The sequence below is a fragment of the Hetaerina americana genome, unplaced genomic scaffold, assembly GCF_022747635.1.
Source record: "Hetaerina americana unplaced genomic scaffold, ioHetAmer1.1.p SCAF_2, whole genome shotgun sequence".
Taxonomy (NCBI): Eukaryota; Metazoa; Arthropoda; class Insecta; order Odonata; family Calopterygidae; genus Hetaerina; species Hetaerina americana.
In genome coordinates this window covers 72,178,357-72,322,535 of record NW_027286763.1, presented here as the reverse complement: position 1 = coordinate 72,322,535, position 144,179 = coordinate 72,178,357, and the positions used below count along the sequence as shown (strand labels likewise).

The following is a 144,179-nucleotide window of genomic DNA, read 5'->3' as shown; positions in this document are numbered from 1 at the left end:
ACTGTCAATCCAGATTGAGTACTAAACATATTATAATAAATTATCATCTCCAGAGCGTGATATAAGATTGAGTGTAAAATAAAACTCAGATAGTGGATGATCTACGAAACTCTATCATGTGCCGTTACAATTTTGCCACACGCCGTTTCGACGTCACCGTTATCATCTCTCGTTAAAAAAATGTAAAGAATACATGAAAAACATTTTTTTCGCCGACACACACGATCGCAATTAAACTTCAGGTCCTTGCATAAAATAGGCCAAAAAATTGAAAAAAATGCCAAATAACCAGCTAATCAATTCGTTATTTTCTATTAGGACATCGCAAAAATGATCTTTCCTATATAATGTTCTATTTCCGTAATATGCGCTCGCAGAGTATAAAGTTTATTTCTCTTAGGAGGACGATAACCTGATACATCATTTGAGACGAGTAGAGCTGAAAAATGAGATGGCTCAAGGTGTCTCGATGATGCTATGCGAGCGAGAAGTAGGGCATGCTTTTTATTCGTAGAGAAAGTACTCATGTACTGACAGTGTAATTCCTTTTTTCCCGTGGTTGCAAGACGTTACGTAGTGCGTCCTTGGCGCACCGTCGCAGTTTATAATACTTAATTTTCTCCGTCCTTATTACTATGACACTTAATTTTGACGATGCTTTGCTTTCACGACCGAGTTATACGTAGATTGTATTAATGGATTTCTTTTTAAAATACTTTGAAGACTGAGGTAACAATGCTCCAAAAAACCCGACTTAGGTGAACCTATTTCACAAAAACAAAGATCCATGCCCGAAGCGGTATTCAAACACGCGACCTCCTATTTAAACGGCAGGTGGATTAACCATTGAACCCATTAGGTCACTCTTCTGTAACATTTTGGTTCGCACAGCGGGTCACGTTCGTTTTATCGGCTAATGATATTTAATTGGTCTCGCGAACTGAAATAGGTTATCATTTTCGATAAAAATGTTATCATTCATTCCGTTTGGAGCTGGCTCGTATAGGCAGTTTACTATCTCTAAGGTGGTAGTAATGTGGCTCGTGTTTAATTACTGTCTAACAATACGTAGGAAAGGGATGCCGATTAGCATAATGATTTACATGTAATTCCTTGAAGCAACTAATATCGTTAATTTGATTGGAGAATCAGCTTCCAAACCTAAACCGAAGAAGTATGCAGAAAATTCCTCTTCATCGTCATGTGCCCTCTCCGATTACTCCCTGCAATTGGGTTGTCTTTAATATGGAAAAGTGTGCAATTAGTGATGGCAAATTCTTTTAAATATGTCACTTAATGGATGCAGCCTGTGTGGATTCCGCGGGTTATTTAAATGGGGTACGTTTGGCACAGACTTTTTATCCTATACACCGCTGCCTAGAAACGCGGTCTCATAGTTACCCCTTCCTGTACGGAGGATATCATTATTCCACCAACTGTACGGAATATATTTCCTTGAAATCCGTTTAGAAGAATATATGATCTTTTAAAGTATAAATTATTATGGCTATAGCCTTATTGGAAAATATCAAAATCTACAATTTAACGAGTAATTCATGTAAGTTGCAATAGATAAAGACTCCCATAAATTTATATTTTCAACTACTTTAGGATTGATCGAAAAAGCGATATTATTTGATTGTAAAAACTCCCCGACAGGTGAAAATCTTGTGATTCTTTCGCATATGACCAGTATGGTCATTCGTTAAAATACACTTTCATAAAATTTCCCTTCCTTTCGTTGTAATTTTCTTTCTAATATTAAATAGTTTTAATAGGCCGTCATAGTCATTTAAAATACCTGTGTTCCGGAGAAGTTGTAAAATGAGAGCAATGCCTGCCAATACCCTATGCAGTAATTAGTCGTTCCAGGTGGAATTGTTCCACGATGAATAATGCGAAAATAAAAATTTGTAAATCAACATGAATAATAAACTTCAATAGCAGGGTTCTCTATCGCTGGGAAACCTAAGTCGCATTAAAGGATATTTTTCATGTGGATTTAAAAATTGTATTTTGACATTATTCTCCAAAGTAGTGTAAAAATAAAAATGATGCATGCGGCTGTATCACATCAGGAATGAGTTTAATGCAGCTATAGCTATTTTTTCTGATGATTGAGGATTTCCAAGCTAACAAGATCGACACCCTATTCTCCGCGTTTGTATTAAGTAAACATGCCTCGCAAAAATTGATAGCCATAATGATTATTTTTTGTTTGGGTCCGTGACATCAATTGAAATCGAGAAAAATGCGTCATTGGAGGAAAAAAAGGCCGATTTTTTTCTTTTTGCGCTCCTGGGAATCGTAATTATTTTCCAATTTACTGTTTCCCGTGCCCTTCATCTTTCTCCCAAATGAGATCCGCACCGCAGATCCAGAAACGGAGTTGTCGGCCAATGATTCTCCGGCGTCAAGGTCGCGTGCCCGGGCACTGTGAGGGGGAGGAGGCATGCAGGTATAATAATGGGCGTCTACTGATACGAGTTCGGTACCTCTGATTGTAATTTCTCCATCAAGCAGTGACCGCACCTAAGATTATCATGAAAACGCGCAGTCTCCTGAACTGATGAATATCATCAGCTTCCGACACACAATTTAAGCATTTATAGACTCGGAATCAAAATTGTTCCAACATAAGTATCCAAACCGCGACCACATCAATCCAAAGGTCGGTTTGGTAAGTGAGAGTAGAGTTCAACTTGTACCAATCCCAACGGCGTGCAAAATTCTAACCGCATATAAAAATCAATAACATTCCAGACACATGAGCATCATCCCATATACGCCTGAGGATTCGGCAGGAATCTGCAGCATTAATGAGGAAGAATATCTTTCATGAATGATAAAAAATATGGTATATGAAAGTACACTTGGAGACACTCTTAAGTGTGGGGTCTAAACTAGCCACGGAAAATATGCATATTACGAGCTCGTATTAATGACGTGATCGGGTGACCGCGAGTAACTCCCGTGAAAGAACGCCCCTAGTTGGAATGAAAAGAAATTTCATCCCTGCGGACGCAAACCCGTGCGTGCAAAAACAGGAAAACGTTTTATATTTGTATTTTTTTTAATTTCTCATTATTGCAGGATAAAATTGGCCGCACAACACACAACGTTTGTCGAGTATCCTTTCTAAAGAGTGAATGCGTCAAATCACCAGCGAAGATGCATGCATAGAATAATCTCAATGAATATAGAGGGTTGTTTGCACTTGGACGATGGTTTCTCTTGGCTTCAGCCACAGAGTGGTAGGTTTAGTGTCATAAAAGCGACGATCGTTACTCTCATTTTGCCGGTCACAATTCCTATTTCACGGTATCATCCTTAGCGCTCTTACGCAAGTTAACATTTACGTACTGTCCACTATACTTTTGCTTATGTGGAAATTGGTAATCCCTCCTCTTACGAAACCAAGGTGGTGGTGATGCGATAAGACAAAATTAAACACATCAAATATGCCAGAATTATGTATGCATATACATCTACATCTACTTAATACCCCGCAAGCCGCCGCAAGGACGTGTGGCGGGGGGTGATAGGACACCACCCGTAATTTAGAAAAGAAAAAGAAAAAAAAACTGCATGCAATAACCACAAAATCATATATCCAAAAAAAAAACATGGCATACATTCATGCATGAACACTTACACCCCACAAACATGCAAACACTCAATCTACATCTTACATACACATGCACCTGAAAGTATACCTACAGTTTTGCAGTGTTTAACTTTGCTCCGACTTGTAAATTCAATGTTTTCAATATTTCTAAAGTTACTTCGGTTTCTTACTATTATGATTTCTGATTGTTCGGGGAAAGAATGAGTATTTGTACCTATCTGTCCTGGAATTTATCTCCCTTAGTTTATCTTTGTGGTCTGATCTACCTAAGTAGTGTGGGGCCATTATAATTCCTTCAGTGTCATAGTTAAACTCGTTTGTTCTGAACCTTTCTAAAAGTCTAAGCCTCGCTTGTTCTCTCCGCACTTCAAGTGGTTCCCAGCCTAAATCCCCTAAGAGACCTGTCACACTTGTGTTCTTATCATAACAATTTTTAACGAATCTAGCGGATTTTCTCTGGACTTTATCTAATTCTTGTTGCCAAATTTTCTCCCACGGATCCCATGTATATGTATGTATGCATACATAATTATGTATGCATACATACATATATATGTATACATACATACATCTTCTTACACATATTATATATATAGAAATATAATATGTGTATATAATATATATATATTTGTAACATTTTTGTGAAAGTCTAAAGAAACACAAAAAAAGAAAAGAAACTAACTAGGTATCGAATTTTATTTTTTGTGTGTTTCTGTCTTTATCTACTAGTGCTAACTTCATATACATTATGTATTTATGTGTGTATATATATATATATGTGTGTATATATATATATATATATATATATATATATATATATATATATATATATATACCATAAACACAGTAATCAACCCGAAGGTCGGCTTGGTAGGTGATGGTAGAGTTCACCCAGTACTAAGCCCGACGGCGTGTGAAATTTACACATCAGGGTATTATTAGAGCTTATAGCTTGGATATAAATATATATATATATATATATATATATATATATATATATATATATATATATATGGCATTCGTACAGCATGACTTGCGCAGAGTTTCGACGTACCCCAGGGATTCCACCATAAGAAATACATACACTCGAAATCGAAGCCCACAATTTCTCTTCCACCATCAACGTGGTGATTTAAGAAGTATCAACCCTCAGCACGCTTACCAAGCTCACAATCACTCAAACGCGACCTATAATTGATTTAAGGAGAAGAAACTCCTTGCAAGGGTCAATTATAGGTTCTCAGGCCTGTGATCCAGAACTTACCCCTCGCCTCTCAGTGCTTCCCTCACAAGGTCGTTGGACACAAAGCTGATGGAAGAAATTACCTCCTATATATGGCCAACCATCCCTTTCCAAACGATTTACAGCATCTTTCAGGATGTTGTGCCTCTTAATTTGATTATTGAGCTGCTCCCATTAAGCATTTAAGTTACAAATTCCCGAATTTGGACAAGATTTAGAGCAACAAAAATTGGTGGTGATGTTTCATCCTGATATTCCAACTGTTTGCCGGTTGAGCAAAATATTTTGAAAATAATCGAGACATCTAAAATTAGGCATCTAAAATGTCTTGGTAGCGTAGTTGGTAGCATTCCTCTCCGAAAAGTTAGAAGAAGGAGTCGAATATTTTGCAACACGGCGACTTGGCACTAATGCGTGCCCTAGCAACATGGGAACTATTTCGCCTGAGGAAAGGTAAAAAGTTGTCGGTAAGAACTTCGTGTTCCTTGATGCTCTCTCACGCGTTCCAAAGCAGTCTTTGTAGAGTTTTCCGGGAATTATTACCTAAATTTAAGAACTTAAATTACTTTTTCCGACCTCCACGATTTCCTTGTCTTCTGCGAATATTCCTGGCCTTGAAGAAATATTGCGTTCATGTGTCTCTAGATACATCAGTTTAAAATGGCAGGAATAGGTCAATTACTCTTGTCGTGTGTTACGGTGAAATTATTTCATGGACACTAAGGTTTTCCTACTTGTTAGGAAATTACGTTTACTTTTCACTTTCGTGACTCTAATAATTTATTCGCCGAGAACTGGGAAAGTGTATCTATTAGAACTAATTTTTTACCGTTTGAAAGTTAAATTCGATAGGGAAAAAAATGTTATTAAGCCAATATTTATCCCTGATACGGCTGATGAGGTCCTTGATTAATTGAATTTAGAACATTTTTTAAAATTAAATATCACGTTAAAAGTGTTAATAGTGAGAATGGTGCATTGAAGAAGCTTTTCTTCTGAATGATATCATAGAATTGAACCCAGGTCTTCTATGTACCTAATTTAAGATGCCATTTCCTAAATTATTGCCCTTTCTTTGTTCAGATTCACATTCATTCATTAATTTTTCAAACAGTATGCACACTAATACAAGTATCTAAATAATTATCATTTCCTTGTTCTTGGAATCTTAGATTGGCGTTTACTCCTTTTTGCATATCAATAGTTTTCTTTTACTTCCTTTTGCATGCCGATAGATCTTTTTCAGATTTCATTTTTAAGAGGTTCCAATATTCATTCTTTTCAATTACTGCGATGAAGTACGGTGTGGGCGGGTACCCCAGGGTTATCATCGCGTTAAGCTAGAGGGGACCGGTTATCAAGTCTTCGTGATACTAATTTTAAAGTTCCCTCAGTACATCAACTCGATAACGATTTCCTTAGCTATATCGAGTCACGAATGGAAAATATTTTAGAAACATTTTAGAGTCAGTGCGGCGATGTTGCTCGGTCACGTGAGACAATGATTATAACCTAGTCTCCTCAGCAACCTTGGAAAGCCATAAAACTTAACTATGGGATCTGGGATTAGCATCCTGATTTCAAGTTTTATTCTTGAATATATATTTCATTCCATTAGTAAAAATACTGAATGTTAATCAACATCATTCTCATGGGGCTGTTTGTTTTTGTCGCGAGCTGCTACTTGATCTGAGTCCCAGTTTGGTATTCCATACCACACGTATTTCAGTAAACACTGGTGTGGTTGTACTTAAAGAACTAACTATATTTATTCAAAATATCTTGGGCATTAGGTTTCAAGGAAAAATAGAGTAGGAAACATATGGACAAGCCAAATGGGCAAGTCAATTTACACTGAAAATGAATGTTTTGGCGCCACCACCATCGTCTATCTTCTCGTGATTTCCATTTATTTGTGTCTGTTTGACTTCCGCCGAGAGATTGCGACCTTTTTCTTTGTCTATTTCTCCTTCACTTCCTCTCCAACAGCCCTCCAGAAAGAGAGTGCCCAAGCGGCTAGACGAGAGACAGCGGCGCTGGCTAATGCACTGTGCATTCACACGGGGCACCTGATACCATAGTTTTGCGACCGCCGAGGATGTAATTCACGTTTTTGTTACGCAATCGCGGCAGTTTAAATTGCTATGGCAATGAAGCTAAAATGACAGTATTTAAGGGACTTCATATGGCCTCGAGCTCGCTTCCTTTCCCGGAAAATATCCCTCCTCACGCGGCTCAATTAACATACGTATGGTGATTGGTACCCAGCGTTTGGCGATTGGCCGTACTAAAGTGACCCCATAGATCGTAAGAGATGATGATCGATCCGTGATTCGGTCGTCCGTGCCCGGCGATGCTTAACAGTTGCGACTGCTTGCGGTTCACGGTTCCCAATGCCGCAGACTAGTTCAGGTCAGTGCGGTCGATCAAAATGAAAAAGAAATCACTGCGCTCAAGGTGTAATGCTATACGCTGTGATTCAGAACTTGGAAATCTATCACTGGTTGCAAAATAACGGCTAAGAATGAGCCAAAAACGGCCGAATGAAGTTGAATTTTGCGATCACGTCATTTGGATTGTACTAGACAGGCAATTAACGCAAGGATTATCCTTTAGATCACTTATGGTGATGATGGCAAATATCGGGGATATGAAGAAGGTATTTGTTCTGAGGAAAATACATTTAAATTTGTTCTCCTTGATATAGATTTTAACTTGCCTGAGTAATATAAAGTTTAATCTGATGCTATAATGATATGAGAAAATGTAGGCTGAATATATTTAATTATTTTATGAATAGGTAGCTGTGGCATGAAGTGTCATAGAGTCACGACATTCATTCTAATATAATTATATACGGCCCCCAAACTTGTGATATTATTTGGATATGAAAATATTCCTAAATTATAACAAAGCACAATAAAATGTAATTATATTATTTGTTTTCAAAAGACGAGGTATCATGAATCAGGTCAAACTAGAACCAATATCAACAATTTCAATTGCTTCTCAATCCTCTTAGGTAGCTCGTTCTGCAGAGTCCATATTTAACGGTTAAAAACAAAACGGTAACGGGTTTTTTAACGAGTTCTCTGAGTCAGCATTAAGTAAGCGGAAGAGTCCTGAGAAAATTTCATGCAATTTTATAAGGGAACTATAATTATGAAATATTTGAGAAAAAAGTGTGATGTATTTATAATTTATAAGCTCTTCCATCTATTCCACGATTTCACATGAATGACGCGAGTACAAAATTGCTACTGGTAAATCAGAATAATTTGTTTCATGCCACTTTCATGTTTCTCATTTTTTTTATATCACCCAGAATCAAATGCATAATTTAATTCCAATTATGCTCTAGGTGATGCCTATAATTTGTAGTCAATGAAAAAAATATGAAAGCAGTGAGATATGCGTGCCTAGATGAATCATTTCGCATAGGCTTATTTGAATACATATCCAAAAGGGTCATGCAATATCTACCTGAAAAATCTTATTCAAGGCTATCAATCAAACTCATTGACAAGTTAATTATCTATGATGGAAAGCTTGTCAATGAGTTTGATTCTCTCCCTAGCAGTTACCCCAGGGTTGCGTATGGTGTTCGCTCCAATGGGAAGTTTGAACTCACATCCCCTATGATCCTAAACGTAAGGGCAACGACGCCGATACCAGCGATGAAGTACCATAAATTCGCACCATTGTGATTCAACGAAACACCTTCAGCAACAATGGCATCAAAACCCATAAGAGGGTCACGCACTAACCGCGGGGTGTAGGTCTTGTATCGCCTCCATTAACACGTTTTAAAGCCCCCTCTCTCCGGCTACGCGTACTTTCGCTCCACTCGCCGCAAGCGGTGTCGTTTCAGCGAATTTCTTTTCTTTTGCAATTCCAACAACGCCTCCGTTGATAACGGGTCGTGCTTCCATCCTCCTCCTCCTCCTTTCGTCTGGGTCGGCTCGATTCGCTTTCGTCGGCGGGAAAAATAAAATGAACCGTCAAGTTCGCCAGCGCCGAGTCCGAGGGGGTCAGCTACACTTTTACTCGACGCGCTCACGTGACGAAACAACCGAATGACGTGGGTGACGCGAAGGCGTTCTTTTAACGTTGAAACAAATGGGTCGCCCGTACAAATGGCAAACGGTGCGCACCTCAGGCCGTGTTACGGCGGGTCATGGAGAAGGCGTGGCGACGTCGCCCGCGACCATTACGATAGACAATGGGATTACGAGAGCCTGCATCAAACACACTCGATTACGACTATTTACCTGCTCCTAGGAGTTATCAGGGGAGGCGATCGACAGCTGAGGCCATTTGAGCCTTTAAGAATAGGTGTATAATGTGGTGAAGTTAGGATTTCAGTGAATGGCGGTAGATTGGAGAGAAACCCGGCGTCGGCAAGAGCTTACTCTGAACGAAATGCGCCAAGGGGTCCACAGATTCAAGTCACATCCGACGGACGGCGTACTCCAATTCCTCCACTTAGGAATCGGAATATCACCGAAAAATTCTGCCATCGGGGTTAGAACTTGGGCTTTTGGGATAGGAACTCAATGCACTAGTCATCACACCTCGGAGCTTCTCCCAAGTACATTTGGCGTACGCTGTATAGAGTGTATTAATGAAAGAAATGAATTACATCCTTCAAAACATTTTTAGGTTACTTTGAGACACTCGTATTAACTATATGGCATTTTTATAAGATTACCACTCTCTGTTTTAGACCTAAGTGTATTCTAACCATTTCCGATGATAAATTAGGGTCTTACCGTGCTAATTTACATAAAAATTGACATCTTAAATCCAAAATCTAAAATCCAAGGTTTAATGCATATTTATCTGGCCTTAGAGAACTATCACCAGAAATATTGCGTATGAATGGTGCAACAATGAACGTCGTTCACACGAAAAACTGGTATTATGTGCGCAATTATACAATAGTTGACATAAGACACAATAATGATGACATAAGAGTACTTGTTCGCCTTTGTTTAAATGATATTAATTTATTTGGGAGAAAATCAGCGAAAATCTCAATGTTTCAAAAATTGGCGCCATAGAACTAATCCAAAATATGTTTCAGAGCTCGTTTAAATATTGAAAATTACCTCAAAAAACTTTTAAAATGTGTATTCACATCATTACGAAATGCGCATAAATGGGTGTTACATTAATTTCATCACGCGTCATTTTTACATGAACTAACCTAACACAATGAGTCCTGCATGCACTATCGACTCTCCTTAAGTGTATGCTATATGGAGAAGTCAAAACTAACCTTCCAATCGGTAATACTTGATTCTGATGGCGTGGTAGCATAGTGGGTAAACTCTCGGCTGTTAACCGGAAGCTTACCACTCCAAATCCGGGGTGATGTCTGCGTACATCCTCGTCTAAAATGCAAGCGGTACAATCAACTGTCAATTATCATTTTATGAGAGCCTACCGCAGGCACAGGGAAATGAACTCCCTCGAACCTAAATATGTGAATATCACACCCCTTTGAGCTTAGTTCGGAGTGAGCTCTAGCTTTCACCTGTCAGAATTAAACTTCGGGTTGGTTATTTCCCTCGAGAAGATATGCCGCTAAGATTCTCGAGTTGGGTCTGAGTTGGCCAGTAAACAAGGGAGTCCTAAGCATATGGACAGGAGAAACCAGTATAATATCGGATATAGGTACCAATATCAAAAGAATCCTCAGGTAAACTGGCTATTAATTAGCTGTAGAGATAACTAATATATTTAAGTAGCCGAATTCTCCAAAAAGGAGAAAGCGAATTCACCCAGCGGGGAGTATTTTGGACGAAAATAGGCATTGTAGTAATAACAAGGAGAAGAATCATCAAAAGGGATTTTCACAAAAGGAGGTAATTTGTTACCGTAACTCTGAATAAGACGGCAAAGAAAAAATAAATGAAGTCTTCGCTGAGGAGAGTAGCTTTTGAGGGTTCGGTCTTTGTGGAAAAAGGATGAGGGTAGATTGAAGGACTCGGAGATATGGGTACAAAGAAGAATAGAAAAAATAAGTCTGTGAGAAAGGAATACAAATAATTATTATAGATGGTTAGAGAAGAGAGGAATTTGTTCGGGACACTTTGAGGAAGAAAGAAAAAGTGGGTAGTGAGAAATTTAGAGGTAGAGAGAGAAGGTTCGAAGGAGATGAAGGAAAACGGTATTTCGAGCAGGTTGAAATATTGCTGAGTTCTGAGAGGCTAAATAGGGTTGCAGTTTTGGGCCAGAGGTTTTTGTATTTCTTACAAGTATTAATAAATTCATTTAGCATCAAACCATGCTGTCTCAATTTGATTATACATGTATAATCCAATAATACAAATAAAATACAAATAAATACAAATAAAAACCAGTTAAATGTAGAGAAATTTTCTATTGATATACGAATAATGTACTTGTAATGTATGTATACCAATGATATGATGATTGGAGCTTTAACACAATCAATAACTATTTAATAGTACGACTGTTTAAAATAAATTAATTGATATTAAATCTTCAGATTTCACCAGAGCTTAGCATTTCGCAATCTATGTGCATGGTTATTGTTGTGGCTTAATATGCCAAAACTGGGGTGAAAAAGGATTACAAGTCATTGGGGTGCAAATTTGCGCGAGTGACCTCGTCCTATTAGGTACCACAATTCATTCCAAAATTTCAATGGTCCCTAATTATCTTAGTTTTTTCAAAATGTATTTTCTCGGTGAATTTAAGCATGAAACAATTAGGGCATCACGGCGCGTGAATACACCACACGTACTTCCAAGCGGTGGAGCGCGTGGCTTTGCTTATCAAAGGTAGTCTTCTGAAGGAATTCTAGTCTGTTTAGTCAGGTGAAAGCAGGCCTGAGGTCTTACCAGGCTTTGGTTTCACTTGTGTCATTTTGAAAAAAATGTCAATACTGCCCTATGGGCCGCCGATACCTTCTTCGCCAAGGCTGCAAGAAGGCTGCAATGTAACACGAGTAATAAAGAGCCTGGTATCCTTGGATACCGTACCTCTCATTACTTTTAAATGTTACAGGGATGACTCGGCTAACTGAAGCCATGGATAGTAATAAAAACATCTGATTATTGGAAATTACACATATTCCGAAATAATAAAATTTGCCATTTTCCATAGCGGTTTATTACGTAATACGAGTTTCGATGCCATTATCCATCATCAAGTACAAACCGTATAAATACCATCATGTACAAAATATTTTATGCACGATGATCATGTATTGAAATACAGTATACGTAATCAATCTCTGCGGAAAAGAATAATTTTATTATTTCGGAAAGGACCCAACCATGATGGGCGTTGCAAATTATATACGATCGACCCATGATCAAACGGAAATGACAATCAACACCTTGGCTCGGGATTTGAGACGTGTGCATGGAAAGAAGAAGAGGAGGTGAGGTGAATGGTTGCTTTTGACGTATGTGACCAGAGCACCAAAGGTGTGGTGTTGTTGAAGTTCATGGTAATGTTTTGACATTGTGATTAGATTTTGAGGATGGTGTAACCGGCGGTTAGGCAGCCTGAACGATAAGGATTTGATAGGAATGATGACCGAGGAGATGAATTCGGTTTGAGAAGAATGGTTGAGATGGTGTAGGAAATAACAATTTTTCTCCTAGATTATCCCTGGTGGTATCCATGGTCAATGAAAGTCAATATTCGAAGTGTTATAGCTTGTAAATTACGTAGCTTGCTGTGCACTGGTAAGTGACAAGACTGAAAGCGCGAATGAAGAGTTCTTAGTAAAATTGAGAGTAGTTTTGAATGTGCGTGACCCCAGTGAAGGCATACTAGTAGGTACATATAAGGAAACATGGTACAAAATATTCTCAGACCCAAACCTACAAATTACGATAGTTCATTATTTACTCTACTGACTATCTACCTCCCTTCACTTCATCCAAAATGCTTATTTTTTCCTTGCTCCACCCCGAAGTCCAGTGTTATCCCCTCTATTACTGTCTAAGGCAACCAACAAACCAACCACTACCTCTCAGTATCTCCTGCATCCTTTTCTCCTATCCTTTTCCAATTTCTCCCATAAAACCTTCTCTCTTACCCTACCATGCCTAAAACTTCATTCTTTGCTTTCCTTTCTATTTCATTTTCTCCATTCTTCTCCACATCCGCATCTGAAACACCTCAAATCTACCCTTGTCCTCCTGCTTTATCGACCAATGGTCTCTACCATATAAAAATGCGTTCTATATTTAAGCTAAATGCACCATTATTTTCTTTAAATCCTTAACTTAGGTGCCGGTCATTACCTCCCGTCTCTCTGGAAACCCTAATTTACCCAATGAAATTCTTCTTTTAATATCCTCACCACTCTCCCCACCGACATTAAAAAAACTTCCCAAAAAGTGAACTCTTTCATCTGTTCTAGTCTATGTCCTTTAATTTAAATGTTTATCCTAGCCTTCTAAAAAACCTAGAAACCTTCGTCAAAGTGTGGATGATCCTTCGGAGAGTTGGGATAGTAAGGAATGATTATGGAATGTGCTGAAGCGTGTGTGAAAAAGATTTTGCGGAATGGCGAATGAAAGGCAATGCCTTGTGAAATGAAGTGAACGATTCTGAGAGTTCAAACAAGAAGCATATGAGGTGATCTCTATAGAAAGTTACGCATGGTTGTAGATAAAGGTAGGGAAGCTTTGAGGATAATTTGGTTAACAAGAAAAAATGAACCAATAAAATCGTCTTGAAAAAACTAAATATATGTTAGGACACAAGCGGAAAAATGCAGAGCGATTTTAGAGAAAATAAGTTATTTCGGTGATGGAAATATGAATGAATACAATTATAAATAAAGGAGTGATATTTTTTTGGATGAATGTGGAGTTTGAGACTGTTATAATCTCAAACTCCACATTATTATATATATTTTTTTAATCTATGAAATTGTGGCGCAGAGTTTGAATCAGCCAACGTTATCGGACGGTGAAAATAATCGCAGAGAAGTGAGGTAACAGCGGAGAACATTTTAATGACTGCAAAAACAGTGGATGCAGATGATACGTGGGTTGTTCATTAAGTCAGTTCATATTTAGTTAGCATTTATGGATTCGAAGAAGGCGTGCGACAGGGCAACTAGATGGGACTCGTGAAAGGTTTTGAGAGTTAATGGAGTGAATGCGCTTATTTATATTCATTATTTCAATATAAAACGATCAATGAATATAGGCAGGAGCAAGATTGAAGCCTAGAAACTTTGAGTGGGCTGGTTAAAAGTATAGAGTGCTGTGAAATAGTACGTAGGGTCGAGTGTATGTCCAATTTTTCACGAATAAGTGTGTGGAAGAGAAAAACGGCTAAGTGGGTGGGGCGGGTAAAATGATAGCAGATGGAAAATATGCATGAAAGTGATGAAATATCGATGAGTCAGAGCGTGGAACATCTACAGGTATCCCTGAAGTAAACGCCATTGAGATCACAGAGAAATAAAATTGAGGGTAAATTCGGTCAAAGTGAAAGCAGTTAAGTTCGATAAGGATTTTTTTTTCTGTTTGCCATGGCAGATGATTGGCGTGAGAAATAGGAGAGGTGAAAAGGCGTGCAGATTCCGAAAGAAGGATTGTCGGTTGTGTGTGTGTGTGTATAGAGTACGGTTTCGGGCGTGAATTCCTTCCCGCCGGTCTCTGGTCTTTTTTTCGCTTTCACGGTCCCGAATACCGAGAAAAGTTGGTCGGGTAATCGGAAAAATCGACTTCTCAAGCCGAGCAACACCCACAATGAGAAATAAACGCACTACTCATCAGGTATCTATTGAACATTTTTCCTATTGATCGGAGTCTAAAGTTACAATGTAACACGCCGCCAGACATGCATGCGCGACACCAGAATCACTTATCACATGTCCAGCTAATTTTAGCCCTTGTAAAGCGAGCACATTTGATCACTGAGAACAGAAAACTGTTTGTATTTACACCGAGATATATTTATTTTCACAACCCAGGACTGCAAAGTCATCTTCAGGTGAATTACCTTAGATCTCCATAGTCATTTCACCTTAAGATGACTCTACATCTTATATTTTTATAATTTTATCTGCTCAAGTTTTACGTTGACCTATTACAAATAGAAGTGTCTAGAAACCTCTGAAAGACTGCGCTGGGGCCAGGAACCCGGTTGCCTCACCTTATCTATGTTTTTTCTGTTTAGTAGGATTTACTGTTACAGCCATTATTACAGATGATAAACGAAAATTAAATCAAAAAGATTACTTCGGGAATTCTCGAGGATTCTCGGGAAAAACGATTTCCCGTTCTCGATTCCCGAAGGTTACAAAATTTCGGGAATTTAGAAACCTTAGTGTGGAGTATATGATTAATGCTGTTATAAGTTATCGCAGGTACAAATGCACCAAAGTGTATTCCTCCGAACATTATTGGAAGAAACTTAGGCATTAATCCAGTGAGATAGTCGCTGGATGGTTGCTGAAATGGTTCGAACCACCTAAGGGCATATTCCGCCAAGTATATTGTCCATTTTCATTCCTCATTACGATATTGTAAGAAACCTAACAGTGTAGTACACTATTCATTACTGGTACTGAGCACCTTGGACTGTTTATCTTGGCGCATTTTGCGGTGAGTAAGCCTTTCCTACTTTTGCCCAATTCTATCCCGTCAAATCAACAGAAAACGCCTCTGCTAACGGCTTCGTATAGTTCTCGTATCTTTTTCACTTGAATCTTTTGTCTCGAGCGGTAAGAGCAGAAAATGCAGCGCGCTTAATTTTAGTACTTTTACCGTTCGACTATAATTATTACAGCCCTTGGAATTTCCTTACACAGTGCTTCATCTCCCCCTCTTGTTTTCACATTGTCTTAATTACGAGTCTCCTGATCTCCTCGAGCCTCCTCTTGTAGGCTTTCCTTTAATTCATCCTTCGCATAAGAGGTTTCATTCTGTCCTCTCTTCATCCGTACAATTCGTTATTTATCTCGTCATTCATGCAATTAATTTAAACCAATTACCATCTCAGTCTCCAACACCAATTCTCGAACGCTTCCAATCTTTTTGGAACCACTATCCCAACAGTTTACTTCTGATCATATCAATTTGCGATTGAAGTCTTAGCGCACTTCAAATAATGCGTTCATCTAATAAGTTGCTCAAGTACACGGCCTCTATTTCTTTGAGCCCTCCAGTGGAATCTCCATAGTAAACAAGTTCCCAGAAGCCAATCCACACCCATTTTAGTCTTCTTTTTATCACACGCCATTCTGTCACTAAGCTTCTAAATTAAGCTCGCTGACGTTTGTTTAGAAGAAGAATACCTCTCATAAAACACGTGAGAAAATTCCCAGGGGGAAGGCTAAATGCTCCGGCCTCAAATCTATTTCTACGGCTCTGTTACTCTCCCATGCACCCGCGACGCGAGCTACACAATGCGGAAAGTTTGACTGTGGAAAAGAGTTTGGGAAGGATTGGAGATCCTTGGGAGCGGCGACAGTCCCCGGCTCTCCCCTGACCTCGCCGCACGGAGTTCAGGGATTCAGAGTAGTAATGAAACTATTGCGCCCGGTCGCTCCCGGTCACGTCAGTCGCTTCCGATTCGGTTCTCAATTGTGTTCCTCCGAGAGCGCAATTCAATGATTAGTTATGTGTGTGTGGAAGATTAAACGGGCACAACAATTATTATAAAACAATTCTCTTTACGTCACTCTTTTAAAATTATATACCAGCCCGTTGCCGGCTGCAACCGTTCATGTCCACCGTATCCCATTTGGCTGTTATTTGTTTACCCTGTTTACCCGTGGTGATAAGTCAGAATAAGTTGGCAATTAAGTTAGCACAGTTGATTTTTATCTATTTAAACCTTATTATCATTGTTTTATATTCGCACCACATTACCGGCCGCTCCCGTTCGCGTCGGTACCTTCCGATTTGACCGCATTTGTGTTCCCACGGGGAGGTAATTCGAATTAAAATGAAAAGTTAAGACGCGAGATTGTGTAAAGATTAGTAAAAAAATGCGTTTTAAACTGCACATTAAAATAAATGTGTTGTGATTCCAATAATCCAATAAACAGCTTGCTTCAAACTTTATTCCGTTTGTGTCTAGAGAAGTTATCGCGAAGAAAAATTGTCAAGTGCTTAAGAGTTCTGAGTAACCCTTGGTAGCTTTTTCTGCATTGGTTAATTTTTTATAATATTTTAGTACATTATTTGTTATGAATAAATGGTAAATTACGTAAAATAGCATAAAATTTGACATTGTTCAAATCAAGAGGAAAGCCAAATCTGACCAGAAGCGAAATTTGCCCAAAAAAGTCGATGAATCTGGTTGGGAAGAGTTCCCCTTCCAACAGCTCTTGAACACAGTCTTTGGGTGTCAAAATGTAGCTGAGGGAAAGGAAAGGAGCAGGTTTCCTTAATGGAATTTGCGCGTAATCCAAGGAAATGGTGGTATTCGGTAACATTCTCTGTCCGATTGGAATTCCCCCCTCATGCGGGTATCTCCCATTCTATACCAACCTTCTCTTCGCACATCCTAGCAGCGGGAGCAAAATTAAAAAAAAATAATCATTGTATTTTTAAAAATTATAAAAATCGTGAAACAATAACTTACGATACTCATACAGTAAAAAATCAACAACAGTGGCGAAAATTCGAGTTCAGTCACACATAGAAAGGGAATACAAATAGTGATGGCCGTAATTTTGATGCGAAATAAAATTTGCATTAGAGATAGTGGACTAATACTTTATTCCTTGACCATAATTGACATCTATCTTTTACTTTTATTGCTAATAAAACTTTATTCTGATGTTTACTTAAAATATTTTTTGCCAATGACAATATTTTAACAGGCCAGTTTAATCATGGATTCCCTTATAGTTGGCTCTCCTTTCTCCATAGAGTCCTCAGCATGTTCATTATGTAAAGTCTATTTTCATAATGCATAGTTATAAAGAGGTCAACAAAAATATTGCATGGTAGCCACGTATTTTCCAAAATAACATTTATTCTATATTTAGTGTTGTATATGAGTGAAACACAAAAATTGGCAGAATTAAAATGTGCAATATTTTGTACGTAAATAAATAATTTTTCTTACTTTTTAGCATTGATTTTGTATAGAAGCGTCCATTCCAGGGAAGGTCTATGGAGATTTGGGAACCGTCGAGTCACCTTCCCTTTTCCAGCGTATAACAGCGTGGATTGAAATTTGTATATGCCTTTTTGTTGAGTTAGACCCTACCTACGCATTGTCACTGGGACAAAATCCAAGTAATTTGAATATATTAGGCAGACCTGAACAAAACCAAACCGTTATTAGCTGACTAAGCATTACGAGCAATTCGTAATTCTTTGGGGCGTCATAATTCAAGGTCACTCAAACGACCTTCAGCTATGAGCGCATTCTTTATCTGTTGATGCTTTTAATTTTCAATATCCATGCAAGAAAAAATCGATTTCATCTCCTTCATATTGGAAGAGAGGGAAATTGCAGTCCAGTGTGCTATTGTTATAACAGAGGGCCAGGGTTTGATGCAAGGTGACGCCTCAGCTTTACCCAAGCTGGTGATTTTTCGGCTTCCAGTTCTTCTGGGGAATCGCAAGGTGGTACAGGGAAAGAGCTGACCTCCTACCCTGAACGTAGGGATTTCATATCAGATGGGCTTTGTTATTAGCATTAGGTAATCTCTACGCCAAATTAACATACCAACCTTCGCGTTGATTATGGTGGTTTTATGGTTCTAACATCCACCACGGGCTTTCGCCATGTCACGCCAAGTTCAAAACTCCGCCCATCCTATAAAAAGAGACGTTTCAGGCGTGATATGGTGGAATATCATGATTGATTAAAAATTGCTATTTTTAATTAATCCACCCATCCTACTTGTTGACCTTTCCTTATATTTCAAGGTTTCAATCTCATTGTTTCTCCCAAGGATTTCATAGGGCTGATAATCTAAACGTGTAGTATTTTTATTACACTTGAACTTAAATGCACGCACGTCTTCCTAATCATCCGCCCATCTGCCTACGGTAGTAGATGAGGTTATTAAGACTAGTATTCAATTCTTGCGGCCCTCAACAGTGATGAGGGCCACGCAAAACTCTCTGTCTCGCATTGTTTGTGAATGCGAATGTGGAATATCTAGGCGATCCGGACTTGACACTTGAAGAGGGTGAAAGACGGATCGACGGAATTAAACGCCTCTGAAAATGCCGGAGGCTAAACTGTCCACCCTTAATTTAACGTGAGGCGACTTAGCCAAACAGTTACCCGTGGATGCTTCAAGATGAGAAAGCTCAGGGTTTTCACAAAGGATTTAAGTCTCATGCTGCATCGGTCAGTTCATCCGAAGGTCACCGCTAACTGAATGAGGGATTTTTGCGAGTGGAATTGTTGCTTGTTAGTTATTCACCGTAAAACTACTTTTTTAAAAGCAGGATATTTCTGGAATTAAAGAAATAATATTGAGTCATGCGAGCAAGTGGCGTAGAAGAGGTTTAGTGTGGGTGAAGTATTTTATGTTCGCAATGAGGATCGTTAATGTACAGAGATTACGAGTGAGTAAAGTTGATGTGATATATTTCGAATAACTATGGTAAGAAAAGATTACGCAAAATTACGTCAATTTACGAAAAATAATGGTATACTTTTGATAATTGTAATATTATTATGAACGTACAAGCCGGTAAAAAGGTTAAAAAAGGTTATGTTTTCAGCTTATGATTGTTGATTAACACCAACGGTCTCCAAGGAAGGTATAGCACACAGAATATTCACAATTTGGATGGCGCTGGTGGTGTCGAGAGGTGTCATCCAGACTTGAACCAGGTACCATTGCGTCGGAATCCGAACTCTCCACCCCTTCAGTCACTTCACTGCTCGTTAAGCTTTGAAATAGTAACAAGTAACTTCATCCAAACTTAATATAATCATCCCGAGTGACCGTTCCATTTAAATATCCTGTGTATTAAGAGTACGTACTCATTTTTCAGTTGACTATCACTACTCGATCATCAACCTTTTTGTTAATTTGATGTTTATCAGAATGAAAAATGAAACCGTCTCCCTCGACAGGGCAGTGGCAGTGAATGATATCGTCATCGTATCATAGAACATTCCCCGACTAATGACTTTTCGGCTTAATGCGATGCGGACTTGCTATGACAGTGCATAATCCAGATTTAAAGTAAATAAAAATATTAATTTCATTTGACGAATCGTACTTCTCGACGTTCCGAAGGTTTAACTACGCTTTCAGAAAAAATGATTTTTGCCCTGTGCATCGGCGAAATGGATTTTCGTGTGCTTAATTAAAAAACACATTCAACCAAATAATTTTTATCGGCTAATGAAGGAAGTGCCCTATCATTTTGGTGGTGATTAATTTAAAGAGAAAAAAAATTCAATTAAATTTTTTCTTTAAAACTAGATGAACCAGTATGAAAGAGCATTGCTGTCAACAATTTTAATGGATTAATCAGTTCAAGTTTGAGTGAATCCTAATAACCGTCGTATTATAATAATTAAGTGATTGAAGAAATACACTGAAAAAAGTGTCACTATTGATATTACAAATAAACGTATTTTAATAAGAGATATGCGAAATTTTGCTTCATACCTAGACAAAATATTTAGTGGCTGAAAAATGGGACTAAAAAAACGCATATCAATTGGTAAATTTGCATTTGATTTGAACCTCATTTGATGTGACGATCTCCGGGAATATCCTCCGAAAATATAGTTGAACCATAAGCAAAAGGCATACGTAGATGTTCTACTCCCGATCATGGCTAACCAAATTTCAGTTTCAGCTTTGAGAGTCCCTAACTGGTGATTGTGCAAGTTTCAGATAAGGAATTTTGCCGTCCTATATTTCATAGAAATTAAACATCATTCTCCCAGTTAATTATTGGTTGATGTTTTCCTGGAAAAATATCAATCAGTAGGTTGTGATGCTAATTAAAGCGTGATGCAAAATTATCTGAGATCGTTTCTAAGCGTGAAGATTAAAAGTTCTCCTGTAATTATGAATCCGACGCTTTTTTATGCGCTGATCAACTTAGTTGCTGAATATTTATTAAGTAACTAGATGTGAGGATGGTAGTAATTTAAAACTATATTATTCTAAAAATCAGTAAAAGGACAAAAAAAATAATGTTTATCCAAGTATGAACAAAAAATTAAGTGCATGAACATGAAAAATCATAGATCGAGTTCAGCGGATGGGGGCTAGATTTGTCAAACATTTTTATGACCAACGCAGTAGCGTAACTACTTTGCTAGAAAACTTAGGCTGGGATTGCCTTACAAAACGGCGTTTACAGTATATATTACACTTATTAAAAACATTTAAAGATGGGTCCTTTTCCGATAATATCAAGAACATGGGGATCAAGATGGTGCGGGGGCTAACGTACTGGCTTCCCACCCAGAGGGCCCGGGTTCAAATCCAGGCGGTGTTGAATATTTTTCAGAGGTATCTCGATCCCTACTTGAGGTGCTTTGTGGAGGGCACTTTGAGTGAGTACGCCGTCCGTCGGATGGGACGTTAAGCTGCGGACCCCTTGGCGGCTTTCGTAAAGAGTAGGCTAATGCCGACGCCGGGTTTCTCTCCACCCTTCATCCTTTCCTGTCCATCCCCTATGGCGCAAAGTACCTCAGCTGTCGGTCGCCTCCCCTAAATACTACTACTACTATCAAGAACATAATACAAACCCCAACGTATTACGGTCGGTGGGATCACAAATATAAGATTGGAGAGATAGACTGCAAGACTGACAAGCTTAAAATGCCATTATTCCAAGGACAATAAGAGACCAGAATACTTGTAGTCGAAATCCTCCGGGAGTTAGTTCTACAAAATAAATGTTAACCTACAAGGTAGGGACTGCGCGTGGTTATATATATAAATATATTTTTTTTGTAGATTCCCATCCCCTTACCCCACCCATTTGAAAAACCCTATCCCCCTCATCCCTTACCCTTTCCTCCTTGTGCTGCACGCCCTGCCACACTCCTTTTTGGTGACTTGTAGCTTATTGATGTAGATTTAGATGTACGGTCCGCGTTTCATTCAAAAGATACATTTGTTGGCCGTGATTTCTATTGGCTGGCGTGATAGTTTACTTAAGCGTTCAGATTCTGAAAGGAGGGAAAAGGTTTCTTTTCGAACGATTCTGGCCAGCCTCAACTTCGTCCACGCTGTGTTAATTTTTCATGCGCCAAATCTTTGCAGGGGAACCGTTGGCAGCAGACGGAAAGGAATCGACCTCCCTATCCTGATAACTTCCCACACCTTTCAGGGTTTAGTACGATGTGAACCTCACTTGCCGAATAAACGTTCGAATTGGATCCTGTGGTTAGATAAAAGGTGGCTAGGCTAATGGTAAAGTGGGAAAGTGTAGGCCTGGTTTGATTTTTCGGAAGTTTTGTCTCCTCTATGTGATCTGAAGCAGACATTTCTCTCAATTTCGATATTCTGCGCAACTGTCCATGGGGAAAATTAGTATATGGTTCAATTCACGTGCTGGAAAACGAACTAGGTGTGTGCGTGAGTGAGTGTGTCATCTACCTCGCGAGACAGCTGCCGTCGAAGGAAACTGCAGCAGGTTAAACTCAAGGGCATTGATGTTGCCCGGGTTACATAACTTTAAGGATACGTGCGCACAAGCATGGAGCTCGTTCAAGAGAGGCGGCGATGCGCCATCAATCGATTTCACGTCCGCGGGCGGGCAAGGAGCCGTCCCTGCACGGGCAACTCCCAGGCGGTGAGGGTGAGTCGTTATCCTGGGATTCAAACGTATCAATTGAAAGGCTCATGAGCGAACATGAAAGGGGAATATTGGAGGTTCGCATGTTGAAACATAGAAACGCCCGAAATAGAAAAAACGCATTTTCGTTGTTGCCTGAAATATCCGCTGGTCCCTGACTCCTTCATCAGCGCAGGGTGTGTGACTGATGGGGTGAGTTGGGTGTGAGTGGAGGAGAGCAGTGTCGCTTTTTGGGGACGAAGGGACGGGGAAAGATGGAGAAGCGTATTCAGGAGGGGAGGGAGGCATATGATAGGCAAAATGTGAGGGAAAAATTCGCGGTTCAAGATTAATTTTCCTGCCCAAAACCAGGATTATTATTATTTCTTCTCCAGAACTGATTGGCAGTTTAAAATGGATATTATTTTATTCTTTAATGAAGTTATCGAATATGTTAGTCCCAGATTAATATAATCAATGGGATTCAAAACTGGGGTTTCTGCATTAGTCCTACACCTTTTATGAACTCCTTCCCTTTTCTATGGACTCAAAGAGGAGTTAGAATTTCTCTCTCCTTTTCCCGTTTAGGTTGAATATACTAGGAAATGAATATGGAAGAAAAATAAATATTTATTCTATACACAAAGGTGCTTTGGAGAAGTGTGGCACGCCTCTTTACATTATCGTAGTGATATTCCAGCGATGTGAAGCTAAAAAAGTGATGGAACGAAGCGGATAATTGAAATGCTCATGAAAAAGGTTGAGTGTGAGTGGCGGTGTGATTTGATTCGGGAGCGTGGAAAAATTTCCAATAACCCATTACTGGAGCACGTGCGCCAATCAATATTTTTCCTTTGCTCCTTTCCAACTTTAGCTGCTAAAACTCTCCCGTGAGTTACAGCTCGACTTTGTGATAGTTTTAATGTTTGTTTCCTCGGCATACGGAGGAGAGACGATGATAAAAAAAGAGAGTCGTCAGCATTTCTTTCATCCTGAAGCATCGATGTCGTCCTTAAAAACTCAACTCTGCAAATCTTTTTTTTCTCTTCCGCCGTCAGAGTTTTTTGCTTTTTTATATTTTATTTCGAAGCATTAAAGGAGAAGTTTCAATCGGTTAGCTCCATAGGTAATGCACTCACTGAAGGTGTCTGAGCTATAGGCTGATATTTCAATGAACACCATTTTCAATTCCTGTATAAAAATTTTAAAAGAAGGGACTACTCCTTGGATTGGATTAGAGTTAACATTTCTTCGATTTTTTTGGAATTGACCTCGGAAATTTTCTTCGATGATTGCAATGATTGTCTAACCAAAAGGTCATTGGTTTTGATCCCGCCACTATCATAGGCGTTGTTTTGTCTTAAATGGATATTATCTGATTAAATATGCACAATATATAAATTATATCCTCAGAACGCCGCAAGAAATAACTAACCTGTTATTTTAAAATTTAAAATTCGACCATTTTAAAACAGAAATTCGAATTATCCTGGTTTACGACTATACATAGTTGTATCAAAATTATCGCGTAAAAATTTAACCTATATCTTTTATGGTTGGAAATAAAATACAAGTGTGAGGCTCTGAAACTAAAAGATAAAAAGAAAAAAAACGTTGTAAGGTCGAGTACCGAGGTCGAAATCTGTGCTTATGGGAAAAATTAATGCTCGCGGCTATGTTGCAATCGTTTGCTCTCTTCCGTATTATGAAAACTGACAACAGCAATTAAAATATTGTGGCCGATGATAAAAATACCAGGTGAATTCCATGGTAAATATGAATTCAAATAATGGAAAGTAGTGAGGGCCTTTGGCTATTATTTTTATATATTTAAAATGGCTAGGATTTTCATTATATGTGACTATGATGCATCGTGCAAAATTAAGAGGAGAATTTTCTTTGCGGAGTGATTTCCACCGTCTACAGAAATAGAGTGCGCTCACTGATAAAGGTCATTTATCCTTGAATAGCAATAGCAAAAAGTCAAATTACCCAATGAATTGCTGTTTAGACACCCAATAAAATTTTGTTTTATTCCCCGGAGGTACACTTGATTCCCGCTTCTGTCACTCAATGTAGGGAGCCTTTGAATGACTTCATCGACTTTGCTTCAAGCGGGCTCCCCGAGATCGCAGATATCCTCAGAATTAATGTTGAATGCAATCAGTTTCACCTGCCTCAATTCCCTTCCCAGCATCACTGGCTGGGTTCGCTCATCCCATGCATCCGGCGGTCTGTGCCGAGAGTCCGACGCCGCGTCGATATCTTTTTACTTCGAGCTGAGCTCGCCAAATTCATTATTTCTGAATGCTGGAGACTGCACGTGCGTGATTCTGACATTTACCAATTTGTATGCACGCCTCGCGAATCAACTCCATCGATGACTGTGCTTCGATTCTCATCCCGCTTTACATATTGTTACGCATTCAGGAATACGTGTTCAACCTTTCATTTAAAAAGACAATAAAATAAACGTTGAGAAACAATTGAGCAAGTGATATAATGTTGTAGTGGAATAGAGGAAATGGCTGTTATTGGGAGAAGTTAGAAGAAAGAAGGAAAAGTGAACGTGGAAAACATTTAGAGAAAATGGGATTTTGAAGACTGATAGCGGGAGAATGTTGGGTAAGCTAGGAGCCTAGCTAATTCATTTGTTGTTTTGTTCTGTCGTCTTTCTTTGTAAACATGCAATAACAATACGTCCCAAGCAATGAAGGGACAATACGTCCCAATTAAATGCTTCAGAATCCAACGCAGTGGTTGAGACAGTAGTATTTAGGATATTTCGACGGAAAACAAATATCGCGATTATTGGGCCGGGCTTCCACTCTGACATTTAAGCCTGGAATTTTCCATGGACGCGCGGATGAATTTTACTGCGTTGTAGTTGTTCTTGGGGTTTTCTCCATGGTCGACGTTTTGAGAACATAATAAAGACTAAAAAAATGACGAAAGCTCTGAGAGGTAAACTCAGTGTGAGCCTAAGCCAAGTTTCATGGCCCAAAGGAAAACATAAAGAGAGAATACAAACGGTAGGAATGCGTTATTTACGACAAAGCTATTGAATATCTATCCTGGATCATATAGAATTCAGAAAAAATACTAGGAAATAATGAAATCGAGCAGGGAATGTAATAGGTGACATTAAAAAAAAAGAAACCATTTGTAGCAATGACGCATGAGAAAAATGGAGGATACTAGAGGCCCCAAAAGAGGGCGTGGGAGTGAATACTAAGCGTATTGGAAAAAACAAGTTACCGCGAACGTTCACTTATAAGTGGAAACGCTGGAATTAGGTAGCAATGACCAAAAGAGAATTGAAAGATGAGATCAAGAAAGGAAGAAATAGCTGGCACATAGAATACGAGATACGACTGCAAAGTTAAAAAAGCTCACTTAGTAATAAAAATAGAATATCATGTCACAGATTCGGAACTGCGCTAGAGTTATCTTCTGACCGCGCTATCTAATAGCGGAATTACTACCACCGGGCCTCATTCCTGGTTCGGGCATATCGTTGATTTTAAGATTGAAACTATTATTTCATCCGTGAGGTGCGTTCTTGAAGCAAGGAATCCACCGTGCTAAAGGGATAACAACTTATGTCCTGGTGCGGACGTCCTGGGAAACGCCACGGAAAAATTAAGTTTTTATAGATGTTTGAATGGAGACTCTATATCTGTGATAGAAAAAAAATCGGTGTGCTTTTTTGACGAGTTGTGATTAAGTCATTGGATGCTGTTACGCGATTCCGATATTCAGCCACAGTCAATGCAAAGCCAAATGCGAGTGGGCGCTATCTTCTATCCTCGAGGTTCAGTCATCTATCGCGCCACTCTAATTGTTTTGATATTTCCACAATACGAAATATTAATGCTTTCCATAGTGATCACTATGGTTGTAGGAGATACTGTAGTTGTGTGCGTTTGATTCATTAGCAGTAACAATCGTGGCCTGACCCGTGTGCCCGAGAAACATAATAGGTACGGTAGCAATATGAATATGTAGATGTGAGAACTTTTGAAGCACCCGGTGCGATCCGCGGTATCTTTAATATAGTATTCACAATACTGCGTGTGTTCCTCGGAAATGAGAAAAATGCAGTCGGCAAGCAAGGGATGTCTAAAATTATCGCCGCGAAGTCTACCTCCGCCGGGTGCGGTGCCCTGGGCTAAAACAGGGTCTGCTGGTAACGCCGAGGAGGGAATCACGGCTGGTGAAACCGATTCCATTCAATATTAACTCCAGAGGGATTTGCGATCCTGGAGAGCTTGTTCTCTCTGGAAGAAAAGTCGATGAAGCCGCTCAAATGTTTCCCTTCCTCCGAGTGAAAGCGAGAGTAAAAATTTCCCGCCAGGTAATGAAATAAAACTTTTATTAGCTGTCTAAGCAGTGATTCGGTTGGGGATATGAGTTTGGGTGTAGCAATTCAAGGTCGATCTATTCACCCTCGGGTACGAAAGCGCGCCGTTGTTGGGTCTCGGATCGCTTTGCTGGGCAAACTCAACTCTGCTCTCTCCGGGAGCGCAATTCATTGAGTGAAGCTGAGATGGAATAGGGTGGATCCCTTTTGGATTAAGTCAAACAATTTAGTCTAATTGTCGCACGCAATAATTTATTGTTATTTTAGCATTTTGAAATTTGCAGGGACTTTCAATTTTTGCATCAGCTCAACACCATTCAAACAAGTTTAATATCGTGAGCCAGGTTACAAGCACCGAACAAACGGTTGAATCTAATGTTAGCTTCTTCATTTTTCTTAGATTTCACGTTCATAATTTGGACATCCCCTACCCCTTTGAACTGTAGCTCTGCAATTCTTCAATTTGCACTCCGCTGAGAATCCAGGATAACCTTATTTGCCAAAGGGCTCTCAACTCTAAACTATGTTTTCGACCCTCCTTTAAATCTTCCGTTTTTATTGAAATTCTTTATATGGGGACAGGGCTTTCTTGGGTATTTATTAAAAACTCGGTTGTTTTCTACGTCTTCCCTTCAAAAGTCTTCAGAAGGTTTCCAGGAGTAAAGTCAGCCGTATTAAACTGTGAATTAAGTCGATGGAATTGAAAAGTAAAGACGTGTATATGGGACTTCCTTGAATAGAAAATACAAAAAATGTTATCATTATTTCCATAGCATCCAACATCATATTATAGATACACACAACTTCAAGAAGTGATGGCTAAAACTATACTACGTTTATTAATTCTACTTCACGCATGATATTTTTCTACAGTCCACATTCCTCATATTTAATTTCTGAAGGACAGGTATAGTAACTGTGGGTTCAGGTGCACCATTGTATTTAATGCCTTTTCGCCATAGGAATTAGGCGAATCAGTCCCGCTATTCTTATTTCTTTATTTCCTCTAGTCCCGCATTGCAGTTCCACATAAAGAAACAGATGTCTACGATGCTTCCCTGCGCAAAATAACAATACGGAATAGGAATATGTTACCTTCAGTGCCTAGAAATGTATTTTTTAGCCTAGGGTAAATGTATGTATGATATATAAGCATCGGAATATAAGATACCAATTACTTTTGAAAAATAGAATGGTTTAAGGTGTCACTTTGTGGAAGCGATTCATATCGGAAAAGAAATACTTAATTGTTCCACATATATTTTATTAAATACCACCTAGGTTTCGACTGGCAAAGTCATAATCAGGTGCGTAACTGATGATGACTTTGTAAGTTGAAACCTAGGTCGTGTTTAATAAAATATACGTGAAATAATTAAGTATTTCTTTTCCGATACTTTTGAAAACTTTATTGAAGTGTTTCGCAAGATAAAAACTTTATCTTTCCACATTTTTATGATCCATGCCTAGCCTGTATAGCTATAAAACTAGATTTGGACCATTTTATAGTTCGTAGCTTGGATCACAATAGATCCCTATCGTTAAAGAGCTAAAATTGCGTATGTTTCATACATAAGTGTCAATGCCAGATCATATCATTCCTAGAAGTGATACTGTCAAATACTTAGGTGTATATTTAACTAAGGACTTAGGGTGGGGGCTAAATGTGGAGTGCATCTATAAGAAAGCTTTCAAAACTCTTCATTGGGTAATGAGAAACCTCAAAGGGAGCGTTAGAGCAACCAAGGAGAAGGCTTATCAGACCCTAGTAAGGCCAATTTTAGAGTACGCTTCTCTTGTATGGGACCCTCATGAAGAAGGTATTATTAAAAAACTGGAAAAGGTGCAAAGAAAGGCTGCCCGATATGTACTGGGGAAGCATGGGAGGATGGAGAGTGTGTCTGATATGCTAGAAACGCTGGGCTGGGAACGTCTAGAATCTAGAAGAAAAGTAAGCAGACTTTGTGGAATGTTCCGAATTTTGAAGGGGGAGAAAGCTTGGGCAGATCTTAGGAAAGAGGCGGGGAACCCAAATTTTATAGGCAGAAATGATCACAAATTTAAGATAAAATGCCGGGCACAGAGAACAAATAAAAAAAAATTTTCTTTTCTAAATAGAACAATTGTTGAGTGGAACACTTTACCTGCAAAAATATTCGAGCCCTTTCCTAACAGAGTGTATACTTTTAAGAATAGATGTAAGGCATATATGTAATAATTTGATTGATGTGTGGTGTATGGTATTAAATGTAATAGCTTAATTTTTTTTTTAATTTATCTTTTTTTTTCTTGTTGATTAATGGTTGTAAATGGGATGGGGATTCACTTGTTTTGTTAAAGAGATTTGTGTTTTGAAGTCTAGTTTTATGTATTATCTTTTGCAATTATTTGGGACTTGTGTGCCACCCGACAATGTCTATCAGCACATGTGTATTTTTAATAATAATAATATCATTTTAGCCCAATGTTTATTCTAAAAACCAATTATCATGTTCAGTATATTCCATTATCTGTTCAAATACATTGAATTTGTGTATCTTAACTCCCACATTATGAAGTTGAAATTTAAATTCCGCAGAAATGTACACATTTTAGTTGATGTGGGAGTGAATAGAGTTTTATTTAGTGCGTGGGAGTAATACAGAAGTGAACTATGAAAAATAATGCTGGCTGTCGTTTCATTCGCCTCAAATTCATCTCTGGTGCTTTTATCAGAGCAGAGTTGAGGGAGAAGCCTCTCCAATTTCATCAAAGAGGTGTGGTTAGTGTGTGGTAAGGGATGGAAACCTAAAGCAAACTCTTTCGATCGAGAGAAAAATGATATTGAGGAAGGAGTCAATAATCAAAGTCTACGATATCATATAAAATTCAATATGCACCTCCGAATAATTTCATTTATTCAATTTGAACTCGTGTTGTAGAAAGGAATCGAGTCTTTATAAATATTACGCATAGTATTGAGCAATAAGTTGTTCCACGTATTTGGGTAATAATAAAAAAGTTCGCTCTTCGCACCATTTACTCAAGTATTTGATATTAAATTGAAGGTAGCAGCATTTTACTTTCAACAACAGTATTATTTTGCATTATTTTCCTTTGTATCTTAAATGAAATACGAGTTAGTTGGCTAAACTATCCTGAAAATAGTTAATTACTACGCGTTCTCGAACATCTATGGTTGTTTTTCAGAACACTCGCACATGGCTTGAGAAAAATGGGAATGTTACCGAAAAAGTTGTTCTCTGATGGAGCAAATTACTTTTACATTTAAACTTTTGGCCGAATTCAATTCATTAAAAAATGTATGAGTAAATGATTTCAATTAATATTAATGTAGTTTCCATGCGTAGAAGGTGATTAAAAAAGACTAATTAAAAGTTGACCATGTGTGCCAGCGTGAAAATGAAGTTATTTAATAACGAGACTAAATCTTCTATGACACAAAATAATATCCATTAGATTTTTCATTTCCAAGCGGATGTTTAACATCGTTAATTTAACGTCAATTCTATTTATAGAAAAGCTGTCAACAAACATTATTGTACATTTAAAAGTTGAGCATATGAGTCTGTGTAGATATGTACTTTTTAAATAACGAGTCTAAATCTTCTATGCAACAAAATATAATATGATTTGTTATTTCATTTCTAAGCGAATGTTTTCCTTATAGTAATACAAATTAAGTTCTTAACTTAATACGTAAATTCATCCGCATAATGTAGTGAGACTAAATCTAAAGTTTTAAATGTAGATGTAGTAGGAATGGAAACGCAGTTTTTCTCCAATTTTCTTAAGAAACACGAAGCATTGCCGTTAATAAATGTTAACTCATAATTCTGAATTATAATAACTCAAAAAATGGAATGGATCATTTCTGCATTTGAATTGCGGAATGACATGCAAAGAGTTTCACTCTATACTAACTCAGTTTACAAATTCATTCCCTAGCACTCACATCAATGGTTCGCAATGAAACCTGCATGAGACTGCCATGAAATTACTTACATTCCAATAGTCTATTTTTAAACTACATAAAGATGCTGAAGTGCAAATATTAAAGTAAACGTAGATTACCCCACGACGCAAGGCCTAAGTTCGTTCCCTCTTCTAAATTTACTCGTTCTTCACTTTAATATGACCCCGATTACTTCACCTCTTTTTCCATCCTTTACTTTTGTCATTCCCCAGCAAGAGGAAACGAAAAATGTCATCGACTCCTGTTACGGAGAGGGCTTAGCATCCCTGAAACCACAAGGGGGGGAGAATGAGAAATGAGAGGCACAAGATGAAATAGGCGATCGAATCCATAAATCAATCACGCCGTCTCCACTTATTTGTTTTTTTTATTTATTCTCCACTCAACTCCTCGCCCCCTCACCAATCCTCCCCATCCTTTTCCTCCACGGAACCTTTCTCCGCCTTCTTTTACCTTCTCCCTTCCCCCTCCCTACGTCCTCCTCCGTCCGTCTTGCCTCAATTCGGTGCGGAATGCCCGATCCCCTCCCGTCCTCCCCTCTCCCCATCCCCAACCGCTCTTGAATGCCTTCCTCCCTCCGGGAAAAGCGAAGAGACCGCGGGGGAGGGGGGCGCGTCCTCTGTTGTGTCCCAGTATGTCCCACCGGGAGGGGAGAGTAGGAACCGCTCTGGGAGCGAGAGGTTGGCGGGAAAGGACATTGCACGAATGCCTCAATCGGCTCAATGGACACTCTCGGGCGTTCAAGTCACTCGGCGACTAGGCTATGGATCGTTTTAGGAAGTGGGAGTTCGCCGATGGGGATGAGGGAACTGGTCCCTTCGATCCATCTCGTCGGGGACCGAGTCGATAGTGCGAATGTTGGAGGAGTGGCAGGACTCCCCTTGCCATTAGGAGGGCGTCACGGTTTGATCCCGTGAGTAAAAATGAGATTAGCTCCGCTGACGCCCTTAGAAGTAAAACACGCCGGCAGAGAGGAATTATATCGCTAGGCGATGCTGGAGAGAGTGGTAAAGGGTAATTGACCGCCGGATCGGCTGAATTAAGAACCCCTATTCCCTCACAATTCGTGATTAAAATACCAGAAAATATCACTCGAAATAACCTGTAAATAATATCACAGAGATAGGGAAAAAGTTTTGTTAAATCCACTTATCTTAAATATCTGGGGAAATGTTTTGGCTCTAGAGCAGCTTGACTGTATTTTTTTAAGCAGTTGGGTCAAGTGTAGTACTGGAAGTGCATTATTTGAAGGACCCGTGAAAGCGTCCGTTACCAGGAAGACCATTTAGTCGCGCCATACGGTAAGAAGGGAAGGACTCAGCGAGCCATAGTTCCCCCATCTCCATTCGTAAAATATCTCTGCACTTGGTATGTGAAGGAAAATGAGACTGGCACTATTAGTACTACGATTTAAGGCAGAATCATTGTGGGTGCGCATCCTAAAAATAACAAAAAAATTTCTTGTGCCGTTAGTTGCACCCCACAAAATATCGGTCCACTTGGATATAATACTATATGAACTAAATTGAAGGTTTTGATGATTACAAGGTCACAAACAATGTTCCTACCTTTGGGAAAATGGGTTTAATAATATTTTTTTATAATCCTGCAGGGTACAAGGTCTGTTCAAAAAGTATCGCGAATTTTGAATTTTCCTGGGTTACGTATATTTGATTTTCGTTTTTTTGTGGCTTTATTTTGGTACTTATGTCTCTCACTTATCCAAAGAAACTGCGGGAGATGCCGCAACAGTAACTTTTAACGGAGTCATCCGCTAATGTGCATTTCAATGCAACAATTTCAGAGTGTAAAAATCATTCGCCTTGACTGGGATCCGAACCCAGATCCCTCAATATCCGGTCGAGTGCTTTAGCCACTTAAGCTACCGAGGCGTCATCTTAAACTCTGAAATTTTGGGGCTTTTTTGGGGATCCCAGTCAAGGCAAATGATTTTTACACTCTGAAATTGTTGCATTTTCTCTCACTTATGTTGAAAAGTTCGGCCATTTTGAATATTGTTATATATACTGTTATTATTATACTATATTATATACTGTTATTATATTATATATATTATATTATATTATATTATATATAATATATTATATTATATTATATACTGTTATTATATATACTATTATTATATACTGTTGCGGCATCTCCCGCAACAGTAACTTTTAACGGAGTCATCCGCTAATGTGCATTTCAATGCAACAATTTCAGAGTGTAAAAATCATTCGCCTTGACTGGGATCCGAACCCAGATCCCTCAATATCCGGTCGAGTGCTTTAGCCACTTAAGCTACCGAGGCGTCATCTTAAACTCTGAAATTTTGGGGCTTTTTTGGGGATCCCAGTCAAGGCAAATGATTTTTACACTCTGAAATTGTTGCATTTTCTCTCACTTATGTTGAAAAGTTCGGCCATTTTGAATATTCCGTTAATTTTTGACGCTGTTGTGCTTGGACGTATTTTGGCTTGTCTTCGATTTTTGCCTGTTCCAAAAAATGGATCAAACGATCTGTATCAAATTTTGTATGAAAAACGAAATTAAGTGCGCGAACGAAACCCGAATGTTGACTGTGGCATATGTAGAAGCCATCTTCAACCGAAGTAACGTTTATCGGTGGTACAAAATGTTCTCAGAGGGCCGAGAAGATGCGAACGACAAAGAGCGTGCCGGACGCCCGAGCACGTCAAAAAACAGACGAAAACATTGATGAAGTGAAGAAAATAGCATTGGCCAATCTTCGAATCAACTTTAGAGAAGTTGCTGAGGACCTAAACATGGCATCGATTGGCTCGTGCCATTCGATTTTTACCAATGATTTGGGCATGGCACGGGTCGCCGGGAAATACGTACTAAAATCGCTCAATTTTGACCAAAAACAGCAACGCATTAACATTGCTAATGAGGTATCCGTGGTGAACCAAATTAGCTCCAGAGGGTCATAACTGGTGAAGAATCATGGGTTTATGGTTATGACGTGGAAGCTAAAGCTCAATCATGCCAATGGAAGCTGCAGCAGGAGCCAAGACCGAAAAAAGCGCGCTAAGTTCGGTCGAATGTAAAAGTTTTGCTTACAGTTTCCTTCAATTACATGGGCGTGGTTCATCATGAGTTCTTGCCACAGGGTAGAACGGTAAATAAGGAATATAACCTGCAAGTTATGCGCAATTTTCACGAAATAATCCGCCACAAACGTCCGGATTTGTGGAAGAACAAAAATTGGCTTTTGCACCATGACAACGCCCCTGCTCACACATCGTTACTTGTGCGCTAAAAACAACACACAAATGATGCCACAGTCACCGTATTCTTCAGATCTGGCCCCCAGTGATTTTTTCTTGTTCCCGAAACTAGAGGCCCATGAAATGACGACGCTACGCAAAGATTGACGAGATAAATACTGCATCGAAGCTGAAAAAGATCGCAAAAAATGATTGGAAAAAACGTTGGCACAAGTGTATAATATCTAATGGGGATTACTTTGAAGGGCACAAAATAGATAACATGAATAAATTAATAATTTTTGAAAAACAAAGTCAACGAAAGATAATTTTTGAACAGACCTCGTATATTGGATGCTCATACTATTGAATTTCTGTTGCAGTAATGTTTTCGGCTTTTTCATACTTAATTTTCCCATGTTTCGTTTAATCCAATTGCTAGTTAACGTGGGCATTTATATGAAGTGGAGTTTACCGACAGGCCCCATTCTATAAGCAATTCATACTGCCCTTTAGTGAATGTGATCAGATGCTAACATTAGCACGGATATCTGTAAGCTACCGAGCACTATTTTGGCGGTTTTGGTTTATCTAGCAATAGTAAAACTGATCAGAGTTAAAGTTATAGTTAACCTTAAGTTTACAAGGACATTATAAAACCGGGCTTTAATCTCATAACCGTCCAATTCATGCCTCAACTAATTAATATTTTGTGCGATTTTTTCTACCCTTAACTTAGCGAACGAAATCTCATGCCATTAATGTTTCTATTAAAGCTGAAATTTGTATCAGATCGCGAGATGGAGAGTTATTAATACGGATGCTGATGGAGGCGTGAAACTCGCCATCAAAGACACCGCAGACTGTCCGAATGATTTCGTCGACCTTGCGAATGCGCTTTAAGAAGTGATGATGTAAAATGGATAATGTGCGCAGAAAAAAATGAGTCCTGGGCGTCTCCAGCTTCCATCACGGCATTTCGAGCGAGGAGGCATTCATTGTAGTCAAAATTTGCAACTCATGGCCATACACTCAAGGGGATAATCAGTCTTTACTGAGAAATTTGGCATTAATGGACGCCAATACACACGAAGGTCCATTGCGGGGAGAGATCCATCATGGAAGCAAGTGGGGAGGGTGTTGGCCGCATGTCTGAAACTGATCGAAATATTTCCTTAAGGATTACTGAGATTAGAGAACAGTTCAGTGGTAAAAACGTGACCATGAAGTTTGATTTACATATGATCATTTGGGTTAAATGTGCCGAATTCTTGAGCCGTTTGTTGTTGTGCCACGTGACTCCGTAGTTATCTAATACGAATTATTTCGATCTTATCTAAATACACATTTAACCGTCAAACCAATAAGTTGACCTCGGAGTATGTGACATTTGCGTAACAATAAATATTTTATAGGAACCATAAATGGTACCCTCTACCACTCTGTATGTGCAACAGGTCTTATTTCGTATTGAATTTGGTACACTGCGTCCTTTAAAATCTTTTATGTCTTCTTATTTTCAGACGAAAGAGTGAAAGAATGGCCTCTAATGGGCAGCCCTTTCCCTACCCTTTTCCTTTGTCTGTCCTATGTCTACATCGTGAAATACGCCGGCCCAAAGTTTATGGAGACCAGGAAGGCGTATGACCTGCGAAAGTTTCTCTTTTTATACAACATTTTCCAAGTCTCCTTCAACGGTTGGCTCTTCTACGAGGTACGTGTTCTTCCTCCGGGCTGAAGTTTTTCCATTGGCCTTCCACGCTTCGTCACACCCAGGATTATTTGGGACCAATGAAAGCAAATGTCTCTCTTTATAACCTCACTGTATTTTTGTTTGCATAGTACCCTCTTTCGAATTTCTTCTAAAAGGTCTTCTTCTTTCAGGGGATAAGTCGTTGGACATCAAAATCCTATAGTATCCGATGCCAGCCAATAGATCACAGTCGCAGTCCTGAAGCGATGAGAGTAAGCAATAGAGTTAATACCTTGATGATTCATTTGCATTGCTATACAAGTGTGAATATATATATATATATATATATATATATATATATATATATATATATATACACCTCGTACACTTGGCTGTGGTAGATTTAAAAAAATTAGTTCACCAAGGTTTTTTATTTAATCTGTTTCGATGAAATTTTAATAAGTAGCTCCTGGTAACAACCCAAATTCCAATTCTGAAGTATATAATTCTCAAACCAAATAGAGTAATTCGAATGATGTGCGCAGTTGGAAATTCGTTTTTTGTTAATATTAGAAAACGATTAACTGTTCAGATTGTTAAACTTTATCGGTATATTCTTTGCCGGAAAATCATATTATTATTTTCATTGTTAATTGAAATACTTATTTATTACTAATATGCAACTTTGGAGTGCCACAGCTTTAACTTGCAAACTTTGAAAAAAAAGAAGGAATACCAGGAAGCCGTTTATAAAATCTAAATGAAAACCAATGTATGGGTAAAGTAGGGAAAAGGTGGGGATAACATCACACAACAAGGATAACGATTACAGCAATAGAAATGGTGGGAACAGAAATTACGAAAATCATTAGACATGCGGGAATTATGTGTATAAGATACAGTTTGGAAGATGAAATAAGTTGGAGGAAGGAATGAACGTAGTTTGGGAACTGATCAAGCTTTAGCTAGCCTCAAGTCAAGGTAATGCAATAATTGTGGGGCGTATTACAGAAACAATGTGATATACATTAGATCAGAATCAATGACGGGGGAACGAAGTTAATAACAGTGGTAGATGGGAGAATGTTGGGTAAGCGAGGCAGAGGCAGTATAATAATTGGAATGCTAAAATGGAGGCAGTAAGTATGTGGAGATGAAGAATGGCTTACGGCAATGTATCGTGTCAAGGGCATCTCTGTCGTGTTATGCGGAGTATTGAAGTGTGACAGTACTGGCTCCATCCAAAATATACTTTGAATGTTGGGGTTTTGCTTCTATTAATAATACTCTAATAGGTAATGTAATAATAATTACTGGTTTTAAAAATAACACTTATTGATGGCGATAATCGTTATGGCCATAAAATTTGTGTGGTTTAATGAATATGTGAACTAAAGATATACTCTTTTTGTTCGTTTCTCATAGAGATTCCGCGTCCCTGGAGTCAATAATTGATGTGATTATATAATTATTTTTCTCTTACGTTCGCAGGTAGCCACACTTTGTTGGTGGTATTACATTTGCAAGTTAACAGAATTCTGTGATACGGTAAGTACAACAAGAAAAAAATAACTAAATTCACTCCTACCTTCTGTTGACTCTTCGTCCGATTTCATAAGGAATAATTTACAAAGATCCACAGCCAAAAGTTGAAGTATTTAAAATCGCTCCTCCCTCTGATTTCGGTAACCGATTGAAAATAACTAAATTACTAGTTTGAAGTTACGCTCTAGTGTACTCCTCAATCTTTCTTCATGCCCTCCCTGATTTCTCTTTCCTTTTTTCTCCATCACTCATCCCCTCCCTCCCCATTCTCCCCCTCCTCTTTCCCACTCAACATCTAATTAGTAAGAATCTTTAACCGAGTTTATTAATCTTGGTCCACTTTACTCCTCTCTCACATTAGTTCTCGTTCGTGCTGAGGAAGAAGAACAAGCACATAAGCACCCTGCACGTCATCCACCACGGAGTGATGCCCATGAGCGTTTGGTTCGGGGTCAAGTTCATCCCTGGTAAGCTTCCAGTGCGCCCATTCGGGAAATTTCCCATTGATTGGTACCTATCAGTTGAAATTGAGTCCACCGCCGTCACATTTCCCCGCATTAGTATTTCACTTCTCAAGTCCAAGGCCGTGATTCATAAAGTCTGGCGTCTGTACTACAGACATCAAGCGAAGAATAGCTCGAGCTAAGAGATCTTTCACAATGAAAAGACAACTGCTGCATTCAAAGAAGATATTACTACAGATGAGGAAATTATGCGTGAAAACAGTCATATGGAGCGTGTTACTGTATGGATCAGAAGCATGGACCATAGGAAAAGTAGACCAGAAAAGACTAGAAACCTTCGAAACTTGGTGCTGGAGGGCGATGCTTAAGATCGAATGGACGGATAAAATAAGAAATGAAGAAGTGCACAGCAGAATAGAAGAATGATGGATCTTATGGAACACCATAGAGAAAAGAAGAACCAGATGGATTGGCCACACCCTGAGGCCCAATGGGTTCGTGAAGAATGTAATAGAAAGAAAAATAGAGGGAAAAGTCCCAATAGGAAAGCCAACGGATAAATAAGTGGGAAAAATAAAGAAGAAAGTAAATTGCAAAAAGTACCATGAAGTAAGCCAATTAGCATCAGATAGGGTAGGATAGAGGGATGTAGTCAACCAATCTTAATATTAAACGACCAATGATGATGGCGTCAATGGACGGCTTTTCACCTGAAACGCATGAATCTTTAAATGTAATTACTGACACCTGTATGGAGAATTGCGTAATGGCGGATATGACGGCTTATCTTCTCCCACATATTTCGTCAAAATCTTGGCAGATTCGGCACAATCTTGGAATATTTTCTGTGGATGATTTAGTGCCCAGAAAAGTCCATTGCTGTACCGGATGAATAGCTAAAATAGTTGCTCCCATTTGCTTGAATGCAAGTGGGTTCAGCAATTGAGTACATCATTTGGAACATTTATATCTGTTTTTTAAATGATTCTTTTCTGGGACTCCACCTTAATGCCCTTGGATACTGGATACTGTACAGTTTTTTTTGTTCTTGATTGCGTTTTAATGAGCTCAACTTTAAGGCTAGTACATTTATTTGATAAGCAGTCTCCTTGTTCTGAAACTTGTAAGGTCATTGAAGGTCATCTCATCGTAAAAAATCGAGATCGGATAAAATATTTCAATGCCAGACCTAAAAGATTGATTTTAATTTTACCTATTGCATTAATTTATCTGTTTGAAATCCATCAGATATTATCAGACTATGCTGATATCATCGAAAGACGAATGGAAGAAGGAACTCTCTCTTGCCCACGTACATTTTTCATAGTTTTTGCCCAATTGCTTGCTAATATGATATGATTCCTCATAAGGTCACGGAGAGAATATGTGTTCAGAGATAACTAAGGAGATATTAAAACTTAAGTACTGCTTAAGATCGACGAAATTTAGTTTAAGTGAGGCATTTGGAGAAGCGCTGGCTTGCCCGCACTTAACATTTCTGTCCTATACACGCTGCCTCCCATTTCTGAGGACGAATTACTGAAATTGGGCTCCTGATGTTTTTTTTTCCTTTATTTAGGTGGCCATGGCACCTTCTTTGGCGTTCTAAACACGGGTGTACATGTTGTCATGTACTCTTACTACCTCCTCGCAACTTTCGGACCAAGGTTCCAGAGGTTCTTATGGTGGAAGAGACACGTGACCTCTTTGCAAATGGTAAGGTGAAAAACACTATGGGTATCAGGCTCTGTGGTTTGCCACTTACTACGTCTGTGGCCAATGTAACAACGTCTTGCCTGATTCTTATAGTGTGAGCATATTCTGTTACAAATGTTATTCGTGAACTTACCCTCTAAGGATGCAGGAAACGTTTAGGACGGGTACGAGAAAAAGGTTCAGTTAAGGGATTTGATACTCTCGTAATTATGCTGAAAGGTGTGTCGTGAAATTTTGAAACCTAATTGTTTCGTAATTAAAACATCTTTGCAGTTACAGTCTACTAAATTTTCTTTCATTCATTTACGAATCTGGTTTTTACATTGACAAAGTTACTGTGCGTATCGAAACCTTGGTATGTAAATAAAAAAAAAACTTTTTAATATCAATTTTCCAAAATACTTTCATTATGATACCGCTCGTTAACGTAAATTATGGATTAATCAAGGGAATCAATTGACATTTGGCCTAATAAAATACAGTTTTTTATTGCACGAGTCAAAACCACCTGGAAACTCATATCTTAGGATTTCTCAGTGATCTGATAATGCGAGCTTTCGAATGCGGTTGAGAACATAGCATTGCTGCTAAACGTTTCCTTCTGCGTTGCAGAGGGCTTCTTCGATGACGACGCGGGAGAAACTTTGAGCCGCAATGTGCTTTATACATAGTCATATTAGAAAGTAATCTTAGCTTTAGCAGCTTTTTTACGGGTTGAACCTAGTTTTATCATTTTTTGTCAGTAGTAATCAACTGGCTTAGGGTGGGTTTTTGTTGGAACCTCGGAATACACAGCACTGCACTCCGAACAATTAATAGTATGACTAAAAAATCCTTAGACACCATTATGCATGTACAATGAATCGTTCATTACATCTGCTTTATTTCTGCCTCCCGTTTGTTCTATCATCTTGTTTTATCTATTCCTCCCCTCCAGAATGCTTACCCGATTACTGCATTCGATTTCATCTCAGTATTCCCTGCATTCAATTGTTGTGCATTTTTTTAATATCTTCCGAAATCACTTTCTCTTCCTTTTAACATGCGTAGGATTTCATCTTATTGTTCCTTTTCGGTCCATTTCATTTTTCCCATTCCTCTTCAAACCCACATCTCAGAATCCTAAAATCTACGCCCATTATCCTTCCTCAACGACCAAGTGTCTGGACCATATTAAACTACGCTCCATATGAAAGTATTCACTATTATTTTCTTCACATTTTTACTTAACCAAGTAAGCGATTTTTTTCTTTTAATACTCCTACCACCCTGTTTCTCTTCACTCAAAACACTTCACCCGTAAGGTGAAATGCTTTGCCTGTTCTAGCTTTATGTCCTCCAACTTTAATGTTTACCGTCTAGCTTTATAATGAACGATAAGTAAACATATAGCATTTACGTGTGTCCTTTTGAATTGTTCTTGGCATGCATGTACATGTATGCGATATAATCAAGATAGATCCACTCTTCACACCTTTTTTTCTAATTGCTAAATGCATATTTCTTCCATTATTTGTAAAAGACGAATGAAAATTCATATCTTTTAACAAGGGGACCTTGAAAGCGAGAATTATCACAGAGCTTATTAGATTGAGCTTGGTTCTGGATTCCTGTTTATGTGCGGGGAGCAAGGGTATATAATATCCTATTTTAGCATCTATTATGGCCGCCCACATTACTGACCCCATAATCTACTGGGGCCAATCTATTAAGCATAAATGTGGTTTTCCGAAGTTTCAATGAAAGCATCAAGAAATAATAGTTTTCATGTATGCACAAATTTAGTTTCTTCAGGCGTGATGTGGTGGAAGTCGAACATAATGAATTAATGGTCGTAAAACTTTTCCATTTGATATCAAGTGAAAAAGTGCTACGATCAGTTATTCATTGAATTCATATATGCAATTCTATATGCTATGCATAGTAACATATCGTTCGTGATTTCCAAATTATTATTATTATTATATGCAAAGCTAATTAAAGGGTGTTTTGCTTTAATAAATATTCTGGGTTTCTTAAAACGAGGTAGTAATGTCGATGTCAAAAATAATTAGCTCATTAAGAAATACTTACAAAGAGGAGAAGAATATGAAATACAGCTTCAAAATGAGAAAATACCAAGTTAATCGGTGTATTTAGTCACCATTGTTTTAAAAACAATTCAGTACAATGCTCAAACTCTTTCATACTCTGTACATTAAAATCCACTGCCTGAATATTCATCGAGTTTTGTACTGGTGTTTTCGATTCCTTTGTCCTCTCGAATAGTTAAATCCTGAACCCGCGCTAATGGCGAAGGAAGCCACGAAGGGCGTAATTTAAACCGTATGAGAGGTGAATTAAACGTTTTCGTAGAATATTTTGATCTTGTTGATAGTTCACTCCGTAGTGAGTCAGTATGTGTTGTCCCTAAAGAGAAAAATACTAGACGAAATTATTTCACTCATCTACACCTACATAGTACCCAGCAAGCCGCCGCAAGGGCGTGTGGCGGAGGGTGCAAGGTCACCACCCGTAAAAGAGAACAAGACCACATGCAAAATCAACCCAATTCACACAAAAACCCTTTCGACTTTCACTCTTGCAAATACATATACTATCAATTAACAAACAAATACACCTTAAAATGTAGTCAAAATATTTATCCAATAACGTGTAAGCTAGAATTTAAAAAGTAAGAAGGCGAAATTTTACTCGGGGGTGTATAGGAATCCATTTCACTACTGCGATTGCCTCATTTCCGACAGTGCTGAAAAAATGGTGAGGCTCATCAGAAACAGACAGGCCATTGCCACGTTCTCTAGAATGATTTGACGGGAGTATTGGTCAAAAAAGGCTAATACAAGAAGGAATCCTCTGATTGAGGTGTCCTGTAACCGTTGAGTTTAGAACGCAACGTTTTTAATAATTAGCGGACAACCGTTGGAGATGTTTCCACGGTAACCTTGTTTTTGTTTCGTTTTTCAGTTCCACTTCGTCGTCATCATTTGCCACTCCTTCCAGCTGCTCTTCAATAATAGCTGCGACTACCCGCAGTTCTTTGTCTGGTGGATCGGAGTCCACGCCATCATGTTCTACCTGTTCTTCACCGAATTCTACAAGGAGCAGTACGGAAGAAGTCCGCCCCTCAATGCACTGTTCGAGAAAAAACCCAGTAAGCATTTGCAATAATTGTCTCTTGCGCAAAAATGATTTCACCTTACTCATGAGATCATTTAAGAAGAGTTAACGAGTGTTTTTTGGCATTGCATTTGACCGTTTGCAATTTTACGAGAACAGTAATCGATACAAAGACCGGTGTTACAACAGGGGAAGGAGAGATTAGCTTTTAGTAAACCTTAAAGCGTATCGTATTCATCCTTTTTCGTAGAGGAGCTCCTTTTTCATTGCCCTTTGCAGTTTCCTAGGATTTCCCAGGAAATCGTAAAGCTTGGCTTTGAATGGCGCTGTACAGACGCCTTCCGGACAAAATCCGGATGCTCTATCCGCTAGGTTACCCAACGACGTAATTTTAATAATGGACCCTTAAATTTTTTTAAATTTCATATTCATGGCGTGATTGCTGCAAAATTAGAGTTATATATTATATATGTACGAGGGTCATCCGGAAAGTAGTACCCGTTCGTGAAATAAAGACACAAAAGTAAATATTAACAAACATAAAAAATTTTATTTGAAAGAGGATACTTTAAACTACTTCTCAACATAATCTCCAAGCAAATTAAGGCATTTGTCATAACGTGTGACAAGTTTCTGTATTCCTGCTGCATAGTCCTTCGCCGCCAGCTCATTGAGATACGCGAGGGACCCATCTTGCACAAATTTTTGCATAATGCAGATGGTGTTTAACAATTTCATGAACAATTGTTCGAGAAACATTGGGAAAATGCTCACAGATGTCATCAATTGTGACGCGCCGATCGTTCCTCACGAATTCGTCAACTGAGCTCACCAGTTGGTCTGTAATGACAGACGGTCTCTCCGAACGCTCATCGTCGTGTGTGTTCCCCCTCCCCATGTTGAAGTTGCGACACCACCGCCGAACAGACGACTCGTCCATTACATTGTCTCCATACACCTCCTTTAATTGGCGATGAATATCACATGGGCGAACGTTTCTTGCATTGAGGAATTTAATCACTGCCCTCACTTCACAACTGGCGGCGTTCTCAATTTTTTTAAACATTGTAAACAATCACAGAAACAACACAGGCAATGCTAGCGTCACGCAACTTGGCTCAGAGAAGGCAGAAAAGCCACTGAAGCTATCTGACCTCGTCCAGCGGCTACTCGCGTCGTCAGCACTTCATGCGGCACGAACGGGTACTACTTTCCGGATGACCCTCGTATTTTGAGCAGAGTTTCCTATCGTGAAGAACAATTGTCCGAGAGAGTTGCGGAAGGGATGTAGATGAGTTCTAAAACGCGAAACAACTATAAATCATTTTTGTATATGATTTGGTTGAATATTTATCTGCAGATGTGAGAATTATTAAATTAAATTTTTTTAAGTATGCAAAAATTAAATAATGTGATTATTTGAAAATGCAAAACAAAAAATATATAATATACGAGCCGTGTAGGACACACGTAATCAATGCCAACGTCCCTTACTTAAAAACCATATCATGTATCTAATTGATTTGATTTATGACAGATCTATTTGAATGATACGAGCATATCACTGATAAAGTCTTCAAACTATTTATTAATTCTAGGAACCTGCGGGAGATGGCGCAACAATAAATTTTAACGACGTCATCCGCTAATGTGTATAGCAATGCCGTAATCCCGGTCAAGGCACTATATTTTTATACTTTGAAATTGTTTCATTGCTATGTTTCGTAATGATTTCTCAAAATTTTATTATACCTTGGCCCATGAGCCTTGGAGAACATAGTCATCCTCTTATTAGGAAATGCCAACTCTGAATTAGAATTTCAAAACCACCACCCAGGTGATTCAGAACAATCTAGCAAATGTATCAAAGGTCATATCATGAAAACACGGCTGGAACCATAAACCTCCCCGCATATTCTATTCAAAATCATTGAAGCTAAGAGAAAGTTCTCACGAAATTACAATACCAATAACATGAAAATTTTACTTGCACCCTCAGGAATTCGTATGGCCTGAGAGAGCGAGGAGTTAATTAACGCTTCAAATCTAAATTAATGTAGATGTGTCCCCATAAACCGGAGATCCGGGAAAATATAATAACCTTGTCAAATAGGAGATTCCCTTTAACTGTAGGAAGTTGAAGATAAATATGCGTTATCTCAGAAAACTTACATTATTTTACTTATTTGTTTCATACTTCCCTGTTTCCTCATACTTCTCTCATCACTGGGACAGATTCATTAATTATTTTTTACTTGCTTTTTCGTTTCTGATAGTCCAGTATTTTTCTCAAGAGCCTCTACGACCACATTAGCCAATGCTTTTTCGGTATAACGCTTCCTCTCAACCCTTTCGTTCTTCTTTCATCTATCTGTTTAGTGGTTCGAATCTCATCCGTTATCTCATCATGCCCTAACCTGTGAAGCACAAGTCTCGTCTATACCTGTCTATTGCCGGTTTTGACTAATCCATATTTGTTCATGATCCACCCATTTCTAACCCTATCCCTCTAATTTTAACCAAACACACTACTCAGATCAATGGCGGCTCAAAAAAGGGGGAATTCCTTGAGGACTATTTTTGGCTCTACTAAGAGGGTAAATATACATCGCTAAAATGCCAGACAATACTTTTAAACAGATATTTTTTCCTCTAACATAAAGTTATCTCCTGTAGGGTGCATTTCGGCCTCGCAATTAGTGCGATTATTTTCATTTTTAAATGATGTTTTTTGTATATATGAAAATTGGGTGTGGTAATTCAGGTGTAGCGTTGGAATGCTGACTGGAGCGCTCGGGTTCGATTACCGGGCCCGCCCACGGACACCCTGAGCTTCACTCAAGCTGTGTGATTTTTCGGGTACCAGGTCTTCCTGGGAAACCATAACCGGCGCAGGGAAAGGAACTGGCCCCCCTACCCTGATGTGTGAATTTCACGCGCCCTCGGGCTTAGTTTTGAGTGTGCTCTACCATCACCTACCTATCAAAACGACCTTAATGTTTATGGTTTTTGAACATGAAAATGACCCTTCCTTGAAATTGTTCTATATCCGTCACTGCCTCAAGTACCCCACATCCACAACGTTTATTCTTATCCTGGAAAAATCAAGTTTACATCTATAAAGTGCCCTGCAAGCCGCCGCAAGGATGTGTGGCGGGGGGTGTATGTCACCACCCGTAATTAAGAATGAAACCGTATGCAAAAATCCACAAATTCATGCCAATCTATGCACAAAAAATCGCATATATTCCTTTATCGTGTACATATATTTACACGCATTCAGATGCATATATGTAATATCAAATAATACACATGCACCTTATGTCTACGCAACGTTTAATCTTGTCCTGACTTAAATAAAACAGTTTCTGGCGTCACTTGGTGGAAAATCTTCATATTGAACTTGAAATGAAACCACTTGATCTACCTTAGTAGTTTGGGGCCATAATAATTCCTTTAGTGTCAATGTTCAACTCGTTTATTCTGAACCTTTCTAAAAGTCTCGGTCTGGCTTATTATCTTCGCATCTCAAGTGGCTCCAAGCCTAATTCCCCTAAAAATCCTATCACACTCGTTTTCTTATTGTAACAATTTTTAACGTATCTGGCAGATTTTCTCCGGACTTCATCTAACTCTTTTTGCCTAATTTTCTCCCAAGGATCCCAAATACTTGCATATTCCCAATGAGGTCTAACTTGAGCAAAATAACACCTCTATTTTGCTTTCTCATTACATTTCCCCAGCATCCGTGTAGGGTTTCTTTAAAGCGGATCGCTTCCATATAGTAATTTGGAGAGGAGCAAGCGTTCACACAATCCCAGTTTTACCAAATTAGAGATATTTAGAATTTGTTGATGCTCCCCAAATACTGCCAACAACCTCTCTGCCCGGGACGTGCATTTCTCCAATCCCACTATCTTTCGTAAACATTCTGCAAAGGTATACAAAATGCCGTTTTTCAATAAATAATGAGTTGATATCTGATATAATAAGTGAATGGCCAATACATTCTCAAAGCTTTCCATATCGCAGCTTTCCCCAGGCACGCTTTTAAGTTTTTCATCACATCCCGTCCATGCGTGAGAGAGAAAGAGAGAGAATGACAGAAAGAGACAGAAGGAGGAGAGAAGAGGGGTCGCACTACCCCATCCACTCCCAGAAATCATCCTGCCCCCGCGTGCCTCATGCACTTTCGCCCTCGAATCACGGGACCCGATCCGTTTGAAGCGGACCCGAAATTAATTTTCCCACGGAACATGAGAGATAAAAATATAAGCTCGGCGAAGTAAAATGAATGAGTAAGGCCCGAGTTCAATGACTTAGGTCGGGGAAGCCGCGGACTGGCACGTGTGGCGGGGAGGAGGAGGGAATTAGGGGTTCGTGTTTGGGGATAGTAGTATGGGGTAGATTGGGTGATGGAATATGAGAATAGGATAGGACGGATAGTTCTGGAGAGGAAATAAGAGGACGCGGGGAAGGGAAGGAAATAAAGAATTGCAGGAACGAGAGCGTGTGCTATAAGATGGTCGGAAACGGAGAGAAAGAGAGAGAGAGAGAGTATTCGAGTCGGTGAAAGGGGACTCGAAGAGGCATTTACATGTAAATCCCGAAGTCGTTCTCGAAATTCTCTTCCTCTCTTCCACTCCCGTGCTGGGCAGATCTTTTCTCCTCGAATTCTCTCCCGTACAATGCGATACGTTCGAGATCGAGAGAGGAGTACCCACGAAACTTCAGCGCTCACTTTTTTGAAGAAACTTTTTAGACATGCCTCTCCTTCTGTGTGGCTAAATGACAATTAATTCATTCGCGGAGACCGTGTAAACGTTTGGACCGGTGGCAGCGGCCATTGTGAGCGCAACAATATTCACTTGAGGCCGAGAGATATTGGGCATGGAGAATTTGGTGCGGTCAAAGCCGTCGCGGCGTTGTTCAATACATGCGCTCGAAGTGAATTGTATAGTACGAGGTGTGCGAGGCTGGATTAGAATCCGGTGAGGACTGATTTAATCTCCTTGCACTCATTTAAGGAACTCTAACTCCTTGAAGAAATAGAGTGGAGACATTCCTACCATTTACATGGTGATAGCAAGTTTGGAAATAATGTAAAAATCGTAAACTTTAAAAAAATTTATTTATAAAAAATTTGGATAATATTTGACAATTTTTACGCATAATTTATTTTATTCTAAGTATGATATTTTACATTCTCATTACTCCTTTTCAATTTGCTATCTCTACAGAATTAAAATGACGCTATTTTGTTCTTTAATGATTTTATTTAGGAATCAAAGAAGTGGTATCTAAATATATTCCTACCTACCTATGGGGATACATTTAGTTAAAATTTACAAGGCCTCATTTATTATTGATTTGACAAAAATCCTCTCACATAGTCCTCTGTCATTGTTGTCTTATGAAATTACTGAAATATGGTCATGATTTAATAATGCAATTAATGATTCAGTGAAGTTCGGCTATTTTTATCAATTTTGAGTAGTATCTAAAAGGGAATTCCACCGAAAGCTGAGGTGATTACAGTCTGCTATTAGGGATAAGTAGAATTATAATTAATTTGGTATAGTTAGGTTTTTCAGAGAAGTGGCAAAGAGTGGAGAGAAATCCGGTAGCCTACTCTTAGCGAAAGGCGGCAAGGGGTCAGCAGTTTAACGCCCCGTCGTCCTACATGTGGCGTACTTCTCTTCAAGTGCTCTCCATTTCGTTCCAAAAGTAGCGATCGGGTTGCCACTGAAAAGGTCCTACCACCGCCGATATGCCAACCCGAACCCTTTGTTTGGAAAGCGAGTACACCAGCCACCACACCAATCCAATTCCCACAAATTTCGATTCTACATCGAATGTTATTTTTGAAATGACCTTTCAATTTCTGGTAAGCACCAGTATTAATTGGATATTGAAATTCAAAGAAACTGAAAAATCTCACCAGAGTAATTTTTGCCCACTCGCTTGATGACGTTCGCGCAAATGCGAGAAATTTCACTGAGAAAATATCATTCCCGGTCAATGGCAATGATTTTTACGCCAATAAATTGTCCATTTTCAGATTTAAGACTGCAGGCTTCATTTTTGACGTTTAGTAAAGAGAAATTATTATGAAATATCTCTGAAAATAACGATGAAATTTAAATATACACAGAATATACGACATATTTTACCCATCAAAGGCAGATTTTGAACAAATCATAACAAGTATCACTCAACCCACACGTATTGTATTTAAAGAAACACAATTTATCAGTTTTTTTTCTTCATAAATTTTTAATAGGGAAAGTTTTAAAGTGTCACTTGTAACTAAATAAACTTGCTCTCGAATATAACCATCCAAAATTTGATTAATGTGATTATTTTGGGTTTTCCAGGGGAGAACAGTTTCCCGTTGATTTTAGCACCAGCAAATCACGAGCGCTTCTGAAAACATCTACGTCTTCAGTAAATTAAGCGACATTTAGTGATAGGTCACCCGGTTTATGAAAACATGCAGCGAAAAAACTCAATTTCTCATACATTTACTGAATTATCTATTTTAGGAGTATCTTAAGAGATATAGTTTTACTCTAATGATTCCAAACCAAGGTCGGAAAACTTTTTTAATTATTGAGAAATTCCTACCAGATCACCAAATGTCGAAAGATTTAGTTTCTCCTGAAAATGACTAATATTCAAGTTAAAAACCTAAAACCTACTTCTGTATCCTAATTTCTTAAGAAATATCGAGGTTCAACATTTAACCGTGTAAACTAAAATCCCAAAAATGATTTTCGAAAGAATTCTCTTGAGCAACTGATATTTTATACTTATACCCGTGCCGTGACTCAGACCGGCCCTATATACGGAGAATGATAATGACTCGCTCAGTAGGGGCCGTTCTAAAAACTGCACCTTAGACGTGATTGGCTTTTCACCAGTCAGCGGATTCGCTCCGTGGTCAAACAATGGTTTCATTTCAAACATTGTTTTCTTGTAATACACGGGACTACGTCATCTCCCTTCCCTTCCTCCGGCCCCTCCCCAGCCCCTGAGACAGAAAATCCTATGGGCAGAAACTATACCTAATTTCACCCGTTCCGGGAGATTAGTTTGAATGGAGGAGGGGCCACGAGAGTCGGGATCAGTATGGGAATGGGAATTCGTCGGAGCAAAGGGTACGCGACGAAATACCTGTTTCCAAGGTTGGGTGATGAAGTGGTGGTAAGACATCGGGAGGGATTCCCTCTCTCCCTCGTCTGGAAGGTCAAATTCGCTGCGAGGACTTCGTGCGAGAAGAAAGCGAATTGCATGCATTAAAAAGGTGAAGAGAGCCTTAAGTGGATGAAATAAACGGGGCGAACACAATCAAAAATGTCTCGCCTCTGGGACCACGGGATTCGAAATAGATTGAACATCGACCTGAATATTTTATAGGCAGATGAAGTGAAGTGACACTTCGTTTGCCGAGGAGACTGGGTGAAATTATGCCCCGGCATAACTTCCTCAGTTGATTCCGCTCTAACTAAAAATCTTTTCTGGGAAACTGCGCATATCTTTTTTTCTATTACCCCCGTTTCAATAGCGACCATCTGTCTCGGGTGGTGAAATGCTTGCTTGTTGCAGCAGTGAAATATCTGCGCGCGGAATGTGGCAATTCCGCTTACGTTCACTAAAGAGTCGACAGTCAGGCGTGACCACCACCCTTTAGGAATATGGGTCAAGTGGTGCGCCGCCCGGAGACTCCAAGGCACTTGTCGCCGTGGAACGCCTTGGATTAAACTTCAAGTGACGCAGATTTAATTTCTGTGTCCTGCAATTCCCTTTCCTCATTGTCTTACTTACCAATGGCGGTGGCAGTGGCAATTACGTGGGGAGGATCACACTTTTTCTCGTGTTTTTTGCGTTTCCGTTTCCTATTGTTTCCCGAGAAGGCATGATATCCAGCGAATGAGCTTGCCTCCACTCTCCGTAAATGTTGACCGGCGGCGCTGAAAATGTAATTAGGAGGTCCCTGCTAATGGAGACGGGAATTAATTGCATTTCTCCCATCTTCAATGTTTTTATTCGCGTTGTTTCCAGCCGTGTCCTAGAGAAGAGTAAATGTAAGCCCATGCATTTTATTCTTTCCACTAAGGGCAGGATTTTATTCTTTCCATTAAGGGAGTTACCTCTGAACGGCGTTGTTCTAGGACTGGGTCTTAGCTAAATTCACGAATATAACAAGATATTTGGTCCCAATTGTCTTCTTAGAGGGAAGAATAAAATGCTGAGTTTAGAGTAACTCCCACTATGTAGCATCCAGTAGGAAATTATTACTCCCGGTCTTTTGTAATTTTGTAATGTATTGATTTTTGAAGTATACACTTGAAATTCCAACTCAGTCCTGGTGCGAACTAATCCAAAAAACAACTGCTATAAATTTCAAATTTTGAAAACGAGATAGCTGAGACCGTAAACTTGATTGACATTAGGTTTGTAAAGGGAAGGAGATAAAATAAAGTTACAAGAAAGGGGACAGATAGGGAAAACACACTAGATCACTTGGGTGTGTTTGGGAAACAGTGATCTACGTATACCTCAATCACACACGAAAAGGCAAAATTCATAAAAATAAAACAAACTTACGATCACTCGATCGTTCGGGTGTATTAAGGAATAACAGTCACTCTCGTGAATCGCATTCACACTCATACTCAGGGTTTGCAAGGATATCTCCTATGCCATGGATCCATTGTATTCACACAGGAATAAAAACACAAAAATTAAAAATAAAAGGCCCACGTTTCCGTTCGCAACTACTTAATAACCCGGGTGTGTTAGACCTTTAGATCGAGTGTTTGTAAGTTTGTTTTATTTTTTATTAATTCTACATTTTTGTGTGTGATTGAGGTATACGTGGTTCACTGTTTTCCAAACATACCCAAGTGAGCTAGTGTGTGTTTCCCATCTTTCCTTTTACTTGTAACTTTGTTTTACCCCCCTCCCCTCTTTACAAACCTAGTGCCGATCAAGTTTACGGCCTCGGCTATCTCGTTTTCATTGCTTCACGACCGTAGGTACATTCATTTTATATTTACATTTCAAAATTTTCTTTAATACGCGGCCACATCGACAGCAGTGGCTAAAATAATTTCGCCAGCTTTATACCCAAGAGCCTGTAATCCATGGGAAATCCTTATATCTCCAGTCCTCTGCTAAAATCATTTGAAGCACTTGAGAACAAGAGGCGATACAAATTTACTGGGACGCCTCGTCATAAAACTTTTCTGTAGCCTCAGTGCATGGTTTCTAGAGGAATTCCAACCTGTATACAGCTTATGAGGAAGGTAAGTTTCAAGTGTGTCTATCTCCCTCTATGTCTGAAAGTTTTTTTTTCTTTTTCAGGAGTAAAAAGCCAGTGAAAAACATTTCCACGGATTAAGCAGAAGGGCCTATGAAACGACGGAAACCCCATTTGGATTTTCTTCATCGCCTGTACATCGTTTAAATTGTGTAAGTCTCTTGAATATGGCTTCAACAAAATCATTACCATTTTTGGAATCTCTTGAAAATTGCTTCAGTAAATTCACAAAACTGCTTCCTTATTACCGGTGATGTTTGAGAAAATGTTATCGATATTCGTCACCATGAAAGACAATTTGGTTACATGTGTTAGCTGATTAGCTAATCTATTGGTTATGTATCAATATTGTTGTAGATATTTTTGTTCATTTTATTTTGTATTACCCAAAAAAGATAAATGTTTGCATTGTATATAATTCAATGTACTATTAATAAGTATTACATTTTATAAATCGTCCAATAATCTCTGAAATGTATTTTTATTTGCAAATAAAATGAGATTTGGGCGTACAGCTTTTTGCAGTTTATTTACTAATATTTAAATTAGGTAAAATATATTTTTATCTTTCACCACCACTTTTCATCTCTTTGAGAAAAACGTAAGTACGAAGGTAGTCTGAAAATTTCCGACATAACAATTAAACGAAACATTTTTTCTTTAAATTTATTTCTATTTTTTAACAATGTTCTTGTAAATCGATACACTTTTTTGAGCGACAATCGAACTTTTTCCTATTAGTATTTGACGTATGTCTCCGCAAAATAGGCGTTTACTTATGCAGTAACCTCTTCGTTCGATGAAAGTCTCTGTCCTCCAAGCGAAACTTTGAGGTTAGGAAACAGGAATAAGTCGGTTGGTGAGTACGGTTATTATTTGGTCAAAACAATTCGCACTATTTCCTTGTAAGAAAGAAGTAAGTTAAGAACTAAGTTGAGAACTCTTTCTAAAGCGATAGCAAAGGTTTTCGAATAAGCTGAAAGTCCGCTATGTTTATCTGAAATTATTCATAGAAGTTAGTGCTCCTAGTAAATGTTTAATACAAAGACTTAGTTGTATATGGTGGAACAGCTCAACGTAAAATTAATGACCAACAGAAATAGTGCAGTATACTCGTACGTGTTATATCTTCAAAATTTGTCTAATTATACAAGTGTACAATTGTACTTTTATTTTTGATCTCCATTACGATTAAACAATCTGACCAATACAACAAACTATCCACCTAAATTTTATCTTCACCCCTTTCCTTTCAAAGCTCATGTCGATGTGTCGATACAACTTGGTATTGACATTTAAATGTCTTTGCATTGAAAATCATTTTGTTTTAAATAAAGAAATGTTGATTACAGTATTGCTATTCTTATACTGAGTAATTAGGGGAATTTAGGTGTGGGTCATTCCGGTCCCAAAAAGATATGAATGAAACATTCTAACAATTTAAAAATGATACTTTCCCACCAACAAACTTTGAGCACCAAACAAATTAATTAGACTCCACAATAGCTTAGCCACAGAGATAAAAAATATAAAAAAAACTCCCTTTGATAAATTTAAATGCCTGATCTCACCATTTGTTTTTAGCGACTACAAAAAAATCAAGGATAATCATAAGTATTGTGATAGAAATTAATTGTCTTTGTTTTGTTTTTCTACGAACGATTATTGTAACAATTCATAATTACTTACAATTACATAATTATAGTAAATACACAATTCTTTAACGTCCTCGAGGCAACTCGAACGATAGAATGTAATCACAGGAATTGGAATAAAAGCGGAATCAACAACTCATTACGAAAATAATCTGTCATTGTAAGACATGCTTCCTTTTTGTTTTTATGATTTTTCAACTCGGGTCGACCTCGAAGGTACGACCGTTTCCTCGTCGTTTGTTAATCCGGGGAACATGAGTCAATGGAATCATCGAATGATCCCGAGTCTTGTTAACTGGTGCCTATGCTTTCTGTTGACTGCCGGGGGCAGGGCTCTCCAAAAGCAACGGCAGACAAGAAGCCTTGGGGTCAACAAGACGCTGGATTTTTCTGTACCTTTGTTCACCGAACGTGACCAGAAAATATTACCCGGAAAGATATCCATAAAATAACGTTCCTGTGGAAAAATCGGGGCATTAAGGAATATCACGTGTACTATTCCGAACGGTTTCGAGGTTGATTTACTACTCTCGGTTGGTAGAAAAAAATGCGCATGCCGTTACAAGCTAGGTTAACAGATTATGTATCCCTGGGTCCATGACACTCGAGGATAAGTATGCCGTTTAAAGTAGATCATGAGGGAATGGTGGATACTCTGTTAGTTTTTGGTAGTCCTCCTTAGATTAAAATATCTCCGTTCGAGATGTCGCGATCGAATGCTACGTTCCAAATTCAGGGAATGGTGGGATTAGGGACATAGAAAAGGAATGAAGGAGAGTAAGCCGATGTTAGTTTGCACTCGATAAGAGAACCCTAAAAGGGCACAGCTCAAACGCCTCACCCGACGGAATGGAGTTCTACACCGTTCTTCCGTCCGTTCGACGCACTCAAATGCAATGAAAAATTTTGGGACTCGAATTCGGTAAGCTGACTCAAATAGCTCGGTAGACCAAGATTTCTCATGCTAACTCAAAAGTCGAGGAAACTACCGCTTCCACTTTGAGTCCACATGCCCTATTTTCAATGTAAGGCGTACGTTTCAATTTCGTCCGTCAGTGTATTTAAAAACATAATTACTATTAAAATATTGAATACTAGGGCTCTCGGATTGAGTTGAATAGACTATATTAGATTGTATTCTTCACCACTTCTCCGGAACTTGTGGGGTTAAATACATGTGAGCCATGCCTTTAAAAAACAAAATAGGCGGGATTAAGCCACGTATTTAGGAAAAAGGTCCTCTTTTTTGGTAGACGCTTAAATTTCAAACCTCTCGTCTTGGTTACACATTAGATGAAAATACGGAGTTCCAAAGAGACCTGGCTTTATTATTCGAAATTCAGGAAAATTTAATGAAGTATTGAATTGGAGCAGTTATTTAGTATCGCATTACACAGGAGGAAAGTGTTCTAAATCCATGGACAAAGTGTTAATTAGGAGTTGGCTTGAGTCAAATGAGTTATGTTATATTTGGGGAAAATGCTTGCTGGTAAGGAGGAAGTAAGTTTGACGGGATTATTGGAGTCGCTAGGACGCGAGACCCAAAGCTAATATGCACCTAGGCACTATAAAATGTTGATGTAAAGGTGTTACTTTTCAATAAATAAATAAAAAACATTTAAAATGACATAATTCTATTCAGAATAGGATATTAACTAAGTATACAGAAATTGAATACACATTATAAGACACGAACAGTAATTCATGCAGTAATTTTGCCTATATAGTAATCAGAATCTATGTAGTATTAATTTTTATGCTGGTTTTATTTGCACAAGCACACATGGCATAAGCCCGGTGTTTATCGTCATCTTTTCCGTGGGCAAAGTTTTTTTTAGCGGTTTAAAATGATGAAGATTTAAGTTTATTCCATGAGGCTAGCTCTGGATCATTCCGTTTCTGACAAGCCATTTACAGCGAATGACCCCTGGTATATGAACTTTCTCTGATGGTGGACGACGTTACCGTGGTTTTATCTCGTACTTATTTAATTCACCTTCTCATTATATTCGGAAATATATCTGTGAGGCAATGTGACGTTTTGGTTTTCAAAACTTTGTGTAATAGAGACAGGATATGCTACTGGTGTCGAGGGACGAGTTTCACACAAGATAGTTTATAAATGTAATCAGTAAAGTTATCCGATAAGTTACAGATGAAAGCCTTGTAGGGACGATGGAACTTGAGTGAAAGTTCTTGAGAGAAATCATCTTATGCCACATTAACTTAGTGAGAGGGTGGTAGAATCAAGTTAACGCTAATTGTAGCTTTACAGTTACGGGGTTAAAGTGTTTTCAAAGTTTTCGAATACATAGAGATAAAGACTTTAAAACTTTACACATTTTCATTACTGCGTGTTTTTTTTGTTATTTCTACATTTTCGGTCGTAAATCCACAGTAGTAGTCTTTGAGTAGTTGCACTATCATTTTATTATTGATCAAACCGTGTTGCGGATTCGATATACATACCTGTATATGTTGAAGTTTTTATCGATGTGATAATAAGGTTCGGGAACGTTGTGAAATCACGTATTTGTGCGTGGAGAATTGTTTGCTTAATGATGTAGCAATTATATCTGAGCAATTGAATTATATATTCAGCAGTAAATAATCATTGGGAGGCTGAAATTCAATCTCAAAGCGCCTACGTGAAGGCAATCGTAAATAAATCTAGCAGAATCGAAATCCATCGCGATAGGCAAACTTTTGATATTTTATGGGTTTTGCGACATCGCCCAGAGCAACATAATCTCCCTCTCGATTTTCCCTGCGTGAATATGATGTCACTTTATTTAAGACATTGCGTTTGGTGTTAGGTTTTCTGATTAATTATTTTGCACCCTTCTTGCATAGGGAACATTTTTACATGTGCAGGTTTACAGCAAGGGAGGAAGTTGCCAGAAGAAACGAAAAAAAATGGGCGAAGGAAGTATTGACAGGGAACGAGATTAATAAGGGCACGAGAGAACGGAGACTGCTGGGTAATCGGGAAATGGGGGAGAGAAAGGTTCGCTTGGACATCACGAAGGCTGGCAAATGCCATGGAAGACAGAAGATGAGTTTATTGTAAGGGAAAATAAATTAAAATAAAGGAATTCAAAGCGATATGAAACAAGTATTAACTTACTGACACAATCCAAAACCTACTTTAATTAACGACTGTCTATTTCGGCTATATTTTCCCGAAGGAATATTGTATGGCCTCGGAAATGTGCCCCTCCTGGAAAGAAGAAGATCCCGATAGGAGAACGGATGCCAGCCTAGGCTTCTATCCTGCAGCGTATGCATCCCGCGAAACAAAACCTGTTGAAATTGAAATGGAAGCGAGCCACGCGGGTGGCGAGCCAGGCAAACCGGGGAGGGAAAATATTTCGAGCTGAAAACGTTCTCAATTAAGGAGAAACATTCCGAGTTCCTCTTTAAATCTTTGCTTTGCACTCGAGTTTGTTAGGTGCGGATGGAATGGAGATGACGTTGGCTCGTTGCGCGTGCATTAATTTTTCGTGCTTGCCCACGATTAACCCCGCCCAAGAAGGAATTTTTATTTCAATGAGGTCACATTTAAATCCAATAAAAGAACGTCTCAGACGCATTAGTGAAGATGGGAAAGAGGGAATACGGATCACCATAACTATTACAGCTGAGGGTGGGTGCTCGAAGTGTCTAGACACTTGACGAGATATACTTTAAACCTCTAAAAGTTATGAATAACGCAGTGTATATCTGTAAACCGAAGACATCTCATGCGTCATCTTTGAGCATTTATCTTAATGACAAATGTTTTCTTAACCCCTCACGTGAGTTTAATATTTCCACTCGGGAGTTTTGAGCATGGAACAGTATTTGTGCGAACTAAAAATTCAAGTATTTGGGTATCACCAGGATAAATATTTCAGGATGACTGCCCAAGTATACATTTTTTTAATCTGTTGCTAACGTAGCTTACACACGTAGCTTAGTACATCATAGATGAATTTATGTACGTGTATCTCTCTAGAAAAGTAAGATTAATTTTCCCGTGTTACCCGTGATGATATGGGTCCAAAATTTCTCCTTTTCACTTATTTGCCAACCACTTAATACTATATTCTATTAAAACCGACTCAAACATTTGATAATATTGAATAGAAAAACTTCATGGATTTTTGCAAATTAAACTTAAATTTTTAGTTTCTGACGGTGAAGGGATGCGTGGCATCGATAAAATGATAATGGTGGATTATATTGAATGAATTCAATAGAAGTTATCTACCCTCCCTCCAAAACTCCAAAGCAATTTTCAAAATGCTTCAGGAAATACTCCGTTGGAATAAATGTAACGCGCAAAGAAGCTGAGATAAAGAAGCAAAGGGACAGCCGTCCGTTGGAAATTACATCATCCCTTAGTCCAATTTCATGTATAAAATTCTTTTAAAAAGTAAAAAATTAATTTTTTTCGTAACCTGACATCTGCGTGTATAATTCCCTTGTGTTTGCGTGCCATATCATGCCCTCTAGAAGCTTCGGAAGACCTTTAAAGTTCAAACTTGGCACACTTATACTAGTTATCGACCACGACACAGGACCCAATGGAGCCGGATTATTTATTTTCCTCCAGTCGCGGGAGATCATTAGGGTGAGGTACTATAGATCTAAAATACGATACTCTACATGTCTTCGAATTTATAAGGAAATATTATACGATACTTTAGAAGTAATTTCAACTTGAATAATGACAAATTTGGACCAAAGAAACATTAGGTAAATAGACTCGGAAGGTGCCCGTTGCTGTAGGGAGAGTTGGATGGGAAATGAGGTTGTAGCTCTGGCTCCTAGCCACCTGTTTCTTAAGGGTTAGTGCGCCCAGAAACTCGTGTAAAGATGAAAATAATTTCATCTTAGTCTCTCAGAAGTAGTAAGGGTATGTATACATATAGATCCTCCGATGAAGAGACCTCCATGATCCTCATATTACCACGAGGCCAACTAAATATACATAACAAATGACGTACAAAAGTGAAGACCTATTGGTAGATAAATCTGCCCAATCAATTGGGTAAAAATACATATAATAATCCATTACATTCGAAAAAGTTCAAGTGTCAGCATATTGCTAAATATCTAATTTTGCCTACTTTACATGGCTCAAAAAGGTTTAATACAACACTAATGATGATAACACATTTAAACCATAACACTAGTTGAAAGAAAGGTTTTCAAGGAGTTCATATTCTTTACACTACGAGCGATTTAGTTCAATTTTAATGTCAAATAGTTACAAAAAAAGCAAGAATACTTCAAAATACAATTTTATCACGTACCATCTCCGTTATTCTTTTCCCACCGTTTCGCCATTTTTTCGTGATTTTAATTCAACTGCCGTTGGAAATTTCTTTCTCCTTCCCATTTATGTTTTCTTATCATTAAAGTTGCATTTTATTTATAAAAAGAGACGTTTCAGGCGTGATATGGTGGAATATCATGATTAATTAAAAATAGCAATTTTCCACAAAAATAATTATTTTTGTGGAAAATTGCTATTTTTAATTAATTAATTGCATTTTATTGTTAAATGAGATCACCCCGCATGTCGCAGGCGAGCTCATGTGCTAGTATTTGCATAATCAAATAAAATAGTTTGCGTGGGAACTATCGAGGTGGATCTCAATGCAAGAAACCCTCGGATCACCGCCACGAGAAAGGTGTTTATCATCCCCTTAAACCGGAGGCTGTGAACTTTGTCGCCATGAATCTCGCTGTGGCTGGTGGCATCAATGGGACAATGGAATGTACTTCGGCGGAGCGTCGATCTAATACCGGCTGATAAAACACCATCTAACCGCTGCGCACTAAATCATTCTAGGAAGGGAAGAGGCGTGACGAAAAAAATACCCATTACATAAAAATGGGTTTCAACAGCAGCGCTGCCTCAAACCGTTCGTGGACTTGTCTAAATATTTATTTCGTATGTTCTTACTTGTTCCATTCGGCGAAACGGCATTGACACTGAGACTTTAGGGGATGTTATCCTTCCACTGCCTCTTTGATTCGCTCAGCCAAACCCTGCAGTTGACGCGGAGAATATTTGAGAAGGGCGTCCCATCAACCGCATCTCTAGATCCCGCCTCCCTTTCTCCCTCTCTCTCTATCTCCCATTCTCGCCCTTCTGATTGAATTTCCCGGGCGGCACCAATCATCGCAGCTGATTTTCAAGGAAGTACATCACAAAAACTCCTGCCCCGCCCCTGCTGTAATGCGTTTAACGCACACGCAACTAACAAAGGGGAGACTTACTGTAAAGTGTCCCCCCCCCAGAAAGAAATGGGAGGGGAGGACGCTTGGTTGGCTAGGGAGGTATAAATCCTCCTCAAATAGTGGCACACTGCGAGTCAAGCGAGCAGAGGGCGTCGAGATGAGTTGGGAGGACGAGGAGGGTGGTTAGAGAAGTCTGTCGACCTTTAACTGGTCACGTAGGGCGCAGTATTCCATTTCCACTCTCTCCTCGGGCACTCACAAAAATGTGAAAGCATTATGTGAGCGTGTATATGTGTAAATGTCTTCGGATAGAACCAACACTGAAGCAATGAAACCAATCAAAGTCAAAGAGAAGTGATGACTGATTTCGGAGGAATTGTTGGACCTCATTACAAATTGAATTTTCGTATATAATTGTAGTGACTTTCGCGAGTTCCTTTTGTGCGATATCAGCGATTTTTAGCAATCATTTTTGTAGTAGATACTGTAATGGCAGCATATTGGATAGGTGTGTAATTACCTTCTCTTGGGATAGACAGTTCTTAATATTCTCGTTGGGTTAAACGATATTTCAGTACATATTGGAGATTTTTAATATGTTGCCCGAATAAACAAAAAACATTTTTAGCAGTGTAATAAGTTTCTGAAGGTATCAAAATGTTAAACATTTACTAAAAAATAGATTGATATTTTCCTTTAAATTTATTTACCTTTCTGATAATCTTTTGAACTTTATTTTGAAAATTTGTTTAGACGTGATAATGCTGTATTTATTTAATACATTTGGTTTGGACATATGGATGTTGAGATAGATGTAAAAGGTAAAACGGATGGAAAGGAAGACAATCGAAGTTTACCAGGCATGTTTGGGGAAGATAGAAGATTGCAGGGAGAAATCTGAAGGATGCAGGGAAGGAGGATGCAGAACATTTTAATTGGGGATGGAATGTTGTAGACTGCGGTAGAAGGGAGGATGTCAGTCGACAGAGGTAGGTCTAAGTGACGGCCTAAAGCTTTCATGCCTTAATGGAACTATATACGTATTGTGTTGCTTATGAATTCTGAATCAGTACTCATAATACCTAAACCGTAATAGGCCATGTTAATGTATCGAGCCACGAAGCAAGTTAATTCATTTTAACACCTACAAACGCCACAAATCCGGAGTTAATTCCATAATGTTATGCATAACATTGTAATGTTAATGCGATTAAGCGATTAAGACGTAATCAGGGATATTTTGCTGCGCATAAACCTATTTGAGAAAAAAATGCTGAATTATTGATCGCACAATTGAGTACATCCATCAGTATCAATATCATTAATGCACATGCAGTGCGACAATAGCGTCATCTTCATCGAGTTAAGGAGACGGTGTGCAAATCGAGAGGTATTTTTAAAGTAATTTTTTGGGTTAGGGTAAATTTTTAAGTCGCACTGCTGTAACGTACTTCTACATGTATGCTCTGACTAAATCGCCAAAAATATCCCTAAAATCCAATGACACACCACAATGCCTTATTTTTAAGCTCTGCATATGTCATATCTCCCTTCATTCCAGCCAAATTCCCTATTATTTTCCTCCCTTTTGAATCGCTTCCTCAGCATTCTCTCCTCTTTCTCTCACACTTTCATCTTCAATTTTCATCGTCGGTGACCCATTTCCTAGCGAACAACGGATAATTGTTAATAAGTTCTTCCGTTAGAATCAATCGTATGTGATATAAATTCGGCGTGCCTAATTGAACAGAGGGTGACATTCATGAAATGCATCGTCTCCGTAGCCGGTGGATTGAAATTTTTCGCGAACTCAAATCGTGTCGCAAAACCTCCCTCGAGGTTTGAAATCCGAACGTCTCCACCAACCGGTTCCCTCCCGCGCCGACCCGTAACGAGGGATGAACTCGCGGCTCTCCCAACCTCCCCAATTTTTATTCTCATACCACTCCATGTCCGTATTCCTTTTTTTTTTTTTTTACACCATCCGTCCTTGCCGTCACAAAGAGTCAAAGACGAACATCGTCGTCTCCTACACCACTTTATTCCCCTGCCCTCCCCTTCCGACCCCTGCGTCCGTAAATCACACTGAGGAAAAAGTAGCCGTCCGTCGGATGGGACGTTAAGCCGCGGACCCCTTGGCGCCTTTCGTAAAGAGTAGGCTAATGCCGACGCCGGGTTTCATCCTTTCCTTTCCATCCCCTATGGCGCAAATGACCTCAGCTGTCGGTCGCCTCCCCTCAAAACTACTACTACTACCCCCAGGAAAAAGTACTCGCTCACGGGGGAGGGGGGCAAGAGTAAAAAGAATGGAGCAGAGGACGGAAAGGGCGTGGTGGCGGGAGAGAAAGGAGAGAGACGGAAGGAAGAATAAACGCGGAGGAGGAGACGGATGGATAAACGCATTTAGTATCACGGTCGAAGGCAGCGGTGACGGAGGGCGAGGAATGGAAGGAGGGAGATGCGGAGGAGGGGAGGATAGAGTCGAGGGAGGTGGTGCTCTCGGGGAAAAATAAAAAGGGACCAGACGAATGAATACGTGATATGGGATGAAAGGCCGCCCGGCTGGGTCGTCGGCGGTGCCGGCGGCGGGATACCGAGAAGGATCCCCGTGGGCGGAGGCGCCTGGGGGGTGGGGGTAGGACGTAAGGGGGTGGGAGGTAAGGGGGGTTGTTCGGGGGATTGAGAGAAGGGATCGAGAGCACGCTTTTAAAAGTGGGAGAGTCAGGGCTTCGGGGGTGGAATAATGGAGGTGGGATGTGGAGGTGGGGGAGGATGTTGGGTGGGGCAAAGTGGGGCGGGGTCGGAGCGGATGCTTGAGGGGCGGGATGTAAAGGCAACGTCTTCCGACACGGGGTTGAGTGGGTGGGGAGCCAAGGAGGGGAAAGGGGTTGAGGGAAAGAAGGAAGCAAGGTCGGTCGGTTGAGCAGAAGGAAATGGACGAAGAGGGGAGGGGCGGAGTGGGGGAAATGAAGGAAAAGAAAGCGAACACAGGAAAGTGAGTGAAGAGACATGATGTTGAAGGGGAGTTGGTCGCCAGTGTACCCACAAGCTTCCCACGTCGACGGTCAGGGTTCACGCCTCACCTGCACCTACATATTACCCTGGAAAACGTCATGCGGGCGTGCGGCATAGGTTAGATGATTACCCATTGGCGAAATCGATAACTATCGGCATTCGGTGTTTATCGCTGGATATTTTGAATCCGTCAACTACCGCCACTGTACGTATAGGCACCGTTTCCCAATAACATTAGGAGATAGATACTATCATTGTCAAAAGTATTTGGACAGTCACCAGCATTCCGAGAATGGTGGAATGTGAAATACGTTGGATATGCTGGCATTCAATGTCTGGCAGAAATTCCAGCCTTTCTCAGCAATGTGAAACATTCTCGGCCCAAGTGTCTGCCAGATGCTGAATGCCGACATAATGAACATTTCAACTTACCCGAGCACTGTGTACATTGGTGACGGCCAACAGACTTTAAGAAATGATAGCACATGCATAAGGGTATATACTTACCCCCCTCAAGCCCTTTCATCTCGGGTTAATCAACGACGGAAAAATAGCCCGATTATACGTTGAGACCGAAAGCATACCCTCTTTTACAAATTTATCCCGTAGTCATCTAACCTTGTCCACTTCTTTCACTTGAGCCACATTAAAAAAATCTACCAGATTGAATATAAACTCCTGTTCCTGAAAAGTATTTATCAGATTGAGCCTGATACCAACCTCTTTAATTTAGCCCTTGGAACGAGATGGGATGAGAAATTTGAACCAAGTCGAAGGAAGGAAGTTCGTGGGAGAAGAGGATGAGAGACTGAAATAAATCCCTTAATGGCGCCCTCCACTTAAGTCCGGTCGTATTCTTTCTCAGCTTCTATTTCTCCGGGTCGGCCATTAGGCTCTTAATTATGTCGGGACGATGAAAGCGGATACAAGCGCGGCAACCACCGACATCATGAAGGATTCGGTGCCTCCTCGGCTTGTGACATGAACGCGAAGACTCCGTCGCGTCGCGTGTTCCACCATGTCGGCGATATCGGGACACGTTAATGTCCAAGAGCATCTGTAAGATATCCGACAGCCTCTTCACAGACCACATCATCTGATGACCGCGAGAGAATAGTCGGTTGGAGAAGACGAAAACAAAACTTCAACGCTTGCATCGAAAGAGACGTTTTTACGAGACAACCGAGGAGCGGGTTGGGTTACTTGTGAGATAGACAGAGAGAGAGAAAAAAAATAGGGGGGAAGTGAGATCTTGGTGGATTGCACGCGTCCATCTTCGACGTTCTCGGGAGCGTAACAGGTCGTTTAGTGGGGCGTGAGCGAGAGGGAGGGGGAGTGGGAACGGGAAGGTCGAAAGGAATTGATCGGAAGGGGTACGGAAAGGTAATAGGTAAACCTTAGGGGATATCCCGCGAGTCCAGGGATCCGGGGGCGAAAAATAAGTGCTACGTAGTGCACACAAAATTTCAACGCCCCCAACCCCGGCAGCCGCCCCTCTCCCCACCCGTGGGACGCGCGGTGGTATGGAAGAGGAGAGGGAAATAAATCTCGCCCTAGAAGAGTAGGAATGGGAATAAAATTCAACTGAGAGAACAGAGAGAAAGAGAGGAAAAAAGAAGGAAAAGGAAGTGGTTCCGTCGGGATGGAGGGTGGCGCTGGGCGAGGGGAGAGTGTGGATGGAATAAATTCATCCACAGGGCGGGAAAGCTGGACAGAGAAGACCGGGGGAAAGACAAAAAAAAACATTAATTTTCTCTCTTTCTCTCTCACACGCACACACGCTCGTCCTCTTTCTTTACACGCACACATCCGCTCTTTTAAGGGGATGGGAATCGTTAAGAGGGTTGTTGGAATTGCTTGGAAATAAATTTGTTCGTGGCGAGAACGGGAGGGGACTCTCGAAGGGGATGTGGAGAAAGGAATAAAAAGGGGGAGGGTCGATCGGGAAGGAAGGATTGGAAGCGTAATGGATGGAGAGAGAGAGAGAGGAAAGGTGCGATTGAAAGGGAGGAGGAGTTGGAGTGATGGGGTGGAGACCAAGAGTGAGGAAGAAAGGGAGACGGGGAGATAAAGGGCGGGGGAGCGGGTGGGAGAGGATGGTTCTGGCGGCGAGGTGGGGGAGACCTGCCCGGGTGCAAGGCGACGCGAGCACGGAGCCGGGTCCCCGGCGCAAGCGCTCTTTCCCGGCGAGTACCACTCACCACTCCCCGCGCCCGACACGTATCGATCCCTTGCTCCGGGAGAGCAGGACAAGCCCTTTTTCGGACCCCCCCATCTCAACTCCGTTCCCCACCTCCGTATCTTCCGTCCCTTTCCTTCCTCCCCCGTCATTATAAAAGGGGCTCAGGGCCGGGCTGTCTCGGCACTTGAGAAGACGAGTCGTAGAGGTTGAGGTCCGAGCGCGTCCACACGATCCGATACATCCCGAGGGCGGCCCCCACCAACACCGCACCAACCCACCCCCGGCTAGGAGGGGTTTCGGAGGAGGAAGGCCGTAAGATTTTCCGGAAGGGAATCCTCCCCCGTGACCTCGAGGGCGGGGGAAGGCGGACGGGAGGTCCGGTGCCCGGCGAGGGTGCTGCGGACGTCAAGGTGGGTGTGGGTTGTTTGCCTTTATCTAAGCGTGCGTGGTATTGTGGACAAACAAACAAGTCTATCGACAGAATACTGACTCTAGCATCTAAACCCGCAACCGATTCCCTTCATCGTTCTTTTGCCTCAACCTCTCTCTCCTTTCCCCTCACTATCAGAAATCTTTATTCGAATTTTCGACGACTACCATGTTTCTTTTGTTCTCGCTCGATCGCTACATGTCCATCCTCCCTCATTCATGCTTCTTTCCTTCCGCGATTTAATTCTCTAGTCTTAACGCCATTTCGTTCCTTATTCCAAATACCATTTTCCAAATACCAAATACTAATTTTCATTCTTCTTTCGTCGAAAATTTTGAAATTTCATATTACAACCGAAGTAGACGGTCTAAAACCGTGAGTGACTTAACGTATATACCGGTATTCATATAATTCTTTTGCCCATTTATCGCAAGGTATACTCAAAAAGGGTTTGGAGGGTTTAAAAGATATATATATATACCTTATTAAGACTCTGAAAGTGAGCGAGCAATAGAGAGATATATATTAATGATTAGTAATTGTCCAAGTAGTACAGTATGTGGAATAAAATTGTAAATTTCACGATTTTTTTTATCAGGTGTATAAACATGTTATTCCGCTTGCCGTGCAAATCAATAGCATACACAGAGATATTGTCTAAATTTTTAGTGGAATTATTCGTAAATGTGCTTTTCCTTGCACCCTCCCCCCACTCCTCAAGTCTTATCACTCTGCGTTTACCTCAAGGAATCGGGAATGCAAATTCTCTTCACAAGCCCGTCAACTCCGGAACACTTTTTTTTAATCCACAAGCCCATGCGGGCCATCAGAGATTGGTCCTCTTTACTCTTATTTGAAGCACCCATCGTGGTCTTCAAGCAATCGCAGTAAATTCGTAGATTTAAGATATATTCGTTTCGCAGTTGATTCCATTTGAATTAAATAAAATGATTACGCGATCGTTTCTCATAAAACTTCACCAACTTTTTACCCATAAGGAATCAAATTCACAGCATGCCTCACTTAATCGGAGAATTGGTGCATATTTTTTTGGTCACCTATGTTCCCATTCATTCATATAGAACCGTTAACTCGGCTCTCTTCGACGGTCGCGATGTCTCGTTCAAAAAAGAAATACCCAAGTCAATCGGAGCGTTGGGTCACTCTGGAAATCCGCGGGATACCTGCGCGATAAGGCCATCCTCCACCCATTACACCACCACCTTCCCATTCAACCTTCTCGGCTGGACACTGAAGGCAGTTCCTAGCTGCTCCGAAGGGGGAAAATTCATACCCCCCCTCTCCGAGTCACGCAACCGCAGGACTTTGTTGGGGATCGAAATATATTTAACTACATTTGACTACATGGCATGCTTGTAATGGCGGCCGCCGACTCCCGTGCCTCGTTCACTTTTCTCTCGTCGGTGGACCGAGGTTCCCCCTCACCCCCGCTCTCCTATTGTGCGTCCTCCCCATCCCACCCCCCAGCGACCGAAATCGTTATCGTCAGCTATATAAGGGGACTGTGCTTCCTCACGCGACCGAGAAAAACCCGCCACTCGTGATTTTTTTCTCTCTCTCTCTTTTCTCTCCCCATTTCATCGCTCGCCGAAAGGTTGAATCGCCCAAGAAAACCCCTCACTCGCCCCCACCCTTCACTCCCACGACCAACCACCCTCGGTGACCGCACGGTCAACTGCACGAAATGGTCCTTCCGATAATATCGCGGTTGTATTTTAAACGAGAAGGTTCAAAAGTTCCACTGTCGGGGCACTGTTTTCTTTCCCCTTACTCTGAAAAAGTGTAGAAGAGAGAGACAGAACGCAACTTTCCCTATCCCAATTCTGGGGTAAAATATAAATTTTTTAATGTTCTTTGATCTTCATACGTATGAATCCAATTATTTTTGTTCAATCAGTAATCTTTCCTACGATGATAGATACATGGTTGGTCGGGTTAACCTGTTGGATGAAGTGCTCACCTGATCATCAAATTGTTTGTTTCGGTTCCCGCTTGGGTAATGATATTTTCTCTTGTTTTAAGTTAAATAAACAGTAATAGGATCGATATTATAGTATCATGTAGAGACTGAGAAAGCAATTATCTCGACCATTAATGAAATATTCGTTCGAAGTTTTTAGTAAAGCGCCTTGTGGGAACTTCTATTTATCGCACGAATGCGCCAGGGGAGGAAAATTATTCATCAAATCTTTAGTCCCGCGGAAGACGGGTGCCACGCTCCTGTTGCGAATGCTGTCTTCGCCATTCCTCCCTTCCTCTCCCGGAGGTCGGTCGAGTCCACTTTGGTGTGGGGGTAGGTGTGTCGGGGGAGGGGCCGCAAACCCTGATCATGAATAGGGGTGGGTGGAAATCGACTGACACCGCCGCCTTTACTTCCTCCTCGAATCTCTTCTCCTCAACACTCTCTGTATTCGGGTACAAGGAGAGCTGAATGCCGATGATGCTCTCGGAAACTGCAAACTGCTCCATGACGGGCAAGTCACCCTCACTTCCAAGTCCCGCCATTTTGGCCCAACTGGACGCTAAAACATTTTCATTTGATGCATTACACAGCATTATAGCTACGGGATGAATCAGCATGGATAAAAAAGTTCAACACGCAACACTACTTCGTCCTAGTATAAAATGCTGTGAGGTATAATGAATACCCACGTATCAACGGAATGAATAACACAAAAAGGCGAATGAATCAACCCTAACTTTTGCATTTTTTGGTAAGGGTCATCGACGTCAGTAGTAGGCAACATTTTATAGGTTAATTTCATACTGGGATAAACTAACTACTTAATAATTCGTAGAATTTACTTACTTCAAATCCTCTTCACCCTGAAGTATTTCATTCCCGTTAGTAAATGATGGATGCAATTCCTACATTCCTTAATGGGGGTGATTTAAATTTCCTGCACAGCCAGTGGTTTCCTGGGTACCCTCGATACCGAGAGAATCTCCGAGTGGGGATAGATTAATGCACATGAAGAGAGAGAGCAAACACTGGGAGTTCACGGTTCTGCCCCTCCCGACGTTTTCCACAACGACTCCGAGATCCCCTCAAACTCGACTCTTCCCTCTGGGCGATCCCACAGAGAGCAAGCACCCCACTCCAGTTCGAGTGTCTCTCCGCCATTCATTCGTTCGTTTGCGCTATTGCTCCCTCTCCCGCGCACTCTTCCTCCGGAGCTCTGCCACTGGGGGGGAAATGGGGTAGAAGTGCTGTGTGTTTACCCCGCGGAAACAAACGAGGGGCGATAAATTCAGGGGAGCGCCTCGTTGGAAGACGATTCCGAGGCGCCCCACGCCACCCCCTCCCGCGGCGGATGCCTCTGACACGTCGCACGGTTCCACATCCCTCCTCTCGTTTCACCCGGCGCTGGAGGTGGAGGGGGTGGGGTGTCAGGGGCAAGGAAATAAAAACGCCTAAGGGACGGACGGGGAAATGCCCAACACCGCCACTCGTCGACGACCTCATTTGTGTTGAATCGGGCAGCATTCCTCCGATAAATACGCGAACCTGCCTTGGGAATTTAAAAAAAAGAAAAAATAGTGTTTCACGCCTCAGTGAATTTTTGTCCCAATGGAGACAGAAAAGCGATGGGTATATTCTTTTAAATTCCTTTTTCCGAATGAAATAATCTCTATGGTCAAGAAAAAATCCAACCTGTCCATTTTACATCCCTGGAGATCAACGAAAATACACTCGGACATCCCCGGGAAAATAATGGGATTAAACTGTGAAATATTTGAGGAAAATAAATATTCATTTTGATGAATGTGTGTGCTGGAAAGTAATTTCAATCGCCCACCGTCAAAAATATAATAATTTTGATTTATTCTCATAATTAATGGTCGTCCTTTATTTCTTATTTTTGGGCGCGTGTATTTCTTTAGAATCAATCAATAATTTTCAATATCCCTAGGCGTTTTTTTAACATAAGCCGATAAAATCGATGATGAAAAATTATTTAATTCGCAAAAGGATTCCATGCGAATTAATGTCGATGGGTTTTTACTGGGACTAGAGACAATAATCTGTCTCGACAGTTGCTAGCAAATCCTGATGATATAATCTTCCAAAAATAGTATCCAATTATGCATTATTCAGAGACTGGAAATATCTTCGTAACTCGGAGACAGCAAAAATGAAAAATTGGATTGAACGTTTTGAAGATTCCCTAATTAGGCTCCTAATCGTGCTGGTTATCACGGAGACGAATTCTCGTTTTTCTCTCACATTTCTAAATAAAACAAACAATTATTCCACCCTGCGCAGCCTGTTTGTATTTATAGAACGTTATTGGACCTTTTTATCAAAGACCTGACGTGGGTTGTGATTTATCAGATATGGATTGGCTCATAAATACGATAAGGGGCAATTAACTGTTTCCAGCGTGACTAATGCTACTCCTAAGTGGCGACACGTATGTCGTAGCCTTTTTTAAATAAAGCCTTGGGTGGGACGTAGTTGTTTTTGTCATTCAAGCAGAAAGAGATAACAGAAATAGCTGCAATCAATTTTAGTCCTATGAACCGGTCATTTTAGTAAGTAAAACATTTACCTTCTTTAAAGAAAGGGTATAGAAATGAACGGCTAAAGAAACACGGAATGAATTCAATCGGAGAATCAGAATTGATAAACTACAGTTAGACAATAATTGGAACGGATTGATGCAACTATTTTCCTCATATATTGGTGTTAACGTTACCAAAATGATTTCCCAATCATTCTGTTTACTACTTAACCTATAATGATCTCCATTTGTGTGAGACAAACTTTACATTCAATTACGATGACCAACTTGTTAATAATTCCACTTACGTCAATGATCTTTTATTTTCCTGATCTACCCTGGGATCTAACAGATTCTTATTGTTGAATAATTAATGTAATTCGAGAATAGATAGCCAGACGGGCTAACCTGTAGGCTAAACCAGTAGTGCTGCGATGGAATCCATTTTCTGGGAATCCAGGAAGTTTTCGGTTTCGGGTTACCATTGATGGCCTCCGTATTTTTAGAGTGGAATTATCCTAGGGGTCGAACCAGGTTAAAATTAACTACTGCCACGAACTCTTATTAGGAACAAAATGTTCCTTCTGTTTAATTTAACCCATTATCCACTACAGTTAATAATGGATCAGCCGATTTTCCTGCAGTATTGTTTACGATAGAGACTTTCTATTTCTCATTTAGCGAAATGTCCTGCAGTTAATAGCTTATCCCAACAGCCATCACTCACCCATCCAACCCCTCGCGAAAGTCCACAGATTTCATGATAGCAACGCTCCGTGACTCGACAAATTAAAGGGATTGACCCTAAATCCATTCCAGTGACCCATTCCAACGACTCCGGGAGGTTTTAGGCAAGCCCCGTTATTTCCAGCTCAACCATTACACCGATTTTGGTCGACGATCCGCGCGCTCAATCGCCAGAACGTCGACCGCGTTCGTTCCACAGGGAGAGGAGCAGAACTTCAATCGTTCCCGTACAAAAAGATCCCTTAACCCCTCACTCCCAGGGTGTCTGCGTGCCCCCGGGACATTTAGCTCGTCAACCGCGTCAACCATTGTCTTGCGCACGGGCTTCCGTACTGTGCGTGTGAGGGTCGTGGCACCTGTGGCTCCGGAACAACGATCGTCTTTTTTTGTCAGGTCGACCGATGGAGGCTGTTTCTCCCCCCCTTTGCCGTCGATGCTTACACGATGGCTCCGTGGGGATAGAGAGTGTGATAGGTCGCGTTCGGCGTCCGATATTTCGACCTGAGTCGGCTGTTGAGTCGATGTGCTCGTGGTTGGGGCTGAACACGGCGGTGCTCCATCGAATGGCGCTTTTGTGGATCGAATGACCGTGGTGTTATTCTCGCTTCCACTCTGGTCTCGGATCTCTATCTCCCCTGACCCCCGCGCCACCTGGACCCCTATCGTTTCTTTATTTAGATGGCGTATCGCTCCAGCCCTTATTGGCTCTCTGGTTCCTCCCTATTAACCCTTCCAACATTGTAGTGGGGCATTATCAGGGGATTACAGTCCATGATTCACGTTTGTTGTCTCAAAGCGGATGGTCCTTAGTTATATTGCTTTATTTTTCCCAGGAAAAGCCTTTGAAAAGTCGAAATTACCAATTAAGGATCCACCTCTTCGATGGAATTGATCGTAGATTGATATCGCGGGGTTTAATGTTCTTTGGAGGCTCTTTTTTAGATTGAAAAATGTCACCTAATATCAATCTATACATGACATAAAAAATAAAATAATTCTTGTGAAATCGTCCTATTTGTATGTTGAAAGATGGAGTTTAGGCTTGAAATATGCAGGCAGGTTGAGAATTCCATAAGAATTCAGAATGAGCAGCTCGGATATGCCTACTAATTTTTCACATTCAGCAGCATCCTTGTGTTGCAATTTTATTCCACTTGAAGTAAGGATAGAGAGACCCCTAGTTAGTACTCTGGCCAATGATTTCATGAAATTCTGATTGAAAAAAAGAAGCTAATTTCCCAAGTTCATTAGAATGCCCAATTCCGGTAATTCATCAAAATCGAGAACAAAAATATATGAGCCTAAATGACCCTTGTATCGAATGTTTTCTCGAGCTTGAATCAGTATTTATATATCACAAATCTCGAATTTTTGTACGGTGTGAAAGAGAAGGCACATTTCAGGGAATAAATATTTTTGACCATTTTAAGAAAACTTAAGACTTAAAGTAGTGATCTATCACATAGTCGTAAGATGAGATAAATGCAGAAAATCGTAAAGCTTTTCATTTCCTTCATTAATACAATGAAGTTGGAAAGATATATATATAGGGCATTTTTGGGGAGATTTTTGAGTAATTAGGTATCGCCTTGGTGTAACCCTTCCCGGGATACACACCTTACGCCTCCTTACACATACCTCACACAATTGTGCCTCGCCGTTCCTTCTCGCGGTAGGAATAATCAAAAGGCCTGTTTCATACAAGTTATACGCTTTAACTTTTTAATGATTTCTTATAGTGGTAGTTTTTAGGGGAGGCGACCGACAGCTGAGGTCATTTGCGCCATAGGGGATGGACAGGAAAGGATGAAGGGTGGAGAGAAACCCGGCGTCGGCATCAGCCAAGGGGTCCGCAGTTTAACGTCCCATCCGACGGACGGCGCACTCACTCAAAGCGCCCTCCACAAAGCACCTCAAGTAGGGATCGAGATACCTCTGAAAAATATTCAACACCGCCGGGATTTGAACCCTCACCCTCTGGGTGGGAAGCCAGTACGTTAGCCCCCGCACCATCTCGATCCCCATCTAATGTTGTATTTTATTCTATTGTCATAATGCTTAATTACCTGTTATTGAAAGAATCGCTTGAATGCCTGCCCACCAAAAAACAAATTCCGAGAGAGGAACGTCGCAGAATGCGCCGGAAACTAATTCTTCGACTGCAGTACGGGTAAAAGGGAGCAAAAATAAAGTATTTTGCTGTGGTGATAGCTATCCCATTATCATCCTTTCGGGAGAGTTGCGGAGAGAATAGACATTAATCTGAAGCTAACCCTGAAAGGGTTTGAGAGGATTGGCGGCATTATTTTAGTTGAACGGTCATTTATCCTGAGGGCGGCTCACGCAACCCCAAATATAATTTTTCGATCTGATTCCTTTCTCTGTCCCTCTCTAAAAAAATCACTTCTCTCGCGAATGGTTGCCTTTTAAGCTTTCTGCTTTATCGAAGTGTTATTTTTATGAGTACGTTATTTTGTGAAACGCACTCTCCATTGAAGTTATGAGATTTTCTCGTGCCAGGAATAATAAATTCGTTGGCTCAAACCTACAAGAGACCAATGAGGGACAGATTTTTTAAAAAAAGCCTACACATAAATGTTATATTATATCCAATATCTCTTCATTTTACTGTCTTTGTTTCACGTATTGGAGCGGTTTAACCATTTGGAGGTTAAGCCGTTCGGAGGTCCTTGATCTGTTACAACATGACAAGAGACGTTTCAGGCATGATATGGTGGAATATCATAAATTAATGAAAAATTGTCAATTTTCCATAAAATAAAATGTATTCATGCGACCGAATTCAATGTAACTACACCGACCTGACGATGATGTAGTTACATTGAAACCGGTCGCATTTATAAATTTCATTTTGTGGAAAATTGCCAATTTTTAGCCTATTACAGCATTTTCTATTCAAGTTCACTTTTACGATAGTGTATTTTTCTTTAGATTTTATGGTACACTAATTGATTTTGCAATTTATTTAAAATATTTTCACTAAACTTTCTAATATCAACCGTCATAAGGGTGGAATTACAACACTTTAATCTTGTCACGAGCAGCCGGCGATCAAATAATTATTCAATCACGGCTATTAGAAAGAAAATTAACTCTCAGGTTTTAAAAAGTTTGGTGCATGTAAATGGCAATAGAAAAATGTGAAAACTTTAAATATCTATCCGTAGTCATTTTGAAAACGGAATACACGCGGAGTGCTCAAGTGAAAGCATAAGTTGTGCATGCTTGAAGGAATATTTTTGGCGCAGTTTCCGTCTCTCCCCTTATATTCCTTCGCAATTTTCTAAAATTTACCCTTGAACAGTAACCAGTGTAATTTGGGTGCAACAAAATCCTGTTCCGGAATAGGACGCAACGACCTTAAAAAAAACCATGGCCGCGAAACGTCAGATACATCCGGGCGATTACGTGAACCCAAGAAAATTTTTACCCGGGTAAATGTCATCTAAAAATACTACCCCCCCCCCACACACACACACCGTGCTTGAAAGCGGTATGGTGGGAGGGTGTTTGGTTTTGTGATTCGCAACGCCCCGCGGCATGTCACGGCATGACATTCGCCTCCGCTTAGATCGATGGGGAGGATGATTGATGAAAGGGAGTACTGAATGGTATTTCACTCATGAAGATGCCCTCTAAATGCTCTCCTTTCGCCTAATGGCATTTTTAATTTTTCATGTCACTCTAGCCTTCGTGACCTTGATACGTATGACGCATCTAGTTTTTAAACAAGTTCTCCAACTTTGACTGAACCGTGTACCTTTTACTCCCTGCAGAACTTGGAATTAAATCGATGAGGCTATAGAAAAAATGCATGTAAGACAATGTTATCTAGCTGCATAGAGATTCGGACTCGTTTCTGAAATTTTCCTACCGTGATTATTACCAGTTTCTTAAATTATGTATATATTACCAGTTGTGCAAAGAAGATATTGCTTCAAACGAAATCCATGCAGAGTAGAAGATAGCACCATGTGCACAGCTTCTGTTAACTAGGAAAACTGTCTATATTTCCAGTTTTCCAAAATATTCTGAAAGATATTGCGTGTGGAGTACGTGGAAACAATAATGCATTGATGATGTCAGATTAATGTCAGATTTTTCATTTAAATTCGAATATAATGTCATGCCAAACATTCCTGACCCTCCAATTTCAAGCTGAAGGTGAAACAGTTAAGAGTGCCCTTCGTAAGAGAGAGATATTAATATGTGCAATGAAAAAATGGAAAAAGGGAATCGAAATTCAGTCGTTTTCCCTTTCAACTCTTTCATTACGTACTCATAATGCCGTTTTTAAAAACTGTTGTAAATCACTGACTGACTACAATCGGAGAAGATATCTTTTGCTTGATAATGCCGACGTTATTGGCATATCAGTTGAAACTCGTTCATTGATTGAATACGGTACATTTCTTAAAATCCACGTAAATTTGTCCCTTCATGGTGTTCATTGAAGATAAACCATGACGGTTATTATTTTTACTAAACTAACTTTTTTTTTTAATCGTCAGAGATAAATAATCCTTTTTTCCTCGAAATACCAGTGACCACAACCCGGGAGAATATCACAACCAACAATCCGAACCTCAGGAGAATCAAGTGATTTGAAGCACTAACAATCACATTACCCCTATGACCTGGCACTATCTACCATTCGCTCTCGTGGTGTCTTGCAGGGTAGACTGTAGATGTTTAGATGAAACTCTCAGGACCAGAGTGAAATTACACCCAAGTGACGCGAGCTCCTGTATTCAAAGAACACCAATTTCCGGTTATACCAATGAAATTTCGGGGGTCGGATTGCGTCGGGAAACGGGCGATTTAGTGGAGTAGCAGTGGTTGTTCATGCCGGGGGAAAGGGTGTTAGTGTATTACCAACGTAGATGGCAGGACATAAGTTACGAGAGAAGCAGTAGAAAATGTTTTTTTTTTAGGTTCAGGTGGTAAAGGTATCTTTCGGTTAGGACTTTGGAGTCAGGGGGTTAACGGGTCAAAACAGATGGCATCAGTTGAAAAGTGGGCAGATACATTCCGTAGAGATGACGCCCATTACCCTTGTTTCTACCTACCACTCCCTTTGTACGATGGTGAATGCAAGCAATGCAAATTAACATTTTTCGCTACTCCACTAAATCTCCCACCTCCTAAAATATCCCATCCCTATTCACGCTGCTCCCCACGACCAATCCTTTGACAACTGTCTCTCAATTTCGGTGATTGAGAACCTCCCTGAATGCGCAAGCAACAAAACAGGTGAGAACACCCGAGATGGCCCCCATATGGGTACTTAATACATCCCATCAATAGCCGCCATCCCCTCTCACCTCTTTGTATTTTTAACCTTCGTAACTTACCTCTGCCCCTCCCCTACATATTCTCTCCGCTTTTCCCCCCAAGAACGACATTCTTAAGATGGCGGCCTTGCTTTCAAAATGTCAAATATATACGTGATGGTCCATTCTTTGTTTCTGTACTAAGTTAAATTTTTAATCAATGTTCATGTGTTATATATATATATGTGTGTATATATATACATATTTTTGTATATACGAGGGTCATCCGGAAAGTAGTACCCGTTCGTGAAATAAAGACACAAAAGTAAATATTAACAAACATAAAAAATTTTATTTGAAAGAGGATACTTTAAACTACTTCTCAACATAATCTCCAAGCAAATTAAGGCATTTGTCATAACGTGTGACAAGTTTCTGTATTCCTGCTGCATAGTCCTTCGCCGCCAGCTCATTGAGATACGCGAGGGACCCATCTTGCACAAATTTTTGCATAATGCAGATGGTGTTTAACAATTTCATGAACAATTGTTCGAGAAACATTGGGAAAATGCTCACAGATGTCATCAATTGTGACGCGCCGATCGTTCCTCACGAATTCGTCAACTGAGCTCACCAGTTGGTCTGTAATGACAGACGGTCTCTCCGAACGCTCATCGTCGTGTGTGTTCCCCCTCCCCATGTTGAAGTTGCGACACCACCGCCGAACAGACGACTCGTCCATTACATTGTCTCCATACACCTCCTTTAATTGGCGATGAATATCACATGGGCGAACGTTTCTTGCATTGAGGAATTTAATCACTGCCCTCACTTCACAACTGGCGGCGTTCTCAATTTTTTTAAACATTGTAAACAATCACAGAAACAACACAGGCAATGCTAGCGTCACGCAACTTGGCTCAGAGAAGGCAGACAAGCCACTGAAGCTATCTGACCTCGTCCAGCGGCTACTCGCGTCGTCAGCACTTCATGCGGCACGAACGGGTACTACTTTCCGGATGACCCTCGTATAACACATCACTAGTGGACACAGACAAAAACAGAAACACACAAAAAAGAGACTCAATAACTTTCGAATTTTTGGTGACCGTAGCCATATAGTATATATATATATACATATGATTTTTCGGGTACCAGATCTTCCTGGGAAACCATAACTGGCACAGGGAAAGGAACTGGCCCCCCTACCCTGATGTGTGAATTTCACACGCCGTCGGGCTTAGTACTGGGTGAACTCTACCATAACCTACCAAACCGACCTTCGGGTTGATTACTGTATTTATGGTTTATTTATATATATATATATATATATATATATATATATATATATATATATATATATATATATATATATATATATATATATATATATATATATATATAATGTCAGTCTTACTTGAGGAGGCCTCGGGGAAGGCCAAAAGCTCAAATAATCTACAATGTGAGTGTCCTTTCAAGTGTTATCTATTTTATTTGTGTTCTATTGTGCCATCCAAATGTTAAATATATATATATATATATATATATATATATATATATATATATATATATATATATATATATTCACACATGCCTATTATTATTATTCATGAATCAAGGATACATGGTAATATTTTTTCAAGACTTTATCCTGTCAAAATACTCGTACTTCTCTGGGTCTTAATGTTAGGTAGAAAGACCGGCGGAATAAACGATGACATTATAACCGGGGTATAAATATGCTACTATTCGATATTCAAAAATACCGATTAAACCGGATCCGGGAGTGCAGAAGTTAGATAATTGACTGGTTAATCCCGCCCCACCTTTCTCCACTAGGAGACCGAATCTCTCTTCACCGCATCGATTTAAGTGGTGGGAGGCCCTCAGAAATGGCGCCACTGTTTTGCACTTCCTCTGCGGTCGATGTAGATCCTAGAAATCTGCGGAATGGCTTCCCCATAATTGGGTGTCACGCGGTCCCTCCCCGGCCGACTGAGGTCCGATTATAATCGTTCGTCGCTGGCGGCTGATTATTTTCACTCGCCCAAGCTCACCGATACAGGTCGTCGCGCCCGGACAAAGGGGAATCTCTCGTCTGGCGGCGTCCTTGGAAAGGCCGTCCTCCGGGAAAAGTTCAGCGGATTAAAATTTTGTCGTTCGACGCGAATGCATTCTGTACCCGACATCGCTATCAGCCAACTCCATCCTCCCCCTCCCGGCTCCCGTGTGCCTAGTGAAGTGGCTATAGTTGATTCCGGTAAAAAAATAACGAACCCTTTCGTCGTCATTAATCCTCTCCCGTGTGTGGCTCGGACACTCCGTGGTTATTTACCGCGCGGTTTGATGTGCACCAATGCGTGGCTCGTCAAATGCTCGCAAAAGTGGACGAGCCCCGCCCGAGCGAAGAGTGGAGCTCTCTCGTTTGGCGTCCCCCCCTCCATTCCTCCCTCTATCGCGTGGAGCTCTAGATATTTGCAGTGCGCTCCGTTTGGCGTAGGTACGGCCTTGCGGGTTTATTATTTCTTTTTTGCTCGTAAAACTGAGAAAATGATTAAGCCTGGTAGGTAATGATGATTAAATTGGCAACTTAATTAAATGCAAACTTACGCTTGGTCATTCCACGTTGAACTTTGTTCAACATGACCCGGGTTTCGACGTAAAATTTCACCACTTTATGTATACAATATAATGTCTGTTTAATAAGCAAACTTCAATTCTAATTTCAGTATGAATATAATAGACCAAGCGTCCGTATGCAACGAATTATATTCAATCACTCATCAAATTATTTTAGAACGAAAAAAGGTGTATTTATCGCTAAAAAAAGGAGTGTAAATTTGGGATGACTATGGTTTCACGCGCCTAGGTTACTACCCGTACTTTACAATATAGGATTTTATCCACTCTCACGAGCACAGCTCCCGAAGTCAGGGAGTTGGATTCGATGGGAATATCGTCACCGCCGGCTGGCTGAACTCTTCTTATCCGCGAATAATTTGTTACTGTTTCAAAAAGTTACGCACGGCGACGGTCGCGTTTTACGGTTATTCAGCGCTTAGTAATGATGCAAATTGACCTTTATTTTTATCCATCATAATAGATTACAGGGGAAAATATCAGTCTTCAACCCGCGGTTCGTTTTCATGCGATGGAGCTCACCTAGCATCAAAGAAAATCCTACAGAGTGCGAAAAGCGCCATATGTTGAGGCTGTCAAAACAACCGGGCACTCAGAAAATCACTGTTTCGACTTGGGTGGGATTGTCCTGGGGCATCGCCTTTGATTTATAACTTATTCTCCCTCGATTCAATATTTCAACGATCTACCCATTGTGCTATCACTTTGCTTCTTTAATGAATACGTAGTAGTAGTTTTTAGGGGAGGCGACCGACAGCTGAGGTCATTTGCGCCATAGGGGATGGACAGGAAAGGATGAAGGGTGGAGAGAAACCCGGCGTCGGCATCAGCCTACTCTTTACGAAAGGCGCCAAGGGGTCCGCAGTTTAACGTCCCATCCGACGGACGGCGTACTCACTCAAAGTGCCCTCCACAAAGCACCTCAAGTAGGGATCGAGATACCTCTGAAAAATATTCAACTCCGCCGGGATTTGAACCCGCGCCCTCAGGGTGGGAAGCCAGTACGTTAGCCCCCGCACCATCTCGATCCCCTTTTAATGAATACTCTTGAAGAAAAATATGATTATTAATAGAGGCAAAATCGTCGACCCAAGTGGCGGTGGGTAACGTTTTCATATCAATCTAAAGTTCGTGGGTTCGAATCCTGTGAAGGTAAGGGTTTTTCTCCAATTAGGGCTTGATTGTCTGCAATGATCTTTAATACTATATTCTTGTTAAAAAAGACTCGATGGAAAGGCCAAAAATAGGACTTTTCTGATGAGTACTAAATAAAGAAATCACTAAAGAGCGATGGATGGTGTCATCAATCATTTTGGTGGCCAGTGGGGCTGAAGCTGTGCTCAATACCTCCCAACCTGTTGAACTCTGCTAATCAGTAGGTCTTTTCTGAAACTACAATTAAGAGAAGGTGGTACTTGGTTGCTTAAACATTTTAAACGCACAGCCTAGGTTTAGGTTTATTTCGATTCGAGGAAGTACTCTTTCTTTTATTACGGGGAAATTTTTTATTAGCAGGAGAGGAATTACGCTGACCGCCAACGAAAACTTCACCAGCCATTTTGAGAGGCTCCGATTTAAATGAAACGAGCACATGATGAAACGTGCGAAATTAAAAATGTGGCAGAAATAAAAAATAAACACCTGTGCCGAGTTTAATTAGGATCTCGAGGTGAATGTTTACGAAAATTCCAGCTCGCTGCTCTCGCAATATTCAACGACGGGAAGCGGCAGGTATTATCCATCATTATCGCGGCAAGACTCCCTATTACTCTTTCATGACCACGACAGAGGTCACAAGGCTGCCCTCTATTTGTAGGCAATGTCATATCTAATGCGTTAATTGGAACCGATACGGGTCACCTGCAACCTCATTGTCTCGTGTTTGTTTGAGGAAATTACTAATCAAAAACTTATTAAACGATTCTACTCAGCGGAAAATCTCGTGAATGTTATGAAAAATGAGTGGGAGCAATTTTTTTCATACGAGTGATATTTTGTGCAGCGCTGGGTAATTCAACGAGGAGCATGAAAAGTCCCCATATGCGCATGGAGGAGTTGAGTTTGTAAGCGCCGAAGACGCTATCGCCACTCGCCATCCGTAATTTTTGATTAAAATAATGAATATACATTCAGAAAAAAAATACCGACCGAAAATTTACGTAAAATATTGTGCAATTAGAATCGCACGAGTTGAACTTTTTGTTTGAATAATCATCCATGAAATTGTCTTTCGATTATATAATGTTTTCAACGAAACAATATCGTCCAAGGAGTTGTTATTGATCTTACTGAGACTGAATCGTATATGACCGTACCGTCTTTAGTCTGTATATCACCACCGGGGGATCTCGAAATCACTTAAGACAACGAAAGCCCCATGCTAAAATGTTCCTTCAGTTAACGGCACTCTCAAAGCCCGAGGCATGTTATCCAAGTTTGTTAGCCTACGCCCTAAATCATCGAAGGTGAGTTCCTTGAGTTTTCCGAATAATTAAGGGCGAAAACTTTTCAGTTCAAATTAATAATGTTTGGAAATCCACCTTAAGACCTCCAGGTAAGCGTCATTAACTAAATGCAAACAAACCCAACATTACAGTGGGTACACTCTGTAATAAAGCCTTCGGAAATTTTTCTTTCAGCCACTCTATTCTTCTTCATTTCTTTCAAATATCTTCACTTTCTCATTTCCTTCCATTACTGTCTCCCGCAAACAAGCAATCGTAAAAATATGAATGATTCGTTTTCCTCATCAATGCCTTGTGGTCTCTCTGACTCTGCCTTTGTCTACTCCCGTTTGCTTTGTGCCATTGAATATCGGATTGTCCATTTAGTTATGATTTTCTTTCATTACCAAGGCCATTACCTTCCACAAAACCTGTGCAGGCATTTATTTTATTTATTACATATGTTTTACAGAATGCTGTGGAACATATGCGATACGCTACTGATGCTCTACACATGATGTTCCCCTCATGTTCTACACCTGTTACGTAATGACGTTCAAGTCTTTGGAACCCGTATTTAATTTATATGTAAAAACTTTGATATGGAGCGTGGCTATTTACGGCGCGGAAACGTGGTCATTTAAGCAGGAGTATAGACGTAGATTGGAGGCTTTTGAAATGTGGCTGTGGAGAAGAATTGAGAAGGTGAAATGGATCGAGAAGAAAACAAATGAGGAAGTACTTGGTATGGTGCGCGAAGAGAGGGGTTTGTTGGGAGGAATCCTATGGAGGCAGAAAAAATGGATGAAGGACGTATTGATCGGCAGTGGGATGTTGAAGATTGTAATAGAGGGGAGAATGTTAGGCAAACGAGGAAAGGGAAGGAACAGGATAGGGATGTTGGACGGGATGAAGGAATTACTCAGAGATGAAGAGGGACCTGATGTAGAGTAGGATGCTGGATTTTGTGTTTTTTTAGGAGCCACAAATTATTTATTTGGTAGTTGTGTCCATCCGAAAACCTACCTTAACCGGTAGATTACCTAATAATAATGTATACTGTGGTGTAATATATTTTAGGTGTTGAAGGTTTTTCATTATTCCTCTGATTCTTCATTACTTATGTCCTTTTATTTGCTGTTGCTATCGTCGGTGTTCCCAAAAAATAAAGCCCACAACTCTTTAAGTATAAGTTTGAGTGAGCCATTTTTTTAGGTCTAGCGTGTTTTGCCTTGGTTCTGTCTTTCTACTGGTAACAAATTGCTTTCTTTGCCATCCTTCGCGTAATCTTCAGCTTACTCCTCCAATCACTTGTGATCATGTACCTTAAATAGTATATTTCTAACTTTTTGAAGTGCATTCCTCAGTTATCTAGCAGAATGTGGCTTTTCTATACACAGACATGTGCAATTATATTCATATCTGTCTGTATTTCTACATTATCTACCGTTTAAGTACCGACTTGAACGTTTTATATCTTTACATATGAATTATTAGAAACACCTTAAGTATAAAATTGACCTCCCCAAATGCACATCCTATTGAATTTTTGTTTCCAACGAAGATTTCAAAACGCTGGTTCGTACCAGTTACTCATCGTATTGGTGTCTAAAGTGTCCCCATCGTATTTGTTTTTCATTTGTGCCAGCATGCACGTGTGTTTCAAGAACTACTGCCAGTCTTCTTGTTCATTATTCACATCTTGATGCGTATAGTAATTTATATCCTACTTTAACTTCAGCTAAGAATTAAATTCTCAAGTTCATCATTTAAATTTATTGAGGTGCATTCTTGAAAGAGCCACCCCTACTCACGTGTTGGTGTTTTTACTGAAGGACCTGCAGCTTTTTTTGCCTTTCGGGCAATTCTATTTTCCGTTCTGTTTTCCACTTTGGCCCCGAATAGCCATTGATTGTCATTCGATTAATGCATTGGATATCGAGTACTGAAGGAGTGTTTGTGATAGAAATAAAAGCGGACGGGCTGAGGGAATGAGTGGATCATGAAAAAATGTGGTTTGGACGTACAGATAGTCGACAAGTATGAAAGAACCGGCTTTCGCTGTTTTGGTCATGCACGGAGAATAGATGAGAGTGTAATCACGAGACTGATATGTGAGATAAGAATAAATAACTTTGGTTTATAATTTTCCACTATACTTTTACTACAACACGTAACGCGTTTCGTTGATACTACGTCATATTTAAGTACTCATCTTATGAGATAAGAATTATTGATTTGAGAGGAAGTCTTACAAGATGAGTCGAACAGTATCAAGATGGAGAATTTTCGAAGTCTCAGGAACCGATGAGCACCTTAAGAACAATATATGGATAAGAGGAGGCTGGGAAAGTATGCAAAGATGGATTAGTATGGCATAAATTGATATGCTGGAAAGTCTCTATGAAATTGTTTAAATTCAGGCTTTTATAGACAGTATCTGGCCCGAAATAAAGTGGGGTGAAGATTATATGAACGTGCATAAGAAACATATTACACATTTAGAGCTTTGTTCGAGGCAAGCTTTGACTAATAAAAAAAATCCTCAACTCTAAAAAATTACATTAAGGTTGCTGTGGTTTTTTTATCTCATGAAATGTTGTGTTATCACTTCACATGCCCATCCCTGGGGTCGCAGGGTATTGACATTGACGAATTGCTACCCTCTTACAATATCTTTTTGAGCAATAGTGATTAAATCAATGTATCAATATTCGATCATAAGAATCCATAATATTTTCAAGGAACTTGCAAAATTTCTAAATATATATTTCAATGAAAAACTTAACTTGATTTTTCCGCATTAAATTTTCATTTTTAATCAGCACATCACAACGTAAGTTTTGTAGAAGCCAATATTAAGCTGTTCATGTCTTGTAGCTACACCTAGTGGCATAGATTTTCTACGAAACATAAATAAAATACATATATCTTGTGCTGAATAAAAAGTTATGAGGAAGAATGAAGTTACGCTTTTTCATTTAAACATGAAAGAGGTGCACAACGTTACACTGGATAAAATTAGCCTTATCTGCATACCTGTGTATCAAACGCCAGCATCGGGATTTGAATGTCACAATGCCTAATTGAACATGCCGCGCTGCTTAGACACTCCAGATTGTGCCTTTTGTTATATCGCAAAGGGCAGCCGCACGTGATAGTTGCTGTATCGGCACCCGCACATATTAGTTGATGCATCGCAGTAGAATGTAGCCCAACATACCCATGCCCCAGAACTGCCACTCACGACCTTGCATTTTGCAGAAGCAAGTTTCCCATCCGATTAACACTTTCATTAGAAAATGAATTTCAGAAAAAAATATTGCATAGTTCCTACTTATCTTTGGGTGAAAGGAGTGCAAGGATGAGAATATGTAAATCACACAAACTCGAAAAGGTAGATCATTTTTATTGGATTCCCCGCTTGCTATCAGCTTTAGAATGTTCACTTATCTCTGCCCCTAATCATTGTCAACTGGTATAGTCTTAGCCCATTCATAAGGGGGATTCGGATTGAACAATATAGCTTTGAATGGAGTGTAGACTCGGAATGTTAATCTGCTAACATTAAAGAGCAAATGTAGACATGGTGTGAATTCCCTCGATTCCCTACCAGTCTCGAATGAACACCAAAAGCTAATTCCACTCGAAACACGAAGAAGGGTATTGGAGCACTTTCCTTTCAGGAGTGAGATAGCTTTTGCCAACAGTCGGCCAAAAGTTCCTGCTTCTGCAGGATTCGATTTTTTAAAGAACTCGTGTCCCTAAGACTTATTTTCCACGCCACGTTAAACTCCAATTTTAAAATAGCATGAATGGTTCGAATTTGAATTGATCTTATCTCGCAGTGCACAAAGCTTATATTGATTTTGAGAGGAATTAAGAAGTCGAAAATATCATTACCCCATGTGAATTTCTACTTCGTGAATTTCAAATTGTATGAAAGTCCTTGGTGACCTGATTTGATATCGGTGTGAGTCATGAATTAATTTTGTTATTATCAAATATGGGGTCGGTAGACTTTTTTTTAGAGGGTTCAACGAATTTTCCCGTTAGGGAATTGGGAATGTAAGATCTCACAGCAACATTGATCGTGACGACAGTTGACCTTTGGTGGTTTCTACGTGTGAAATACTCAGGAGTTTCTGCGCAGCGATTACTGAAAACCTATCTCGATGCTACATAAAAAGGCATTAAGAGAATGGGAATGCTACAGGTTACAATGCTTGTTTCTCCCCTCATTTGATAGGATTGTATGACAAAGCGAATGATTGGCCCTATTCACTGACCACGGCCGGTCCACCAAATACTGTAGGCGTTGATTACGGCGGTCCCTGAGCCAGGAGTTAAGTGTTATATCGTGTGCCCACCCTCTGTGCCTATTCCAGAACTCAGAGCCATTGAGACGAGCTGAGACTTTGACGAGGGGGAACGGGGAGGATATGGAGTTTCGAGCGTATAGTCGGTTAATTGGGTCCTACCTGATTCCTATCCGACTTTGATCTCTAAAAGGTGTCCCCTCTAAGGAAACACTAATGATAACAGAGTTGGTAATTGACCCGTGTTCTTACTCCCTCTGCAGCTATCCTCGATGTGTGTATACGATTGTGGTCATTCCTCTTAGTCAGCCATTGGCTTTTATTCCCCTTCATAGTTACGATTGGGCGAAGGGATGTGTAGTTTTCAAGCAGTGGCATGGTACGTGAATTCTTAGATTGTATTCGAGCCGATCTGCAATCAATATACCCTTGAGCCCCTGTCTAATTAATACAAAATTAACATACTTTAACTATACTAATATAAAAGGCAGCAGAAAAAAGTATGTAACCCTAAATCTTATAACCTTAATCTAAACCTTATAAGCAATCATATTATGTATCGTGATTTGTTCACAGGATTCTGCAAGGTGTGATGATATTAATAGGACTGTACTTTATATTATTTACTATTAAAAATATTAGCGGCAGTTCTAAGCTCCTCGGAAAAATTCCAAAAAACTGCTGGAGATACCGCAACAGTAACTTTTAACGGAGTCATCCGCTAATATGCATTCCAAGGCAACAATTTCAGAGAGCGAAAATCATTCGCCTTGACCGGGATTCGAACTCGGATCCCTAGCCGAGTGCTTTAGCCAATTAAGCTATCGAGGCTATCCTCAGAAAAATATTTTTCTATATATCTATATAGTTTTCCATTTTTCTATTCAACGGTTCTCATCAATGAATACAGTTGCATCTGGCGAACTTTGTACTTATTAATTACCATCAATAAGGAATCATTTTTCCAGCATTAATATATTTCCTCGTAAATATTATATTAGCCTATTTATGAAACCTATATATTATATATACAAGATATAGGTTTATATAAATATACTATATATTGAACCTACGTGGGTCGTGGTAGTCCAGTGGGTAGAGCGTTTGACTGCTGACTGGAGGGGCCCGGGTTCGATTCCCGGGCAAGTCACTCCGGGCACCTGCAGCTCCTCCCAAGAGCTATGTGATTTTTCGGGTACCAGGTCTTCCTGGGAAACCATAACTGGCACAGGGAAAGGAACTGGCCCCCCTACCCTGATGTGTGAATTTTCACACGCCGTACAGGGCTTATTACTTGGTGATCACCTACTCCTACCATCACCTACTTAACCGACCTTCGGGTTGATTACTGTGTTTATGTTTTTTTTTATATTGAACCTACACATTTGGCATGATTTTTTTCATTCGCTTACAGCCAAATAATTAAAAAGGCTGAAGTCTGAATAAGCGCAAATCAAATATTATATTGCCATGCTATACCTCTATGTTGTATATACGTGAGGGTTGTCTCGTTTGATGTTTGTGCAATATCTACGCCCCATTTTTTTCCTGATATACGGTAAAATAATGCCCCTTCCCACTCACTGCGTGATTGTTAATTCCCGGAATGAGCCCTAGACCTCTCAAAGCGCGGCTGCTATACCACACGGGCGAGTCAATCACGTGTGTACACGAGGTGCTGTCGGTTTGAATAGGACAGGGTCCGTACAATCGCTGGGCATACGCACATGTCGGCTATTGTGCCCAGGCCTATTTAATCCCACCTCCTCCTCTCCCCATCTGCCCAGCGAATCCGCTTTCCGCTAGAATCGATATTGCTTGCGTCGGCTTCACCCCGATTGGTTTTTGTGCGCCCGCATTTATCCCCCAAAAGAGAGAGATTGCAGTAACTTCAGTGTTTTTTTTCTTTCGAGGGAACGGATTCCCGTCGGCGAAACTCTTGTATCTACCGTTAACAAAAAGAAGAGAGTCTCTTAAGGTTAATCCTCATTCTAGTGTGGACCGAACATGTTTGTGCGAGAATACATCATACATTTTTTACCCTTTCGCGAAAGACTACTCAAGCATAAAGCGACCCGAGGGACCCTTTACCCAAAGCTCGTTCCAATTTGTCGTGAAATAAAGGAAAATGTCCCCCAGGGTTTAATGGCGGAGGAAGTAGGTAGAATCAAAACAGAAAAGCATAATATACATATTTTTTTAGTGACTAGTGCAGATGTTTCAGCCGCGAACGAAATAATAATGATCTTTGCTTTGTCTACTGAATATAGACATCTGGGATTGGCAATGTTCGTCTCCTCTCTCTCTCTCCACGCGCTCCTCTCTCACCAGTCTCTCAGCAAACGCTCATTTGCAATTCGCGATCGACTTCTATTACGTACGCAATATCAAGTGGGTGGATTCTCAAAGTGGCTCAAGATTTCGCCATCCTTGGATTGTTTGATTCTCGAGAAAAAGGGTTCTGCTCCCACCTGGTGTTATGGGTGGATAAAGCACATTCTCTGTAGCCCGGAGGCATCCAGATCCACCTCTAGAACTAATATTGGCTTTCCACGTGATTAAGGTTTCTCTGGTTGGGATTACAGTACGATTTTTCTGCATACTTTCCTCCATCTCCGCGATACCGCCGTTAAAGAGAGCTTTGGCTGTGTCTCTGAATTTTTTTATAAAATCGTCTTTTTAAGACTGGTCTCGCCAGGGTTTTGGTATCTTCAATTTATGTTAACCGTAATTTCACCGCGGGGTACTGCTGCGTCAATGAATTCAGTATAAGTATTCAGTATTCAAATTGAAGTAAACAATGACTTGGTCAATAACGAACTGACTTTTTTGTTGAAAAGCATTTGGAATATGAAAGTAAGTGATCAAGTGGAGATGTCAAGTGTAAGAATGAAGCTTAAAAACGAATACTACCAAGAACTATAGTAAAACATTAAGCAATTTATTTGTCATCGTATTCCATAGGAAAATGTTTATCAATAGCAGTAAAACGTTTATTCTTGTCGGCGCCACCATTACGAGAACAGTAATAAGAAAGAACAAATGTGAAATCTCTCCATACTCCCATCACCGGGGTGGTATCTACATATGAGGTAACACAAAAATACTGGTACTTCCAAGAGAAATATTGAATTGCCAACTCACTCGAATGGAAATCGCGTGCTTAATTGGATGACTAAGCGTATGGATTGCCTTCTTATCATGGCATTTTTAATTTTATTGTCCTCCAAAACCACAAATAGGTGACTTTTTAGCAGATGCGAATATAGTGTGAAGGACGTCCGCCTTTTTCGTCTTTCATTCCCTTGTGCAGTGACGACCTTTGCGTGTAAAATGGCCCCATGGGAGGGCTATCCGTCGGTTGAGTCGGAAACAAATGAGTTTTTTTTCCGTGGCGAAACTCACAAACACCCAAATTAATTAAAATTCTTTATATCAACCGAGTGGAAATGGCAGAGTGTGTTCTCCATTTAAGTATGTAAAATTCGCCTTCTGCGCCTTGATAAGAGAACGGGACGGCGTTCTCCGGTCCCCCATTGACCGACCCCATCCGGTCCGCCCAATTCAATCGATCGGTTTCGAAAAGAAGGCGGTGAGGTGATAAGGAGAAGAGGGGCGGAGAGGGGAGGAATGAGGTAAGGGATAGTTGGAGGAGGAGGAGGTGAGTTTTGTTGGTTACGTCGTATCGGGTTCTCGTCGAATTGAGTGAGCATAAGAATCAGGAGGGAGAAGCACTCCCTTACTCCATTCTCCCCCGCCTCTCTCTCTCTCCCTTTCCCTCCTCTTCTAATGCCCCGTCTCCGTGCATGCCAAATGAGAGGCACTCCCCCGCTACTGGCAGAGCCCTGGTAAAGGGAGAGAAATTTCAGTGCAAACGGCGCTCGTGGCAATTTCCATCGACCTCTGGGTGTACTCAGAGGAGGAGGACGGGGTATGGGCTGGCGGGACGAAAAAAATGGGGTTCCAAAAATAAAAAGGAAAGAGGGAAGAAGCTCGTGAAATTCAATCATCAGTCACGTTTCCAATCAAGCAGAGTGCGAGGACTCGAGACACTTCTTGGGCTATGCGGCGGTATGTGCCTCGATGAGGAGGGTGTGGGGCGGGGGGGGGGGGTTTGGAGGGTGGGGTGAGTCGAGTGGACGTGTGCATTCGTGTGGGAGGGCGTGAAGAGGAGATTGGGACGCCGGGGTGTCGGTTGAGAGGAGGGGGTCACGATCTCCGAGAGGGGAATAAGGCAGGACTTGACGGAAGGCGGCAGGGATTCGGAGGAAGTGACTTTTCTCCTGTAGGGCTGCGCCTGAAACATTCCTACCGTACCACACCCCCCTCCCCCCAGCTTTCCTACTCCCCCCCCCCCAGAAGGCCTCCTCCCGTGCACCCTCCTGGCCGTTCTGGAAAGGGAGGAGTGGAATTGTTGCGCGATCGTTTGCAGTTGTTTTTTTTCGAAGCAGCCGTTACTTCCCTAAAGGTTCTCCGGTATCATATACGCCAAAATATGGGTTCCATAAGACGTGTACCATAGTGTTTTTTCTGTGGAAGGGGACAATTTCACTCTCTCCCCGGGCGGATAACTTCGATCTTTCTTAGGGATGGGTTTGGATTTTTTTAATTTATGAAAGTCATTTATTTTTTTGCGTCTCATTAGTGCGCACAAACAGATGTTGTTTTTAAACGCAGGAGTCATCAAAGGGCACTTTAATGAGTGAGGACAGACTTCAACTGGTATTTGTAAAGATTACATCTTTCGTTTCAATTATGTAATTTCTCTGTGAGTTCTTAAAATTTAAGCATTTAGAATTACAAAGATAATGCTTTCCTATTTTAGCCAATAACAATGTCGAGCGCGTTTTCAACAAAAACAACGGCCAACTTTGGGAATCAACTGCCTCATCCTATCAGGACTTGTCTTACTGGGCATCGAATAGATTTAATTCCTATGGCATATGAAATTTACGGAATCAAGGTAGAGGGTTCAATTTCCCCTGTGGCGCCAGGAAGTGTGGGCGGAAGTCCACACATTTCACAGCTGTCTTCGGACTCCACACAGTTTCCAGCTTACTCCGGACTTTCCAAAAGAATCACTCGGATTCGAACCCGCAGTCTCCCGTTCAGCAGTCAAACACTCTACCCATTGGGTTACCCCAGCTCCGACGGTTTCGGAATTTGCGGGGAAAACAAAATAAAGAATACATTATCTTCTATTTAAAATTTTGATGAATTTTCGATTTTTTGCTTCTCGAGCGTTATACTTATATAGTCTCTTAAAATTTTTTCTCGATTCCTCGGCTCGATTTCCTCTTCTATCCTGTCATCATATTTCCAAGGTTCTTAATCATCAGCCTTCTTATCCATGATCGAGGTAGGACTGGAAACGTTCAAGTTAAATTTAGAACTCTGGCATGACCGACCGGGATAGTCCGCCCGGACTGTTTTTAAATTAGGGAAAATAAGTGCCATAAGGGGCTCTACGAGTTTTGTTCCATGCTCGGCGTAGAAATTTTAAATTTCAATGTGATATTCTGTTTTGGGTTTCGGAATGGATGGATAAGGCATGGCGCTTTATCTGTACGGAGAACATGGGGAAATTAAACAACTTTGTAATTATAAATAATCAATTCATTTGGACCAATTATTAGGTTTCTGAATGTGCAAATAAGCTCTGTTTGTGGAATTACCAAGTTCTTTCCTTTTACTCTGTATTTACGAAATTCTTGAACTTTGAGTACGCCATTGACATAATACATTGAACAAAGTGAACAAAAATATTCTGACGGTGGGTGTAGACTGAAAGAGCAGACGGCCGTTATTAGAACCATGTACAGGGTTCGTCCGGAAAATAAGTGTACTGATTTTTTCCCGCCGCTCCAGGCGCGCCCAGCACCGCTCTGACGGGCTGCGATTGGAGGGGGGTATGTTGGCAAGCGACGCTGAAAAAGGCAGTCGGCTCTGAGCTGTCGTGTAGTGAGGAGCTCTGTTAACGCGAACCTCTACGCTTCGACCCACGTCACGGAACGCGATGCCGAAGTTTTTGGAGCAGCGTTATTCCATCAAATTTGCGGTAAAGCTTGGGAAATCGTCTACCGAAACTGTCGGTATGATTAACCAGGCTTACGGGGAGTCAGCCATGTCCAGAAACATGATCTTTCGGTGGCACAAGGTGTTCGTGGAGGGCAGAGAAGAGGTCGACGACGAGTCTTCGAGAGGTTCCCGATGATGCCTTCGCGGGAGCGTTCCAGGAATGGGAACGCCGCTGGAACAAGTGTATCGACTCACAAGGGTCCTATTTTGAGGAATAATAGCTTAAGATATGTAAAAGTGTAATAAATTTTTTTTCCTGAGCTCAGTACACTTATTTTCCGGACGAACCCTGTATGTCACACAGAAACATATATATCACTCAGAAACATGTATGTTACTCATAATATAAGGCTTGCAGACTTGCGGATGGAATGATCGGAATGTGCAGTTTTGGGCGGTAGAATGAATACTGTGTTGTGTTGAGGAGGCTGTTATATACAGGTATGTCAGTTATATATCATCTTGATCAAATGTTCCCTATTTATAAAACTAAATGCGCCCCATCAAATTTCAGCGTCACAATATGGTCCAGCCTCGTAATTTTTCATAAAAATTGATATCGAAATTGGGAGATTTTAAAGATGATCACATGACAGTTGAAGACTGCCATCAGAAGAAGTATGGATTAATGGTGTAGAAATACGTTTCATTCTCATGAAAAATTCATATCTGGTGTGAAATTTTATGAAAGTTATGGTATAGTTAACATAAGAGCATCTACCAGCCTTTCTTTTAGTTATATTAATTAATTTGTGGGGAAAGAAAGCCGAAATCCCATAGTTTCAAACATTGGCGCCTCAGAAATAGTCCAAAATAAGATTTAGAGCACGTTTTAAATATTAACCAGAGCCTCAGAACTACATAATCATTTCATATCTCTTTACGGAATACGCATGAATGAATGTTACATTAATTCTATCAATCGTCATAAGTCCATGGAATAAGGTAACATATTGACTCGCGCAGTCACGATCCAACCTCTGTACCTCTCATCATTTATTATTTACGTAGATTTAAATCACTTGTACCCGTAATTTTAACTTAAATGCCCAATAAATGATGATAGCATTAAAAAGGTTTGAGATGAGAATAGAATTAGGCGGGGAGCTGTCAATACCAATTAAGTTTACGAACTAGAAAGGTTAGCGAAGTTAGCCTAACAGCCTATTATTTGGAGTCATTTTTGAGCGTATTCTGAAATCAATGTTAAAGATCATGACATTCGGAAAACGAAATAATTAGATTCGGAAGAAATTGGAAGGTTAACTTAAGCATTAAAGTTGAGAGAGTGGGGGGATCAAACGATTTCAGTTGGAGCTTAAACGTATTTGGAAAGGACTATGGATGAGAAAGAGTATAAGGCTTATTCTAAGGGAAGAATAATTTTGTCAACAAAAGAGACATTCACAAAGTGGAGGAAATTGATGGCCAGGACCCTGAATAAAGACGTAAAGAAAAGATTGGCCAAAGTTCTTTATGCGAATGCTCCCGAAACGCTCTCTTTGAGGAAAGATGATGAGCGAAACCTTCCAGATTAGGCATGGAGGAGGGAGAAAATAATACGGATGAGGTGAAGATAACAGAAAGAGGGGTTGTTTTTGGTGGGAAAGGAAAGGAATCGAAATTATAAGAACAGGAAAAATGAATCACGAGATAGCGGAGAAGAAATGAAACGTTGTAAGCCTTGCTAGAAAGGAAAATAAGAAAAATGAGGTATTATTAAAGGGAGGGGAACAGTACAAATGTGGAAGACCAGAAGGAGAATGAAGGATGAACCTCCAAGGGAGGAAATGGTAGAATGTCAAGAGGATGTTCATGCTGAATGGAAACGCTTAAAAAGTCCTCGGTAGTGTATAAAAATTTAAAGGAAATAAAGAATCTAAAAGCTGATTTTACTATCCTGGTGAAATACCTTCAATGACAAATGAAATTGTCGTCTAGGAATGAGGAAAACGCTGTCGTCGAAGTAAAACCAAATGGATCCTGTTCTTTTTTTTCGCCATAAGGCAAAAAAATAACCATGAGCCGGGATGATATGCGAACAGAGTTAACTGGAAAAGGCTGATCCCAAGGATAAGAATATCCCCTACATTGAGAGTGACCCCTGACCCCAACTCAGAGGGCAGGAATGCCCTTATCCTTTTCCCAATCAGCCTGGGATCTGGGATCCCACTCATCAACTCCCCTTTTTTAACGTTCCCTTCCCCCAAAAGAGTCCACCTTTCTCCTAGCTAGCACCCTCCTCCTGTCCTCTGCCCCGCCCCCTTGCATCCCCCAAGACGCAGGAGGCTGTTTCCCAGGCGGCCGTATGTCATCGCGAGGGACTCGTATCTCCCTGTGCGGTAGGGTTGAAGTCTGTGGTCGGGCGAAAGACGGTGGCGCGCGGCGGGGAGATCCCTTGTGTGGATGGGTGGGTGGGCGGTGACGGGCGATGGTACGGGGGTTTGGGGGGAGAGGAGGAGACGTCGGTGGGGAGAGGGGTCGAATGTGGGCCACGCCGGGAAATCAATGCGGCGTCGGCCGAGACGCTGGATGGGTCGGTCAACATACGCCTGTACACATACACGCACGCTACCGCACTTAACGCACATTTCAATAGGAGGAGGCTGATTGAAAAATACCGAGTAATTTTATAGGGAAATGTTCAGACGGTTGATGAAGACACACAACGTTTAGAACGTGAAGAAATTACGCACGCCTCGCAAATGTTCCAATAGTGAATACCGATTTAGGAAAAACGTAAAACTGACTGAGGGAAAAAGGATAATTATGAAACAATATTCTTAAACGTATATATTTTTGCAAAAGTTATTGGTCAGTTCCAAGCGTACGTAGCTCCTCCGTTCAAAAGAGTATTTCCTTGTATGTATGTGTATATATATATATATATATATATATATATATATATATATATATATGTATATATATATATATATGTATATATATGTATGTGTATATATGTATATATATATGTATGTAGATATGTATATGTATGTACATATATATGTATATTTACATGTATATATATGTATATATATATATATACATATATATATATCATTATCCCTTGCTTCCCCATCCCCTCGCTTAAATAAACCATGTCCCTAAGGAAATTAACCTCTCCAAGTCAAAGGGCTGAAGATTTGTAGCACTTACACTATCAGAATCGGGCAGGAAAGAATGTGCTCTAAAACTTCTTCATGGCATTTTAACTAGATTTGGAGCATAATTTTTGGGGTGAAGAACACTGGGAGATGGTGGAAAGGGAACGATTGTCTTAGAAAGGCGAGGAATGTTCATTCTGTGGCGAACGTAATGGAACGACCCACGCAATTGGAAGCCGAGGAGCGGCCAGATACACGCACGCCTTTAAACAGTTGTTTCCAAGCCATTTATATGCTAAACGAGAGGATGGGGTGGGTGCCATGGATCTTGTCTTCGCTGAGCGAAGTAGGACGCTGGATGAGAGCATCTACTCCGTACTCCCTCCTATTCCTCCACGCGCGACTTCTAGCACCCTCCCCTCGGCCCAAAAGTGGGAGAGAAACAACCACAGTCCACGCTGCCACCTTCATCCTCCCATTAAGTCTACGTCTAGGCCAATTTCGAATAAACTTCTGGCCTCCCTAGCGATCATTCCTGACCTTATTATGTCGCCTCGGTCGCCTGGTCTTGGCCTCGGTGTTTAACACGTAGGCAATGAAATTGCTTTCTTACCCAAAATCTTAGACCCACCTATCTCAGTAGGTAGCCGTCTCATAGCCCTGTATGCCTCTGAGTGGTCTAGTCAGATTTTTTATGTGGTAGATACTCTATTGTTTGAGTTTCTTGAGCAGTCTCCCACGTGAAAAATCACATTGGAAATGTTGATGTAGGAGACATCTCATATGCTCTCAGAGTTAGGGTACGACTAAGCAGTCCGTATTCATCGTCGTCTTCCTGAGATCTGAGAGCCACCTGTGAAAAAATTCCTCATGTTTTTTGATGTAGGAGACCCCTCGGGAACTAATTCACAGCGCTGGGATATATATGGGAAATATTGACGTAGGAAATACCTTAGTCCCCAAAAGCTGGGAGATGACAGGACTATAAACACGAACCTTAATCTTTTTTCAATCGCCCCTGGTATTCCTGCCGTGCCGTTATTTGGGATCGAAATCGACAAGGAGCAAGAGAACCCGATACAGGAGAAGGGATGGATAGAAAAGGGGTGATGCGGTGATAAACTTTGACGTGACTATATCCGGTCGTGGATGCGCGGCTTGCCGATAACGATTCATGTCACCCGATCCTCGTTCGCTCCCCTTGCCGAACACGAACCTTAAGGGTAGGAGAGGTTTTTACGGAGGATGTACGGGTGGGGTGAGAAATGAATATGGGAATGGAGTGAGAGCTATCACACAAAGCAAGAGGAGATGAGAATGGTCTGGTTGCAATTTTGGTCTCGCGGGGGATGTGACATGGGAGAATGGGGAACCGTATTATGAAACCGTGGAGGGCGTCCCAGCGTCGAAATTGAAAGGATTCGAGCTGGGATATTGCGGCAAGGGGGTTAGGAAATTGGCCTGTTATCGTTATGGAATATGTCTAGGAAGCATTTTCGTAAAGGTTCCATCTCCATTGGACATAATGGAAGCGAAACTGCGAAAAATGTCTGATTCCACTCATAGTCAAATCAAGAAATGTTTGGGTAAGGTATTTAAGGGATGTTTTCAAAGTAACCTTGCGTAATTTTTTATAATCAATGATTCCTCATTCTTTAGAATAATGGATTTACTATCTTTAAATGTTCTTCAATGCTCCGATCTATTTATCACCTGGGGTCTTATAACTCACCACTACAGTCTCGAGTCGTTTTATCTTCATGTTTCAAAAGTAAATGGAACATTTTTTCATGAAAATACAACAGTGAAGGGTAAAAACAATATCCATTATCTAATAGGAATATAAGATAACTCTCTGCAACATTTAGATGTAAGTACGTGGTATACGAGTGCATGCGTGTCTACAGACACCCGCGCTCACTCGAATACACGAACTTATATAATTGCATATATGTTTTCTGTATCAGGCGCACGAAAAGCAATGGCTTTCATTTTCACTCAAAAAATAATCACAAACAGCATTCGGGACAATTTTGGTTAATTGGCATTTTTATAGAACGCGAAGAAACTCCCAGAACACCTTGAAGAGATTTCGTAAAACTTTTATAAACATTTATATATTATTAAAACAGATTCCTCACCTCCACCGAACGTGATGAGATAGTGAATTGTAAGGTTGTTATTCCTTTTAAAGTCATTATAGCTCTCGAACCAAGTATCTATGGTAGGTAAGGCGTTATAATCGGGCAATATTGTCATCCTCTTCGCCTGACATTTAAATTTTACGTCGAATCCCGGGACGTGAACAGTGTAAATGATATTGTATGTGGTATTGAAAATTCAGGGCGTTCTAACTCATGGGGTGTAGAGAATAGACCAATAGGGTGTACTTGTCATTGAAATCAGATATGAAGTGGACGTTCATAAAATAATGTGGTTTTTAGACATACCTCATTTCATTTCTATATTTTATGTAAATTTACATAAAGTTACGCCGGGGACAACAAATTTTACCTCATTCTAATTTATGATTTTTATACTGGTGCATCTATTAAATATCTCTGTGCTAAAGAGAATGCGGGATACTTCCTCTAAATGTAGTTATGAGATGTAGACGCTATGAAGTTGGCATTACGTGCGGTATGGAATCACAGTATAATGTTCTCTATTTGAGCGGTACAATGCATCCCTTTCTCTACCCACGCTCAACACAATAATCAGTTAATTTTCTAGATAACGAGTTGCGGGGGCCGAGTGTGCTCTGATTCAAGTATATACTCACCTCCTAATTAATGTCACTGCCTATATTTATATGCAACGAGGTATATTTCCAAGTAAACTTCGTCATCTTTTCCTGCAATTCAACCTTCGAGTCGGTTCTGATGTCTATAGTTTTTTTAATTAAATCTGGACTAAATATGATTATGCAAGGCGTGTTTATCAAAACCATACCATTATATTGCTGTTGGCCTTAGTGCATCAACTGCAGCTCGCGTCCAATATGAGTTTCCATATGGTTCTGTTCGTCAAAATGCAATCCAAACATTTACTTTGGCATGGGATGCTTGCATCCGCGACCTTTGGTTCGAGATTTTTGCCCACTAGTGAGTCTTCAGGGACAAACGCGTCTCACTCCATGAAAATGAAGATGGGAAAGAATTAATGGAGAGAAAAATAAATCCAGTGGGGGGGAAATGGAGGAGGAAGTTCTGTGGTACAGTTCAAGAGAATTCAGAAAAAGGATGTTGCACGAAGAAAGTAATTTTATGAAGCACTCTTCGGGATGAGAAAACTTCTGTATCCCTCAGAAGTACTGTGGACAGGGAACATGTTCATATATATATAATGTACGTCAATCCTCTCTCTTTTTTCCACTCTCATTCTCCACCTCTCCTAAAACACTCAAGATGGCGGAAGATCAAGAGCTGCCGCGGGGGGAGGGGGGGCGTGTGCTTCGGGACTTAAAGAAAGTTACCCGGGCTTGCAGGAGGCGAGGGATGACAGACGCTCTAAATAGACACGGCGGGAGGGGAATCACTTTGAAACTTGAGATGTAGCTCCCAATTTTCTGGCTCCAAGACGCGGGAAATCCGCGGAAGTGAGGGGGCGAGCCTTAGGGTTTGTGGCGGATGGAGAAGGGAGTTCGCTCTGCGGAGAGGAAATCAATGGAGTTGTTGAAAATGGCGGGTGGGAGGATCAGAGGCGTAATTAACGAGGTCGTAAAAGGGATCTAGAAACGGTTCGGGGCCTTCCAAGGGAGAAGGGTATTAAAGAAACTCACCTGCCAAAAGGGATATTGGAGGAGTTAAGAGAATGGCGATAATTAATCTTGTGACAGAATTGGAATACACAGGAATAGGCGAGGTGGAAAAATTTTCGATAAATTGATGTTGGGCGAGTTTCATCCCTTCTGCCTCCACGTTTCAAAGAACTAATTAATGGGGTACTGCAGCGTACTGTTATTTTACTGTGTTTTTCCTGGGATTTCTGGTTTTTAATTCTCATCATCACCCACGAACTTGCTGAGAACCAAATTAATTAACCTCACACGTCTTCTTACGTAGTCAAGTTTTTCAGAAGGCAAATAAGATGGAAAATTAATCGCAATTACTTATCAGTGATAACTTTAGTATTAACTTATATATATTTATATATATCTTATAGTATCTATATATATCTTATAGTATTAGTATATATATATAAAAATACATATATATATAATAGATATATATATAGTGGGTCGCGGTAGTCCAGTGGTAGAGCGTTGGACGGCCGACCGGAGGGTCCCGGGTTCAATTCCCGGGCAAGGCACTCTGGGCACCTGCAGCTCCACCCAAGCTTAAGTGATTTTTCGGGTACCAGGTCTTCCTGGGAAACCAAAACCGGCACAGGGAAAGGAACTGGCCCCCCTACCCTGATGTGTTTATGGTATATATATATATATATATATACATATATATATATATATATATATATATATATATATATATATATATATATATATATATATATACCATAAACACAGTAATCAACCCGAAGGTCGGTTTAGTAGGTGATGGTAGAGATCACCCAGTACTAAGCCCTATACGGCGTGTGAAAATTCACACATCAGGGTATATATATATATATACACACACACGAGTCGTGTCCTTTTATCACCAAACAGTATCGACATCTATTGTTTTCATCGTGACTTACAACCCATCAAGTATTTTATTCTTATTAATGGAGAAGATTTTATTCTTGGAGAAGCAGGTATGAATTGGTTGACTTGATTTGTCCAGATTAGCGTTCGAACGACGTGACAGTGCCTCTATCATCTGATTTATAAATCTTCTATAAAATAAAAGTCGTATAAAATTACATATCAAAGATTTAATCCATTAACATGCGGTTTTCACCAGACAATAATGTGCTCAGCGCACCAACCCTTTGCATCATAAAGGAATTAATTCATTTCTGAGATCTCTGCGTAGATTTTGCAAATTGCGAGATGCCTGTGTGAATCGGAAGTAAGGTATTATTCAAATGCTTACGAGTGGAAATGCAACGAGAATAAATATAGAATTTGTTCATTTCAAGGGGTTGCCTTAATATTACATCACAAAGTACTTTTTAAATACGGCACAGAAGCATATTATAAATTAAATATAAAAGCTTTATGAGCCTTTGAATGTTGAGATTTGAACAGGAAAATATTTTAAACATAAATACCTATAATATCACCTCTATTCACTGTCACTTTGCACGATGAACAAATTGACTTTTACAGCCTTTCGTAATTACGCATCTAGGTATTAAAATTAATTTATCAATGAAGGATGCTGTGTACTACTAGGCAAATATGTTTTGAGAGCTCCTCGGGTTGGCCAATGGTCATCCGTTGAAATAATTAATCTAGCGGATAATTATATTTGTTTCACTCTCTTCATTTTAGTTAAGCATGATTAAGCTAATTATAATGAATAACCGGGACACTAAACTTATGAATTTGATTAACTTGCAAGCCTTAATGATAATTTACTCAAATTATTTCATTATGTAATTGAGAGCGGACCATTAGTATCATTTGCCTTCCCTCATTATTAGACCTGTCACTTTCTTTGAAAAAGGATCTAAAGAATTTGAATAAAAAACTCTTCATTGGGTATTAATGAAAAAATTAAGAGCAAATATTGACTGAAAATCAAATGAGTATAGATAGGTAACTCTTTCTATGAAATTTATGAATATATTATAAAAAATGTTTTACTAAGGCAATGAAGCGAAAGGGCAATGAGTTCAGATCGCTATTTTTCACCCGACGGACTTGGAGTAGTCGAGAGCGAAGGCTAACATTTAAGGCCCTGCAAATCCATGAATTTAATTAATCCTTGATCCCCGAATCTTGTCGTGAAAAATAAAAGCAAACCGAAGCTTAAAACAACACCCCACTCCTTTCAATTTTTCCCTGGCATTGAATTAATCTACGCTTCCGCATTAATTGGACTCGAATATAATTGCTTAATCATTTTTCTATTCACAAGCACTCATCAAATGAATGCACGCCCACCAGTGCGGCTAATGGTGTGCAGTCAGTAGAGGTTGGGTCAGGTTCCTTAAGGGATGTCACTCCACTTAATTCCTGCCAATTCATCAGCTTCACTATCGATTCCACGCGGTGTTTTTCACTCATCTTCCTTCCAAGCCACCACACACTAATAAGAAGCCATTTTATTTTTCGTCACATCAAGGGCGTCTTTATTGAAAAAAGAATTATTCCTCTTTCCTCGATCTCCTCCCATGTCCCCTGCGCATCTCAAAATTCCCGAGCCCCTTTTTTCTCATCTTCGGGGGGCCCGAGACGTAATTTACGGACGATCTTCACCAAACCCCCCCCCCAACCACCACTTTCCTTCCGGATACCCCCCGCACACACCCCCATCCTAGCATTCGCCATATTCCCTCGCGACTCTCTCGCCCCCGTCCACCTCCCCCCCACCCTCCAGTCTCCCTCATTGGGAACCCCGGGTATTTTCGCGACGTCCTCGCGATTAATTTCCGGTGGAAAGTTTTCGTGTCCCCGGGGTCGAGATGCGCGGGAGGAGATTTGGGAGAGAGAGGAGGAAAGGTTTATTTAAAAAAAAAAGGAAGAAGAAATAGACGTGGAGCAAGGGGGGACCACGTGTGCCGTAGGGTAATGGGGGAGTTCTTCCCGGTTGGATCCAGACGACCCTTATATCTCATTCCTCCGAGGAAAGAGAAGAGACGGGGGAGACGAAATAATTTCGTGCCCAAGCGCTCCGTTCACGCGTTCGTGACGGTCGGGTGCCACGGACGATGTGAAAATGTTGCTCTCATTCTCTCCGTGGGAAGGAAATAAGAGAAAGAGAGAGAGAGAGGGAGATGGGGGGGAGAGGGGGAAGCAAGGCATGGCATTTCATTCCAACGCAGGCGAAGAGCTTTCGGAAAGCGTAAATAAACGCGGAAATTAGTAATTCAGATTTGATGTGACGAGCGAGCGTCCGTTTTCGCGAACCAGGGGGGCGTATCGCTCTCATCGCAGTCGCCTCACCTCACGCGAAGGTTTAAAGTCGTCCATTGGCGGAGGCGTGGCGCAGGTTGGATGAACCGCCGCACGAAAATTTAAGAAGAGCACGTTGTTTTCATATTCTGCGCATGACGAGCGAGTGTTTAAATACAATGAAAAGCTGATTTTGGCGCAACCATAAAACGTTGGATCGTCGAAATTTCAGCGTGAGAGTGCAGTGATGTGCATTTATACATGAATTGATTCACTTGATGAGGCGTTGGATTTTAAACGAACATTGCGATGTTCGATATGACGGGAGTAATGAGCGATTGCTTATGTTGTAGTTATTTCTTTCGGGTAAAACTTGTACAGAATCAAACATTACCACGGTGAATTAGCGTAGAGCAGCGTAATTTGGAAGAAAATCGCCATAGGTATGATATTCTGCCGGTTGGTGGTGGGATTCAGACGGCCCGTGATAAACAAAATCGAACTCAATAAATCCACCCAAAATACGGTAAAATAATGCCCTTCATTCCAGTATCCAGCTTCTTAATATTGTCAAGGGCCTTTTATGAGCTCAAAAATGCAAATATCTGCCAGTAAGCGCCATTGAAAGCAATGGCATTCTATTCAAAATTGTTATATATTACGTTCTGTTGTTTTTTTTTCTAAAATTTCATGCGGTTAACTAAAAACTCTTCCCTCAGAAGGAAAAGGTTCATATGTTCTAGGCTTTATCTTAGCCCCTTTATCCCCAATGAGATAGTTTTTCATTACAGCGAGTACACGCGACTTGTATTAAATTTATAAACTCACTCTTGGAAGATAAACCGCGTAAATGTTCCTTCATTTTAATTTTAATCTGATACCCTTCGAAATAATCCAAGGAAAGAACCAAAATAAAACAAGTAACGCTCATAATATTGCCCCAAACTTTATACAGGTAGATGAAACATGAGAGAGAGAGTTTTGGAAAGAGAATTTTCTGACGTTTTAATTAAATGCCTGCAATGCGTATTATGAAGGAGAGTTAAACTGGGAAGTGATGCAAAATCTTGACTATTTTCATTCGTTTATAACTCTTTCTAATGCCTCTTATGACAACTCAATTCTTTTCATACGTAAATATTCTAGTTTTTTGCGGCCAAATTAATTTTTGAATTTGGAATCATTGGAGCTGTCAGAAAGGAATATTTTGATTCCAAGAAGGATTTCTTCATAATAGATAGATTTTAATCCAAGAGAATATCGCAAATGATAAAAAACTGCCTGCTTAAATAGCTAATTTCTTCATCCACAGATGTCATACAAGAAGAAATAGGAAAAGATATTTCCGGCTAGTAATTTGGTAATTATATATCGTGCAAGCATTATTCAAATTCATTCCAATCTGATGCCTAACTGTCTGCAGGTAGATATTACAGATGAACTGTTACCTGTAGATACTACAGATGCACGTAACTTTGTGCATATTAATCATTTTTGGTTTTATTCACGCTGAAACGGAAGATGCAATGTTGAATAGCTTACCTCGTTTGAAGACTACATACACACATTAGTGCAATGTAATAATATATTTTGAAGCTGCCAAAATCATAATAACGATCATCGTGATAGTAATGACTCGTACTTAAGCAAATTATATTTTTCCCATGTAATCACAATTAGTTTTGATTTCAATTCCCCCCTTTTCTGCGATCTCCATCACATCTCGTTGAAATGGCATTAACTCTCTTTGCAACACATTGAAAAGCGTGTAAGCAGAATCTAAAGAAATGCAATTGCAGATATCAACATATGGTAATTATTTAGTATAACCAAAGGTATTAGGCGTGTCGTTTCTCATTGTTTTCGGTTGAATATATTTTCAACCTTGAATGAACTAATTCTAGCATTAAAATCACTTATCATATGCCTTATCTACGTCTATTTTAAGGCATGAAGTCTATGCTTGCGTTGGTCGGCTGGAGTATCTGTCGTACACATGCGCGGTAACGTGAAATCAGGAGGCTTCAAAATCCAAGACAGTTGCATGACCGTAATACCTTTTTAAGTGTATTGGCATTGATCGGCGCAACTTCAAACTCCAGGGTCGAGGCATTCGTGCGTCTGCAGCGATTTGAAGGCTCACGGGCATCATTGATCTGAGGCCCCCGCACCGTTGGGGCGACACAAACCGAGGAGAGTTCCACTTTGCCCCCGGGGCTCGTCGAGCGGAAAACTTTCTGTATGTTATCCCGACGAATGCATAAATGCATTTGGAAGTGGTTTACGGAAGAGTTGAGGATGAGCAAGCGTTTAGGGACCTGAAACATGTAAAGGAGAAACGATTCGGACTCATCGTTGGGTACATCGAATCCGTGAATGTGAGGAAGGAAGGAAAAACGGGAGGGAAAACAAAGAGGAAGATTACAACGAGAATATCATAAGACGAGTACATTAGGATTAAATTGAAGTGTGAGTGTGAAATAGGATCAGTATGGCGATAGAGGAACTGGGATAGAGGAGGGATGAATCGAGTGAGTAGTACCGGTCGGAGCAAAGGAGTGAGGCGGTGCGGCGCCCTGATTTAAAGTCTCCGCCAGTCTTATTTTTTAGAATGAAAAGGAACAAATATTTCCACAAATCCTCCAAGAAATCCATAAATTGAGAATAGAAAAAATATCTACACTAATTCTTCGAGGATTTACATGTAGGGAGTATGTACAAACGGTGTGTGGCTGTAGATTCAATGTTATTACAATTATTATCATTACCTAGTAATTTTGTTGGATTATATGTATCAGTTATAACCACATTAATAATAGCAAATGTTAGTTTCATAATAATTGCAGAGGTCACCTCTTATCCGGTAAAACGGCGCGTGAAATTCACTCATCTGTTCAGCCCTTTTCCTTGTGCTAACTGCTCTTTTCCTGGATGTTATGCCGTTTGAAAAGTCACCTTCTAGGAGGTGACGCCGAGGGACCCCAAAGGCGTTACCCAGGAAGGAAACTCTCCTGTCAGTAGCCGACCTCTGTCCGCTAGACTACCATATCATCATTGATCGATTCAGTTAGCATATTGCTAAGAGTTACATAAGAATAGCTAGGCGTTAAACCTAAAAAATAAATTAAATATAACTCTTATTTTTCTTTTTTTATGGAGAGAGGAAGACGAAGTGGACGCGTAAGTTTTGGGGAGTACGAAAGATTTAAGCTTCACGGTAGAAATGAACCACCCTGAATGGACAAATACAAGACTTAATATTAAATATTGCATGCACGCTGCTTGGAAAGGTCACGATGTGATGCCTTGATATGCAGAGTTGATCTCAGTCAAAGAGAGCTGATACGCAACTCACGAAAAAAAGGCGAAGGAAACTGGTGATCTTTATGCATAATTGCAGGGAGTTGCTTTGGAGTTTCTTTCCCAAATATCCCTGCCAGCATGGTGCACAGATATTGCTTATTATCAGGGTATTGACAAAATATATTTGTTAGGCATTCAGCACCAATGGCTTCCGAAGATTAACTTGGGTAGTATTTCACGTTAGGAATCGCCGTGTTTCATCAATCCACGACACGAGGGAGAGCAAAGAACGGCTCGGCATGTCGAGTTTCATAATTTGTTTAGGTTTTATCCACAAATGTACATAGTCGATGTATTGGGCTCAATCCCACGAATCCTGACTTTACTGAATCCTTGACTGAAGATTCTCCCTTATAACCGATGAGATGGTCAGTCTGGTTATTCGTCTCCTGAGGGCTTCATATAAAACTTAGAAGTACTGTGGAGGCGATTGTCAACCTCAGCACCCCATTGGATAGGTTACCCAAGAAGGGAGACTGCCAAGAACTAGAAGCTTCTTTAGTCCCAACGATGTACTACCGTGGCTCAGGAAGTAACGACACCCAAGACCAGTCCCCGCGAAAAGGTAATACCTGTACATGGCATACGAGGGCGCATCCATCTCGCACACCACCACGTAGTTAATGAAACTCCGATTTGCTTTGTCAGCAGCGCGGTATTGCAGAGCGTCCCGATGCTGACCGGAGAGAATCAGGTTCAAATCCCGGGGTGATGCCTCGCACAATCCCACCTAAAATCTAAGCAATGCAATTTTCTGGATATCAGACCCTCGTTGGAAATCACAGAAGGCGCAGGATAGGTACCCTGAATTTGTGAATTCTATTTCACCATTAATTTTTTGTGGGCCGCCGTAGCCCAGGGGTAGAGCTTTGGAATACTGACCAGAGGACCCGTGTTCGATTGCCGGACAAGCCACTCTGGGCTTCCTCAGCTCCACCCAAGCTGTGTGTTTTCGGGCACCAGATCTTCCTGGAAACCATAACCGGCACAGGGAAAGGAACTGCCCCCCCCCCTACCCTGATGTGTGAATTTCACACGACGTAGGGCTTAATACTGAGTGAACTCTACCATCACCTACCAAAACGGCCTTCGGGTTGATTACTGTGTTCATGGTTTTTTTTCATTTGTTGATACGCCTAACGGCCAACTTCGACGCAACATCTATGTTCTCGTATCTAAGTCAGTCTTCGTGTTGTTTAGAGCAGCGGTGATGCGGAAGAGAGGAGATAAAGTTATACGTTGTTGAGATAAAAAATGTGATAGACACACCTTCTGGACAATGGAGTCCATTTCCTTTCCCTGTGCTGACTGCACTTTCCCAGATATATCAGGTGCCAAGGAAAGCACATTCAGCTAGGCATTTCTTCCAGCAGGAGGCGTGCCAGGACAACATCTGAATTTGAAACTGGGACCCCCGGTCAACAGCCTAGTCGTCCATCCCTTAACCTACCGCGCAATAGAAAAGGAATGGGGGCTGTTTGAATTCCATCCCTTGTTTGAGCTCGGCCAACCGGAAAAGGCGAGCATTATTGAGGCGGAAAGAGAGATAGGAGTAGGGACGTGGCAGGCGTAGGGGGACGGGGGGGTGGAGTATATGAAGTGAGAGAAGGAATTCGCCTCCGCCTTCGGAATGAAGAGAGGATCCTGGAAGCGAAGAGGTAGTTGATGATGTGGGGGTGGAGATGTGGAGAGCGGTCGTGGGGGGGGATGAGGAAAAGGGGTCACGAAGGTCATGATGAGGTCGACTTAAAGAGGGTTCCTGGATTTCTTGAGGGGAGGGAGCCTTCTTCAGGGCGAGGGAGATTTCGAGGGAGGTGTCCGTCGTGAGGAGTAATACTAAGGATGGGGGTAGAAGGGGGTCGGGTCGTGAGCTGAATGGGAGATGTTGTTAACTCCGCCGCATGCGGGATCTCGACTATATTCTGTTCGCCCATAGATGAGAGCAACGACACATGGACTTTTCCCAGCGTTCCCAAGTTTCCTGAACCTCCCGTCGTTTCCTCTCACGAACTCTCGGTGCTCTCTTAGTTCAAAACTATAGTAACTCTACAAAGGTTGATCATCGAGGCTATCTTCGAGCTCTTTCTCATTGTAAGGAAAGCGTTTTGTGGTCAGTGTAATACCCGAGGTCACTTTTTCCTCGTGTTGGGGCAAAGAGAGTGTATTGATGGCCACGGTGAGCTAATGTCGGTGCGCGAAGAGACTAAGACCGTCTGTGATTCACTCACGGCCTCAGTTGGACCGAATTGTACCGATTCATGTTCCGTTTCAAAGGCGCTCGACAGTACAAATTGCCAAAGCACATACCATAAGAAACTTTGCCTTCATCCAAACTAGTCATAATGCCACGTTTTCAATCCGAGGATCTACTTATTATATATATATTATATATATATATTATATATATATTATATAAATATATTATATATATATTATATAAATATATAATATATATATATATACTACCTTGATCAAAAAGTTCCCGGAATAACCACCGTGTGCCGCTCCCATCGTTCCGATTTGAGTTCTGTTTTTTTTGTTAAATTGGTACATCTGTTGTTGATATTCCCTTTAAATCTTAGTGTCATAACTTGACATTTGCAAAAGTTACGTAGCCAAGAGTACATCTATCTCTGTGTGTGTTGGCGATTTTTTACAATTTCAGAAATGGATTTAAATTTGCAACAACGAACTTGTATTAAATTTTGCGTAAAAAACGGATTTAGTGGCGCACGGACGTTGGAAATGTTGGAAAAGTGTTTCGGCAACGATTCTCTAAAAAAACGGTCGTTTACCAGTGGCACGAGCGGTTCAGAAGTGGTCGTGAGTCAATCGAAGATGATGAACGCAGTGGCAGACCATCGACATCGAAAGTCGGTGAAAAAATTGATAAAGTAAAAGAAATGTTGGTCAATAACCGCAAATTAACCATCAGAGAAATAGCGGAGGACTTGAACATTGCCTATGGATCCGCCCAAGACATTGTGGTTAATGATTTGGGTTTCCGTCGTGTAGCAGCAAAGTTTGTGCCAAAAGACCTCAATTTCATGCAAAAAAGAGACCGTGTTGACGTCGCAAAAGACATGATTTGCGAGGCTGAATCCGATCCCACATTCATCAAAAGGATCATTACTGGAGACGAGACGTGGGTTTATGAGTACGACACGCAATCCAGACATCAGGCAAGTGAATGGCGTTCACCAAATGAGCCGAGACCAAAAAAACCACGTCGTTTTCAGTCAAAAAAGAAGGCAATGCTGACGGTTTTCATGGATTACAACGGTGTAGTGCATCATGAATTTTTGCCAGAAGGCCAGACAGTAAACAAAGAGTATTATTTGGGCGTTATGAGACGTGAAGCGTGAAGCAATTCGCCGAAAGAGACCAGAAATGTGGGCAGAAAACTCGTGGATTTTGCACCATGATAACGCACCGTCGCACAGTGCTATCATTATTCGTAATTTTTTGACGAAAAATGCAACAAATACCATCCAACAGCCACCGAATTCACCTGATTTGGCTCCCTGTGACTTCTTTCTGTTCAATCGAGTTAAAAAACCATTACGGGGAACGCGTTTTAGCAGCCGAGAGGAAGTAATGGAAAAATCGCAGGAAGCACTGATGGACATACCGAAAACCGAATATAAAAAATGTTTCGAGGATTGGATCAAGCGCTGGCATAAGTGTGTTGCAGTCGATGGGGATTACTTTGAAGGGGACAATATAGATTTAGATGAATAAACTTGTATTTTTAATTTTCTGAATAAATTCCGGGAAATTTTTGATCAAGGTAGTATATATATAGTATATATATATACACACGTTATAATATATTACATATTAACTTGAAAATTGACTCGGGCGTGGGGCAGAGCGTATTATTGGAACAATAATTATTTATTGATATGGTAATGGAAATGAGATAGCATGAAGTTACATTCGCCTTCCTCCTCGGGCTATTTTTTCACCAATATTCGATAGGACCTCTTATTTTCGCCCTCAGTGTGACCATTTTATTTGTATCCTTTATCCTCAACATCACAATTACATTATTTATGGTATTTTGTTCTTCGCTACAACTTTTTTATAGGAATCTTAGAATTAAAAAGATAAACTGCACCTAACTCATAAGTTTTTTATGCACCAGTTTTTTTTATCTCAAAGCTAATGTTATTATGGTATGATGTGTGTTTCTTTAGTGGAAAGGAATCTTTGCTTGGAATTTTACAAGGTCACTCATGCTTACATGACCTGTTATGCTGATGTGTTGTGTTTTTGTCATCGATTCACGATAAAATATAATGGCATCTTCGATTTCCACGTGAATCATTCCTATGGCAGTGGCGGTAAGTGTATTGAGATGTTGATAATACATTTACACTCAGACATATTTCTTCAACTCAGCAAGGAATTTATCTGTCATGGTGCAATAATAATTATTATTATTGACATTAGCGTTACGATCGGTGGTAAATTTTTGATAGATTCTGAAAATATCACACCATCTTGCGATGTTTTAAAGACGTCCGATTGTCACATCCCTTCTCTAACTATAAATATGGTGAAATGCGGAATGCACATGTCGAGGGTACGAATAAAAATCACAACGCAACTCCTCTCGAGCAACAGCATGTTAGTCTATGTAATAGGTATCTCGAAAACTATCGCAGGTGCAAGTGGCATGGGAAGTCTGTTCTTCAAGAGGAGAGGACGAAGTCTGCAAGGAGGAGATGTACTGAATTTGTTGGCTTTTCTCTTTTAGTATGCGATTTCCAACCGAGCAATTGAAAAACGTGTCCTTTCAACTGCCTTTACCAGGTCTTTTTGGGAAATCACAGGTGGCACAGGGAAGGAAACTGATCTTCCAACTCTGATAAGTGAATTTTACACGGTTAGATGAGCTCCACCGTTACCTCAAACCAGCCTTCGGATTGATAATTGTGCTTTCGCGAACAAATTCAGAACATTGATACCAATGTGTAGCATTAATTGGGAGTCACTGAAAGCATTGAGATTACGTGCACGAATTGAACCATTGAATTAAAACAAATCACATGAGTTTACCGCTGCTCATTATGGCCTTATGTTTCATTGGATGCCGTGAGTCCACATCGATAATGGAGATTGGCTCCTCGACAGAGCGATTTCTGGTTTCAATTTTTTTGCAATTCAATCCGTGACCACAACCGCGGAGGGCATCACCTATGATAATTAGAACTAAGGGCGAGTGAAGCGAGGCGGAACTCGCTCATAATCGCGGATTAACCCGAATGCTGGTGACCCAAATCCCTCTGCAACACGGCCTCGTGGAGGCTTGCGGAGCAGGAGATAGAATACAAGGTTGAGTCTACCACTTTCCGAACACTCCCACCGCAAAACTTAATCTCCCGTCGAACAGCCTAGACTTCCATCAGCCGGTCGGACAACAGTGGTAAAATTATAGAGATATGCCTAACTGGACGTCGACTGTGTAGATACAAAAAGAAATTTTTTTACTCACGAGCGGTTCCCCTTTATAGATATTCGTCTCTCTTTTGCCGAGGCTGACGTCCTCGCACCCTCTGCCAGACACTTTTTCAGGAGGTAGATTAGCGGTTTAGACTTACTCGGTGGAAAAACTCCCGTGTCGCCCAGCACTCGGAGTGGAACGTGTGGATTTCGCGGCAGTTGCGAGATGTGGGGGGGGGGGTTGAGATTGAGATGAGAGAAGCGCTACGCTCAACACACCCTCCCATATCCCTCCCTCATGGCGCCACCGAAAAGGCGTGGAAGGGCGGAGGGAAAGAGGGAGGTTGGGCATTCGCCATCGGACTTATCGATCCAATTGAAGCGCGCGGAGTCGTAGTCCAATGGGGGGGGCGGTTGAGGTGGGGAGTTGGTATATGGTTGCTGTGGGGAGGAGTGGGTGGGGAAGTCGGTCCAATTGTTCCTCGGGACGGGCCCTCTCCAACCGACCCCCACGCAGCTTTAATGGCATGCCGAAGATGTTGGGTTGGGGGGGAGGGAAGTTGGGAGGGAGTGTGGGCGGAATATGGGGTATAGAGGCAGATAATGGGGCAGGAGGTTGTTGGAGAGTGGACGGGGAGTCTCGAGAACTGCCTTCCTCCGCTAATTTACCTTTCTCCCATCTCTCTCTCCTTCACTCTTGCTTCTGTCATCCTCTCGAGTTCGGAGAAGGGCTCATTCCACGACTTCCCAGAGGGTTCTCCTCTACGGGTCCACGTGCCGATTGGCAGGGTGCTTTTATCACCACCTCCATTTCCACGCTTCACAACTCCCCATCCCCTCAGACATTTCCACTCCTCGCCTTTTTTTCGCACTGCCTTCCAAATCCGCGTGAACGTATTCATACACTAATGCCCTCTGCCGGTCCCCATGTCATCCTCGTTTCTCTCCCAATTCCCTCCCCACCTGCACGATTTTCTAACTTAACGATGAAAGTATGTATTTTAGTTTTTAAATTATCATTGTGTTGGGGAGTGAATACTAAGGATATCTATCTTAAGTTCATATATTACGAGGGTCATCCGGAAAGTAGTACCCGTTCGTGAAATAAAAAGACAAAAGTAAATATTAACAAACATAAAAAATTTTATTTGAAAGAGGATACTTTAAACTACTTCTCAACATAATCTCCAAGCAAATTAAGGCATTTGTCATAACGTGTGACAAGTTTCTGTATTCCTGCTGCATAGTCCTTCGCCGCCAGCTCATTGAGATACGCGAGGGACCCATCTTGCACAAATTTTTGCATAATGCAGATGGTGTTTAACAATTTCATGAACAATTGTTCGAGAAACATTGGGAAAATGCTCACAGATGTCATCAATTGTGACGCGCCGATCGTTCCTCACGAATTCGTCAACTGAGCTCACCAGTTGGTCTGTAATGACAGACGGTCTCCCCGAACGCTCATCGTCGTGTGTGTTCCCCCTCCCCATGTTGAAGTTGCGACACCACCGCCGAACAGACGACTCGTCCATTACATTGTCTCCATACACCTCCTTTAATTGGCGATGAATATCACATGGGCGAACGTTTCTTGCATTGAGGAATTTAATCACTGCCCTCACTTCACAACTGGCGGCGTTCTCAATTTTTTTAAACATTGTAAACAATCACAGAAACAACACAGGCAATGCTAGCGTCACGCAACTTGGCTCAGAGAAGGCAGACAAGCCACTGAAGCTATCTGACCTCGTCCAGCGGCTACTCGCGTCGTCAGCACTTCATGCGGCACGAACGGGTACTACTTTCCGGATGACCCTCGTACATCTATATTATAAGTCTGACGTCATTGCTTGAGCTGATCTAATTTTAGTATTTTATGAACGCCGTACCTACCTCGTAATTTATGTGTTAATTTTTCGATTTTGGAACCGTTGTTCGTAATACTGTGCTGTACTTGACTGCATTATTGTTATTGCTACAAGTTTTTGTTTTTAGTCTTCGCAGTAACGGTAAATGATGAGGATGATGGAATCATTGGTGATATTTCTCTACCGTAGCCAACAACTCAATAGTATAATAAACCATGTTGATTTTCTCTCTGCTATTCATGAACCATATCGGTTCTTCTGAGAAAGGGCGTAAAAAGAGTGGTAAAATTCTGGAATCTTCATTAGAATACGGGCTTTTACAAGGGGTAAGTTTTGGTTGGCAATTTCCGATGCTTCCATACGATGCAGAAATACAAGAATGGGTGTGCCGTTGTGAAACTTTGGCTTCAACATCAAATGCCTTCGACTTAGGTACTCCAAAAGGGTCATTTCAATTTTCAAGAGGGGGACTCGGCGAAGGTCGTCGACAGACCTGATTACGATCAAACCCGGATTAGGAAATCGTTATGCGTTATTGCTTTTCCGAATTCATTTTTCCCCTTGTAATCAATTTTACGTTCGCACCACCGTGTGACAAGAATTGCGGTCAAGAATTAATTATTTGAAGCATATTATGGGAAAATACCCTGAAAGTTAACGACACTATGCTTAAGGGTTCAACATAACTTTGGCCGATATACTACGAATGCTTATAAATGTTGGAAGACGCCAGAGCAAGGAGTAATGGGGATCAATAATCTGCTTTGATAATAATGGAAATAAAATTGGCTTATAGGGTACAGATAATCAGGCTGAGACATCAAATGTTTTGGAAACATCTGTTATCTGTAAGATTGAGGTAAACATTGCAATTTATGCAAAATATTTCCAGTTATGCATTTACTTTTTCAATTGGTATTGACATAATGGTTAACCATATAAATGTATTCATAAAAGATTCCTATTCTTTTTTATTGTATTTAAACAAGTAAGTACTCTCCTCGTAGTTTCCATTCGAGGTGGAAAAGTAAAACAAACCTGAATTTAAGTAATTTTTTTAATGGAAGATACTCCCTTCCTTACCGCCACATGTCTTGGCATAATTCTTTCGCATTTGTAACTTTCGTAATTTTGTTTAATTCACGCTTTTCTGTCCCCGAGGCTCCTCGTCTTGATTGCTTCTCTGGATACTTTTCACCGATGATTTCCCATCTGCCCCTTCCTCTCAAATCATTCACTCTTCTCTCATTTATGTTTGGTAATTCGACTCTCAACCATTCTCTCGGCATGATCAAACTAGATTAGCACACTTCTTTCATACTTTTCCATAACCGGTGAATCCAATCTACGTTTATTAATAATCCACTCATTTCTCAATTCATATCTTCTACTTAAACCACACGCTCTAAGGGGTTCATTCCCATCGCATTTATTCCTATCCTGGAATACCCAAGTTTCAATTCCGTATAGTAATTAGGAGGGAGTGCTCGGATATAGATTGGAATTTCGATTATACACCTGCGTAATCTTCGAGAGGAAAAAACTGCACGATACTTTCAAGTTTCTTTCGTTACGGTAATTCAGTTTTAATGGCGTCCTCGACGAAGGGAGCTTAAAACTTTCTCAAGAAAAGTTTTTAATGTGCTGTCTACGAACGTTCGTTGGTCATGCTTTTGAGGTGACATTAGCATGAAGGCGTTCAGTTTTGAAAGAGCTACTTCGGAAAAATAAAAAATATCATCAAGTCTTTATTCGCTAAACAAATGAACCTTCAAGCGGGAAGGTGGGACTGATATAATCTGCCGTGAAGATTTTTTTCTTGATCAAAGAATGAAAATTACCTCAAGAAACCTGCCTGCAACGAGTATAATATCGATGTTTCGAGCACCCCAAACCCTGTGGTAGGGATGTATGACCTCTTTGACCTTGACTGCGGTCCGAAAATGCTTTCCCCAGCACCAATTTTCCGGCTTCAGGCTTCGAATTTTTTTACACTGATAAATAATTTACTAAGCTCCCTAAACTCACGGAACATAAAATATGACTTAGTGTTCGGATTTTTCCTTTGTATCCCTATCAAGGCGTTATTTTCAACCGCCTTTCCGTGGGGTCGACCCGGTATGACAGAAATTTCCTGCCGCCCCTAGCTTTTTTTATTCACCTCAAGCGACCGCTAGTTCGGAGATATTTATGTATTTTGATGATTCTTTTGTTCAAAAGGACGTTGCTCACCCATAAACGTTGCTCATTAATCTAATGATTCGCCGGAAGCTCCCAATTTTGCAAAGAAATTTTCCACCGAACAGTGAACACTGTGATGGTTGGTGTGGAGAAGATCGTAAAGAAAATTCGCTGTCGAGCTTTGAACTCCCGGCTGTTTACGACGCGGTGTGAAATTATGACCTCGCAACGCCAACACCTCTTTCTCCCTACGGAAGTGAGGTGACAATCGAGAGGGCGGTTTTTTTCACGGCCTCATAGGCTGAGAGAAGAAGTAAAACAAGTATGAGAGCGGAGCCCTGACTTAATAGAAACTTTGTCGGATAAGCTTGAATGTGTGTCGGATATACTTTTGCTCCTCAACGAACATATTGTTTCACTTTGACGGGCTTACCCAAATATTTTTGCAATGAGAAATAATACGATTGCGTTAAGAAAGAAACTGGTTCTTTCGATTGGTCGGGCAAAATAAGAAGGGGTAGAAATATTTCCAATGTTGCGAAACTTTATGATTTCTAATAAATCAAAAGAGAGATGGTACTTTTTTCCACACTTTATTTTACAAGTCGACCGGTTTCGTCGCATAGGCGACATCATCAGGTACATAGAATCAGTGAGTTCCAGAATATATAGTTATTTGAGGGGGGGGAGAGGAGGGTGAGGGGGGAGGGGTGGCAAAAGGGGGGGGCGGTGTGAGAGGGAGCGTGGTACTGGGCGTGGGTGACTCAAAGGGAGGGGTGGGGTGGATGTAGGCTAAGTGGAAGCTTGGTTAGGTATGCCTTTCACAGCGGGGGTTGGGGCGTCATGTATTGTGGTCAGAGAAATATCCAAAGGGGGGAATTGCTCACAAATATATTCTCGTTGGCAATTTTTCCTTCCTTTTGATGCTTCCTAATCTCCAGCTCCTCCAGACAATCCATTCTTCTTCCCTTTTTCTCGAGGTGAAGTATCTCTGGGACAAAATCGCTCCTGTGGTCACTTTCCCATAGGTGTTTGGCGAAATGGGATCTGTTTAACTCACCGTTTCGTAGATGTCTTCTGTGTTCCTCTGCTCTTACTCTGAACGACCGTCCAGTCTGGCCAACATAACAAATTTCACAGTCACCACATTGGAGTTTGTAAATACCACTTCTGTCATTAATGTCAATATTGTCCTTGGTTTTGTTTAACACAGCCCTAAAAGTGGTACAGCAGTAATTATTTTGAACAAATGAGCTGACTCCGTTCGTCCTTCCAATACACCGGTACGCAGCAAACGAGGGATAATTGGCATCACGAGGCAGGTATGGCTTTGGTCCCAAATTGTCTGGATTCTGGAATTCCTCATTTTTCGTCAACCATCGATCATTCGGGGATTCCGCTCGTCAATAACCACACCACTACCCGGCCGCAAACGTGGAAAGTCGTTAGCGGGAGTGCATTTCAAAATTATAAATCTCCTAATCATCAGTTGATATTTCAATGGCAAAAAATATGTATGAATTCCCTGACCCTAAATATCAGAGTTCTAACTTCCATTAAATATCTTTTATTAACAAGGCAATGTTGTTGTTAAGGAATATTTTTTTTTAATGGGACTAGAGGCAAACAAACTTAATTAATTAAAGAAAAGGAATACCTCTAGTTGTATCTTATTGATAAAGTTGATATTCCTTTTGTGACTTGGTGATTTAACCGTTCTTTTCTATACAGATTGAAAATTCGAGTGGTCCAAAACGGTTGCTTTATTTCCAGGACCCCAAGTGTTTCCATTAAATATGAAGGCATTCCGCACTAATTGGGTCAAAGGAAAGGTTTTAAGGTCTGAATTATTCCTCCCCTATTTCTTTCCAATGAACGTCTGGGCTTTCAGAACGTCTTGAAAATTTGGCGGAGGACGAGAGAAAAGAGCACCAATTTGTGCTCCATCACTCATTTGATTGAGGACGCAGGAAAACCTTTGAGCATGGGTTTGGAGAAAATGGAGGAGAAACAGGAAAAAATTTGGTGACGTAAGATCATGGTTTTCTTCACGTGCAGAATAATTACTAGTCAAATTTCTGATAAATAAAACCTTTTCCACAGGACACAATCACGTCTCGCCTACGTGAACTGAAAATGAAATTCATGAAATTTTTAATTAATAAATTTTCTTATCCAATAGAACGAACTATCATTTTGTCCATGACTCATCAAAAGATTTAAAATAAATAACATTTGAGAAGCGAATATCCAAGTAGCAAATATGGATTAGCATTAATAGAATAGGGTAAACATTGGAAAAACAGAAGGTCAGCAGTGAAAAATAATACAAAATCCCAGAAAACGAAGAATTATTTCCGGAGGGAAAATTATTGTGAATTCGACGCACTTACAAAGAGAGAGTGTACGACTCCTTTGGGCCAAATTCATTCGGCACCCGCGGAGAATAATTATTTTGAAAATAGCAAGCGAATTCCAGATTGGTAACGTGTATTTTTGCCAGTTCGGACATGATTCTGCATGTAAACCACGAATTTTTCAGTTTTTTTCGCAGAATCGGGAATAGCCTGTATTAGTCCAGCAGGTTTTAAGCGGTGATATTTTTCCCCATTTTGGACCCTTACAGCATTCAGTCAGTCCGTGAAAACCCCGATGATTCAATCCCAAAATGGTTGAAAAGAAAGGCCCGCGGCTTCTTAGGGTTTGAACCATTAGAGTTAACACAATGCTAATGTCCAAGCCTCTTATTTGGCTTAGAACTTGAAGGACTTGAACCTCCGACCTTTCCCGTTGGTAGGCGGCAGCATTCATACACTAATCTAGCCTGGCTGGCATTTAATTTGTAGTCCTCAGTCATTGCGCTATCGATTTGGAACCTGTGTCGTCGGGAGCATTGCCATTAATTTCATGTAGTTTTATGTAGGAATTCCCGTCGTTGCGTCAAAATGCGTCAATGACTATGTATACCTAATAATATTATTTTTTTACCGGAGGGAAACATTTGCCAATTAATAATTTTTCGGCCCGCAAAACAAAATTATACACAGTGTAAAATCTTGTGATGTTTTATTTTGTTCATGTGGCACTTGCTGTCAAGCCAACAGCCGATTGAATTAGTATGATCAGAAGGAGTTTATTAAAATTCTGTAATTCAATTTGTATTTCTTTCACCAAAGTAATTGCAATATCGGAAACATAGTAGCTGAACTTTGGTAGGCCTAACTTACAATATTCCATACTTTCAGGTGAAGCTGTATATTATGCGAGATTGACTGCCTTGATTACATTGTGATCAAGCTGAAAAATGATTCTAAATGTTCTGTTATTTAATTCCAAGATCACAATTGATGTGACTACGATGACTCGGCTAATGATTTATTAATAATTGAAGCGTGAGGTTAGCTCAAAAATTTAAATCAAATTTTTATTATCATTAACCATTATTAGATCTTTAATTCCTATTCTCCACGCTTCCTGTAACATCTAATTGTGAGACAGCTACGGTAAATTCATCCAAAAAGGATTAAAGAGTTATTCATGATAAGCTTTCCCCATCACTTTCTTTGCTTCCAGATGACGAAGGCTTGTCTATGGTTGGCGTGCAGCCTCGTTCTTTTGATATGGCCGCCCAGGGTGACAGGGGAGGCCCTCCTGAGCGAGCAGGAGGCCCCGGAGGGAGCGGGAGGCGACGAGGACAGCCTCCGGCCCGCGATTGAAGTCCTCTCGAGGAGGCAAAGGGACCTCGCCGGCCGGCAGCAGCCTTACGGAAACTACGGCCCCGGGCTCCTCAGGTGAGTCGGGAGGGAGGCCGCCCCCCGCAACCCCAAAGCTCCTCCTTGTCGGTTCACAAAAGGCACCGATTGGAGAACAACCAATTGGGCGGAAAAATGTCGCAGAAACCTTTCGTGAGGGACGGCCGACCGCCTGCGTGCTCGTCTGTTCCTGTGAAAAAAATCAAATAACACGGTAGCGTTTCTGAAAGGAGGATGGTTCCAAAATGAAGTTCCCCACCTTATCATTTTCCCAGACTTCACCTTTCTCCGCGGGAGAGGAGACCACCTCGGGTTTGTCGAGCGGTGGATCGATTTTCCCGTCCCGTGAGACTGACAAATAGTGTGAGTGTGAGTGATGGCGGAATGCACGGGCCGTGTCCCGTGTTGAAAATTATTTCAGTCGCTCGGCCTCGTGAACCGAGCCATTGTACACATAGAGCCTAAAAATCACTCGGCACTTTGAGTCAGTGAACGTATTTTGTTTTTAAGGTGCATATATTATATATATGCGTTTCATCCAGGAGTCTGGTTTAAATTGTTTGTTGATATTTCCTTTCATTCCACGTTTCATCAAATCATTTTACCCAGTTATCAAGACGAAGATATAAAATAGACCAGTATACAAAAATTCAGTCATCAAGTCTATATAAGAGCGAAGAACGCTCCAGCATTTCTTTTCCATGATAATAAAATCGCCCTTTAGGCGAAATGCTCAAAATCGATTGTGTCAGTGGATTTATCAGTGAACTATAAAACATTTTCTCGTAGTACCATTTTCCCGACTTCATACATTTATAGCGATAATTATTTTTTATTGAAAGTGGATCGTATAATTAATTATTTAAAAAAAATTATTATCATTTATTAAACTTAACATGACGATGCATATACTATATTTCGTGGAGTATTAAAAATAGTTACATTATCCGTATCATATCAGTATCGAATATTTCGTTAAGAATTTAGGTTTTGTTAAGCAATTCTTGGCTTCAGTCGGCGTTTTAGACATAAAAATACAGCTTTTGAAACACATCCCGTAAAAATAATAGTTACTATTATTTACCTTAACATGGTCATGTACTTCATAAAGTATCTCCAGTAGTTACTTTAGTAGCGACCGAACACGGAATCTAATAATAATTAATTTATTCCAAATGATTTTCACGCAGTAATTTCTCATTATCATTAACATTTTTCATGGAGTATTAGAAGCAGTTACACTGGCAGTAGTTACTCAGTACCGCAAGTATTTCGGTCATATTAAGCCATTCTCGACTTATCAGCTGGTGCCTTTTAAACAACACGATTGAGCTTTTCAAGGATATCCAGTCATTTTCACAACCATTCTTTACTTTGCCTTTTAACTTCCCCCATAAATTTCAAGTTATTTGGATAGCTATGCAAGGTTATCTATGATATTTAAATTATTTTGAGACAAGAACACTTAATTTTCTATAACCCTTTCTATTATTAACTCAAATAGCTAATAATAACTGAGGAAATGATACACGTATTACTTGATTAACAAAATGAATCCATTTCGTACTCTGAAACGCTTTCATATCTATGACCGGTTCATTGAAGAGACAACTCGTTATAAACTGTAGATATCATCTCCCAGCAGGTATCATGAAGTTTCCTGTTCATAAATCAAGTAAATATGGCCATGGCACGACAAATGTTTTGGCACATATTTTATCGATAAATTAGTGTATTCACCACCCAAGAGTAAGGATATGTTGGTCTTCTGTGGAAAACATAAAATGCTGTTTCAGGAGAATTTCTGGTTTTGCCCCTATTTATAAATTAAATATTAAATTCGCCATTATTTTATAGCAATCATTTATGTATTTACCTGCATTTGTAATTTAATAAAGGTTTTAAACTTTTTGCATTCCATGCCACAACTGAAAACTTTTCACTGTAATTTTGCCTCTAAAGTCTAAAAATTTCCTATTAGAAATTAATGTTTTCAAAATAAATATCTACATATAACAAAACCTTTTGCCGAAAAATTTAAAATTAGAAACAAGAATATATCAAGAATAATTTATGCTATGAAATGGGGATGAAGTATTGTTAAACCGAAGACACGCAACCCCGATGAAATTTCATTTTGATGTGCCGTATCTATTTGCCAAGAAATACTTTTATTTTAATTTAAAGAGGGCAAAATAATTTTGTGAAATGACCCTTCTTTATAACTCAGTTGTTGTCCAAGATTGGTTTTTATACGTTTGCCTTTGACCACATTCGGTGCAAAAGTGTGCTATTTCGTGTTGTGCACGCCACTGTTATGGTATTTATAATAATTTATCTCTGTTAAGCATTTAATTTCTTCACTATTATGACTGTTCCGGACACACACATCTATCCATAAGAATATTTATACGGTTTTGTACATTGTAGTGGCTGATTTTTGACAAACGAAAAAATTGCACTTCATTTGAGAATTCATCAGTATTTTTCACATTTTGAAATGTCTATCATTTTACTTTAGTCTTTTTCTTTGCCTCATTGGACGCATTCCCATCAATCCCACGAAAAATTTCTATAACCTAAATTCTAACAATTCTATTTGCCAAAGTACCTGATTATCTTCAACCCGTCCTCTGTTACACACCCCATTGTGTCCCTAAATATCTCCTCCATTCAATTTTCATGCCTTGTTTTATCCGTCCGCCCACTGCCAGCCTACCTACATTGATTATTTACTCCCTATTATCCAAACTGCACCTCAAAATCAGTCAAAAGTTAATTAAACGTTACACTCTTCCATCGAAGATCAAGTCTCCTTATTAATGTAATTCTCATCTAGTCGACGAATCCCAGTCATCATCTCTTTACTTTTGGTGAAATAATACTTCATAAAGGTATTTTTTTAACCTTACTCATAATCTTGATAATATTGTTTGACAATCTGAAGAAATAAACGATAAATATATATGAGGTAGCCACCGAATGGACTGTATATTTGGCTACTGGCCGAGATGTTGAGATTTGAATTCAGATGTTTGATTACCTATAAGTTCACGCAAAGCTGCGTGATATTTCGGTACCAGATCTTTCTGGAGAACCTCAGGCGGATCTGGTGACGAAACTGACCCCTTCAGCCTGTGTTTGTGAACTTCACAGGCCATGGAACTTACTACAAAGTGAGCTCAAACACACCTATCGAACCTATTGGGTTGATTTATGTGATTATTATATTTACGAGAATGGTCAAGAACTTAAGTTTCTGCTTAGCGTGGCGGTGCGTAGGGCTATAGTAACCATCTTGGGGTCCAATCGCCCCTACACTCAGTGCGCATCCTGCTGTGGTAGTTTTCCGACGGTAGTTCTTCTACTTTGCTCACTGCGAACTATTAAACTGTGCACAACAACAGAAAAGCCCGCAAATTGTGAAGTGCGATTTGCGATTACGTTTTTACAAGCAAAAAACCACAAGCCAATTGAAACTCATAGGTAACTTTGTGAAGTGTACGGAGACAGAACAATGAGTGAAGCAGAGTAAGCCAGGGGTGCATTCAGTTTAAAAATGGCCGAACCGCTGTTCTCGACGACCTCAGTGGTCGGTCTAGCCTTGTGACAGATTAACTAACGGATGTCTAGTTCTTGGCCACCAGGGACATTTCTCCGTTCACTCTTAAGTTAACTACACCACTGACGCACAATACTATCACTTATTACTTATTCGGTGCACAGCACAAATTTCCCGATGAATGACAGCAGCTTTGAAATTTATTGCCAGTAAAAACCTTATCACTAGACGGATATTACATTTGGTGGGATTTCCAATTGTATTGCTCATATTGACTTGCTACTGTAACCAAACGGCAAGCAGCGCGGCCCTCCAAACACTGCAGGTCGAGGCGTACTCCAAGTTTTTGTGCCAATACAGCAAAATTCGGATCCCCCACTACTTCACTCGCTACACGCAAACGTAAGACACTTTCTGGACTGGCCTCTTATCTTAATCACAGGAGGTTGATTTGGAAACTGAAGGTTGAGCTACCGTGTTCTAACGCTCTATACATCATATGAAATTCACACTTCAAGATATGGAACCCGAGAAAGCACACGGTTTTTGTGAAGCTGGAGGTGTCCAAAGCCCCCGGATTGTATAACCCGAAGGCACAATCCAGAAGCTAAACGCTTGACTCTCAAGATTAACAAAACCTTTAGTAATTATAATGATACTTGCTTTTCACGATGAAGTGCAATGAATTATTATTACCTCATTTCAGATACCACTATGAGCCCACGAGGAGGAACGGCGACTCGAACAACCTCGAGTTCCTCTCGACCGCTGAGGACGAAGGCGTGGGGCAGCCCGAGGATATTGGCTACGGCTACCAGAGGGGCTACGGAGGGGGTGGAGGACTGCCCGGCGGCCGGGATGACGGCGTCCGAGAGCAGCAGGCAGCCGCGGGAGCCCGAATGCTGGAGAACCTCCTGAGGCGATTCTGGGAGCTTCGGGAATACTTGGATCGGGGAAAGGGGGAGGGGGAGGAAGGAGAAGAGGCTGAGCGGGCTGAGGATAGCGAGAAGCGTTCGGCGTTCCGGGAGAGGGGCGGCGAGACGGCGAGCAAGCGGGCCTCGGGGCGATTCGTGGGGCCACCCCTCACCGGCAGCTCCTTCCGCGAGAGGCTTATCCAGGAACTAGAAGGGGGCGGCGAAGAGGAAGGCGAGGGGGCCGAGGAAGGACCGGATGACGAGGAGGAGGGGCGGCGGAAGAGGCTTTTGGCTGTGATTAAGCGGCTGGAGGACGAGGATGAGGAGGGCGGGGGTGAGGAGGAGGGCGAAGCCCCCGAGGAGGGTGGAAACGGCCTGGAAGAGGAGGAGCGGAGGAGGAAGAGGGTTCGCGACGAGGAGGACGACTCAGGTCCGGCGGGGTCCTCGAAGTTGGCCGCCTTAATGGACCTTTTCGAGAACCTTATGGAGAAGTACGAGGCGGAAAAGGCGGCGGAGGGCGCCGGGGACTACGGCGACGACAAGGGTGGGGAGGAGAAGCGCGCGAGGGGCCGCGGGAGGAAGTACTCCGATGGTGGGCCCACCTTCGACCACTTCAACTCTCCCATGGGCTGGATGGGAGGCGGCGGAGGCGGCGGGGGCTTCGATGGCTTCGGCCGCCGGAGGAGGACCGGAGGTGGCGGGCGGCTCCGCACCTACTCCCCACCACTGTCCCGCGACCCGCCTCGGGTGTGGTTCTCCGAGGCAGAGGCACAAGAGGTTCCGCCGGAGGCCCACCGGAAACACGAGTTCCTCCGCCGGGCGGATGAGCGGTGGGACGGCGAGGGGATGGAAGAGGACGACGTGGGGCTTAGCCCGGAGGATTGGGGGGCGGCTCTGGAGTCGGGAACCGGCGGGAGTCTGATCCTCCCCTCACGGCAGAGAAGGTTCCCGGTGGCGAAGCGGTCTTCCAAGAGGGTGCTTCTGCCCGGGGCAGAGGGCGAGCGGAGGAAGCGGAGGGAGAGCGGGAAGGAAGCGAAGACTGACCCCAAGGTGGCACAGGTCCTGAGCCAGATCTTCGAAAGTGGAGACGGTGGAAGCAAGGGCAACGAGACTAAGGATGCAGCGGCGGCGAATAAGGAGGAGGAAAGCAAGATGAAGAAGAAGAGCGGCGGGCCGGAAAAGAAAGAGGAGAAGGAGGATAAGCGGAAGAGGAAGAAGGCCGGGGAGGATTTGGCCAAGGTGACGCCAGTTGCTGCGGAGGGCTCCGACGCAAAAGAGGACAAGAAGAAAGCCATATTGAAGGTGAAGAAGCGGCGAGAGGGCGAAGGGGAGGTGGCAGCCGCCGTAGGTGAGCCGGAGACAGTGAAGCGGGAGAAGACGGAGGTGAAAAAGTCCGTGGACTGGTCACAGTACTTCGGCATCGACCGGAGAAGGAAGAAGAGCGGGGCCGAACATAGCGAGAAGGAGAAGGGGGAGGAGGATGAGAAGCGAAAGAGGGAAGGAGAGGGAGGGAAGGAAAAGGAGAAGGAGAGGGAAGGCGAGGAGGAGAAGCTGGACGACTGGCTGCTCAATCAGTACTACAAGACGCTCGCCATGTCCACAAACATCGTGAAGCGAGGGGGGCCGGCGAGGTCCCGGATGCCCCACGCGGGGGTTGCGCCGGCTGTGGTGGAGGCGGAGGAGACGGACGAGGGAGGCCTTGACGCCATGGACGGGAAGCTGAGGAGGGTGGAGGACGCCATCGTGGAGGAGGCGATTAAGGACACGGGGGCTCACATGGGCGGGCCGGATGGGAGCGCGGAGGGCGTACGGGAAAGGGTACTCTCACGCCTCGCCGCTGTCTACAGCCTAGAGAAGATGAGGAAGGCCCTCACGGAGTTCAAGGTTGGTGGCCACCCCACTTATGTGCAAATCGCCCAGAGATTACTGGCTGATAATGAGTAGGGGTGAGGAGTGTTTTAAACAACCAAATAACACTAGAATAATGATGACAATAATTATGATAATTATGATGATGATAATATTATGATGATGATGGTCATGATAATGATAATTATAACGTAACAGTGGTGATAACGATGATAATAATAATGACGATGACGCGGTGGACTTGAACCCGCGAAATTTGGGTTAGCAGGCGAGCGCATTGCACACCGAACTAACTCGAGCTGCAAAGAAGACGGCAAAAGCAGTCCATTAGATTTTCCTCTGCCCTTTTCTCAGCTCTTCAGTATACGATAAACGACTAATCAACGCGGGCGTTGATTTCTTCGAAATTACCTAATGCCAAGCCCAACGGCTTATAAAATTCACACATCAAGGAAGGGGGGGGGGGGGGGCAGTTCCTTTTGACGTGTGCGGTTTTCCAGAAGCATCTGGACACTCATCTGTGTACTTTTTCGGATACCAGATCTTTCTGGGAAATCGTAGATGTGAAAGGAGAAGTAACTGCCCCCTCCTAACCTGATGTGTAAATTTTAAAATCCGTTGTGCCCGGTATTAATTGAGAGCCAAACTACCAACAATCTACTTCCGCGTCCATGAGTGGTTTATCGTATAAATAGCTGAGAAATATATAATTTAATTTTCCCTTTGATGACTCAATTATGGCGTGGAAACAGTCCATCAAACTTTTAAGACCTAATTATATTTTGAATTTGCATTATTTACTCACGGCTGGTGTTAACGCTCCGGACAACCGTTCCCATTTGGGAGATACTTGTTTATAGAGATCCATCTGCCTAAACGATGATGGGTCCTGATTGACTTTTCAACTATCTCCTGTTTGTGAAAAGTTATTCAAGGGAAGTTGACAGTTTTACGAAATAATATTGATTGGAAGTCCATTTCCCCTGAAATGGATTTCCTGATCACTAAAGTATGATTCGATAAGAATTTCCCCACTTCTCTCTCTCCAGTCCCTTCTCATTAACTTCTTATTTTATTCCCACAAAGTTTATGAGTGTCTGTAATCGAGACGCGGAATCAATAAAATGTCCTTGATTGAAATTTTTCCAGCACTTGGGCAGCAATTGTTGTAATGACAGCATATGTTCCAGTGCCGTTTATATGTACAAGTATGTATGCAACACGGTTAAATTATGTATGCCTATCTATTGAATGCAATGCCCAACCCTTATTCAGTATCCCTTCCCAAAACTGTGATAAGGGGCTGGGCGGAATGAGAGAGAGGCTCTCAGATAGATCCCCAAGTAGACACACACTTATAAATACCAGTGCTTACCGATCGTTCTCTTTGGACAGGCGAACCTTCGCGAGGAGGAGGAAGACGATGAGCAGGAGGGGGAGGCGCCGGCCCTGGGGAAGGGGCGCCCTATGCCCAAGGAGCCGTCGGACGTGTTGGAGATGGAGAGGGACCGTAGGAGGGGCAGAGAGGGGGCGGAGGGGGCCTTCATGGGCCCGCCCCTGGCTGCGGCCGAACCCATGAGCGAGGGGTACATGGGTGGGAGAGCCCCGATGGAATCCAACGGTGAGTTCAGATCCGTGGGTATAGGCGAACAATGCCCTTTCCAACACCAATGACTGTATCCACGTAGGGCTTTCAAATTCCAGAACTGTAGGCGCCGTGACAGAGGCAGGCCTTAACGTTTGAGGTACTAACAACAAATCCCTTATAGGGTTACTACTTAGGCTCTTTAAAGCGGAAAGGGAGAGTATGGGAAAAAAGAAAGAGGGAAGGACGCTGACCAAACCGGCAAGTCGGAGTCCTTCATCTCACCCATAAGAAGTACTGCAAACTTTCGGGGCTAGCTTTCTCTCCTGACGTTGAGCGTAGAACTTTCCTGGCTCTCCTGGACTTCGCAGGGCCCAAGGATGAATTTATTCGTCATTCCAAAGCCCATTCCGAAATGTTAGCCATGTGAGAGGAGCTTGATTTGGGATGACTGTGGGCAAGGAGCTGGTGAAATCGTTTAGCAGTTTATCAAGTGATGGTTAGCCAAACGAGCCAATGAGCTGTAGTGATTGTTTATTAAATGATCCATAGGATGAGAATTAATGACAAGAAAATGACACTGGTCCTTCCTCAAAAAGTAGGAAGGCTAACATGAGTTAGACGTTAAGTATGGGGTCATACATAAGAGGTGGTCAATCACCTCAACGATCAGAGTCAACGAATACGGGTTTTTCCTCGCATGTAAAAGTAGATGGGGAATTCAGAGAAAACTTCAACCATTCGAGAAGCATTTACAGGAAGGAGGTAGCTGATGACGATGAAATATGGATAGGAGGATAGCCCATAGGCTTTTGAGATATGGTATGGTATTAAATAGAAATAAATTTGTTTAAGTTTAAATAAGAATGGTTTTGAAATATGGTATTAAAATAGAATGCCGAAGGCCGTAAAATAGAGGAAAACGTTACATAAAAGGGGAAGGGTAAGGAAGAGAACGGCTTTTATGATCGGCATAATGGGTGGCAATTAGTGTGAGGGACAGAATGGGAAAATAATGATGCTCAAATATTAGTTCATTCAGGAGAGAAGCATTCTTTAATCCCTGAATGTTTGTCAAAAAAAATAGGGATTGTACAAATCCTATGTCTAATGAATAGGCTACCGATGATGAAATTTAACATAGATGAATGAAATATAATTGAACGAATTGGATGGGACTTGATCATGAATGGTAATTATCGTTCTCGATCCCCTTAACACTATTCCTCCTGAGCGCTGTTTACGAACACGAATCCTGCTACCTAATTCACAATGATTAGTGGTAGCGCCATTTTTGCGTTATGTTGGCTTCCTTTGCATGATTTTGGAGAATGGGAATTTATTTTCATTTTCCATTTGATTGATAACGATAATGATACATTTTATGCTTAGTATACGAGTATTAACTCGGTTGTTTTATCACGTGAGATCATTATCTCCAGAGGTTCGTCTAAGTCTTCAGAAAGTGGACTTATAAAACATCAAAGCGAGATTTTATACTTAGTGGAAAGCTAAATGGGAAGAACTATGTCCCTATTTACTATTTATGGTTTGGCTAATAACGCTGCCGTCCAATTTTTTTTAGCATTTCATGGTAGTTGTTGAACGGAGTTATATATTATTTCTTAAACATAATTCAAGGAAAAAATGTACAAAATTCTAAAGCTTTCTTTTCTCCTTAAAAAGTCTAATAATGCCATCTCAAGTTTGTATAATGTAATTTTTAGTTCCTATCTTCTTCCTTACCCTTTCTCGTTTTCCTGTACGCCACTAACTTTATCGTTCTTCCTACTACGAGTCTCTCATAACTTTTCTATTGCTCAAAGAAAAGAGTTCTCGCATTCCGATTTGCGAGAACACTTTCCCAAATGTGTGCACACTTTAAAACGAATTATTTGCATCGTTTAACAACATTAAAGAAAGATGAGTCCATTTTCTGTTGTAAAATATCTTCACCGAGGTGCAGTGGCAAAAGAATTTAGAGTGCGACGATTTCATTTCTCTTGAACGGCGACCGGGCGAATTCAAAGAAATGTTCTCTCTCGGTCTCTTTATCTCCCTCTACTCCAAATCCATCCCCTCTGCCAACTCCGTCACTGCGCGTTTTTATACTGACGCACTGCTATTAGCATAATAAATTTGTTTCGCACGAACTTAAACAAGGTTAAAATTGATCCAAATTGTTGTTTGGTCGATGCTCATTACAAGATAATCTACCGGTTAGAGCAGGCTCTGGATGGACAACTACCAAATAAGTATTTTGTGGGCCCTAAAAAACAAAATTCAGCAACCTACTCCACACGAAGTTCTTCATCTCTGGGAACTACCTTCTTCCCTTCATCCCTTCCAACATCCCTATCCTGCTCCTGCGTTTTCCTCGTTTGCTTAACACACTCCTCTCTATCACAGTCTTCAACATCCCACTGCTGATCAATACGGCCTTCATATGAAATCCGTTTCACGTTCCCCGATTTTCTCCTCTCTTTAGTTCAACTTGGACCTGATGTAGCTCAAATGTATTTGCAAGGTTTTTTCAAGTTCTGAAGTCAATTTTTATGAAAAACTTTTTACATCAGAATAGAAATTTCCGTTACTTCTCAAAATAATCTTTCCATAACGTGCACCTTTTTCACGATGTCAACGCCTTCATTTCATGGCCGCTTCAAGGGTTTATGTTGCCCACTGGAAAACCGAATGGTCAGTCTTCTTGGGGTCTTTGTCACCAGAAGCTCAGCCTTCTTTAATTGTCGCCACTACGAACGTACATTTTTCACATCCAAAACTCCATCCATTCAATTGATAGTCCCTTTTGATGGTGTTGAACCACGCAAGTGGAGAAAACGGGTAAGAGCACGCTGTTCATATTTACCACACCACCAGTTGAAGCGTTGAAAATGCATCTCCCTCTAGCGGCCGCTATACGAACCCTGTGTAGCCATATGGTGCAGACATTATGTCATTCATTGAAAAAGAGTGCCCACGTGTTTTATAAGCTCGCCTATATATTTCTATCTACTCTCAACCCCCAAGGGAAAAAATTGGATACCATAGAGCTGGAAGACACATCGTACTAGATATGATTTTTAGATTTCGTTTTAATTCACGGGAATCCTTATCGATAAAAAAATGCCTCTTGTCCTCTGGCGCTGTGCTTTTTCTTGCCAAAAAATGAGAATTTTCTCTCGCGTCACAACTCTTACGGGAGAAGTGTCATTCAAAGGCTTTTGGAACGAAAATAACATACATTCCCTATAAACGGAAGTAGGCTCTTCTCAATTTTAGACGAGGCTCCGAAAATGGATTCCCTATACACCCGTCTGTTTCTCCGAATCAGGTTGAGAGCTTTGAGAAAAAATATTTGAGGCTTATTCGTATCCCCCAGTCGTAGTTCATCATTCTATCGCCCCTTTGGGAAAGAAGGTTGCCCATGGTGGAGGCTGATTCCTTATAAGCCCCAAGGATTTGAAGGGAGCGAGAGAACAGGAATCGGCTGGGGAGATCTGATGGAAGACCGCAAAGACTCGTCCTCCCCAAGGCCAAGAAGGATGATTCCCTGGCCGAATCTATCTCAATTTGAGCTGTTCCCTTAATCTCTCCGCGGAAAATTCTTTGGGTGGTGGTAAACCCCTCAAGCAATGGAAGGACTTACAGAACATATGCTTATTTCACTCGTGCGCACATCGGATCTTTTCTGGAGAGATATTCATCAATTTTCAACTGTGGTTTTTCTGAAAGCTATAAATCCATTCTTTTAATCCATCGCGGTATTCATTAAGAGGGGGTAAATGAAGTTAAATCATTTTTTTAGTTAATATAGTATTCTGTGAAGTTCGATTGGTAAAACTAATGTAATATTAGAATGCCACTTTCCAACTTAAGGAACGATATGGATTTAAACACGAGCAGAGTGAATTACGAGAATTATTACAATTGGCAATACTTTCATGCTTTCTTTGATTTTTCATAATATTCCACCCTATATTGCTCGTAAGGAAAGTCGACTTCCTTCAATTAATTATGTAATTGTGGAAATACAAAAGGTGTTGATATTGTCGAATACATCTTTATTCCCTGTCTCGTTCATTGAAACGAAGTAAGTGACTTATGTAATCAAATATGATTTCTTTATTTTGCAGAAGTGTCCGGAGGAGAGTGCCCGGCACTGGAGAGATTGGCTACGAATTGCCAAGGAATTGGAGACTTAGCGGGCGATTACCAACATTTGTTCCTCGACCTTTGCAATTGGCATGAAGTCTGCTATATTTGCGTAAGTTATTGAAGTAAAACCTTAATTACATACGATAAATAAGAAGTTTGGAGCAGAAAACATTGGCGGCACTAATTTTTGCATATTTTATGACTGAAAAATTGCTATAAAAAATTGCATACTATATTTTAAAAAATGGACTACTTCCCGTAGAGTGTACTGCATCTACCTTCGATATTGGCAGCAATTTACTGTGCTTGATCTTAGAATACCGTGACCTCGATTATAAATTGTATTTTTCCCTTCTTTCATGAGAAATCATAACGATTTAAAAAAAATCTTAGAACATATCACAGCAGAAACGTTAATTAAACAAATTTCAGTTTCTTAAATTTTCAATCATCTTTCAATATGCGTCTTGGCATTTTTAGCTATAATCAAAGGATTTTTTTCAAGCTACTCTGTCCGTTTACACTACGTCAAAAAATCGGGTTTTTCTTTTTCTAAGGAATAAGCTAATTACTGATGCATGAAAATTCTTCGAAGTGCACATCCAAAAATATTTATTCCTCTCTTTCCAATGAATTGTGCATTGTGTTGATAATGTTTTTTTTGCAAATACGTCCGCTGGTCATTTGTGGTTCATTGACTATCGCAGGAGTTTTTTTATTGCCGATGGAACAGCACGTGGATCATTTCATAGATCAGCGTTTCTCTCGCGTTACAGCAGGCAACTTCATGGCAATGCTCTTCGTTGCGATTGCTGCAATCAGTAAGAAGTATCGTATCACAAAATTTTCATCCACAGAAACCCTCAGGAAGTTACCCTGGCATTAGCAAAGCGTAGACTGGACGCAACAATCATCCTCGGAAAAGTAAAACCGGGTATTTTTTTCTGTTGCCAGATCTATCTGGGACGCCCTAGGCGAACAGGACTTTAACATCCACGACTGATCGCGTGCTGCTAAAACTTAAAGATTAGTGCGTGGCGAGTAGTATTCTGACTCAAAAGCTGCCACTTACTGGTTGATGAGAGCGTTACTAATGAGTAAATTCCCTTCTCTTTCACTCTAAATACCCCTTCTTTTCTCTTAAATAAGTAAATATCCCTTAGGCGTATTGTAGAAGAATAGGAGCCGACATTGGTGGATTTTTTTGTGCTCAAAATTCTTCGCCATTACGAAAAATTACCTGAATAATTTCTTCTTCCCAAGATTTTTTGCTCTAAACCCCACTAGGATTCTGACATTTTGGTGTCTACCTAATATACTAATCGGGTTTCAGAAATGCTTATCTATTTCTCTATGCTTAACTGAATATCTAGTATCTGCTTGTGCATCAAGGAGGGTGGCGAAGGAACCCGTCCCCTTTTCAGGGGATAGTCTAAAATTTAACGCTAGTAATCTTTCTCAACCAGCGCGATTCCTATTCCACTTTTGGTCAAGAGCTTGTCATACGCAACCTGGCCTGGAACGCGCAACCCGAACTATTTATTAGAAAGGACCATAGTTCGGATCGCTATCGCGTGACCTCACTCCTTTGTCCATTCTACCAATATGTCCATTATTTTGGGTTTGCGCCGGTCAAGTAAAATCTAAGATGGACATTTTCCCACAAAATCACTCACGCGAAGCCATCACGCGATAGCCGTCAGCCAAAATACTTAAAGCCGTCTGACAGCGACTCGCTCTTCGACCTGCCGTACATATAGCGGGGTCGTTCTTTCCGCAAACTAAGTACACTGGAGCTCATCCCCATCTCAAAAATGTTTCCATTGAAACGGGCCGCTTATCTCTTGATTCCCGATGCCAAAACTTAGGAGAACCTGGGTGGGTTATGATACCGACGTTATCGGTGATTGGTCTGGACCGGACGATCTCAAGTTCGCGAAATCTTAACGCAAGAGGGGCATTCTGATTGCTGATATGAAGTCGTGAAAATTTTCGGGTTCCTCTATTCCTCAACGTGCTCAGTAGTTCATAGACCTGAAGTAAAGGCTCCGAGAACAACAGAATTACTTCCAGCAATACTTAAAGTTGATTTCGACCCCATTCAGTTGAGTCAGATCTCAAGACAAACGTTAAGATCGGATATTATATGATAACAATATAGCCCAAGAAAATAAGACGTTAGGAGGAAAGTAGTGGGAAAATAAGTTTAATTTTTGGAATAATGATAACACTTTGTTAAAGTCATTCCTCTAGTGCGTGTTTTCTGCTCTTTTCTGTGGTGTTAAAGTAGGTTGAAATTGGCAGCCGCGGGAAAGAGTAATTTCAATGTGGTTTTAGAGAGTAGCGATGAACATCGTCGGAGGTTATCACCAGCAAAGCAAAGAATTTCCGTAGAAACACACCGAAAAGCAATATTGAAAATCATTGGGCACACTGATGAATGGAGGGAGGTAATAAGGGGATGAAATGCAGAGTTGACCAAGAATGCAATACCTCAGGCAGGCAGGGTTGTGAATAGGAAGAACTACGAAGAAAATAAAAATGGTTGGCCATTGAGTGAAGAACTGCAGTCAATCAATATTTTGATTAAATCGACAACAGTCTTAGATAGTGACGGGATTTCAGAAATGACAGATGCCGTTCATGAAATTCCTAATCTTATTTTCGAAGGTATATTCGGTTCTCTCACGTTAGAACAATTGAATTTCTGCTTCCAGGGTACAATCGTGCTTTGCTTACAGTCCTAACAAACAATGGTTCCACGATGCCATTTTGTTCTTTCGTCAAATACTGCATTGATTCCCCGATGTGTGATTTGCTTTCAGATTTCAATTTATTTTAGTATGTGAACATGGTTCGAGTATTATTGGTAGAAAAAAAGCAGTTAATATCCCCTGGCTCTGAGAAATTGTAAAATTGTGACAGCTGAAGAACCTTCGCGGAAATTACACTCACAATTACACATTCTATGGTAATTCTGAGTGTAATACACATACTATACATATCTATTAATTGAATAGATCGTAGAATAGTATACGTATAAAGAAAACACTCAATTTCTAGTATTTTGGTCACCAGGAGACCATCTTCATTAGGGAAATTAATATGCAATGAAATATAGAGTTAAAATAATAAGCGTAGAGTTAACTTCTAGGCACGTAATGCTTAGGCGTTGATACTTTTTGGAGTTAACGCATATTTTCTGTACACAACAATTTGCTCACTGAAAATGGCCGCTTGGTGCTGGGCAGACTATTATTCGAGTATTTTATTTGCATAAACAATAGCTAAGGAGTAGCTTATATGCCTATCAGTTCTTCGAATACATCGTCAAAATTGCATGCATCGATCACTCGACGAGACCTATGCTACTCCTGTCATGCTGTGGAGATAATGAGGAGACCATCATGATTATCTTAGTTATTCGGGCTCCGAGCAAATCTTAGAAATTATTTTAGATCAAATCTTAGACTAAATATACTATTCATAATGGCGAACTTTAAAAAACGAAGTTATGCGCCACTATGGCGTTAAATGTTCATTATTCCATCAGCCTTTAACTTTATGAAAGACGAGAATCTACGTATTCTCGACGACAACTACGTTATCTACTGCCATCATCGCCGCCTAGGGAACTACTAACCATCAGTCCTGCACATCTACACAACTCCAGACCGCTGTTTACTGTGTCTGTGTCTACGGGAAAATTCGTCAACCTGTCAGCCATGAGTCGTCTACCGGACTGACAGATTAAAAACCGGTGTTGAAAATAAAGAACAAATTGAAGAAGTTTCCATAAAAAATATCCTTGTTTAACTGTCCGTTTTGTACGGTCTCTGGAAAAGTTAGCTAACTTATTACACCAAGCGAACAATGGAACGATCATCACTCTTGCATCGCTGACTACTTCAGCTGCCAAAAACCATCCACCTCCTTCCTATCCTAATTTTCAACAGATTCGGTATCAAAGCCTGTCAAATCAAAGACTGTCATAGGTGCATGCTTTTGATTTTCGTTCTTCAAACTGGGTTTTTCATCAAGAGTGCGTAGCGATGGTATTAAATGGTCGAATTTCTCGAAGCTGCCAACCGCATGAACATTTCTCCGCCTTGTCGTTCTTCAGGGTTCATCGGCTTCATCCAACGGGATCTCATCCTGTGACATAACATTCCTGCGAGAGGTGGACTCCTTGTGCCACGGCCACGAAGGCTGTCGCCAGAGCGGGAGGAGGATGGCCGTTGCCCTTCGCGCGCTACGGGGAAAGGGCGGGAAGCACTTGCACCAGCACCAATCAAAATCCGCCAGCGTGTGTTGGCAACACCCATGCCTTGCTGATTATCTGGCTCGCAGGCGCAGACGATAATCTAGCTGTATGGCGGAAAGGAAAAAAAATGGTTTAATGCTCATAATAATGAAAACATAAAAATATGGCTTATGGCGTAACAAGGCTCTATAGCTAATAAGAAGGTTTGAGTCCTGTGTTGGCTGTTAACTTTACTGCTAATGGAGGGTGTGACACTGGACGTTATGGTGTACCTCTTTCGGGGCATTATATCTATTATACAAATAATTAATGGAATGGAAAAAAATTAATGGAACTTAATGAATTAGTTCTCAACATACACAAGTCATAAAAATATGTAATTTCGTACATTACTAATTAAATGCTTAAATGAGCATGTATATTGTTGTTTGATGTACACTTCCGAGTCATGAAAATGTGACTTACATACTTACATTTTTCCTGTTTACAAGAATGGTTAATATGTAAGGTTGTTACTTTAATGGAATTCGACACGATATATATATATATATATATATATATATATATATATATATATATATATATATATATATATATATATATATATATATATATATATATATATATATATATATATATATATATGTATATGTATATGTATATATATATATTTATTCATATATATACATTGGTTATGATTTATGGATGTAAGAAATATCTTAATGTGAAATATCAGGGTCTTGCTGTTGTAATGATGTACGGTTTCAACAGTCATGTTGCCATTTGCTTGGTGTCCACGTTCGGGAAAATGGTACATTAAGTTAAATATGGTATACTTTCTAAATATTTTTGTTCTTACTTAAAATCTTTTTGGGTCTGTTGGTCGGTTGATTCTATTTTATCTAAGTTGAATTTAGAATAACACTTTAATAATAAATACAGACATACTATTTTGTATCTTTACCCAGTTTATAATTTATCATCAACCATGAAAAAATAAAATTATAATAAAATCTCATAAGTATTTATGGGAGCATTAGAGCAGTCTATTTTCAAATGGGATTAATGGCCTGTAGAGTCGAATCTGTGATTAATTATGTTTTAGCGACAATAATTACTGACTGTAAATATTTTGAATCTGTACTTGTGCCCCAATATATGACCATGTATAAGGCATCTCTATTCTGGCCAAATCGCATTTACTTGCCATTTTTTTGAAAGTACAAATTCAAAATATTGATCCAAATTTCAATTTGGAATACCTCAATGCCCAAATATAACAATAAAAGCCTGTTTTCGGTATAAGCCTACAAAAATATTTACCAAAAATATAAAGTTGAGTGTAACTGTTCAAAAAATGAAACAGAACAAAAATATTATGCAAATGGAATTATATTTTAAGTCTTGGTGATTAAACACTTTCAAAGGCTCACATGTTTTAGTTATTATTATGTCGAAATGACATTAGTTTGAGATGAAAAGCGTATTAAATAAGTTCATTCAAGACTCAGTTTCAGAATTGAGAATTATCCTTCCACTGAGTATTTTTTTATCCCTTACAAAAGTGAAGCTGTCAAACAATTCATCATAGTCCAACTTTAGTTTGACTTCTTAGTTTATTATGAAAATTAACATGCAAATTGATTGGAAGACGTAATTTTCTTCCACTTTAATATCCTGGGAAATCCTTTAGAAATATATAATTTCATTTCTTTATTAGTATCGTCGATCTCCTGACTTATTGCATTTGAGTTCATGAGACATTTGAGGTTGATTTCTTTCCGGCCACTCCAAAAATGTACCTGTCGTCTTTTGGTAAGTTGTTTTATCATCGATCCGGAGTGACCTGAAGACACAGCTTGAAGAATTTCGCATGATGAAAAATTTATCGACGTTGACTCAAAATTTTCACCATCGGATTCATTGCCGTGTACTCCCCCACGAGTCCTCGGCAGCCGATAGGTAAGCAAGACCTCATTGGATTATTCCGATCAATTTAGGTATATATCATATATTTTTATTTCAGCATACTTTCACGGAATTGAATCAGTTAAGTACTTACTGAGAACTTGATTAAGTGTAATTCAGTGTTCATATGTAGCTTTATAGGTTATAGGGCAAGAGATATTACAAAAGCAAATCTTCCATCGAGAATCGAGCCCGGCCTTCCGAATCAATTCGCAGTCTTCGCTTTGCACGGGATCGATCACTTTTTAAAATCTAAACTTTCAAATTAGTTAAACAGTAGTCTATCTGACTGATGGCGGTTAGCGGTGTTATTTCCTTACCAGATTAGAGTTTTCATCTTTAAAATCTCTCTAAGAAGCTGTCCTGGAAAGTGAACAGAGCAATTCAAATTTAAGTAATTCCCGCGAATATTATGCTGTCCATTCACCTTCTTCAACCGAGGCTTCTCTTCACTGGGTAAACGCTGTTACGGCAACATATTAAATGGCTCACATGGATACTGATCAGCTGTTTGAGATACATGTTGTGCCTTCAAGAATGCAGTTCTTGGCTTAAAATCAATTTTCTAAGCCTAAAAGCCAATTTTTTTTAACAGCATAGCAGTGTAGAACTTGCTGAATCATCAAGGGAAGTATAAGCAAATGGTAAGAAGTGAGGAGTCATGGTCGATATAAGGCTCCGTAGGTACTACCGTAAAGACTTTCTTCCCGGATGCCTCGGGTGGATCATGCGACCCTCGGCACCCCGAAAATCTCATAGCTATTCTTCAGATTTCCCATGGTCCGAGCCACCAGAGCACAATCAACATCCGTGATCGAGACGGGACTCGAATCGGCGACCTATGGGTTAGCAGGGCGCATTCCGCCTTCCTTGCTAACCCTCTCGACTTGTGCCTTCAAGAAATCTGGTTTCCCTGGTTAAGTCTAGTTTGGATGGACCACTTGAGGGTTCAAATGCACACTTTCTGGCGACGAGAGGTGTTGTGGTTTCAAAACCAGTATCGAATACAGATGGTAATTTCTATCATTTTGCAGTATTTTTCTTGAAATTAAAGAATTATCCTGCTGTATTCCTTACTTCTCTCATCTTTAATTATACAACCCTTATGCCCAGTCACGTCCCCGTATCTGCAATGCGAATATTATTATAATAGATTTAATGAAGAATGAAATAAAAAAAATTCTGATTAGGAGGTTCCAAGACGGAAAAATCAAATCAAACTACGATTTGAAGGTTTAAAACCACCGTTTAAAACACCAATGAAGGTCTTTGGCCTTTCTGGGACCATTTAGAACTGCGACAGTTTCAATCTAGACGTAAGTTCGTGGTGACCGAATTTTTCGGGACATTTAAATCTCCCGACGATCGACCGTGTGACATCCATCGATTTAATTCGTTTCATCAGGTAAAAATTGACTATCCACTCAAGGTTACTGCACAAATAAAGGGAATGTGTAGCGCATGTGTAATTTGCATGATATTTTAGGTTCCTTCACGGAAATCCAAAGACGGGCGCAGCGGCGCTAATTCTTATCTCCATGAAGCGATTTCTGCTCGAGATCTAGAGTCTTTTTGGAATTTTCTCGTGACATGAGGGGAACCTCACAGCCACATTTTGCTCATCGCGGGTGGAAGCACGATTGACTCACGCCAAATCCTACGTGCCCACTCAGCTCTACGTGCCGACCTACTTGCCCACTCAGCTCCAAGTTGCTGAACTGTTTACCAGGGTTCAACGAAGAGGTAAGGTTCGCATCGTGTCAATCGTGTGGAAGGTGCAAAAGGATTAAATTATTTCTGGGTGATAAACCCTTCGCTTCATTAACATATTGATGCATATATTGATGCTGAATTAATATTTTTGTTTTAAAGTCATTTTTTTTATATAATTTATTGGCTTGCTTTACATGACCTCCACGATTAGCTCTACGGTCAACCGAAGGTCAAAGTTCACCTGTGCGAGATACAGTGGGGTTTACTGTACATATTTATCACATCGCATTGACCTCTCAAGATTCGTTCTCTTTTCATTGCCGTCCATATTCTCGCGAGAGAAATATTTGAGGTGGTTTCTCGTAGGCCCTCCTCAACAGTGTTTTTAACGTGACACCATCATTTGAGTAAACCGCCCCCTGGAGTGACACGCCGTTGCAGCCACCTTACCAAGAGCTCTGCTTGAACTATCTTTCGTCTTTCACCTACCCCTGTATCTATATGGTATGAACAACCCTGCCTAGAATAAGTATAATTATTCCCTACAGCACAGCTCTAGGGGGCATCAACGCACAAGCCTTGTTTGTAAGGTTTGTTGGGGGAGAGTGATATTTATTGGGGAGCAATATTTCACTGATTTTGGGAGATGGAATTTTCGTTTTGGAAAAAGGAATTGTTTCGACAGCAGTAACTTTATATCAGGAGTTTGTCCGTCGGTTCGATCGCTTCTGCAACATTTAAACAATAAAGTAAGTACGTCAAAGTAAGCGACTCGCGAATAGTTTCACCCGAATTTTCAGCACAGAAACGTTACGCATGCATTGACAAGACTGTACAGTTATGCTGAACAAAAACTAATATGCCCAAACTGCTTTTGTATGAAAATTTTAAATTATGATTTGCTCTGTTCATCACAATAAAGGAACTTTTTTTAAGATATGGGATTCGCATCCAGTGCCTAAATTTTTGGCCTAATAATTTAATACCTAGTCTAGTTCTTTCCAGACGGCACGATAGCTTAGAAGTTTTGTTAGCTTTAGCCGTAATTAGGTCCCCAGAGTTAACAGGGCTGTTGTTCTATCACCAATACTATCCATTCGATTTACTCTGTTACTAGATCTTTTGTTCTGCTACCTTAAAGTCGTCACCTTGACTACCGCTTTCCCTTCCCCTCGAACCACCTATGAATGATCTCCTATGCGCACCTGTCTCCTATACATACATACGTCTCGTGTACATGCGTCCACATTTTCCTAAGAGTTTATTCTTTGTTATAGGTGTTACACGAATAGAGCTAGGTCTTGGCGGTCCGTAACCAACATTACTTATCACCACGGACTCCCCCCAGGTTGAATTCTTGGTATCCCATTATTATTTTCCTCTTCATATTGAAATGTAATGAAATAATTGACTCTGTCCAAAAAAAATCCTCCAATTCTTTATACCTACTGTGTCTTTGATTCCGATCAAAAAGACTATTCCCCCCTCTTCCCCGCTCAGCTAACGTTATCCCTTCTTTCACGACCTTAAGCATCCTCCCAATGTGGCCTCCATCAATCCTTTCTGCCTTCTTCGATTTTTAGCATACAGCTTCCTCTCACTTCCCACGCACTGTTTAAACTGTTATTTTTGCCTTCTCTATCCAATGTATTTTCTCTATACGTCTCCTTGCCAAAACATCGGATCCAAAACATCGGATCAAGACTGTTTTTCTCGAAGATTTTGGATCTATTCAGTGCTGTTCGTCCACATAAAAGTCTTCGCTAATATTTCCTCGCGTCTTTACTCTGTGCACTCGTTAACATTTTCCTCCACTGCCAGTGAAATTCGACGCCTCATGTCCATGCTACCCATACCCCCTCTCCTTGCTTTCCTCCAAATACGTACAGGAATTCTTCTACTTTTTTAAATTTACTCCTTCCTACTTTCAGGTTTAACACATTTCGTAATTTTCGAGAATCCCTTTGGGTTTTGAGTGGTTAATGCTCATCCCAAAATTCCTACTTCGCTTCTGTACGGTACTCAACAATAACTGCAATTCCTCGGCTGTCTGAGTAATTCTTACTTGACCATCTGGACACCTAACTCATTCAGTCACCTTTACCATTCCTCCCATAATACTTGCTCGGTATACATTTAAAACGCAGGGGTGACAACGGATATTCCCGCCTTAGTCCACTACTAATTCTCCATTTCGATTCCTCATCTGTTACTACCACCCAAGCCACCTCACATTGAGAGAGAAAACTCTTATAGAGATTTACAGTAAGTAATTATCCCCCAATCCGCTCCTCCATCTTGCAATACCCTCAATTTGGCCTATTATACCTTATCAAATGTCTTTGCGATTCCACAAAGCACACAAAGTCATAATGGTTATTTTTAATTCTATTTTACTCTCTATTGATATTTTTATTATTCAAATGAGTCGAAAGGAATATCTTAAAAATGTATAATCAGTAAGTCTTTTTAGGTTTTGTAGATTTTTTTTGTTCGGCCGTGTAGAGTGGGAAGTTAATGGCGATTGTGCCTTGTGTAAGAGTCGACTGGAGGGATTGGGGGCATATTCTTAACTTCAACTTGAATCATACGTCGCAGGTAAGGGTAGCCGAGGTAGAATCTGGGTGTGCAGTAATTGGCAGGGTTTCCCGTAATCGCTGGCACTTTTCAACGTACAAGGTGTGATCAAAAAAAGACGGGAGTGATTTTATAACTGGTATAAATTTTACAACGTGCCCAATCTGCTGACGCCAGATCAAAGTTTGAAGAGTTGAATGTGTTACTGATTGGAAAAATTAACTTGAAAACGATGCTGGATTTCTCAATAGAGTAATCACCGGTGATAAATCGTGGTTTTACGAGTATGACATTCAACTAAAATCGCAAAGCAAGGAGTGGAAAGCAAAAGATGAACCTCAAAACCAAAAAATCAAGAAAAAGCCGATCGAAAATCAAAGTCATGCCCCTAGTTTTCTTTGATGTCGAAGGTGTTGTTCATCATGAATTTCTTCCTGAAGGACAAACAGTAAATACTGAGTTCTACCTTAGAGCTCTCAAGCGTTTGAGAGATCGCGTGCGTCGTTTCCGACCAAATTTGACTCAAGGTGATTGATGGATCCTTCACCATGACAATGCCACTGCACATTCAGCATTGATTGTTCGTCACCTTCTGGCAAAAAATTCAATCGCCATCCTTGATCATCCTTCTTCGCCAGATATCGCTCCCTGCGACTTTCCAACTCACAAAATGCAAAAATGAGATGAGGGAACATCACTGAGAAGATGTGAACACAAAGTAAGAAACGACGAGAAAACTGAAAATCCTAACAGCCGAGGACTTCCAAGGGAGCTTTAAACAGTGGAAAAGAAGATGGAATAAGTGCATAGCAACGAATGGAGAGTACATTGAAACGGACAAAATCAATGTAGACTAAATTTTGCTAAACAAAGTTTTTGTGGCCTCAGTTCGCGTATTTATAGGACAGATCTCGTATTACATCTTGTTTTAAGTGCACGAGGAAGAACGTAGATTGGATGGTTTTGAGATGTGGGTATGGCGGAAAATGGATAAAATAAGTTGGACGGAGCGGAAAACAAACGCCAATATGTTTTCGTCCATCATATTCATTTTCTGAAACTGCCTCACTGATAAAATACGGTTTCCATTTTTTAAACTCGTATGTAATAATACGGGAGACATTGTAATCAGTTGCATAATTAGAAGTTTTCTGTGTGCTGTTTTTCATTGCTTATAAAATTTCATGGCACATTCACGTGATTTTTTATTTTAATTGACGTAATTTACATGCTATAAAGAAGCTGAATTCTATTTCAGATAACCCGTTTTCTCTTTTCACATAGCGATATCTACACTATCTACACCATTGCCACCGCGAATTTGCCCCGAGATTTTTTTTTAGAATAACAAAATGGATAAAGGTTATATTAAATTCGTAAGTTATATATTGACGCACAAGACTTTTTGTGACCCAAAATACTCCCCCCCCCCCCATCGCGGTAGGATAATGTCATTCTGATCCCTTACAGTTCGTGGGGAAAAATGACATCGTAAATCTATCTGTTCTACACTTAATCTCTCTGCTGATTGACATGGCCTCTGGTACCGTAGTGCGAAGGGGCTAATAATACATTTTCTACATCATTGATAAAGGGGCATCCATCCACTTGATGCAAGAGATTCTAATATAAATCTGTAATTTAACCTTTGCTCCGTGAGTATTTCCCTACCTAGCATCTCTAATAATTTTGATACGCTACTGAGTTCGTCATTCCCTACCTAGCATCTCTAATAATTTTGATACGCTACTGAGTTCGTCATTCCCTACCTAGCATCTCTAATAATTTTGATACGCTACTGAGTTCATCATTCCCTACCTAGCATCTCTAATAATTTTGATACGCTACTGAGTTCGTCATTCCCTACCTAGCACTTCTAATAATTTTGATACGCTACTGAGTTCATCATTCCCTACCTAGCACCTATAATAATTTTGATAAGCTACTGAGTGCGTCATTAAAGGTTTTAAAAATCTAGCTCCTCTGAGCTGTACGCGATCCAATCCGGCAATCAATCCAACTAAATGATGATCCCATATACAAGCAGCATATTTCAAAAGAGGCCTAAAGAGCCAATGATAATATTCCTATTTATCCTTTTCAGAATATTTCCTCAATGTTGTTCTAATAAATCCTAATTTTTTTAAGCTTGCTCACATATCCCCTTGCCCACGTACATAGTTTACCCAGGAGAGGTCGTGAATGAGGGTAACGCCTAAGTATTTAATCGAGTCCCCACTTTATATTACGGTGTTCCTGATGGAGAAGGCATTCAAGAGGAAATTGCTTTTATTCCAAAAATTCATCAATACTCACCTTTTCAAGTTTAATTCTAAATGTCTAGTGTCATATATCGTTGTATAAAATTTAGGGTCTAAGCTGCGTTATCCTCAGGATAACGAATATCTCTTTAAATCACTGCATCGTTGGATAAATAAACTTATCTTACTATCAACCACTGAGTTAATGTCATTATCGTGTTGAAGGAATTAAAGAGATCCGAAAACACTTCGCTGAGATACACCTGAGGTGACTTCTTCTGCATTAGAGCTAACACCATCTACGACTGTTCTCAGTACGTGTCGTTTATCGACAATATTCAATGGTGATCAATATCACCCATGAAGTCTATCGTCAATAGCATTCGTTGTTACTAAGGAACGTATTAGAGAGAGGGGACTGGGAATGGAGATTTGAATCTATTAATTTTTTTTCACTTTGAGAGCGAGGGGGCAGGTGCAAATCTTACTCTAACTAGCCGTATCATGAGGTCCCCCATCATAGTGACCTGGATGTTTAGAAGTGTTTGCATAACATGGCATATGATGCAGATACTGGTGCAGATCGATATAGCTCTATGAAAAAATATGAGAGCAAGTTATCCCAGCTCGCATTGAACTCTCCCGTTAACCCGAAGGCTTGAGGCATCAAATCCCAAGACGGGCATGCAAGCTCATTCATTAACCGTATGAGATGGCCTCTAGTATTGTATAACTTGAAATGCAATGAATAACTGAGTGAAGCACTTTTCCACTTGATATTAGGGATTAGGGATTATCAAGTGGAAAAGTGCTTCGATCAGTTATTCATTATGTTTGACTTCCACCACATCACGCCTGAAGCTACTCAATTTGTTCTTGAAATACAATTTCCGCCACTCTAATTTAAGCCCACCCTAGTCCTTATCCTCCCCTCATCTCTCGTAATATTTGAACCAGTAGGATAAACAGATGAAC

At 40.6% G+C, this 144,179-nt stretch overlaps 2 protein-coding genes across 2 annotated transcripts in view; both read left to right on the top strand.

The window, feature by feature from the left end:
• LOC139687820 (very long chain fatty acid elongase AAEL008004-like) overlaps positions 1-52,179 on the top strand; it is a 54,384-nt gene extending 2,205 nt beyond the window's left edge. Inside the window, exons 2-8 of the mRNA XM_071585132.1 lie at positions 35,708-35,898; positions 36,069-36,149; positions 37,369-37,425; positions 37,784-37,889; positions 39,466-39,602; positions 42,570-42,756; positions 52,092-52,179. Coding sequence (XP_071441233.1) covers positions 35,708-35,898; positions 36,069-36,149; positions 37,369-37,425; positions 37,784-37,889; positions 39,466-39,602; positions 42,570-42,756; positions 52,092-52,108 — 776 coding nt within the window. The 3' untranslated portion in view covers positions 52,109-52,179. The remainder of the gene's footprint in view (positions 1-35,707; positions 35,899-36,068; positions 36,150-37,368; positions 37,426-37,783; positions 37,890-39,465; positions 39,603-42,569; positions 42,757-52,091) is intronic.
• A 13,109-nt stretch (positions 52,180-65,288) lies between these two features.
• Positions 65,289-136,106, top strand: LOC139687929 (eukaryotic translation initiation factor 5B). Its single transcript, XM_071585278.1, has 6 exons — positions 65,289-65,543; positions 118,155-118,372; positions 122,602-124,693; positions 126,074-126,299; positions 130,400-130,530; positions 134,545-136,106. Exons 2-6 carry the CDS (start codon positions 118,155-118,157, stop codon positions 134,782-134,784), a joined length of 2,907 nt encoding a protein of 968 aa, XP_071441379.1. The 5' UTR covers positions 65,289-65,543; the 3' UTR covers positions 134,785-136,106.
• The last annotated feature ends 8,073 nt before the right edge of the window (positions 136,107-144,179 follow it).

Coding starts and splice junctions, on each gene's coding strand:
- LOC139687929 (XM_071585278.1), top strand. CDS start 118,155: ATGACGAAGGCTTGTCTATGGTTGGCGTGCAGCCTCGTTCTTTTGATA. Junction 118,373..122,601: donor TACGGCCCCGGGCTCCTCAG/GTGAGTCGGGAG, acceptor ACCTCATTTCAG/ATACCACTATGAGCCCACGA. Junction 124,694..126,073: donor AGGCCCTCACGGAGTTCAAG/GTTGGTGGCCAC, acceptor CTCTTTGGACAG/GCGAACCTTCGCGAGGAGGA.